Raw genomic sequence first — 141,790 nt, 5'->3', positions numbered from 1 at the left:
AAAAAAGAAATCATTTTGTAAAACTTGCATAAATAAAAAAATTGTATACATATTAGGTATTGCCGCATCCGTGACAACATGGTCTATAAAAATATCACATGATCTAACCTGTCAGATGAATGTTGTAAATAACAAGAAATAAAAACTGTGCCAAAACAGCTATTTCTTGTTACCTTGCCTCACAAAAAGTGTAATATAGAGCAACCAAAAATCATATGTACCCTAAACTAGTACCAACAATACTGCCACCCTATGCCATAGTTTCTAAAATGGGGCCATTTTTTGGAGTTTCTACTCTAGGAGTGCATCAGGGGGCTTCAAATGGGACATGGTGTCAAAAAAAACAGTCCAGCAAAACCTGCCTTCCAAAAACCGTATGGCATTCCTTTCCTTCTGCGCCCTGCTGTGTGCCCGTACAGTGGTTTACGACCACATATGGGGTGTTTCTGTAAACCTACAGAATCAGGGCCATAAATATTGAGTTTGGTTTGGCTGTTAACCCTTGCTTTGTAACTGGAAAAAAATTATTAAAATGGAAAATCTGCCAAAAAAGTGAAATTTTGAAATTGTATCTATTTTCCATTAATTCTTGTGGAACACCTAAAGGGTTAACGACGTTTGTAAAATCAGTTTTGAATACCTTGAGGGGTGTAGTTTCTAGAAAGGGGTCATTTTTAGGTGGTTTCTATTATGCAAGCCTCGCAAAGTGACTTCAGACCTGAACTAGTCCCTAAAAATTGGGTTTTAGAAGATTTCTGAAAAATTTCAAGATTTGCTTCTAAACTTCTAAGCCTTGTAAAATCCCCAAAAAATAAAATCATTCTCAAAATGATCCAAACATTAAGTAGACATATGGGGAATGTAAAGGAGTAACTATTTTTGGAGGTATTACTATGTATTATAGAAGTAGAGAAATTGAAGCTTGGAAATTTGAAATTTTTTTACAAATTTTTGGTATTTTTTGTTATAAATAAAAATGATTTTTTTTTTTTACTTAATTTTACCAGTATCATGAAGTACAATATGTGATGAAAAAACTATCTCCGAATGGCCTGGATAAGTCAAAGCAGGGTGGATAAAAATCAATTTTTTTTTTTTTTAATTCAGATTTTTTTTTTAAATTTAAATCAGATTTTTTTTATATAAAATGCTTTTTGAGGAAAATATATTACTATCCAAAGGTTATTCCATCATGAAATAAAGATTCGTTTTTTAATTATGTAGAATAAGGCTGTACGTGGACTCCCATAAAGTGGGAATGGATTAGGCAGTGGCTGAGGGACAGACAACAGAGGGTTGTAGTCAATGGTGTATATTCAGACCATGGTCTTGTTACCAGTGCGGTACCTCAGGGATCTGTTCTGGGACCCATATTGTTTAATATCTTTATCAGCGAAATTGCAGAAGGCCTCGATGGTAAGGTGTGTCTTTTTGCTGATGACACAAAGATTTGTAACAGGGTTGATGTTCCTGGAGGGATACACCAAATGGAAAAGGATTTAGGAAAACTAGAGGAATGGTCAAAAATCTGGCAACTAAAATTTTATGTTGATAAGTGCAAGATAATGCACCTGGGGTGTAAAAACCCAAGAGCAGAATATAAAATCAGTGATACAGTCCTAACCTCAGTATCTGAGGAAAGACATTTAGGGGTCATTATTTCAGAAGACTTAAAGGTAGGCAGACAATGTCATAGAGCAGCAGGAAATGCTAGCAGAATTCTTGGGTGTATAGGGAGAGGCATTACCAGTAGAAAGAGGGAGGTGCTCATGCCGCTCTACAGAGCACTAGTGAGACCTCATTTGGGGTATTGTGCTCAGTACTGAAGACCATATCTCCAGAAGGATATTGATACTTTGGAGAGAGTTCATAGAAGAGCTACCAAACTGGTACATGGATTGCAGGATAAAACTTACCAGGAAAGATTAAAGGACCTTAACATGTATAGCTTGGAAGAAAGACGAGACAGAGGGGATATAATAGAAACTGCTAAATACATAAAGGGAATCAACTCGGTAAAAGAGGAGAGAATATTTACAAGAAGAAAAACTGCTACAAGAGGACATAGTTTAAAATTAGAGGGGCAAAGGTTTAAAAGTAATATCAGGAAGTATTACTTTACTGAGAGAGTAGTGGATGCATGGAATAGCCTTCCTGCAGAAGTGGTAGCTGCAAATACAGTGAAGGAGTTTAAGCATGCATGGGATAGGCATAAGGCCATCCTTCATATAAGATAGAAACATAGAATGTGTCGGCAGATAACCATTTGGCCCATCTAGTCTGCCCAATATATCTGAATCCTATTAATAGTCCCTGGCCCTATCTTATATGAAGGATAGCCTTATGCCTATCCCATGCATGCTTAAACTCCTTCACTGTATTTGCAGCTACCACTTCTGCAGGAAGGCTATTCCATGCATCCACTACTCTCTCAGTAAAGTAATACTTCCTTATATTACTTTTAAACCTTTTGCCCCTCTAATTTAAAACTGTGTCCTCTTGTGGTAGTTTTTCTTCTTTTAAATATGCTCTCCTCCTTTACCGAGTTGATTCCCTTTATGTATTTAAAAGTTTCTATCATATCCCCTCTGTCTCTTCTTTCTTCCAAGCTATACATATTAAGGTCCTTTAACCTTTCCTGGTAAGTTTTATCCTGCAATCCATGTACTAGTTTAGTAGCTCTTCTCTGAACTCTCTCTAGAGTATCTATATCCTTCTGGAGATATGGTCTCCAGTACTGAGCACAATACTCCAAATGAGGTCTCACCAGTGTTCTGTACAGCGGCATAAGCACTTCACTCTTTCTACTGCTTATACCTCTCCCTATACATCCAAGCATTCTGCTGGCATTTCGTGCTGCCCTATTACATTGTCTTCCCACCTTTAAGTCTTCTGAAATAATTACTCCTAAATCCCTTTCCTCAGATACTGAGGTCAGGACTGTGTCAAATATTCTATATTCTGCCCTTGGGTTTTTACGCCCCAGGTGCATTATCTTGCACTTATCCACATTAAATTTCAGTTGCCAGAGTTCTGACCATTTTTCTAGTTTTCCTAAATCCTTTTCCATTTGGCGTTTCCCTCCAGGAACATCAACCCTGTTACATATCTTTGAGTCATCAGCAAAAAGACAAACCTTACCATCGAGGCCTTTTGCAATATCACTTATGAAGATATTAAACAAAATTGGTCCCAGTACAGATCCCTGTGGAACCCCACTGGTAACATGACCTTGTTTTGAATGTTCTCCATTGACTACAACCCTCTGCTGTCTGTCACTCAGCCACTGCCTAATCCACTCAACAATATGGGAGTCCATGCTCAATGACTGCAGTTTATTGATAAGTCTTCTATGTGGGACAGTGTCAAAAGCCTTACTAAAATCTAGATATGCGATGTCTACTGCACCTCCACCGTCTATTATTTTAGTCACCCAGTCAAAAAAATCTATAAGATTTGTTTGACATGATCTCCCTGAAGTAAACCCATGTTGTTTTTCATCTTGCAATCCATGGGATTTTAGATGTTCCACAATCCTATCCTTTAATAGAGTTTCCATTAATTTGCCTACTATTGATGTCAGACTCACTGGTCTATAGTTGCTCGATTCCTCCCTACTACCTTTCTTGTGAATGGGCACGACATTTGCCAATTTCCAATCTTCCGGGACGACTCCTGTTACTAATGATTGGTTAAATAAATCTGTTAACGGTTTTGCCAGCTCACCACTAAGCTCTTTTAATAATTTTGGGTGTATCTCATCAGGCCCCTGTGACTTATTTGTCTTCACTTTAGACAGAAAACTTAGAACATCTTCCTCTGTAAAGACACATGCATCAAATGATTTATTAGTCATCCTTTCTAGTGGAGGTCCTTCTTCTTTTTCTTTTGTAAAAACTGAACAGAAGTATTCATTAAGGCAGTCGGCTAGCCCTTTATTCTCTTCTACATACCTTCCGTCCTTTGTTTTTAATTTAGTTATTCCTTGTTTTAATTTCCTTTTTTCATTTATATATCTGAAGAATGTCTTATCCCCTTTTTTCATAGACTGAGCTAGTTTTTCTTCTGCCTGCGCTTTAGAAGTTCTTATAACTTGCTTGGCCTCTTTCTGCCTAATCTTGTAGATTTCCTTATCTTCATTGCTCTGTTTTTTTATAATTACAAAATGCTAGCTTTTTATTTTTAATGATTTGGTACACTTCTGCTGAGTACCACAGTCTAATGCAATTTTCTGTTGCCTTCAATAATGCACCTTTTAAGTAGTCCCATTTCTCCTGGACTCCATGTAATCCGTTCCAGTCTAATAAGGACTCATTTATGACAAGTCTGTTTTTCTAAAATCTAAAACTTTTGTTTTTGTGTGGTGGGACTCTTTCACAGTTCTTATATTAAACCACACTGACTGGTGATCACTAGATCCCAAGGTTTCGCCTACAATGACATCATATACCGAATCCCCATTTGTGAATACCAAATCCAAAATGGCCTCCCTCCGGGTTGGATCCTCAACCACTTGTTGTAGAGATAACCCCCAGTAGGGAATTTAGAATATCTGTACTCCTGGTAGAACTTGCTATTTTGGTTTTCCAGTTTATATCTGGAAGATTGAAATCTCCCATAATGATAACTTCTCCTTTCATTGTCATTTTAGCTATTTCTTCAACGAGTAGATCATCTAGTTCTTTAACTTGACCAGGTGGTCTATATATCACACCTACACGAGTTACTGCATGGTTAGCAAACTGCAACGTAACCCAAACTGACTCTATGTTGGCCTCACCAACTTGTATTAGGTTAGATTTAATGCTATCTTTCACATACAGGGCCACTCCTCCTCCTTTCTTGCCTTCTCTGTCTCTTCTGTATAAAGAGTACCCTGGTATGGTTATGTCCCAGTCATTTCTTTCATTAAACCATGTCTCCGTAACAGCCACTAAATCTACATTCTCAGATGCCATTATTGACGCAAGTTCATTGATTTTTTTTACCTAAACTGCGAGCATTTGTAGACAGGACTCTGAGCTTATCATTTCTTAACCTCTGTGCTTCTGACCTGTTCTGGCATTGTTTCGGGGGGCAATTGGACTCTTTTATTTTCACTCTTTTGCCCCCCCCCCCCCCCCCTTCCTAGTTTAAATACTCTTCCGCAAATTCTTGGAGTTGTTCACTAAGTACATTTGTTCCTTTGAGAGAAAGATGCAAACCATCTTTTTTGTACAGTTCCTTTCTATTCCAAGTAGAGCTATCATGAGAAACAAAGCCAAATCCTTGCTCTTGACACCATTTACCAAGCCATATGTTGAACTCCTTTATGCGCCTCTGCCTATCATTCTGAACATTATGCACAGGCAGAACTTCAGAAAATGAAATGGTGGATGCAAAATCCTGTACGTCATTACCAAGTGTGATAAAAGATTTTTTCACCTCTGACACTTCATTGCAAGCCAGGTCATTTGTCCCTAGATGGACAAGAACATCCACGTCCCCTTCCTGCTTTGCTTGCTTAACAATATTAATAATATGTCTTCTATCTCTTCTAGCAGTAGCCCCAGGGAGACATCTCACAAAACCATTTTCTTTAAGCTCCACACTTCTTATGATTGAATCACCCAGCAACAGCTGCTTCCTTTGAGACTTCACTTTATCTTTTTTTGTCCTTGGCTGCAGTCTTGCATACATTAGACATAGGAGTCGATGGTTTCTCACCCTCTGTGCTTGAGTCCATATCATGTTATCCTTACATTCTGAGAGTGCTGCAAATGAATTATGGAGAACCACCGACTGTAGGACATGTCTTCTATCCACCACAAGTCTTCCAGAACCTACAGTAACCCATCTGCCATTTCTGGGGGTCCTCTGTGGCAGTGGCATTGCAGCAGTCCTAGCTGGAGTTTGTTTAACAGATAATTTAAATATCTCAGATTTCAAAAATGAAATTTCCTGCTGCAGTAAGGAGAACTGTCTACAGATCTGACAGCATCCGAATCTCCAAAGAGTGGAACATGAAATAAATGCACAACAATTCCTGCACTGAACCAAGTCTGCCATTTTAAAGAGGAGAGGAAAAAAAAATAAAAATTGTAAATTTAAATCAAACAAATCTTACCTTTTTTTTTTTTTTTGTATTGTTTCCACCTTCCAGCCTACCTCCTGACTATCTCCTGCAATATCTCTTCACTGTACTTAATGTGGTACTTGAAGGTAGTACTTGCAGCTCTTCTCAAGCAATGGTCAGCAAAAAAAACACAGATCAGCCAGTTGCAACCTCCAAGCCAATCTCTTGCAGTATCTCTTCAATCTCTTCAGTCTCCTGCAATATCTCTTCACTGTACTTAATGTAGTACTTGAAGGTAGTACTTGCAGCTAATGAATTAGGCCAGCTAATGAGTCTGTCTCTATATATACACACACTCCTTCACAAGCTCCTCCCCCAGCAACAAATGTAACACCTTAGTGAGCTAGGCTCATTAGCAAACGCACAATAGCAAACACCTGACCAAATTCCTTACCTCTTCTCAAGCAATGGTCAGCAAAAAAAAAAACACAGATCAGCCAGTTGCAAACTCCAAGCCAATCTCTTGCAGTATCTCTTCAATCTCTTCAGTCTCCTGCAATATCTCTTCACTGTACTTAATGTGGTACTTGAAGGTAGTACTTGCAGCTCTTCTCAAGCAATGGTCAGCAAAAAAAACACAGATCAGCCAGTTGCAAACTCCAAGCCAATCTCTTGCAGTATCTCTTCAGTCTCCTGCAATATCTCTTCACTGTACTTAATGTGGTACTTGAAGGTAGTACTAGGGCCATAGTATTCAGTATATTGGGCAGACTAGATGGGCTGAATGGTTCTTATCTGCCGACACATTCTGTTTCTATATGTGTAAGTTTTTTTGGTAAATAAATTCCATTAATCCATTCACAATGTCCTGCTTTTCCAGAGGTTTTTGTAAGATTATTGGGCAGTTTCTCTGCCTACAAGATATTATCACAGATGCTTGGTTTACTTTTGCAGTTCTCAAAACTGAATTTGACTCAGCAGAGAGATCACATGCCTCTTCTTCACAGCAAAAATGTTATAACATGAACAGAGTTGAGAAAAATACCTTAATCCTAACTTCTACAAACCTATGAATGCAGAATCAACCTAATCAAACTAATATGAAAAGTTGTTATTCTAAAAATCTTCATCTACTTGCATATTAGAAGTTATACCAGCAAGAATTAGTCTTTATGTAGAAAACTATGATTTAAATCAAGCCTTACTGACTAGTGATTTAAATCATTTTGATTTAAATCAAATCCACCCTGAGTCAAAGCGTTTTAAAGTCATCAGCACTTAAAGTGACACTGGTCAGATTTGCAAAAAATGGCTGGGTCTTTAAGGTGAAATAGGGCTGAGTCCTTAAGGGGTTAAAGCTCCTGCAATCTAGCAGGAGCAGATCACTTTCCTGGCTGTCAGTGACAGCGGTTTGACTGTTTCTGTCATCTCCTTTCCTCTGGGTCAACGAGTGCTATGCAGTTAGAAGCATGATCACTGAGAGTCTTGGCCAGAGCAGAACTGCCTCGCCTTAGCAGAACCTGATCAGCTTTGCCTGTGTACATATTATGTATGAAAATGAGCAACACAAAACAGGGACCCATCCTAGGGTCATTGAAGGGTTAAAAGACTTTACAGTCAACTACATGGTAGTCCTTGCACTTTTACAGCTGTAATATGGGTGCATTTTAATGTGATCTCAACACTTGAACTGTGGGCCTGTATTTAGGAATCGACATTTGATTAGAGGGGATGGGAACTGCCCATTCACATGGACTGCAAATTTGTGGTCAGGAAATCTTGTTTCCAATAGCAACAAGGTGGATAAGATTTAATCAACCATGTGCTGCATAAAAAAAAAAAGTGAAGAACCCACATGGAAAAAGATATGCAGTGCAGATTTTAAAGCCATAGCATTTCAATTTTCGCAGTGGATGTCACTTTGAAATGCGTAGAGTGAAAACCACAGCAAAATCCGCTGCAGATCTGTGGCAAAACCGCAGAGGGAAAGCACAACGTTGGAGCTGATTATAGTCACAGCGTGGTGAGGGGCAAGGTTTGGGAACAGTCCAGGGCCTATGCCTTACTAAATCCACTACTGGAATAGTGTAACGATTGGACAGAAAAGATGGGGGAACACTTTTGAAATGTGACATGCCAGTTTTCTGGCGTTAAAATGTTGGCCTCCTGCACCAGCTTGCTCCACTTTCAAAAGTGGGCTGGGATTAAGGCCGTTTGCGACATTCAAGTTGTGTTTCGAAATTTCATCAAAATAAAACTGAGCACCTCTTCATAAATTTGGCACAGCAACACAGACCAAAGACCAACTTAAAACTGCCATCAAAAACAATTGCAAATTATAAATTCCCCATGGAACTGGAGGTGAAAGTTAGGCCTCATGCACACGGCCGTGTTCCGTGGTAACACGGCCTGGATTCCTGTTGAGAGCAGGAGCGCACGGCGTCATTGGTTGCTATGACGCCGTGCGCTTCATGCTGCCGCTGCACTACAGTAATATATTACTGTAGTGCAGCAGCGGCATGAAGCGCACGGCGTCATAGCAACCAATGACGCCGTGCGCTCCTGCTCTCAACAGGAATCCAGGCCGTGTTACCACGGGCCGCTCTCGGCCGTGTGCATGAGGCCTTAAAGGGATTATGTCACCGGGATTTTGTGTATAGAGCTAAGGACATGGGCTGCTAGATGGCCGCTAGCACATCCGCAATACCCAGTCCCCATAGCTCTGTGTGCTTTTATTGTGTAAAAAAAAATATTTGATACATATGCAAATTAACCCGAGGTGAGTCCTGTACGTGAGATGAGTCAGGGACAGGACTCATCTCAGTTTAATTTGCATATGTATCAAATCGTGTTTTTTTTTTTTTACACAATAAAAGCACACAGAGCTATGGGGACTGGGTATTGTGGATGTGCTAGCGACCATCTAGCAACACATGTCCTCTTTGTCCGCTCTATACACAAAATCCTGGTGACTGGTTCCCTTTAATGAGATAATTACTTGCCCACATTTTTCGATTTATTGGCTTAACAAGAAGCCAATAAAAATCCCATAGACTACAGTGCTATACTATAGCAGTCTATGGTACAGATGTAGTAGAGTTAACACACATGCTTTGAGACGTGTTATCTAAAGTAAAAAACTTCAATTGCTTTTCAATAATTTTTTGTTTCAAGATAACGCGATGAGTTAAGAAATGTGAGTTGAGTTTGTGTATTAACCCTGCTACGTCTGTATGAGCGATGAGGATAACATTTTAATCTCCCTTAAGTGGGCTTAAAATTACTTTTAAAATAAATATAAACTCAAAATTCAAATCACTCCCCCAATTTTACATTTCTAAACTATTAAAATATTGGTTGTGTGGTCAATGCTTTAGCAGAAAAAAATAAAATTGATGATTTACCACTTTTTGGATACCTTGCCTAACGTTCCCCTCCCCCCAAAAAAATGTTTAAATACATAACAACCAAGGGCTGTACATGTATGGTCCATGACCTTAATATGAAGTACCATATGTGTACAGTGCGGGATTAAAGGCTATGTAGACCTTTGGGGCCATTTTTTTTATTGCATTGTACAAATTTTGAGCTGAAAATAATTATTTAAATTGGTGTTTATTAAAAATATGGTGTCCTTTTTTTTTCTTCTTTTTTTCTATACAGAGCTCAGATGCTCTAGTAGCACCCTTTGTATTTTCACACTGATGTCATCCGTATTTTTTGCGGACCACAAAATACATACGGTCGTGTGCAGGAGGCCTTAGAATGTGTAAGAAGCATGTACCCCAAAAGGCTACCAATAAAACATAAAGCTTGTCCTATAATAAAATAAGCTCTCGCACAGTTTTGTAGATGGAAATATAAAAAAGTTATGGGTATCAAAATATGGCGATGCAAATAAAAAAAATTTTATTAATAATTTTATTACTACCTTGCCTGCCAGAAAAATTGAATAAAAGGTGAGCAAAAAGTTGTATGTACCAATAAAAACTACAGCTCTGTAGATGGAAATATATATATATAAAAAAAAAAAATAATTATGGGTGTCATTATAATCACGCAAAGAAATTTTTTTCCCTTCCCCCACGACAGCACCACAAAGAGAGAGGATCTGCCCCCAGGCAGAATAAAAAAAAAGGTGGAGCCTTTCTCCCACCTCAGTGGTTTCCTGTCCCTGGAGTGGGAAACCTGCAGTTTATTTTTCAGGTCACTACCACAGTTATGTTCTGGAGGGCTAGTTGGTAACATACCTGCTGGGGTCTATCGCCCAGATGATGGGCTGGCAGGACCCTAGGAGTCGGTGGTTGTCCGGGGCTTCCACATGGCTCTTGCGGCAGGTGCGTGTGCTTCTCCAGATGAGTGAGGCCACGCAATTCCGAAGTTAAAGGGGAAGCAGCCCCAGGAGGGGGGGGGTGTTGCGTTCCACCATATGCAGCCCGGATTCATGAGGAGAACATGTCTTCCATGTGTGGTTTCCTGTCCTCTGGACAGAGGAGCCTGGAGCATGCAGTCTCCAGGGCTGTGAAACAAGGAACGCCTAATGATAGATTGAACATAGGTTATATAGCGAATATTTGTGTTATGTGGTTGGTATGAATCTGGTTGCCTCATGGCTTTGAGGCCTGGTTGACTGCCTCATGCCTCGTGGCTTCAGGGCCTGGCTGGCTGCACGCCTGTGCGTCTATGCCTGGTCGGCTGAACGCCTGTGAGACTATGCCTGTCTGGTTGACTGCTTTTGAGGCTGTGCCTGTCTGTCTGGCTGCCTTTGGGCTTGTGGCTGGCTGGCTGCCTTTTAAGTCTGTGCCTGGCTGGCTGGCTTTCCTGGCTGACTGCCTTTTAGTATATGCCTGGGGGGCCTCATATGCCTATGGAGCTGATTGCTTCTGTGTTTATGCTTGCTGGGATAACTGCTCCTGCAGCCTCGCATTGTAGCTGTCTGTTGGGCTTATTTAGTGCAGTTGTGTTTCATCGGCTGGCAGCTTCTACGGCAGTGTCTGCTTGGCTGACGGCGTCTGCGGCAACAGAAGACATGGGGCTGGTGTCTTCTGTTGCCATGTCTTGATGGCTACCGCTCATGCAGCAGGGTCTGGATGACTGTACTTGGCTCTTAGTGGATGTCTATGACCAGCTGTGCCTGGGGTGCCGCCACGTCTTGGTGGCGGTCTACTTTGGTGGCTATGCAGGCAGGGTGAACTAGTTCTGTGGCTATGTCTGCTTGTCTATTTGTAGTTTAAGGGTCTACAATAAGTATAGCACTCCAACAAAGCCCTATAAGGCTCTTGGTGGGGAGTGAGAAGATGGGCTGGACCATATTGCATGGAAGGCCTACAGCATGGATGGCGTACCAGCAAAGCCCTATAAGCCTCCTGGTTGGGAATGAGGATATGGGCTGGACCATATTGCTTGGATGGCCTACAGGACATATGGCGTACCAACAAAGCCCTATATGGCTCCTGGTTGGGAGTAAGAAGATGGGCTGGAACATTTAGTCTGGATGGCATACAGAGGAGGTATGGCGCACCAACAAAACCCTATACTTGCCGCCGATCTAGAACTTCCCAGGGAGGCCCTGGAGGGTTGTTCGGGCGGTGGGGACCCTAGGGGGTCTGAAGCGTCCAGGGGGCTCTTTGAACCTCTTGTGGCAGATCCGCGAGCTCCTCTTCTGGTAATGTAACAAAGGGCCTCCAGTGGATCTTGGATAAGCATCTGTCTCGCAATATATTCTGCACCAAAGGAATCAGTGTTCGGCAAACATCTTCAGTTTTGATCATTCTTTGTCAAGATAAGTACCTCTCTAAGATGTTTTGTTAAATCTGTTATGATTATTTTGATAAACACTTGATGAGAAACCCATATGAGATTTCTTTTATAAAAGATTGTGCTGGGTTTGAAGTATAGTGTCTAGTATTAAAATTTCCTACGTTTGGGATGTTTATTGATACGATTTTTTTATTTGTTTTTGTTCTTGTTAGCCTTTGGGTTCCCTATGCTTCCATTTGGGTATTCTTAGCTTAGATTACCTTTCAAGCACTTTTGATAAGCCCAGGAATCGGAAGGAAAGCGTTTTGCCACTGCCTGGATGTCAGGAGATGCCTTATATGTTACCTAAGGGTAATCAAGGATTGAAGAAAGTCCTCTGCGTTTTTTGTTCTCTTTCTGGCATAAATAAAGGTAAGGTGGCCTCAAAGAGTTCACTAGCCAGATGGATTAGGACAGTTATTTCCCTGGCTTACACCTCTTCTGGAAGTTCTCCTGAGAGCACATCCTACTCGTGCAGTCTCTACCTCTGGGCTGAAAAGGCTAATGTTTCTATTGAGCAAATCTGTAAGGCTGCCACGTGGTCTTCTCCTTATACCTTTTACCATCTCTATCATCTCCAACTAAATTCTGCCTCTGATTTCTGTTCGTAAGAAAGTTCTGCAAGTGGTGCCCCCCCCCTTCTTCTCTGTAATCTCGCTCTGTGGTGCTGTCATGGGGGAAGGGGAAAAATGATGATTACACTCACCGGTAATCGGATTTTCCCAGACCCCACGACAGCACCCTTCCTTATTCTCTCCCTGGTGTTTCATGATTCTCGGTTTAAAATGCGCAGGGTGTAGCAAAAAAAAAAAAAAAAAAGTTTAAATAATAAGATGAACTAACCTAGGTTGGAGTGCAATGTGATTCAATGCGTTTTGCACGCGCGTGATAAAAAACTGAAGGTATACAAACAACATCTCTTAGCAACCATCCGTGAAAAATGCATCGCATCCGCACTTGCTTGCGGATGCGATTTTCACGCAGCCCCATTCACTTCTATGGGTCCAGCGTTGCATGTAAATAGCAGAATATAGAACATGCTGCGATTTTCACGCAACGCACAAGTGAAGCATGAAAACCAACACACATGTACACAGCCCCATTGAAATGAATGGGTCCGGATTCCGTGCAGGTGCAATGCGTTCGCATTGCACCCGCGCGGAATACTCGCTCGTGTGAAAGGGGCCTTAGAAGCGGCGCTGGATGCGTCTGTTATGGAGAGGCCGGCGCCTCTACATAACTTCGGCGGATCCACCACCAGTGCAGGAGCTTTATTAAGCCGGTCTTAATAAATGTGCCCCAATACCTCTTTGAAATCAGAGTGAAGTGTGCTGTAGATTTGAAGCATCAGAGCACTAGGGATACAGCACTGGTTTGGAGTCCGAGAACAGGATGACGTTTTGCTATTTGGTTGTGACCTGGAAGATCAATTCACAACCTGTGTGAGAGTTTCTTTGCTCTTCCCGGTATAGATGAAGGTAACAAGTGGACTTTTCTTAGGCAACATGCGCACAGTAACGTACTTGATGCAGATTTTCTTGCAGATTCATTGCAAAGGGTGAAATCTGCAATGAAAATCCCATGAAAGAATTCACATGCTGTACATTTCGAAGTCTGCACTGCAGGTCAATTTAAGCATGCCTCTGGGATCCGCAATCTCCAGAATGGTACCACTAAAGTGAAGGAGAGCACACTGCGCATGTGTGGCTGCCCTTCCGTCACTGGGCCCTTTTCTGGAGACCAGTAATATCTTAGCAATATGCCATCAATGCCCGAGATAAGGATATCCCTTTAAGGAAATGGAATAGTACACGAGTGCCCAATTCTCTATTTAGCCTTGCCTGGTGGAAAGGGGTAATTCTAGCTCTCTTGATAGGTATCGAAATCATCAATATGAAATCGGTAAAGCAAGAACAGCGCTATACGTTGGAGAGTGGCTGTGCCTGGTATCGCAGCTTACTCCCATTCATAGGAATGGGACTGAGCTGCAGAAAACCGAACCCAAGTTCAGTAAAAGGTTTTTTACAGTAGAAATTAATTCTGAAGTTATTACTTGAATTCACTCATCCCTAGTTATGACCACCATGCAATCCTGCAGTGGTGGTCGTGATTGCACAGTATGGGAAGAAGCACTGGCCTCTCTGGTGGCCGGGACCACAGGAGTGCACATATGCTGGTGCTTTTTCCTATAGTGTGTAAGCATGGCCACTGCTGATGGATTGCAGGGTGGTCGTAACCATGGAAACGAGTAGTGTATAATATAATGTGATGGAAAAATGAATCCAGCCAGAAAAGGAAGCAATATGGACAATCACAATACATTAGTAAGTGCCTTGTATTGGCTTTATCTACATGATAAATGCTATTTGACTGGGTCTGTGGCAGAAGACATAGTAGTGAAGTTGGATGTTGTATAAACTTTACATACTTTCCTTGCTGATGTTGTCTCTGGGCATTTTTTAACAGACTTTTTTCATGAGTAGTTTCTTGATCACGTTGACCCTTTGGCTACGACATGTGTTGCGCGTCTTCTTTCGCAGAAAAGTTGCACAGAATTTTTTGTAATGATGGTCAATGGTGTTGCACTGTGACATGCTGCAATTGCAACGCAACAGTCGCAAAAAATCCATCCAAGTTGGATTTTTGTGTGACACCATTGAATAGAAAAAATGTTGCGTAACTTTTCAGTGACAAGTAGCCGCTCGACAATCCTAACCGATTGAGGTGTTGATACAGACCATTGGAGATGTGGCCCGTTGACACCAAAAGTGCAGCAACCATACTCACTAGTTACCCCATGTGACTTCTCTGGGCACGCAAGTACCACTCATATCTGACTGTTGGTGCAATATCTTGTATGCACCACACTTCTTTGAGCTTTTTGCACTTCATGCATTGATATGGATGTGTAGGGGTACCTGGGGGTCTACGAGTCGGACTGGACATATGGCTTATTAGTATTATTTTCTACTTTAATAATTGCTTGCTGTGAAATATTTTCTATCAATATTGTATTGCTATCAGTGAGATAATTAATCTTTACCTATGTATGATGCCTATCGGGGCACTATGTTTAGTGTCCCATGATGAGCCCAAATAATTACTTTGGGCGAAACGCATTAGGATTAAGAGGCCTAAAGCTATGTGCTGTCAACTTTGATGGCTTAGGTGCCCGCTTGGTGAACAGTGTACTTATTGTTATATATCTTGAGTATTCTTTATTGCATATCTGTACATCTCAGAATTGATTGGAACAACATTATGTATTCAGCATTTATTATTTTATGTATCTAGAATAGGCCACTGAATATATGCATTGGGCACACTACCATGGTTTGCCTGTGTCACCGGTTTTTTAGGGCCATCCTAGGGCATACAGGAGGTTCCTGAATACGGGATCGCCCCTATCGGGGCGGCCATTCCGTTCTTTAGGCAGGGATATATAGAGTACAGGGTGAGTACCAGGGAAAGGTCCCTAATGGTGAAATATATCTGCTATAAGGGGACTGTGGTGGTTTATATTCAGTGGATATAAAAAGTCTACACACCCCTGTTAAAAGGTCAGGTTTCTGTGATGTAAAAAAATGAGACAAAGACAAATCATTAAAGAACTTTTTCCACCTTTAATGTGACCTATAAACTGTATAATTCAATTGAAAAACAAACTGAAATCTTTTAGGTGGAGGGAAGAAAAAAAAAATAATAAAAATAATGTGGTTGCATAAGTGTGCACACCCTCTTATAACTGGGGATGTAGTTGTGTTCAGAATTAAGCAATCACATTCAAAATCATGTTAAATAGGAGTCAGCATACACCTGCCATCATTTAAAGTGCATCTGATTAACCCCAATTAAGTTCAGCTGCTCTAGTTGGTCTTTCCGTATCCCACAGCAAAAGCCATGGTCCACAGAGAGCTTCCAAAGCATCAGAGGGATCTCATTGTTATAAGGTATCAGTCAGGAGAAGGGTACAAAATAATTTCCAAGGCATTAGATATACCATGGAACACAGTGAGGACAGTCATAATCAAGTGGAGAAAATATGGCACAACAGTGACATTACCAAGAACTGGACGTCCCTCCAAAATTGATGAAAAGACGAGAAGAAAACTGGTCTGGGAGGCTACCAAGATGCCTACAGCAACAATAAAGGAGCTGCAGGAATATCTGGCAAGTACTGGCTGTGTGGTACATGTGACAACAATCTCCCGTATACTTCATATGTCTGGGCTATGGGGTAGAGTGGCAAGACGAAAGCCTTTTCTTACTAAGAAAAACATCCAAGCCAGGCTACATTTAGCAAAAACACATCTAAAGCATGTGGGAAAAGGTGTTATGGTCTGATGAAACCAAGGTTGAACTTTTTGGCCATAAATCCAAAAGATATGTTTGGCGCATAAACAACACTGCACATCACCAAAAGAACATCATACCCACAGTGAAGCATGGTGGTGGCAGCATCATGGTTTGGGGCTGTTTTTTTTCAGCTGGAACTGGGGCCTTAGTTAAGCTAGAGGGAATTATGAACAATTCCAAATACCAGACAATATTGGCACAAAACCTTCAGGCTTCTGCTAGAAAGCTGAACATGAAGAGGGACTTCATCTTTCAGCATGACAACGACCCAAAGCATACATCCAAATCAACAAAGGAATGGCTTCACCAGAAGAAGATTAAAGCTTTGGAATGGCACAGCCAGAGCCCAGACCTGAATCCGATAGAAAATCTGTGGGGTGATCTGAAGAGGGCTGTGCACAGGAGATGCCCTCGCAATCTGACAGATTTGGAGTGTTTTTGCAAAGAAGAGTGGACAAATCTTGCCAAGTCAAAATGTGCCATGCTGATAGACTCATACCCAAAAAGACTGAGTGTTGTAATAAAATCAAAAGGTGCTTCAACAAAGTATTAGTTTAAGGGTGTGCACACTTATGCAACCATATTATTTTATTTTTATATTTTTTCTTCCCTCTACCTAAAAGATTTCAGTTTGTTTTTCAATTGAGTTGTACAGTTTATAGGTCACATTAAAGGTGGAAAAAGTTCTGAAATGATTTATCTTTGTCTCATTTTTTTTACATCACAGAAACCTGACATTTTAACAGGGGTGTGTAGACTTTTTATATCCACTGTATATGGCAGTAAAGTAATGCATTATTCTGCACATGGTTGTTCCCTTCATAAAAGCATGTGCTTACATCCATCTGTGGAATGTGAGCTCCCCCTTGTGTTCATTAAGGAAACTGTAGCATCAACTGGTCCAGGTAAGGAAAATACTTTCATGGTTTCCCCATACTGACAATTAATAACGACTAAATTCTCAATATATCACTAGCTATTAAAAGTAAGAACACAGTTGTCCTCCAACCAGGACAATGCATGTGTGATATGTACTGAACTATTCATTTCTTCCATTCAATGAAAATGGCAGAAAATCAAGAAAGTTTAAACATTATCAAAACTAGTATTCCTCAGAATGTAGAAAAAAGATGACTGAGGGGAGATCTAATTACTATGTATAAATACATCATGGGTCAGTACAGAGATCTCTCCCATCATCTATTTATCCTCAGGACGGTGACGAGGGGACATCCTCTGCGTCTGGAGGAAAGAAGGTTTGTACACAAACATAGAAAAGGATTCTTTACGGTAAGAGCAGTGAGACTATGGAACTCTCTGCCTGAGGAGGTGGTGAGTACAATAAAGGAATTCAAGAGGGGCCTGGATGTATTTCTGGAGTGTAATAATATTACAGGCTATATCTACTAGAGAGGGTTCGTTGATCCAGGGAGTTATTCTGATTGCCTGATTGGAGTCGGGAAGGAATTTTTTATTCCCCTGAAGTGGGGAAAATTGGCTTCTACCTCACAGGGGTCTTTTGCCTTCCTTTGGATCAACTTGCAGGATGACAGGCCAAACTGGATGGACAAATGTCTTTTTTTCAACCTTATATACTATGTTACAAGCATCGCTCTCTTTTACCTGCAGGAGTAAGTTACAATATTTCACAACATATGTACTATGTTCCTCAAATAGTAAATGTTATACCAGCTTGGTATTAGTGGTGATGCTCTAGCAGTCAGACAAAGGTGTCGTAGGCTAGGGATCAACCAGCTGTGTCTGTCGTCACAATACTCCTTAACCACCTCAGCCCCCATAGCTTAAACACCCTTAATGACCAGGCCACTTTTTACACTTCTGCACTACCCTACTTATTGCTCGGTCATGCAACTTACCACCCAAATGAATTTTATCTCCTTTTTCTTCTCACTAATAGAGCTTTCATTTGGTGGTATTTCATTGCTGCTGACATTTTTACTTTTTTTGTTATTAATCGAAATTTAACGATTTTTTTTGCAAAAAAATGACATTTTTCACTTTCAGTTGTAAAATTTTGCAAAAAAAATGACATCCATATATAAATTTTGCTCTAAATTTATTGTTCTACATGTCTTTGATAAAAAAAAAATGGTTTGGGTAAAAGTTATAGCGTTTACAAACTATAGTACAAAAATGTGAATTTCCGCTTTTTGAAGCAGCTCTGACTTTCTGAGCACCTGTCATGTTTCCTGAGGTTCTACAATGGCCAGACAGTACAAACACCCCACAAATGACCCCATTTCGGAAATTAGACACCTTAAGGCAGTGATGGCTAACCTTGGCACTCCAGCTGTGGTAAAACTACAACTCCCAAGATGCCCCCCTTGCTTGGCTGCTCCCATAACTCTATAGAAATAAATGGAGCATGCTGGGATTAGTAGTTTCACCACTGCTGGAGTGCCAAGGTTACCCATCACTGCCCTAAGGTATTCGCTGATGGGCATAGTGAGTTCATAGAACTTTTTATTTTTTGTCACAAGTTAGCAGAAAATGATGTTTTTTGTTTTTTTTCCTTACAAAGTCTCATATTGCACTAACTTGTGACAAAAAATAAAAACTTCCATGAACTCACTATGCCTATCACGAAATACCTTGGGGTGTCTTCTTTCCAAAATGGGGTCACTTGTGGGGTAGTTATACTGCCCTGGCATTTTAGGGGCCCTAATGTGTGGTAAGTAGTTTGAAATCAAAATGTGTAAAAAATGACCAGTGAAATCCGAAAGGTGCTCTTTGGAATGTGGGCCCCTTTGCCCACCTAGGCTGCAAAAAAGTGTCACACATCTGGTATCGCCGTACTCAGGAGAAGTTGGGCAATGTGTTTTGGGGTGTTATTTTACATATACCCATGCTGGGTGAGAGAAATATCTCGGTCAAATGGCAACTTTGTATAAAAAAATGGGAAAAGTTGTCTTTTGCCGAGATATTTATCAGGTCATTTTTTACACATTTTGATTTCAAAATACTTACCACACATTAGGGCCCCTAGAATGCCAGGGCAGTATAACTACCCCACAAGTGACCCCATTTTGGAAAAGAGACACCCCAAGGTATTTCGTGATGGGCATAGTGAGTTCATGGAAGTTTTTATTTTTTTGTCACAAGTTAGTGGAATATGAGACTTTGTAAGAAATTTTTTTTTTATAAAAATCATCATTTTCCGCTAACTTGTGAAAAAAAATAAAAAGTGTCATTTTACATATACCCATGCTGGGTGAGAGAAATATCTCGGCAAAAGACAACTTTTCCCATTTTTTTTTTATACAAAGTTGGCATTTGACCAAGATATTTATCTCACCCAGCATGGGTATATGTAAAATGACACCCCAAAACACATTCCCCAACTTCTCCTGAGTACGGCGATACCAGATGTGTGACACTTTTTTACAGCCTAGATGCGCAAAGGGGCCCAAATTCCTTTTATGAGGGCATTTTTAGACATTTGGATCCCAGACTTCTTCTCACGCTTTAGGGCCCCTAAAGTGCCAGGGCAGTATAAATACCCCACATGTGACCCCATTTTGGAAAGAAGACACCCCAAGGTATTCAATGAGGGGCATGGCGAGTTCATAGCAAAAAAAAATTTTTGGCACAAGTTAGCGGAAATTTATTTTTTGGGTTTTTTCTCACAGTCTCCCTTTCCGCTAACTTGGGAAAAAAATTTCAATCTTTCATGGACTCAATATGCCCCTCACGGAATACCTTGGGGTGTCTTCTTTCCGAAATGGGGTCACATGTGGGGTATTTATACTGCCCTGACATTTTAGGGGCCCTAAAGCGTGAGAAGAAGTCTGGAATATAAATGTCTAAAAAATTTTACGCATTTGGATTCCGTGAGGGGTATGGTGAGTTCATGTGAGATTTTATTTTTTGACACAAGTTAGTGGAATATGAGACTTTGTAAGAAAAAAAAAAACAATTTCCGCTAACCATGATCAATGACAGGGGGGTGATCAGGGAGTGTATATGGGGTTATCACCCCCCTGTAAGGCTCCATTCAGACCTCCGTATGTGTTTTGCGGATCCGCGGTGTCCGTGTTTTGCGGATCCACGGATCCGCAAAACACATACGGACGTCTGAATGGAGCCTGACCGGGGGGTGATCAATGACAGGGGGGTGATCAAGGAGTCTATATGGGGTGATCACCCCCCTGTCATTGATCACCCCCCTGTAAGGCTCCATTCAGATGTCCGTATGTGTTTTGCGGATCCGATCCATGTATCCGTGGATCCATAAAAAACATACGGACGTCTGAATGGAGCCTTACAGGGGGGTGATCAATGACAGGGGGGTGATCAGGGAGTCTATATAGGGGTGATCACCCCCCTGTAAGGCTCCATTCAGATGTCCGTATGTGTTTTGTGGATCCGATCCATGTATCCGTGGATCTGTAAAAAACATACGGACGTCTGAATGGTGCCTTACAGGGGGGTGATCAATGACAGGGGGGTGATCAATGACAGGGGGGTGATCAGGGAGTCTATATGGGGTGATTACCCCCCTGTCATTGATCACCCCCCTGTAAGGCTCCATTCAGACGTCCGTATGTGTTTTGCGGATCCGATCCATGTATCCGTGGATCCGTAAAAAACATACGGACGTCTGAATGGAGCCTTACAAGGGGGTGATCAATGACAGGGGGGGTGATCAGGGAGTCTATATGGGGTGATCACCCCCCTGTAAGGCTCCATTCAGACGTCCGTATGTGTTTTGCGGATCCGATCCATGTATCCGTGGATCCGTAAAAAACATACGGACGTCTGAATGGAGCCTTACAAGGGGGTGATCAATGACAGGGGGGTGATCAGGGAGTCTATATGGGGTGATCACCCCCCTGTAAGGCTCCATTCAGACGTCTGTATGTGTTTTGCGGATCCGATCCATGTATCCGTGGATCCGTAAAAAACATACGGACGTCTGAATGGAGCCTTACAGGGGGGTGATCAATGACAGGGGGGTGATCAGGGAGTCTATATGGGGTGATCACCCCCCTGTAAGGCTCCATTCAGACGTCCGTATGTGTTTTGCGGATCCGATCCATGTATCCGTGGATCCGTAAAAAACATACGGACATCTGAGTGGAGCCTTACAAGGGGGTGATCAATGACAGGGGGGTGATCAATGACAGGGGGGTGATCAAGGGTTAATAAGTGACAGGGGGGGGTGTAGTGTAGTGGTGTTTGGTGCTACTTTTTACTGAGCTGCCTGTGTCCTCTGGTGGTCGATCCAAGCAAAAGGGACCACCAGAGGACCAGGTAGCAGGTATATTAGACGCTGTTATCAAAACAGCGTCTAATATACCTGTTAGGGGTTAAAAAAAACGCATCTCCAGCCTGCCAGCGAACGATCGCCGCTGGCAGGCTGGAGATCCACTCGCTTACCTTCCGATCCTGTGAACACGCGCGCCTGTGTGCGCGCGTTCACAGGAAATCTCGCGTCTCGCGAGATGACGCGTATATGCGTGACTCTGCCTGCAGCTGCCGCCTCCGGAACGCGATCCTGCGTTAGGCGGTCCGGAGGCGGTTAAAATTAAAGTGTAACTGTCATTCTTTTTTTATTTTTGTAATGTGTAGGGGCAGTGATACTGAGCATTTTTGTAATATACTTTAATTACTGAAATCTTATATTTCTATTAGAAACATAAGTCTAAAGTGGCCCATTTTGAGCCTTAGCAATGTTCCTCTGTCTTCTGTTCACATAAAATGGTCAGTGTTAGCAAGTCTCCACAGTTGTGTAAACAGAAGACAGGAGGATGTTGCTGATGTAAACTCACAGTAAGGGTCCGCAATACACCCGGCCGGCACCCCCATAGAACTGCCTATTCTTGTCCACAATTGTGGACAAAAATTGGGCATGTTCTATTTTTTTTCCGGAGCTGCGGACCAGAAGATTGGGGCCGCACTCCGGAAATGCAGTACTATGCAGCACTATGTGCTCTCCGCATCCATTCCGGATATTGCGGAACGGATGCGGACCCATTCCACAGACGTGTGAATGGACCCTTATGTAATGATTTCTGATTCTGTGTGTTCCTGCCTGACTTCGGTTGTACTGAACTGTACTCATAATGCCATGAGTACAGGCCAGGAACACACAGCATCATAATCATCCACGTCATAGGAGCACTTCAGTCCTGTCCACGGACAAATACGCTTATGTGAAATTGGCCTAAGGCTAGATTGAGACGAGTATATTATGGACATGGGATCTGTCAGACTGGGCCACTCATCTATAATACACTTGTCAGGTACAGTACATGGTGATGTTTTATAATAATACAATATTATTCTACTTTTCCTTCCCCATAGACCACCAATTCCCCTACCCTTGATGCGTCTCAAATCTCACTATCACTCAAAAGAGAGAAAAACAGGAGAGAAGAAAAGGCAAAAAAGAAAGGTAGAGGGAGCAAAAAAAATCAAGCCAAATATATCATTAAAGTTTTTTTTAAAACAGGCCTCCCATATCTTGGTCCATTTCTCTTGAGCATTTCTTTGCTTATATAGAATGTTCTCATAGTTTTTAACCTTGTTGACCAAGTTTATCCATGTATTAACATCTGGAGTATATCGCGAAAACTAGACCCGAGTAATCAGAAGTCTGGCCAGAAATAGTATTCTACCTAAAAAGATCTTTTTATATTTATGGCTACTTAACCTAGAAAGATTGCTCAATATAAAACATTCCACCCCAAAAGGAATCTGTATCTTCAATTTATAAATGAGAAAATTATTAATACCATTCCAATACTGATTTAATTCTGGGCAAGACCAAAACATATGAAGCTGATCTGGTAGATCACACCGGGGACACCTAGAACTATCCCTTAACCTACATTTATTCAGCCATAGAGGCTATGTGCATTATTCCTGTACTGTGACGTCACTGTGTGTATTATATTTATGCACTGGAGAGACCAAAATAATCATAAGTCTTTAAGTTCACGTTCTGAACTTGCTGCTCAAGGTGGAGTGCGGTCCCATTCCAAATTTAGCTATGGGCCCCATGGTTGCTTGCTATGCCACTGCATGGGTGGTATTCACATTTTTAATAACAGGTTCCTTACCAGAGCAACACAACATAATGTTATCATACCTCCTGTTCCTTGGCAGGGCCGGTTTTGTAGAAATTGTGACCCTGGGTAAAATGGAAAGTGGGGACCCAAGTGCTCGTACTAACAGGGTTACATTCAGTCAATTCAAATCCAGGTGGCATGCAGAGAGCTGCAGAGCTGATCTCTAGCTCTTTTAGGGGCATTGCTGGGGTCTTAAAAGATCAGGGCATCAAAATATACACTCACCTAAAGAATTATTAGGAACACCATACTAATACGGTGTTGGACCCTCTTTTGCCTTCAGAACTGCCTTAATTCTACGTGGCATTGATTCCACAAGGTGCTGATAGCATTCTTTAGAAATGTTGGCCCATATTGATAGGATAGCATCTTGCAGTTGATGGAGATTTGAGGGATGCACATCAAGGACACGAAGCTCCCGTTCCACCACATCCCAAAGATGCTCTATTGGGTTGAGATCTGGTGACTGTGGGGGCCATTTTAGTACAGTGAACTCATTGTCATGTTCAAGAAACCAATTTGAAATGATTCGAGCTTTGTGACATGGTGCATTATCCTGCTGGAAGTAGCCATCAGAGGATGGATACATGTTCTCATTCTGTTTACGCCAAATTCGGACTCTACCATTTGAATGTCTCAACAGAAATCGAGACTCATCAGACCAGGCAACATTTTTCCAGTCATCAACAGTCCAATTTTGGTGAGCTCGTGCAAATTGTAGCCTCTTTTTCCTATTTGTAGTGGAGATGAGTGGTACCCGGTGGGGTTTTCTGCTGTTGTAGCCCATCCGCCTCAAGGTTGTGCGTGTTGTGGCTTCACAAATGCTTTGCTGCATACCTCGGTTGTAACGAGTGGTTATTTCAGTCAACGTTGCTCTTCTATCAGCTTGAATCAGTCGGCCCATTCTCCTCTGACCTCTAGCATCCACAAGGCATTTTTGCCCACAGGACTGCCGCATACTGGATGTTTTTCCCTTTTCACACCATTCTTTGTAAACCCTAGAAATGGATGTGCGTGAAAATCCCAGTAACTGAGCAGATTGTGAAATACTCAGACCGGCCCGTCTGGCACAAACAACCCTGCCACGCTCAAAATTGCTTAAATCACCTTTCTTTCCCATTCTGACATTCAGTTTGGAGTTCAGGAGATTGTCTTGACCAGGACCACACCCCTAAATGCATTGAAGCAACTGCCATGTGATTGGTTGACTAGATAATTGCATTAATGAGAGATAGAACAGGTGTTCCTAATAATTCCTTAGGTGAGTGTATGTCCCGCATCCACACAGAAAATAATGCACATGCTGTATATATATCATCAAATTATCCCACAATCGAGTATTACCACCATACTCTTAAAATAGTTGCAAAATTGTCTCTTATTGGGGGCAGATGGTTGCTGGTTTTTATAGACGCGGTAGTAAGGGAAAAACCAGTGGCTTGTTCAGAACAAGCATTTCAAAATGATGCCTTAACAGGGGCAGTACACACGCATTAGTATCGGAAGAGTAATGTCTTGCTCTGAACACCGTCTGCGGCAAAAATATTTGCTGATGGTGAGCTGGAAAATACACTTATTGTGCACATTCATTATTAGTAATTGAATGAGCTTTGTAACAGGTTTTTGAAAAAATTTGGACAATTTCACGTCTGCAGCCAAAATAAACACTGCCAATGACTCTGTATATTAACTGTAGGAGATTTGCAACAGGATTTGTTACTTAAAGGGAACCTGTCACCGGGATTTTGTGTATAGAGCTGAGGACATGGTTTGCTAGATGGCCGCTAGCACATCCGCAATATCCAGTCCCCATAGCTCTGTGTGCTTTTATTGTGTAGAAAAACCGATTTGACACATATGCAAATTAACCTGAAATGAGTCAGAGCTTCAAAATATGACTCTTTTCTCGTCACACAAGTAAGATATGACTCTTTTATGTTAATTTGCATATGTATCAAATCGGTTTTTTTACACAATAAAAGCACACAGAGCTATGGGGACTGGGTAGCGGCCATCTAGCAACCCATGTCCTCAGCTCTATACCCAAAATCCCGGTGACAGGTTCCCTTTAAAATATCATCAGCCAGTAGATTTATTTTTTATTTTTTTATATTAAGTGGCCTGCTACTGTCTCGTTAAACCCTTGAGGACCCTGCGATTTTCCATTTTTGCATTTTTGTTTTTCATTCCCCGCCTTCCCAGAGCCATAACTTTTTAATTTTTTCATGCACATAGCCTTGTAAGAGCTTGATTATTTGCATGACATGTTATACTTTCTAAGGGCACCATTTAATATTGCATATGATGTAGTGGGAATTTTTTTTTCTGTTACGCCATTCGCCAAATGGGATAAATATTGTTATATATTAATAGTACTGGCTTTTTTGGATGCAGCGATGCCTATATGTGTTATTTTTTAATTGTTTATTACATTTTTGGGGATGGGCGATTTGAAAATTATTTATTTATTTTTGTTATTTATTTTTTTACTTTTTTTTAAGTCACCTTAGGTGGCTATTAGAGATGAGCAAAGTTAATATTTTGAAATTTGTTCACGCTTCGTTTATTGGTATAAGCTGAATTGCGTTATGGATTCCGTTACCATGGACGATAATGCAGTTCTATGATGGAATGCATAACGGAATGCCTTTAGAGGCATTGCGTTATTCATTCCGTTATATCAGAAGTCTATGGGCTGCAAAACGGATCCGTCCCATTTCCGTTATGCAGGGGAGTCCTCTCCTGCATAACGGAAATGGGACGGATCCATTTTGAAGCCCATAGACTTCTATTATGACGGAATGAATGGCGGAATGCCTCTAAAGGAATTCCGTTATGCATTCCGTCATAGAATTGCGTTATGGTCCGTGGTGACGGAATCCATATTGCAATTCACTTTTTACCAGTAAACTAAGCGTGAACGAATTTCATAAGTGAAAATTTGCTCATCTCTAGTGGCTATAACTAGCAATTATTAGATTGTCAATTGGATTCTGCGACTGTTTTTTATCCATCACAGTGCTGCCATCTGCAGGCCTGTATTGGAATATACCACTGATAGGTATGGGAAATATACTGTCTGCAGCTTATACACAGCACTCCAAAAAAGCCATCACGAGCTGAAGGTACACAGCCCTCAGCAGTTCTGTGACATCTTTCTTTACAGTCCATTAACAGAGTGGCTAAGATCGCTATTCTCATACTTAAAACATAGTAAAAATGCTTCAAGACACAATAATTTCCACACAAACAGAATAGCTTTTCCCATAGCTTTTTCCAAAAACTATGAAAAAATTCCTGATGTCACAACATCTGCATAGAGAGAGAGTCTAATATAGCCTGTATAGCATATAACCTTCAGTCCAATCCAATAGTTTTGTATTGCATGACTGAAAGCTGAGGCTGATGTGTCTTGTCAACATTGCTGTTTGCCTTAACCCCTTAAGGACTCAGCCCTATTTCACCTTAAAGGGCTTCTGTCACCCCCAAAACTCATTTTTCATTTTTGGGCATATTAAAATCCTTATTGGACGACTATTCCCTATATAGGGCTCTTATCTGGTTCTGTGGCTTCGTTTCCTTTAAAATAGAGCTTTTAAAATATGCAAATGACTTCACTACCAGCAAGTAGGGCGTCTACTTGCTGGTAGCCGCCGCATCCTCCTTTTAAAAAACCGCCCCCTCCTCCAGTTGATTGACAGGGCCAGCAAGCGCTCTCCTCCTCCGGCTGGCCCTGTCAGCATTTCAAATCCCGCGCCTGTCTTCATTCGGCGCAGGCGCTCTGAGAGAAGGACGCTCACCTCCTCAGCACTCCCTCAGTGCGCCTGCGCCGATGACATCACCGAAAGAGAAGAAGTCATCGGCGCAGGCGCACTGAGGGAGTGCTGAGGAGGCGGGCGTCCTTCTCTCAGAGCGCCTGCGCCGAATTAAGACAGGCGCAGGATTTGAAATGCTGACATGTCTACTTCATGTTTGGATCATTTTGGGAATGATATTTTATTTTTTGGGGATGTTACAAGGCTTAGAATTTAGAAGCAAATCTTTCAAAAACCAAATTTGTAGGGACCAGTTCAGGTCTCAAGTGACTTTGCGAGGCTTACATAATAGAAACCACCCAAAAATGACCCCATTCTATAAACTACACCCCTCAAGGTATTGAAAACAGATTTTACAAACATCGTTAAACCTTGTCATGGTTGTCATGGATGCGGCGATACCTAATATGTATACTTTTTTTTAAATTTATGTAAGTTTTACACAATGATTTCTTTTTTCAAGCAAAAAAAAATCATGTTTTAGTGTTTCCATAGTCTGAGAGCCAGTTTTTGGGCAATTTCCTTGGGTAGGGTATGATTTTTGCGGGACGAGATTACTGTTTTATTGGCACTATTTTGGGGGTGCGTGTGACTTTTTGATCGCTTGCTATTACACTTTTTGTGATGTAAGGTGACAAAAAATGGTTTATTTAGCACAGTTTTTATTTAAAATTTTTTACGGTGTTCATCTGAGGGGTTAGGTCATGGGATATTTTTATAGAGCCGGTCAATACGGATGCGGCGATACCTAATATGTATACTTTTTTTTCATTTATGTAAGTTTTACACAATGATTTAATTTTTGAAGCAAAAAAAAATCATGTTTTAGTGTTTCCATAGTCTGAGAGCCATAATTTTTTCAGTTTTTGGGCGATTACCTTGAGTAGGGTATGATTTTTGCAGGATGAGATGACTGTTTTATTGGCACTATTTTGGGGTACGTGTGACTTTTTGATCGCTTGCTATTACACTTTTTGTGATGCAAGGTGACAAAAAATTGTTTATTTAGCACAGTTTTTATTTTACATTTTTTTTACGGTGTTCATCTGAGGGGTTAGGTCATGTGATATTTTTATAGAGCCGGTCAATACGGATGCGGCGATACCTAATATGTATACTTTTTTTATTTTTGAAACAAAAAAAAAATCATGTTTTATTGTCTCCATATTCTGAGAGCCATAGTTTTTTCAATTTTTCGGCGATTATCTTAGGTAGGGTCTCAATTTTTGTGGGATGAGATGACGGTTTGATTGGCACTATTTTGGGGTGCATATGACTTTTTGATCGCTTGCTATTACACTTTTTGTGATGTAAGGTGACAAAAAATGGTTTATTTAGCACAGTTTTTTATTTATTTTTTCTACGGTGTTCATTTGAGGTCATGTGATATTTTTATAGAGCCGGTCAATACGAACGCAGCGATACCAAATATGTATGCTTTTTTTTATTTATGTAAGTTTTACACAATAACAGCTTTTTTAAAACAAAAAAAATGATGTTTTAGTGTCTCCATATTCTGAGCCATAGTTTTTTTATTTTTTGGGCGATTGTCTCAGGTAGGGGCTCATTTTTTGCGGGATGAGGCGACGGTTAGATTGGTACTATTTTGGTGGGCAAACGCCTTTTTGATCGCTTGCTGTTGTACTTTTTGTGATGTAAGGTGACAAAAAAATTGTTTATTTAGCACAGTTTTTATTTTTATTTTTTTACGGTGTTCATCTGAGGGGTTAGGTCATGTGATATGTTTATAGAGCTGGTCGATACGGACCCGGCGATACCTAATATGTATACTTTCCCCCCCCCCCCCTATTTTGAGCAGGCACCGTGTTCCAATCACCGCCCGTTGGGCGGCGGTGATCGGAACTATAGATGCCGTACCGGTACGTCATGCGTCCCTAAGGGGTTAAAGGAGACGTCCAAGTGGTGATCCCTCTCTATGACAGTGATATACCCTTATAGGACATATAGAAACACGTTCTGAGGCAGAATTTTAAACTATAGTGGAAGACAAAAATAATTTGCTAGATTAATACTTAAATACGAGACATGCTGCTGTACAGCTGCGAGAAGAATTAACTGAACCCTTGGATTTCTCAATTGATTACCAATAAAATGTGGTCTGATCATTATTCCAACTCACAATTATAGACAAACATAATCTAACAAATCCAATAACAGACAGTTGGGCCTTTCATGTCTTTTATTGGACACATTGACCACCATTAACTACTATAAGTGCACCTAGAGTTTGGCATAAAATGATGCACAAATGTGGCACAATTAAACACAGCTACAGCACCCAAATTCCCTGCACCTAGGTTGGCAATATGTGTGCCTTCATGAAAAAGGAGCATGTAGAAAAGTGGGGATTGACTATAGTACAACATTTAGCCACAAAATTGCACCATAATTCCAGCATAAAATTTAGTCTCATACTAAGCCAACCAACATTTGGTATAAAGTTAGACAGAAGTCTGTTACCATCCACGCACCAAATATATCCAGCCTGAGCCACTGTGATAAATTTGGTGCAGGTCTACACAACCTAAGTTTACTCTATCTACAGGACTAGTAATTGTACCCCATTGAGTAAACATCCACAGTGCAAGGGGAAAATTCAACCCGGGAATTAAATAACCTGTAGCTCCTTTTTCAGCAGCAATTACCTCCAAAACTTACCAACACTTTCCCATACTGTAAATAACATGAAAAGGCAGTGGCGTGCCTAGGTTGTTTGGCACCTGGGGCGGGCCCTTTCTCTGCATCCCCCCCAATACTTTTTAAAAAAATGTACCCCCTCACAGTAGTATTGCCCTTATTGTACAACCTTCACAGTAGTTTTATACAGATGTGTGCCCACTCACAGTAGTTATGCCCACATTGTGCCCCCTCACAGTAGTTATGCCCTACCTGTTCCCCTTTCACAGTAGTAATGCCGTATCTGTGCCCCTTGACAGTTGTAATGCCCTCTTTGTACCCCCTTCATAGTAATAATTCCCATTGTGCCCCCTTCATAGTAATAATCCCCATTGTGCCTCCTTCACAGTAATAATGCCCCTTAATAGTAGTAATGCCCATTGTACCCCCTTTTTTACCCTTCACAGTAATAATGCCCATTGTGCCCCCTCCATAGTAGAAATCCCCATTGTGCCACCTTAATAGTAGTAATGCTCTCTGTGCTAGTAATGCCCATTGTGCCCCCTTCACAGTAATAATGCCCTCTGTGCCCCATTCATAGTAGTAATGCCCTCTGTGCACTGTGCCCCCTTCAGAGTAGAAATGTCCATTGTGCCCCCTTCACATTAGCAATGCCCATTGTGCCCCTCCATAGTAGAAATGCCCATTGTGCCCCCTCCATAGTAGAAATGCCCATTGTGCCCCTCCATAGTAGAAATGCCCATTGTGCCCCCTCCATAGTAGAAATGCCCATTGTGCCCCCTTTACATTTGCAATGCCTATTGTGCCCCCTGTGTTAAAAAAAAAAAGCAAAAACAGTCCTCTCTCCCCTGCAGACACAGATCACTCTGCAGCACTATGTGGGTGGGGCTTATGCAGATTTCTGGGCTGCAGGCTCCGCCCACACATGCCAGCAGCACAATGTGGCTGAATGGTGGAGCAGGGAGAAGTCTCCCTGCTTCACTATTCTGAGCTCCGCCAGCCTGAAGGAGGGGAGCGATGATGGAGCATTTGCTTGTTCATCGGGCAATCGGTGGCAGTAATACATTGCCAGATGAAAGTTAACGAGCATTCATGCAAATGGTCGTTAGCGAATATCTGCTGAAAAATCGGGCAGTGTAAGGCCCTTTTCAGATGAGCGAGGTCCTTGAATCGGACTCGCAGCGCGAGTATGTGGCAGCTCCTGTCCTGACCTCCCAGCACTGACGGGGTTGCATAGCATTATATTGATTTAGGATGCTATGTAATCCTTACAGTTCTGGAATGTATTGTGTAACACTGACAATGTTATCCAATACATTCCAGAACTGTAAGGGTTCCATAGCATCATAAATCAATATAATATATAATGCTATGCAACCCCGTCAGTGCAGGGAGGTCAGGACGGGAGCTGCTGCATACTCGCGCATCGAGACCAATTCATGGAACTTAATACAGGCTTATGTCTAAGGTTTTTTTTTTTTTTTTTTTTTTTTTATCTGCCTGTTTTGTCAGTGGAGTATACATTTGTTCTATTTATAGTGAGCTTTGCACCATGCCCGGTAGAAAAAGTTGCAATTGTACTCCAGTCACATAGAAGCATACTAACTAATGTAACCCTTCTTGTAATAAATATGATTAGACTTTAGACTGAAAAAGACATGGGTATGTTGTGCAACAAATTTACCAAATTATGTGTGACAATTTGAAAAGTTGTTGCAAAAAAACAACAACAACCTCATAGCAGATACAAAAATAAGAGCAAAAAGTCGCACGTTAATACAATCCTTTTATACCACCTACTTTGTGGCTTACTTTAAGCCAGAATTTTGCACCAACATATTAGTACATTTTTTAAACACAGTCACACCCTCTTTCAATAGGCCGTGTAACTTTCCAGATAAGCCACACACCCTTATCAGCAGAGTCTAAAACGATCTATAACACTTAATATGCTGAAAAGCATTTAAATCAATTTTTCGGTGCAAATTGCACCAGAATTTTGGCATAGTAAATAATATCGCTACACCAAACCCCAACTGCGAAACCGCGTAGGAGCATTCTGGTTTGGAGCCACTTCACATGACTCAAGACCAGAATGTAGGGCCTTAAGCTGAAAGAGATGGTTGATGCAGCTAGACAATGACCCAAAGCACAGAAGTAAATCAACTAAAGAATGCTTGAAAAAGAAGATTTCTGTTTTGGAATAGCCAAGTCACAGTCCTAACCTTAAGCCAACTGAGATGTTGTGATGTGACCTGAAGAGGGCTGTGGATGTAAAGCATCTCAGAAATACTGATGAACTGAAGCACATTTGCAGGAAGGAATAGTCCTAAATTCCCATTGCACAAATCTTATTTGCAGCTACAGGAAATGTTTGGTGGAGGTGATGGCTGCTAAAGGGGATCTACAGATTATTCAACTCAGTGGTTCACTTTTTCTCCTAGCACTGTGGAGGTTTACTCAATGTGCTCAATAAAATACATGAATGGTAGTTTGTCTATGATTGTGACTTCGATAGCCATCAACCCACCCTTTATTAGTAATTGATGTAGAAATCCATTCAATTCCAATGGGTTCACTTGCTTTCTTGCAACTGTGTAAATACAGTCAGGACCATAAATATTGTGACATCGACACAATTGTAACATTTTTGGCTCTATTCACCACCACAATGGATTTGAAATGAAACAAACAAGATGTGCTTTAACTGCAGACTGTCAGCTTTAATTTGAGGGTATTTACATCCAAATCAGGTGAACGGTGTAGGCATTACAACAGTTTGCATATGTGCCTCCCACTTGTTAAGGGACCAAAAGTAATGGGACAATTGGCTTCTCAGCTGTTCCATGGCCATGTGTGTGTTTATTACCTCATTATCCCAATTACAATGAGCAGATAAAAGGTCCAGAGTTCATTTCAAGTGTGCTATTTGCATTTGGAATCTGTTGCTGTCAACTCTCAAGATGAGATCCAAAGAGCTGTCACTACCAGTGAAGCAAGCCATCATTAGGTTGAAAAACAAAATAAACCCATCAGAGAGATAGCAAAATCATTAGGCGTCGCCAAAACAACTGTTTGGAACATTCTTAAAAAGAATGAACGCAACGGTGAGCTCAGCAACACCAAAAGACCTGGAAGACCACGGAAAACAACTGTGGTGGATGACCGAAGAATTATTTTCCTGGTGAAGAAAACACCCTTTACAACAGTTGGCCAGATCAAGAACACTCTCCAGGAGGTAGGTGTATGTGTGTCAAAGTCAACAATCAAGAGAAGACTTCATCAGAGTGAATACAGAGGGTTCACCACAAGATGTAAACCATTGGTGAGCCTCAAAAACAGGAAGGCCAGATTAGAGTTTGCCAAATGACATCTAAAAAAGCCTTCACAGTTCTGGAACAACATCCTATGGACAGTTGAGACCAAGATCAACTTGTACCAGAGTGATGGGAAGAGAAAAGTATGTAGAAGGAAAGGAACTGCTCATGACCCTAAGCATACCACCTCATCAGTGAAGCATGGTGGTGGTAGTGTCATGGCGTGGGCATGTATGGCTGCCAATGGAACTGGTTCTCTTGTATTTATTGATGATGTGACTGCTAACAAAAGCAGCAGGATGAATTCTGAAGAGTTTCGGGCAATATTATCTGCTCATATTCAGCCAAATGCTCCAGAACTCATTGGACGGCGCTTCACAGTGCAGATGGACAATGACCCAAAGCATACTGCAAAAGCAACCAAAGAGTTTCTTAAGGGAAAGAAGTGGAATGTTATGCAATGGCCAAGTCAATCACCTGACCTGAAACCGATTGAGCATGCATTTCACTTGCTGAAGACAAAACTGAAGGGAAAATGCCCCAAGAACAAGCAGGAACTGAAGACAGTTGCAGTAGAGGCCTGGCAGAGCATCACCAGGGATGAAACCCAGCGTCTGGTGATGTCTATGCGTTCCAGACTTCAGTCTGTAATTGATTGCAAAGGACTTGCAACCAAGTATTAAAAAGTGAAAGTTTGATTTATGATTATTATTCTGTCCCATTACTTTTGGGCTCTTAACAAGTGGGAGGCACATATGCAAACTGTTGTAATTCCTACACTGTTCACCTGATTTGGATGTAAATACCCTCAAATTAAGGCCTCATGCACACGACCGTAGTTGTGTTCCGTGTCCGTTGTTCCGTTTTCCGTGATTTTCTGCGGACCCATTGACTTTCAATGGGTCCGTTGAAAACTCGGAAAATGCACCGTTTGTCATCCGCGTCCGTGATTTCGTGTTTCCAGTCCGTCAAAAAAATATGACCTGTCCTATTTTTATCATGGACAACGGTTCGCGGACCCATTCAAGTCAATGGGTCCGTGAAAAACACAAAGGCACACAAGATTGTCATCCGCGTCCTTGATCCGTGTCCGTTTTTTTCCTATCATTTTCAAGGCAAACTTGACTTAGATTTTTTTTCCACTTTTTATGTCTGGTGATCCTCCAAAAATCAAGGAAGACACACGGAAACAAAAACGGAAACGGATCACGGACCTTGAAAAAATACTGTCGTGTGCATGAGGCCTAAGGCCTCATGCACACGACCGTTGTGTGCATCTGTGGCCGTTGTGCCGTTTTCCGTTTTTTTTCGCATATCCATTGACTTTCAATGGGTCCGTGGAAAAATCGGAAAATGCACCGTTTTGCAGCCGCATCCGTGATCCGTGTTTCCTGTCCGTCAAAAAAATATGACCTGTCCTATTTTTTTGACGGACAACGGTTCACGGACCCATTCAAGTCAACTTCGTGAAAATTCAAATCCGACAGTATATTCTAACACAGAGGCGTTCCCATAGTGATGGGGACGCTTCTAGTTAGAATATACTGAGAACTGTGTACATGACTGCCCCCTGCTGCCTGGCAGCACCCGATCTCTTACAGGGGGCTGTGATCCACACAATTAACCCCTCAGGTGCTGCACCTGAAGGGGTTAATTGTGCATATCATAGCCCCCTATAAGAGATCAGGGGCTGCCAGGCAGCAGGGGGCAGACCCCCTTCCCTCCCCAGTTTTAATTTCATTGGTGGCCAGTGCGCCCCCCCCCTCCCCCGCCCCCTTCCTCCCTCTATTGTATTATTTTCATTGGTGGCACAGTGTGCGGCCCCCCTCCCTCTATTGTATTATTTTCATTAGTTGCACAGTGTGCGGCCCCCCCGCCCCCCCTCCCTCTATTGTATTATCATTGGTGGCCAGTGTGTGGCCTCCCCTCTCCCCCCTTCCCACCCCTCCGATCATTGGTGGCAGCGGAGAGTTAGAAGCATCATACTTACCTGCTGCGATGTCTGTGACCGGCCGGGAGCTCCTCCTACTGGTAAGTGACAGGTCTGTGCGGCGCATTGCTTAATGATCTGTCACTTACCAGTAGGAGGAGCTCCCGGCCGGTCACAGACATCGCAGCAGGTAAGTATGATGCTTCTAACTCTCCGCTGCCACCAATGATCGGGGGGGAGGAGAGGGGAGGCCGCACACTGGCCACCAATGAGATTAATACAATAGAGGGGGGGCCGGGGGGGGGGGGGCGCACACTGGCCACCAATGAAAATAATACAATAGAGGGAGGGAGGGGTGGCGGGGGGGCCGCACTGGCCACCAATGAAATTAAAACTGGGGAGGGAGGGGGGTCTGCCCCCTGCTGCCTGGCAGCCCCTGATCTCTTATAGGGGGCTATGATATGCACAATTAACCCCTTCAGGTGCAGCACCTGAGGGGTTAATTGTGCGGATCACAGCCCCCTGTAAGAGATCGGGTGCTGCCAGGCAGCAGGGGGCAGTCATGTACACAGTTCTCAGTATATTCTAACTTGAAGCGTCCCCATCACCATGGGAACGCCTCTGTGTTAGAATATACTGTCGGATCTGAGTTTCATGATCTAACTCAAATCCGATGGTATATTCTAACATAGAGGCGTTCCCATGGTGATGGGGACGCTTCAAGTTAAAATATACCATCGGATTGGAGAAAACTCTAATCCTATGGTATATTAACTCCTGACTTTACATTGAAAGTCAATGGGGGACGGATCCGTTTGAAATTGCACCATATTGTGTCAACGTCAAACGGATCCGTCCCAATTGACTTGCATTGTAATTCAGGACGGATCCGTTCTTCACGGATCACGGAAAAACGGAACCCCGTTTTGCGGACCGTGAAAAAATACTGTCGTGTGCATCAGGCCTAAAGCTGACAGTCTGCAGTAAAAGAACATCTTGTTCGTTTCATTTCAAATCCATTGTGGTGATGTATAAAGCCAAAAATGTTAGAATTGCGTCGATGTCCCAATATTTATGGACCTGACTGTATACTTTTTATTATGTATAATGGACAACATGGTAAACCACATGGTGGACATAATGGACAACATGGTAATGCTTTACTTTGCTATTTTATAATCAATTTCAAATGATTTTACATTGATTTTCATCTAAAAGCATTCTGAAATTTGGAAAATGTTTATACATATACCCCTCGCAGTAACCCTAAAATTTCACTTGATCCATGCAGCATTTTAACTCCATTCCACTATCTAACACGTGACCTGACAGGGAAAACGTATACGGTATAAATTATATCTTTCCTCCTTTTTAGACCTATTTCCTCACTGTTAGACCTGAGTATTGTAAAAGTAAATCGGGTAGTAAATTCTTTTCAACCAGGTTGTGTAAAACTTGCCATACACATTGCAGCAGTGCTCGGCTGTACCCAGTAGTGTCTCTTCTACCTTTCCCCAATAGTAATGGCAGAAGAAGGGTGCTCTCCACTTGCCCCTACAGGTAGCAGCAAGGTCAATCCTGTAGAACAGTGGTTCTCAACCTTTCTAAAGCCGTGACCCCTTAATACAGTTCCTCATGTTGTGGTGACCCCCAACCATTACATTTTTTTTCCTTGCTACGTCATAACTAATTTTGCTACTGTTATGAATTGTAATGTAAATATCTGATATGCAGGATGTATTTTTATTGCTACAAATTGAACATAATTAAAGCAGCGTAATTAAGACATGTCTTAAGTAATTAAGACATCCACAGATCCCCCCCTAAACAGTGCCATCCACAGATCCCCCTCCCCTAAACAGTGCCATCCACAGATCTCCCCCCTAAACAGTGCCATCCACAGATCCCTCCTCCCCTAAACAGTGCCATCCACAGATCCCCCCTCCCCTAAACAGTGCCATCCACAGATCTCCCCCCTAAACAGTGCCATCCACAGATCCCCCTAAACAGTGCCATCCACAGATCCCCCCTCCCCTAAACAGTGCCATCCCCAGATCTCCCCCTAAACAGTGCCATCCACAGATCCCCCCTAAACAGTGCCATCCACAGATCCCCCCTCCCCTAAACAGTGCCATCCACAGATCCCCCTCCCCTAAACAGTGCCATCCACAGATCTCCCTTCTAAACAGTGCCATCCACAGATCCCTCCTCCCCTAAACAGTGCCATCCACAGATCCCCCCTCCCCTAAACAGTGCCATTCACAGATCTCCCCCCTAAACTGTGCCATCCACAGATTCCCCCTCCCCTAAACAGTGCCATCCACAGATTCCCCCTCCCCTAAACAGTGCCATCCACAGATCTCCCCCCTAAACAGTGCCATCGAAAGATCCCCCCTAAACAGTGCCATCCACAGATCCCCCTCCCCTAAACAGTGCCATCCACAGATCTCCCCCCTAAACAGTGCCATCCACAGATCCCCCCTAAACAGTGCCATCCACAGATCCCCCCTCCCCTAAACAGTGCCATGATGGCACTGTTTAGGGGAGGGGGGATCTGTGGATGGCACTGTTTAGGGGAGGAGGGATCTGTGGATGGCACTGTTTAGGGGGTAGATCTGTGGATGGCACTGTTTAGGGGAGGGGGGATCTGTGGATGGCACTGTAGGCGGATCTGTGGATCCCCCTACAGTGCCATCCACAGATCTCCCTCCCCGACGCTCACAGCAGTATATTTATAAACTAATCAGTAACTACTTTAACTTTAATCATTGCTCATTGCTGAGCTCTTTGGATATGGGATATCTTATTTTGTCTTAGCTCCGGTAATAGCAGGCAGTGCGGGGGGCGGCGCTCACTCACTGACGACACGCGCCTGCGCCGCCTAGTGGGAGGAGCAGGCGCGTGACGTCAGTGAGTGAGCGCCGCCCCCCGCACTGCCTGCTATTACCGGAGCTAAGACAAAGTAAGATATCCCATATCCAAATAAATTATAATCCAAGTAAAGAGCTCAGCAATGAGCAATGATTAAAGTTAAAGTAGTTACTGATTAGTTTATAAATATACTGCTGTGAGCGGCGTGGCCCTGTATATTCTAACCCCCAGGCAAGCGTCCCTGTCACCATGGGAACGCCTGGGGGTTAGAATATACCATCGGATTTGAGTTTTTACGATTTCACTGAGCTCGTAAAACTCAGATCCGATGGTATATTCTAACCCCCAGGCAAGCGTCCCCGTCACCATGGGAACGCCTGGGGGTTAGAATATACCATCGGATCTTCTGAGTTACTCAGCCGCAAAACAAGCACTGGCGACCCCCCGGAAAGGGCCGATGAACCCCCAAAGGGTTCACGACCCCTAGGTTGAGAATCCCACAACATGGGACAGTTGTGAGATATGCTGCTATAAGGGACAAGAGTGGAACTCATCTGCTACTACAACTTTTTGGGGGGAGGGGGGGGAATCCTATTACTACTAATGGAAAAGGTGGGGATGTGTTTCTTCTACAGTGTAGAAGAAACACATCCCCACCTTTTCCATTAGTAGTAATTGGATTCCACCCCTCCCCCCAAAAAGTTGTAGTAGCAGATGAGTTCCACTCTTGTCCCTTGTAGCAGCATATCTCACAACTGTCCCATGTTGTGGGATTGTCCCGTCCTCAAATAGGGCAGACATTATGCAGATATATCCAGAAGTGGGCGGTTTTTACGGATGCTCACAAAACTGTCTCAAAATTTGGAATGAAAAAGTTTAGATTTATGGTAGTAGTAGTAGTAGTAGCAGCAGCAGGGCCCCTTTTTCCCTCAGTAGTAGTGACAACAGGATCTTCCCCTACCTCTCCCTATTACAGATGTCCCTTCCCACACTTTCCCACAGTACTAGTAGCAGATTCCTTCACTCCTTTCCTGCACTAGTAGTGACAGCAGGGTTCCCAGTAGAACTAGCAGCAGGATTTCACCACAAGCATCCATTCGGAATATGCTTGCCCATACATGCTCCTGCAATTTGCCTTCTACTGCCAGTTACTACACGCTGCTACCTATTCCTGTATTGACCTCTGCAGTCACTATGTCACCGTCACAAGACACTCAGCACAAGAGTGGTCAGCTACAGTATCCAGGTTTGCGCAGTTACTCAACTTTTCTATTGACATAAAGCATACATAAGGTCATGTTTTTCTTGCAGAAATCACTAGTACATGTGATTATATGAAAATCCGTATTATATCTAGTTTTGAGAAATGACATCCTCCAGCTGCCTGTAGCTCCCCTTTCACTACAGGTTTTTTGTACATGACTCTACTGTTCAGTGAAAGAACCATACATTTATTGCCAATGACAGGACTGGGTCAGAAACTTCTTGCAGATAAGTGTGTGTGTCCTGTGCCCATGCTGCAGACCGCAAATAGTGGTCCGCAATGCACAGGTACAGGCTGAGTGCATGCCATTTGCAGATGTGGACCCATTGACTTGAATGGGTCCGCGATCCGCAATATATGGTCCACATATGTGGTGCAGAGGCACGAACAGAAATCCCATGCCATGGAAGAGCTTCGTAATATTTACGTGCCTCCGCGTCGTATCTTGCGGATTGAGGGCCCATTCAAGTCAAGTTTGCAGTCCGCAATATGGGCACGGACGGCCTATGCTCATCTGCATGAGCCCTAAAGGAGATGTGCTACTGTAAAGGGAGGGAGGAGGGGGATGCAGCTGCAGGGTTTTAGTAAAGACGTCTTATTGGCTCACAGCACGTACATCACACCTGGAAAAGCCTGCCTAACAGGCTAAGGGTGTATTCAGACATTGTTGCTGAGGTTCTCTTAAAAACCACATGTGACACTGAAAAAATATATTTTTTTACATGTAAAATATGTACAATAAAGGTTTCATCTGTAAAAACTCTGAGGCTAATTACCACATCACAAAACCATGGAAAACTGGTAAAACGGCATCTTATTTTTCAGATGTGGTTTGGATGTTGCTTTTAACTGTACTTCAACCACAATGTCTAAATGTACCCAAAATTTTTAAAAAATGTTCACTTACAGAAAGCAGAACTACACAATATTATGAAGATTTTTTTTTAGGTTATTGCTGATGAGTATACAGCTGCCTAAAGCGATATTGTAAAAAAAATTAAAAATTTCAATACCGTCTTTCCCCGAAAATAAGACATCCCCCGAAAATAAGACCTACTTCCAGTTTTGCCTCTCGCTGTAATATAAGGCATCCCCCCGAAAATAAGACCTCCCCGATAATAAGGCCCCGCCAGAATATAAGGCCCCTGACGCTACCATAGGGCGTCTAAATCCTCTGGATTGTAGCGGCGGCTGCCGCCACGCAGCTCACTGATTGGCCGCAGCGCATCCAGAGCTGTTCAGGCAGTGCGAGGTCTCTTTAAATCAGAGAGCCTGCGCTGCCGCCTGCTGCTCTCTCTGCCCTGACGGAATCTGGCTGACTCGCGATTAGACAGTGAGTCGCGCGGGGCAGGAGCTGGGCACATTGTGTGGAATCTGGCTGGCACGGACACACAGGGGTGACTGAGGTGGTGGGGGGGAAATGTTTGATAAGGTAGTGGGGGATGTCTGGTGAAGGTGGGAGGGGGGAGAGAGACTAAATAATCCACTGTCCACTGGCACAGGGTAGTGGGATCACTTAAAATGACACCGGGGGATCAGAGGTGGGAATCAAAATGACACAGGATGATCAGAAGGGGGTACTACCGTAAAATGGTAATCCCCCTCCCCTCTGATTCTCTTGTGCCATTTTGATTCCCCCCTCTGATCCCCATGTGTCATGGAAAATAAGACATCCCCTGAAAATAAGACCTAGCGCATTTTTGGGAGCAAAAATTAATATAAGACACTGTCTTATTTTCGGGGAAACAGGGTAGCTGTGCTTTAAACTGAACTATGGAATATTGTAAAATATAATAGCGAATTCTTCCTTTAAAAGAAATGTGTCATCAGAAAATAATCTATTGTTTAAATCACATTTTTATGTTAAAATATATATATCTATATATTATTTTTTTTTGAATTCACGTTTTTCTAATTTTTCCATGTCACTGCCTATAATAAAAAATTGTATATAATCCTGCAATTTTCACACTGGCCACTAGGTCTAACAGATATTAAAGGGGTTTTCCAAGACTTCATCAGTATCTAATTGGTGGGTGCCTGACACCTGGGACCCCACTGATCAGCTGTTTGAGAAGGCACGGTGTTGGTAGTAGCGATGAGGCCTTCTTACAGCTTTGCCTAGGCTATGTGACATCACTTTCGTTGGTCACATGGCCTAGGCGCAGCTCAGCCCCATTGAAGTGAATAGACAACGCTGTGATCAGCGGGGGTTCCGGGTTTTGGACACCCACCGATCAGATGCTAATGACCTATCCAGAGGTCTCATAAAACCCCTTTAGGCTTTCTGTCTTTTGTGAGCAGCTATATGGGCTATAGACACAAAGAAAAGTGTAGTGTGATTTTGTATTCAGCCCCCCAGTACTCCAGATACCTCTAAATAAAATCCAGTGTGACCAATTATCTTCAGAAATCACCTAATTAGAAAAAAGAGCCTACCTTCTCAGTATACCTACAGCTGTTCTGTGAAGGCCCCAGAGGTTTGTTACAAGTGATCAAACAGCATCATGAAAACCAAGGAACACAGCAGACAGGTCAGGGATAAAGTTGTGGAGAAGTGTCTAGCGGGGTAAGGTTTTAAAAAAAATAAAAAAATAATCCCAAGCTCCAAACATCTCAGGAAGCACTGTTCAATCCATCATCCGAAAATGGAAGGAGTATGGCACAACTGCAAACCTACCAAGACATGGCCATCCACCTAAAATGACAGCCCAGAGCACTAATTAGAGAAGCAGCCAAGAGGCCCATGGTAACTCTGGAGGAGCTGCAGAGATCCACAGCTCAGGTGGGAGAAACTGTCCAAAGGACAACTATTAGTTGTGTACTCCACAATTCTGGCTTTTATGGAAGAGTAGCAAAAAGAAAACAATTTTTGAGAGCAAGTCATAAAAAGTCCTGTTTGCAGTTTGCCACAAGCCATGTAGGGGACACAGAAAACATGTGGATGAAGGTGCTCTGGTCAGATGAGACTGAAGTTGAAATTTTTGGTGTGTGGTGTAAAACACTGCACACCACCGTGAACACACCATCTTCTTCAGCAGTGACAGGAAATCTGGGCAAAGTTGATGGGAAGATGGTTGGCGCTAAATACTGGTCAATCTGGAGAAAAAGAGGCTGCAAAAGACGTGAGACTGGGGTGGAGGTTCACCTTCCAGCTGGACAATGGTCCTAAACATAGAGCACAGAGCTACAATGGAATGGTTTAGATCGAAGCACATTCATGTTTTAGAAGTGACCTGTCAAATTCCAGACCTAAATCTTATTGAAAATTGCTGTTCACAGACGCTCTCCATCCAATCTGATTGAGCTTGAGCTATTTTGCACAGAAGAATGGGCAAAAAAATTCAACCTCTAGGTGTGCAAAGCTGGTAGAGACATACCCCAAAAGATTTGCAGCTGTAATTGCAGTGAAAGGTGGTAAAGAATTTAGAAAACCATGTATCATTTTCTTTTCACTTCACACATACTTGCTACTTTGTGTTGATCTATCACATAAATTCCCAATAAACTACATTTAAAGGGGTTCTCCAAGAGTACAAAATGTCCCCTCATGCGCCGGGTACCCCACATGGAATATACTTACTCTGGTCCCCGCACCGCCGTTGCTGCTTCTCCCTGCACACAGATGTGGGGGGGGAGGGGGGGGGCCAGCCAATGGCAGACGGGGATGAGCCTCCCTAGCATCCCGGGTGACGCTAGGGAGACTCCCCTCCCCCCCCTTACACTGGATATTTTCATCCATGTGCAGGGAGAAGCGGCGGTGCGGGGACCAGAAGCAACGCGGGGAGCGGGGTAAGTATATTCCATGTGGGGAGCCCGGCGAATAAGGGGACATTTTATACTTTTGGAGAACCTCTTTAAGGCTACTTTCACACTAGCGTTTTTGCTGGATACGGCAGGATTCACAAAAAATGCTTCCGTTACTGATAATGCAACCATCTGCATGCGTTATGAACGGATCCGATTGTATTATCTTTAACATAGCCAAGACAGATCCGTCATGAACTCCACTGAAAGTCAATGGGGGACAGATCCGTTTTCTATTGTGTCAGAGTTAAACGGATCCTTCCCCATTGACTTGCATTGTGGGTCATGACGGATCAGTCTTGCTCCACATCCCATGACAGAAAGAAAACAACAGCTTGCTGCGGTTTGCTCTCTGGTGCGGGAACGCAACCAAACGGAACACATTTTGGAGCATTCCGTTCTGTTCAGTTACGTTTTTGTCCCCATTGACAATGAATGGGGACAAAATGGAAGCATTTTTTTTCCGGTATTGAGACCCTATGACGGATATCAATAGAAACGCTAGTGTGAAAGTAGCCTGTTTGTTGGTGTAACGTGAAATAAATGTGGAACAATTCTAGGGGTATGAATACCTTTTCAAGGTAATGTATTCAGAGGTGTTATTTGTCATTGTAATTCTGCCTGTGGTAATAATGATAGGTCTTAATTTCCTTTTCAGTAGCTACTATTATTAAAGGAACCTGTCATCAACCTACCCATACTAACGGCAGCATAAAGTAGAAATAGGTGAGTGGATTTCAGCGGTCTGTCATTTAAAAGTTAAAAGTATGTGGTTGCGGAGAACCAACATCACAATCCTTGCAGACTGGGCCTGGAAAAGAGTCACGGCCACCTGAGAAGAGTCCTGGTTATCCATGAATTCCTGCTCTCCTGCTGATGACTGACAGTCTTCTACCTAGTTTTCTCCCTGCCTAACTGCTCATGATTTACCTAGTTTTCTCCCTTTATCTCTAGGAGAGAACTGCCAATCATCAGCAGATAGGCGAGGAGAGCAGGAGATTAGGAATAACCATGACTCTTCTCAGGTGGCCGGGACTCTTTTCCAGGCCTGGGCTGCAAAGATTATGATGCTGGTTCTCAGCAACCACTTACTATAAGCTCATGAGTGACACCGCTGAAATAAGCACGTCTGTCACCAGTTTATTCTGCCCTCAGTGAGGTCAGCATAAAGTTGATGACAGGTTCCCTTTAAGCCTAGTGGCCAGTGTAAAAATTGCAGGATTTACATGGATGCAGTAGTTACATGGGGAAAAAAAGAAAACTCACCATTCTAAAAAATGTGTAAACATAAAAACATGATTTAAACAATAGGTCATGTTTTAATGACATTTCCTTTAAAAGTGCGCCCGTCTCACAGCATGATGAAATTCAAATGCACAACTTGTGCTTCTGTCTGTACTTCATCTATTAGGCCTCATGCACACGGCCGTATGTATTTTGCAGTCCGCCAAAAACAGATCCGCAAAAAATATGGATGACGTTTGTGTGCATTCCGTATTTTGCGGACTGGAACAGCTGGCCCTTAATAGAACAGTACTATTCTTGTCCGTAATGCATGTCCGTAGGACAAGTTCTATTTTTTGGCGGAACAGAAATACGGAAACGTAATGCACACAGAGTACCTGCCTTTTTTTGGCGGTCCGCAAAAAAAAAAAAAAAAAGAAAAACTGAACGAACATGGAGAGAAAATATGTTCATGTGCATGAGGCCTTAGTTTGTGTAGGTATTCATAATTATTGGTATGTTTTTCAGGGTGCCTTTAAAGGCTATGTAATTTTTTCTTTTTATGGTTGCATTTTACTCATTTTGGGCTGAAAATCATTTTTTTTCAATTGGTCTTTATTAACAATATTGAGCCATTCTGTGACAAGGGGTTAACTGTTTTTCTAGCTGTGTGACTAGTACTTTCCCTTTGTGCCAGTCATCTAATAACCCTTATCTCTAAATTAGTAAAAAGGTCATAAACACTTATTTTAGGCCACATTCTTATCAGTAAGATAAGAATTAAGCTTTAATGAGTGTTTATAACATCAGAGAGCAGAAATAAGGAGCCCCTCGGCTCCCTGCCTGACTGAGCAGAGCAAAAATTACAGATCCTGCTAGGAGATAAACCCACAGCTGTACAGGGAAAACAGTTCATTTTATTAAATACCAATTGAAAAAAGGATTTTTAGCTCAAAATGTGTACAATGCAATAATTAAAAAAAATTGCCACCAAAAGTGTACATGGGCTTTAAGACCAGGTATTAAATTAATATGAACCAGTCAGTCTGTTATTGCCCACCAAACCAACTGGAATTCCTTCATGGTGTCATCATATGGTTCCTGATTGTATTCTTATCTTTTTCAGACTTTTAAATGCACTAAAAATGATCTTTAGGGTCCATTCACACGGCGATGTGCGTTCCGCATTTTGCGGACCGCACATCACCGGCACTTAATAGAAAATGCCTATTCTTGTCCGCAATTCAGTTCCGCAAAATGCGGAACAGAATTGCAGACGTGTGAATGAACCCTTATTCCCTGCTCCAGTAATTTGCTAATGAGCCATTTGATGTGAAGGAAGCCGATACCTACTGCCTTGAACTCATGCTAACCTGCGACTTCTCCTTCGACTGACCTCTTCAGCGTATCTGGCCCTCCTGACATCTCACTATGCCTCCCAATATCTTGTGCATATGCTGTTGTGTAGGTCTGTTGGCACATGAGCAGCAAAGCTGGGTGTACTCATTCTGGTATAAGTTCCTCATTGCGCATGCACTAAACTTCGAGAACAGGCTCGAGACTACATGTTCTTGGAGTTCAGCACATGCACAGTAAGGAACCGAAAGTGGAATGAGTACATCCAAAGCTACTGCTCATGCGCTACCAGCGCTACACAGCACTACATGGGAGATATCGGGAGGCTAGCTGAGTTTTATGGCGCGGAAGAGGTTAGTCACAGAAGGGGCAGGGTTTAGATAGTTAGCTAGACTTCGTTAGTAGTTGCCAGCCTTCTTGACTTCAAATGGCTCATTAGGATACAGCAGAAGCGAGGAATTAAGATTTGTAGTACATTCAGAAGTCAGAAAAAGAACACCATCAGGAACCACAACATGATACCATAAAGGTATTCCAGTTGGTTTGGAGGGTGGAAACAGGCTGGCAGGTTTCCTCGTCTAAAGGCGGGTTTACACTTCCTGATTTAAAAACCAATTGTCAGGAAGGAAGCGTTCCATCCCGACAGCCCGTTCATCGGCAGCACATTTACAGGGGCAGACTGTCGTTCCCAATAATCTGCTTGAATATCGGGGTCCAGTAAATCCACCTTAAAAGTCCAGGTTCATAGCTGAACATGGACATATATCCCCTTCTTCAACCACATAGTCCCTCTGAGATGCGCATCGGAACATTTCATGCTCTGATGCCAACCCTTGCCCTGCGCTGTATAGCATAGGGCAAGGGCTTTTTTGTTTACAAATTTACACTGCTTGGCGGAGGCTTCCACGTACCAGTGTTCCCGGTGACGTCACTGATACTTATGGGCAGGCTTTAGCACTGAGCAGCGCTAAAGCCCACTCATTAGTGCCAGTGGCATCATTGGGAACACTGCTAGGCAGAAGTCTCCGCCTAGCAGAGACCTGGAAGGTCACTGGCTCTGCTGAAAAAGATCCAGTAATGTACCATGTTGCCTCCATTGCTGGCTTGATTCATTTTTCCATCACATTATACACTTCTTGTATCCAGGGGTTTACGACCACCCTGCAATCTAGCAGTGATAGCCATGCTTGCACACTATAGGAAGAAGCGCTGGCCTGTTTGGTGGCAGGGAAAGTGGGAGATCTTACAGACACACTAAGGGTCCATTCACACGTCCGTTTTTTCTTTCCTGATCTGTTCCGTTTTATGCGGAACAGATCTGGACCAGTTCTGTACCCATTCATTTTCAATGGGTCCTGGAAAAAATCGGACAGCACAATGTGTGCTGTCCGTTTCCGTTGTTCCGTTCCGCATGTCCGAAAAAATATAAAACTTGTCCTATTCTTTTCCACAAAAATGGGATCCTGGTACAATACAAAGTCAATGGATCCGCAAAAAACGGAAGACATTCGTATGTCATTACGTATGTCATCCAATTTATGCGGATTCCGTTCCTGGAAATTTCATTTTTATTTTATAAACTTTTATTCACTTTTTCTTTTTCAATTTTTTTTCAAAGAAATCCAAACAACTTTATTTTCTTATTGAAATTTATACATGTTTCCGTTTTTTGCGGATCCGCAAAAAACGGATGACATACGGAAACATTTTCAGGATCAACGGATCCGCAAAAAACGGACCGAAAATCGGGATATAGAAAAATACTGACGTGTGAATGTAGCCTAAGGCTAAGTGAGCACTTCTTTCCCCTTGTTCTAAAGATCAGTGGGGGTCTCAGCACTCAGACCCCCACCGATCTAAAGTTTCGATATGTCCCTATGACATATCAAAAGTTCACTGAAAGCAGTGCCACTTTAAGGGCCTTTTACACAAACCGGTAATAAGGCAAATTATCTGGAATGAAGCAGGCGTTCGATAACATCTTGATTTTCAGCGGAGATGAGGGCTAAATTCACACACAGCAATCACTTCCGCTGTATAGAGACAAGCGAATACTACAGTGATCAGTTGTCCCTTTAAAGAATCATTGTTCCTGGGCAGCAGATCGCTGTTTAGACAGCACAATCTGCTGGCAGAACAGGATCACCAGATCAATGAGCATCTGTTCTTTCATGGTGATCGCCAACACCTTTTACACAGGCCAATTATTGAGGACAAGCATTTATACAAATGCTCCCCTCCGATATTCTGCCTGATCATCAGTCGATGTAAAAGGACCCTTAGGCTAGTTTCACAGCCTAGTTCATTGTATGTAGTGTAGCTGGAAAAGGCCAGAGCACCACCAGGACCCCCTGACTATGGCTTTGTTAAAATCTCCGTTCGGAAATCTGTCAGGCTGTGCCGACACAGAGCAGCCTGCCAGATCCTCTACTTCACCTCCGGATCTCCATTGACTGCATTGTGGTCCAGCGGTGATCTAGCCGATTTATTGGATAAATGCAGGGTTTTCACAGGACAAAAACAGTTGCATGCAATAATTTTTGGTCTGGCCGAGAGCCAGATCAGGCAGCCGTATCTCCGAAAGGGAAATGTAAACACAGCCTATAATGAGACCATGTGGGGATCCAGTCTGTTTCCGGCGTTAGTGCAGGGATTCTTCCGGACAAAAAACCATTGCTTGCAGCGCTTTTTCTCCTGGCCGACTCCCGATACTTATGCCGGAAACCGGCTGACTTTTCACTGGGTTCCATTATAGTCAATGGTGTCTGGCGGGGAAAGGTAGTGTACGTATATGGCAGATATGATGAGTTCTCGCAGGAAGATTTAACGCAAGTGCCTTACTCAGGCCAATTACCGGAAATGCACCTTCCAGATAACTGCCCCGATCCTTGGCTTGTGTAAAGACAGGCTTTACAAATTTGGGTGTCCAGCCATGACTTTCACATGTTTGTGTACTCACAAAGTGCAGCCTAATATAAGTTAAATTTTAAATATAACATTTTATTGCTTAGATTGTTTCATACAGAACAGCATTTTATTCTGAATTTGGAAGTACTGTACAGCTGAATAAAAAGGAGGAAACAAGTACCAAAACAAAAATGATTCTCTGTTCATGTGGCATAGACCAGTCTTGTACATAATGCATAGCAGCAGTTGAAGTTCCCTTTAGAAAAAATATGAATTTTGACATTTTCACCATGGCTTCCCCTTACAATGGGATGTAGTTGCTAATGTTGTTCATACAGTTAGAGGACAGGAAGAAAATGAATAGGGATATGTGGAAATGTGACTGTGTGTAGCCCACAGGATCATCATCTATGTGACTGGGCTTTTATTGCATTCACAATCAAGTGCTTATCGTAGTGATTTCATGACCTCAACTTTAAATATATGGAGCACTTAATCTGAAACGTAGAAATGACAAAACAAATATTGTACAATATAATAAAATAAAAAAAAAATCAATCTGCAAAGCCCTGAGAGGAAATAAAGAGAAAGGAAAAAAAAGGACAAAAATTAGCTGAACATGCAATCTAAATATCTACGATTCACCCAGAGTTCAATCATGGCATATACTTCACAGTTTAATATCCAAAAGACACAATAGTTTGGGAACAACTCATATTATATTCATTAATGATATATTTGTATTTAGACAAAAGAAATATGATAAAGACCTTATCTATCAGGGTATACATACATTAAATAAAGCTTTCATTCCATTTTCATTATTGCTAACAAACGTCCCTCTGTTCTGATGGGCTGATTAGGTCGGGTACATCACTTTACAGTATAACATGTAACATCAAAAGTCTGGAGACGTACAACTTAAATGAAAATGACTAAAATTGTCCTTTAATTGATTCTGATTAATAAGAACACTTTGTAAAAAAAATAAAAAAGTAAGAAGGAATCATTGGTTGTGATTTATCATTCTCCAGAACTAGTCATGTGTCTATATATCTGCTCATCCCATATAGAAATATATTAGTTTCCAACTACTGGTTTTAGAAAGGCGTCGCTTTAGCTGCTGCTTTGTTAAATTGGTCATTCAGTTGATTGTCAGGCATTGCACAGATACTGTGACAGTGTAGTACTGAATGATCCCTCTCGGATTTGGCCCCCTATTTAGTCTCTAAGTCTAGAACAATTTATGAGTTATAATAGGAAGCATCTCCCTATGGCCAAATCAAATTTTTAAAAGTTGAAGTGACTAACTAAACGCATCAAAAAAAAAAAATCAAAACTAATTTTTAAATCAGGTAAAATGCTTAGGATCAAGGTCAAATACTGCTCCATGGAAATGTGGAGGCAATACCGCCAGCAACCACACACAATGTGCTAGTAGCCAGAACAGGACCTTAGTAATACCAGTCTCCCCGACACAGGCAACCCACGCCATGGACAAATCAGAACTCAGTAACTGATATATGTGTATGAACGGTGTAAAGGGAGGCGTATGGCCTATGATACCAAACATTATACATTTCATTTCAGGTCCTAGAGGTCACAAGAAACCGAGGGGGCAAATTGCACAGTTACAGTAGAGTACTTAATATATAATAAACAGCCCATTCAATATTTGTATCTTACGTGTGATATGCAAAATCTACACATACACGTAAATATACCCAACATGCACACTATATATATTTATATATATACACACACATACAAACACCATTCTTAAACAGGCTCATCTTCAAGCGCCATAGTACATATTCTAATCTAGCTCCTCTTCCTCGCTTTCTTTTCACCAGTAGTACAAACCTGCCTAAAAACAAAAGGTCAGAAACTTGAAGGTAAGGCATCTTATATTGGAAGACAGCACTCTTTGCTTCGTTTCACAGTCCACCTTCTGTCCTCAACCTCAACGGCAGGACACATGAAAGTCTGCATTTACCTTATTGCGCACAAGCCTCTGTTTTCAACAAGAACAGGGTTGGAATGGTGCAATGCAAAAGAACTGCCAAAGGCTAACATTTTCGGAAAAAAAAAAAAGCAAAAAGTTTATATTTATACATATTTAATAATACCAGGACTTAAAAGTTACTTGGTAATTTTTTGAAAGGCAAATATTGCCCAAACAGTTCTGCAAAATGCAGAGACTAGTAAGCTGGTGAATTCAAGCAAACAGAATTGAGACATAGGTGGGCAGATCTGTCCATTGGTGGTAATGTTTCTGCTGAATCCTCTGTGTTGTGTTCATCCGAGGTAGAACGACTACTCAATAATAACACCAGATATGTTATGTGCAGGATCAGGTTGTGACGTTCAAAACTGCTACTTTTTTTTCTGGCTTATGGCGATTGCCACACGCTTCGTGAATAAATTCATCCAGCGCTTGTAATATGCACAATAGTCCACTGCAAATTCAAAGCGCAGAAATGTTGCAAACTAGCAGAGATCAGGAGGAAAACCTTTCCTTTACCTTGTCAATTACACGTTCTTCCAGTTATTGGCTGCAGTAACATATTACTTTTTCCACAACCTGAAAAGTCCACCTCTGGAAAGACAGTGATTGATGTACACACAAAAATATTTAATGCTTCAATGGGAAAGGTCCTCTTAATATCCTCTTTTACGTACAAAACTGAATATTGAAAAAAGTGTAATACCAAAACACGTAATAAAGTAGTAAGGCACTCAATATCCATATAAAGTTTTTCTATTTAAACAAAGGTTATGGCACATGGTATGGCCTGCCATAAGCCACGGTAGAAAATTTATCAGAAAAAAATAATCAAGTGTAAGTATGATTCTGTCTTAGCGAAGCATGAAGGGCACCTCCTGTCATTGGCTCATTTAGACCCCACAACAGGCAGGGATTCCTCTGAGGTCATAAGATTCAAAGTAGATTTTTCAGGCTCCTTGTTGCTACCCTCTAGGTTTATGGGGTCAGTGGACGTATGGCTGTCTGGATCTTTAATGCTGTCTTTTGGGCTGTCTCTTACAGATGCAGTCTTATTGTTTTGAGATGATTCCTCAGCATCCACATCCACATCGGGGGACTGGCTTTTCTTGCTCCTGGTTGTAGCATGAACTGGCGTATCACATTCATTTTCAGATAGCTGATGTGTACTGCTCTGCAATGACTCAGCATCGCTTTCATCATCCCCTCTAAGCAGCCGTTCCTCTTTGTCGCTTTCCTTCCCTTGGCTTTTAGCATCTCTTAGTTTCTGGTGGATTCGCTGGTGACGAACCAGACTGTGCTTTAGAGTAAAAGTGCGTTCGCATGTCTGACATTTGTAAGGCCGCTCACCTACAAATAAAAAGATAAAAGATAAGCATTTTTACCCTGTACTGTACAGGTACACATATATAGATGTGTATACAATAGAAATAACATGGATTCTATTGATATGTTGAATGTGGGGCTGGGCGTCAGAAGAGAACAGAATCCACTATCTTGGGCAGGAACGGACTCTAAAGGCCTTAATACACATTAGACTATTGCTGGTCAAACCTGACATTTTTGGCATGACCAGCTGACAATGTAATGTGTATGGGGAACTCCTCACTTCATCCCATGGGGTTGAGAAAGATCAGGTGATCGCTTGTTATCTCAGGAGATAAGCCACTGATTCTAGTCTCTCTCCCTTGAAAATACATATACGCTCAGCCAAGTCAAGTGTGTCGGCCAACACCTACTGTGGGTATATGGACAACTATAGAACAAGAGAGACAATTTGGGTTGCATCAATACAAAACAATTTGCCCTAGGGCAAACTTACCTGTGTGAGATCTCATATGTCTTGTGAGATCCTGAAGGGACCAAAAACGTTTACTACAGACTGTGCAGATCTTCTTTCGTTTGTCTGCCTTTGTCCCCGACTTTGGGACCTTGTCATCATCACTTTTATCCAATGAATTTTCCATTTTGGCTTCCATGTTCTCTTCGTTTTCGATTTGCTTCTGATCTAATGGTTCGGCCTCCACAGTAGATTTAGAAACTTTCAAGTCGACAGGCAGCATTTCATCTTGACTTCCTTGCTCATCAGCAGGAACAAGAGTAGTATTACAAGCAGGGGTTGATAAGTCATTGCATTCATATTCAACAGGTTTCTCTTCTCCCTTGCTTACACATGAGTGTGCCCTCTTATGTCTGCCTAGAGTGGCAGCAAACTTAAAATTTTTACCGCAAACATCACATGAGTTGCTGAAAGCTTGCTCATTGGCTGACAGCTTGAACTCAATTAGCTTGCTTGCAAAATTAAGGTCCAGGCTTTTGTTGCTCACAGCATCATCCTCTAACTGCTCTTCTCCATCTTGTTTAGACTCCTCTTTGTCTACCGTCTGGTTCTCTGCCTGCTTGTTCTTGGATTCCGATTCACTGCCCGTCTGTGGAGCTTGCTCTGCTTTATCTCTTTCCCCAGAAGTCAGGTCTAGAACATCAACTTCTGAAGCCGACAAGTCTGCATCAGACTGACTGTCTATAAAGAAACATTGACAACAGTTTAGTAGATTGCCCTACATAAACTGCCTCAATTGATTAACAAGTGCAGTGGCCCAACTGAGCACAAGAGGCAGTGTTAAAAAGGTACCAATATTCATGACATCCACTAGTCGGTATATAGCCAGGGACAGGTGACGGTATAGTTTTGACAACTAGTTAGCAGGTTGCAACTAAAGATCATCTACACACAATGCTAGCTTTACTTGATCTTTGTTACATCATATCTTATAGCCCATTCACATTCAGTTTTGCCTTCACAAATCTGCCTGCTGTCATCTGTAATGCATTAGTAAAGCTAAAGGCCCCCATACTCATTATTTTCGATCGGAGACCACTGACAAATGATTTTGAGAGGAAGAAGGTGCAGGCAAGTTGTATTTTAATGGCCGATCCTTTGGTGAAAAGTTCTAGCCTGCAATACCAAGCACAGCCACTAAACAATGTACGTCACTGTGCTTGGTATGCTGTGAGGAGGCAGGAGTGCAGCTACCCCTTCAAACAGCTGATTTTCGGGGGTGGATCAAGTGGATACTGATGACCTTTCCTGAAAATAGGTCACCAATACCGTATTTCAGGAAAACCCAATTTTTTTTCACCACAACAGACTATTTTCTGATGTTAAACACTATGGGGGAATTTATCATGCCTTCACTCCAAAAAAAGTTTTGCATTATTACACCACTCACTCCATTTTTTAAACATGCGTGGAAAACTGGTTGGGGCTAGCTAGTTTAAGGACTTTCAATCCAGCTTGATCACCGATACCGTTTTAAAAAGTCGCAAAGGGACTCCAGTCGTAAAACTGGAGTAGCTTTTGTAGACAAAAGTGTTAGGTTTAAAGAAAAAACTAACTTATTAAATAACATGCGACATTTGATACAGTTGGTGAAATTTATGCCAATATAGACTCAAGCAAAGCCGATTTCAAGTATCACTCTCATGATAAATTCCCCCCTACATCTTCCACCATGCGAAACAGCAGGGCGTGTTCGGTCCAGATACCATAGGAAAGGGGTGCTGGGAAATGTGAAGTCAGCACTAACATACAAACAGCAGATTTATGAATGCACTTCTGGACCTGAATGGTATAGATGGTTTGCATAAGAAGCATGATCTACCATTTAGTATATGCATAAACGCTATGACAAAAGCTATACAAATATCTAAGTATATCTAAAATCAACAAAGTTAAGGCTCTGTTCAAACGGGCACAAGGGCATATTCTGCATGATGTGAAGTGTGCTTCCAAATGTATACCAGACACCACCATAAGCATATTTAGTTGCACTCTTCACATAGGTCGACTATGCTTGTTAATAGTTAAAGAAAAAATATATAGTGACATATACAGGTCAAAACTTACCAAAACTACACTTTTGGAATACATTTGGAAAATGAAGTCTATGGACACATCAGTGCATACTTTGGAGGCAATTTCCAACGTATATGCTGACGGTAGAGCCCAAAAGAGGCCGGCCATTTCTGTCCAGCGTGGACACTAGGAACATTCAGTTGTGACATATCTAGACACTGAGCTGTTTAGAATAAAGAATAAGCTAAATGTGCTACCTGTGCTATCATGAGATCCAACATCACTTTCTTTAGACTGGGCCATAAGACCGTTTCTTCTTAAGGAGAGGTTGGCAACTCCGTGTTTGCGTAAAAGATGGCGCTCACAGTTAGATTTAGTGGAAAAGAAGGCATCACACTGTGCACACGGGTAGGGCTTCTGACCTGAAGCAGGAAAAAAAGGTCTTTATCCCACTTGCTACACTGTACACAAATGCCACACGTAAGGTCATTATATAGAAAGAATGTATATGCAGTTTAGGAAATAGCGTAGAATGCGCTAAGAGTCAGTAAAGAGGCACACGGCATTGGAGTCAGGAGTGATGTGGGTTGAAGCAATAGAGGAGGGAGAAGGGAGGGCATAAATATCCTTTAGAACAAGAAAGCCTCTCTAGGCTGGATACAAAAGCTGCATTATGAGCACCCACTCTGCTTTAATCTGCCTCAAGTTGTTCGTTTTGCTGCTAATTAACAGCTAAATCTGCATTAGGAGATTGCACGGACCAATCCTTACTACCAGGCTGTCATGTGACCACACTATGCCTAATTACATGGATATCCGTGCCATTCCTTGTTCATCGGGGAGGAAGGAAAGCAGTGTATCAAATGACAATGTGCAGTGGTCAGCAGTTTTCTACCTCTTAATGACACATATGGAAAATGAATATGCGAGACCGCTACGCTACACCCAGATCCTGCACTAGACGGCAGATGCAACAGGCACTTATAGTTTAGGGGGTACTGCTGAATTCCTGGGAACATAAAAAAGGAGCAGTCATCTTCACTAGGGCATTGGGCTGGCCAAAAAATTATGGAATGCTTTATTCACCCCACTACTATGCTTTATTGCGGTGGGAGCACCTCAAGATGCTAGCTGCATAAAAACGGCAATATGGATTTCAGATGTTTGTTCTTATATCAAAAGAATCTACTAGTCTACACAGGTCCATCTAAATCTAACGCTCCATCACATAGGGTCAATGTGTGGATCAGATAAGTTATGAAGTACAGAGATCAAGGTATAAGTTATAGTGCTTATATAAAAGGATCTACATTATGGATAATTCGCTGTTAAAAGGGGTTTAGCGCTTTGAACAATCTGTTTCTTAGAAAAGGCTCCAGAAATTAAGCAGATCTTAAAGCTAACAACCACAGAGTCTGTAACCCTACAGTGCCACCAGAGGGGACGCGTTACACAGCCTTATTGAAATCTCTGATCTGCATGTGTAGTGCATAGACATAATGAGGGAGATTCATCAAAACTGGTGTAAAGGAAAACTAGCTTAGTTGCCCATAGCAAGCAGATTCCACCTCTCATTTTTCAGAGCTCCTTTGGAAAGTGAAAGGAGGAACCTGATCCTTTACACCAGTTTTGTAGGCTATTCTGCCAGAGTTCACTGGATACGGCATAGCTGGACACAGCCGTGCACCTCCGGAACTACATTGACGATAATGGTATCCGACGGTGATCCGGTCACTTTCCGGCATAAGTAAAAGAGTCCTGCATGCTGGACTTTATACCGGAAAGTGGTAAGATGACTGCTGGATCCCATTATAGTGAATAGGGTCTGGCGGTGCATGGCCGTGTCTGGGTATGGGGAACTCCGTCAGGCTGTTCCTCTGCCGGAAAAGCCTGCCGGGTCAGTTAAACGCAGATGTGAATGAGCCCTAAGTCCCAAACTACTTATTTAGAATACACATCTATTAGTCAGAGCTGAGAGAAACTACTAATTGTCCCAGCATTTCTGTACATTACATGGACAGTCTACTGACTCCAATGTGTATTTTGTAATGTAACATGTTCACCAGTAGTGGCTTGGTGGAGAAATCAGACTCTTGTTGCTAGGTCCCCCACTAGAGAACAACTGATCACTGGAGGTCCTAGCAGCAGGACAACCTATAATCAACTTCTTTTCAGGAGATCCCTCTAAAACAAAGGGATTGTTCAAAGTGGATATCCCCTTTAAAACTGCAAGATATACATGTATCTAGTAGTCATTACACCTGCTATTCTAATTAAAAGATTACAGGTGCAACGCGAAAAATTTTAATATCGTGCAAAAGTCCATTTATATCAGTAATGCAAATTAAAAGGAATTGCATCAATGCAGCTTAAAATTAGAATTTTAAGGTTCAGTATTCTAGGCTCAAAGTGTCACCCTCTAGTCAGCTAATTAATCCATACCCCCTGAGCAAATGGTACCTGAGATTGTGACTTTGGGGTTTCATAAGCTATAAGCCATAATCATCCAAATTATAACAAATAAAGGCTTGAAATATCTCGCTTTGCATGTAGTGAGTCTATCTCATATGTTAGTTTCACCTTTTAAGTCGCATTACTGAAATAAATGAACTTTGCACGATATTCTAATTTTTCGAGTTTCACCTGTAAGTTTTCATGTCTTTGTATTTATACCCATAATATGCAGCAAGCTTCAAGATTAGCTGTTATATGTGTCAAAAAAAGCTTGAAGCTGATCCTTACCTGTGTGAGTCAACATGTGTCTCTGTAAGGAGCTTGCCCAGGGAAAAACACGAGGACAGTAAGGACAGGTTATCTTTTGCAATGAATTGGAGTAGGAGTTTCTTTTTGTTTTTTTATCTTCACCACTATCTCTCTCATCCTCACTAGTACCATTTTTGTCTACGGTATCTTTAAGGTGTTCTGTAGACTGCAGATAAGGACTGAACTTATTAGTGTCAGTTGTGGCCAACATCTTCTCAACACTTGCAAATTCACCGCTTGATTCAAGGTCTACACCCACTGCAACCTTGGGCTTATTTTTAGTTCCCTTCTTTCTACCCCTTTTCTTTGCTCCTATAACTAAAGCAGCGGGATTGGAGAGGTCAGATGGGCTTGTCACGCTTGCAACATTGTGGGATGAATCACTGGAAAGAGGTTCCATATTCTGGATTGTCATCTTGGATTTGGAAGTGCCAGATTTCTCAGTGGTTGGTGGGCTGTTGGCAGCAATTTGAGAACTAGGTGTTTTTATATCAGTTTTCAGCAAAGTTGAAGCAGAGGATACTGAAGAAATGATCTGTGCAATGGAAGCCAGTGGTGGCAATTCTTTAGTGGCTGGAGGCTTTGGCAAGAGGGGAGGTGGTTTAGGCCTCAAAGGGCGTAGAATAGTTGCATTTCCAAGAATAGCAGGAGAAATTATTGGAACAGTCAAGTGTACAGGGTTTTTTACTGGTTTGGAATGTGTGATAGCTGAAGCTTTTTCTAGGAGCTCATTGGCACTTAGGGAGAGTTGGTATGGCTGACAACTAAACAGTTGATTGACCGGGCCACATATTTGCTCTTGAGTGTTTGGTTGAATCTGTGGGATTTCTTTTTCCTGCTTAGCATATTTAGGTATAGAGAGATCAATAGGTTCCATAGAGGAATCTGAAGAGGCAAGAGAGGTGTAGACAGGCTCCTCCTTCACTGGAAACATACATGGGTTTTTGTTCTTTTTAGAAAAGTCTAAAGGTTCATCAAGGTCCAAAGGAAAGCTGAAAGCAGGTTCAAGTTTTAGAGGAAAAGAAGAATCACTCCCATGAAGAAAGCCATTTTGTGGTTCCAGGTATGATGTGGTGGGTTTATGTTCGAGGTAAGTGCTATCCTCCAAAGGCGGAGTGTCTGATCTACTTTGCTCTGGGCTACATGGGCCACACAAGATGTGATTCTCTATTTCTTTTTCTTGAATATGCTGGTGTTGCTTGAGTATGTGGTGAATGCAGTTTCTTTTGGCAGAAAAGGCAGTGCCACACTCTTTGCATTCAAAAAGTTTATTTTTCTGAAAGTTGCTGTGGCTCCTCATGTGTATATGAAGAGCACGATAACTCTTTAATTCTTCACCGCAGCATTTACAAACTGTGTCTGGGGAACACAGAGCATCCACCATTTCAGATTTATTTGTGGATACATAGTCAATGTTCTTTTCTATATCCTTCCTGGTGACCTTAAGATGCTTCTTACGTAGGTGTCTCTCACAGTTCGCTTTAACAGTGAAAGGATACTGGCATATTTTACATACATACGGTCTTTCACCACTGTGTGTCCGCAGGTGCCGAATCAGTGCCGCTTTGTCAGCCGCAATATAATCACATATGTTACACTGGTAAGGTGATATTCCCAAATGAGTGCGTATGTGGGCCCGCAATACACCAGAGAATGTAAATACCTGATCACAGAAGCGACAAGGATAAAACACTTTTTTAGCTTGGGTTGTTTTTTTGACATTTGATCCAGAAATTATTGATTTCAAATCCCCTTCAGCTACTTCTTGTTTGATCTTTGCCTCCAGGTCTAAAGGCATGAAGGCTTCTATAATACTGTCCTGTTCAAGCTGTGTCTTTAGATCTCGCGGTTTCATTAATTCAGACTTTGGTAGTTGGGTGTTCTGAGTAGAGGAGCTACAGTTGGCTCCTGACCTGGATTGTAAATATATGGCGCCCGTTGCAGATTCCACACTGTTCTTTATCATCCTTAATGGTGGGGGAGGAAGGCTGGGGCTGATGCAGCCTGGAGATGGCTGCTGATTGAGCTGCTGAGGTGGAGGAGTAGAAGCAGCAACAACTGTACGAGGAGTCACTGGCGGCTTTGGCTTTAATGGCGGCATATGTTTAATAATGGCAGGAGACAGTTTAGACAAGGGTGGAAGACTTATCTGAGATGGTGCTGAAGTAGCCATCTTTAATATCTGCTGAATATCAGCCAACTCCCCAGAGATAGGTTTTACCACAATGCTGTTGTCCGGTTGTACTGTAAAGCCTTTCTGGAAAGGCTGCAAAGAAAGCAATTTCATATTTTCTTTTGCTGAGGGTAGAACTGAGAATGGACCACCCACAGGAGGTGCTTCTAAAGGAGACAATTTCAGCATGGCTGTGTTACTACCAAGCTCGTGAGGTAGGTTGCTCTTCATAGCTTCTATGTGTATGGCCTGGAAACAGTCTGATGAATTATCCTCCTGACTGACAGGCTTGATGTCTTTGGTGTACTGCAGGCCCAAGGCTGCCATAAAAGCTTTCTGCTCTAGCTCCTGCCCAGTTTTGCGCAGACTATTAACCTGACCCTCCTTATGGGTTTCCAAGTGCAGTTTTAGAGCCGATGGCATCGGGAATGCTTTGTTGCAGATTTCACATATGAAACTGTGCAATTCACTGATGCATCTTCGTAAATTGGTTTCACACCAGACCTAAACCCGTAAACGGGAGTGAGAGAACATATAAATACACAAATCAGTATGGCATTAGAACGCAGACTCTTCAAAATCTAGACTACCCAATCGTAATTTGTGACTATAACCACAAATGGTCTGGGTGAGGGGGAAAAAAAAATCTAACCAAAAAGGACAGATTAACCACAATCATATTTGTAACTGTATGATTAGTCTTAATGAAAGGTGATCTATTGAGAAGTCATAGCATCTTCATATACATGAACCTTGTCCTATGCTGGATGTGGATGGGTTAACATCTATCTGGGTCTAAGGGCAGACCACTATTTTTTTTTCTCCACATGCCATTTAAAGCCTTGTGAACTGGGGATTAGAATGATAAGCCCTTTACTGCTATAGAAACCCAAAGAGCATTGCATGTCTCACTGTGATACTCTACATCCAGCCTATTGCACAAAACAAACAGCTGACCATCTTCCTTTTGTACGTCTTTCTTAAACAGCAGCTTAGTGCAAGATGCCCTGAAAGACTGCCCCGCCATACCCCCGTCGTCCAAGAGCTTAGGTTCTGTTCTAGCAATTAGCAGTAATTACTTGGGAATATAATTGATTTGGACCAAAGAAATCTGGATATATGGAATATTTACACCCACATGTGTTTTATTTAGAAAAACAAAAAACGGATCTTAGCAAACCACAAGACGTGGAATATGGTCAAAAACTAATAAAACACTCATAAAAAAAGGAAAAAAAGTATATTTTGAGTGGTAACTGCACAATACGATATTACAGTGAAAAGCATTCCATATTTGAAACTGGCAGTTGCTGAATATTACCAAGACAGCAAAGTGCTTTCTAATTTATGAATTGCCATGGCCAGGGTAATTCTATAAAAGGGCTAGGACAGTGAACTGAATCTCTGGCCTGGATGACGAACGGTCTAGCTACATCCCTGGCTTCATATTTCAATGTCCAGGATCAATCTTTGTAGTGCTTCCCTTGCCATTTATGAGACACATACAGTAAACTCTCCAATCATAAAGGGGTTTTCTGGGAGTACAATATTGAGTGACCTATCCTCAGGATAAGTTATCGATATCCGATAAAAGGGGTCCGACACCCAGCACCCCCACTAATCAGCTGTTTGAAGAGGCCGAAGCGCTCTGGTGAGTACTGCGGCCTCTTCCTAGGCCAATCACGTTCATCTGCCATATGGTCTACGTGCAGCTCAGGCCCATTCACATAAATAGGCCTGGCCTGCGATGCCAAACAAAGCCTCTATACAATGTACAGCACTATGCGGTGAGGGGGGGCTGCGGCGCTCACTGGAGGGTCGCAGCTTCTTCAAACAGCTGATCAGTGGGGGTGCCGGCAGTCAGACCCCCAACAAAATGATAGTGATGACTTAGTCTGAGGATAGGTCATCAATAGTGCACTCCTGGAAAACCCCTTTAAAGACTTTTCTTATTTAACCAGTAACAACATATGATTATATAGTGCTTCTAACTATAGGGAAATATTCTGTACCTGAGAAATGATAGGGAACTTATTGCAGGAAAAGTCAGTAAAGCCCAAGTCATTAAATCCAGCTGGGATGGAAGCGTTGTTTTGAATGAATGGCTTTCCAGACGGGTCTCTGGGGAGCAGCTTGTGGATTGCAGCATTGTGTCTTAGCAGACCACGGTGGGTGCGAAATGAAATGCAGCAAATGTCACACCTAGGGAGATAAGAAAAAAAGCTTATTCATACACAGATCTGCACATGACGGAATTACACTCGACTGGTTCTTGAGTCCTGTCCTTTAGGCCTCATGCACACAACCGTATTTTTCATTGTGTGCTACCCGTATTTCATTGCAGCTAGCACAGGGACCATTCAGTTCTATGGAACCATGCACACATCTGTATTTTTTGTTACAAAAATTACAGAACATATCCTATTTTGGTCCAAGAGTAGTCCTTTCTACTGGGAGTGAGAAAAAAACAAAATGTAGACGGAAGGTAACTGTATTTTGCACATCTGAGATATATTATATATACATATATACACATACACACTTTTTGAAGTAGTGAAATTCACGTGCACAACCTAGGTTACTTGTCATGTATATATAAAAAGGCATAGATAAAAGGCGAAGTGGTTTAAATACCATAAAATACCCATCAGCATCCGTAGGTTTTAAAATACCCCAGCCAGCTTAGAAGTGTAGAAAACAGAAAGGACTTTATCACCATGACTGGTACTTCTAATTTTGCATTAACTCTTCTCTGTCATCACTTGTCCCACCCCCCTTGTCCAAGAGCAGCGTAATTGTTGGCGTTCCCCTTCTCACAAGGGTGCCACAAAAGGAAAACAAATCCCTGCCATACCTAGGGGGTTGTAATAAAAACCTCTCAGGCCAGCACTCAACACCTGTTGATGTGTCTTCAGACTCAGAAAGGCCAGCATGAAAAGATATCAGCCGGCGTTGTCCCTACCATAGAGATGCTTAGCTGGGAGGCCTTGCCTTTAAGCTGCTCTTCAAGGACAAGGCAGGTCATTGCAAATCCACTCTGTGCCCTACAGGCAGCCAGGTCTTCAGCATCTTAGACTGGCACAGGATCGCCTGTCTCATACACGCCATTCTTCTTTCACAGCAGATCAGGTCATATATTTATTATATCAGTAACATCTATACACTCGGCTAATAAAAATGCCAAACTAGATGATAAAATGCCACACACTACTTAATAGTTAGTTTTTTTTGCTTCCAGACATTCTGTAGAAATATAGAATTCAAGCAAATTTTACAATTAATTATTTGTCGTAAGAAGATAAGAAACATTTCTTTTTAGCCACCCTTGGTTTATGGCATGAAACACACTGGGGAAGATTTATTAACACTGGTGTAAAGTAGAACCGGCTTTGTTGCCCATAGCAACCAATCAGATTCCACCTTTCATTTTCCAAAGGAGCTCTGAAAAATAAAAGGTGGAATCTGAATGGTTGCTATGGGCAACTAAGGCAGTTTTCCTTTACACCTTTCGATAAATCGGTCCTCAGCTGTTGCTAAACTACAATTTTTATTATGACCTGGGAGCCACAGGCTGCCATGGTTTGCTGGGACTTGTAGCATTGCAGCAGGAGAGCCATAGATTGGGGAACACTGCCCTACAGGATGCCAAGAGCTCCAGGGTCCCAATGCAAACCTTTAGAAGGGCAGTGCCCGCTGTGTGCCATTTATAATATTAGTGTATTCTTATAAGGCAGTGGGATTTTTGAGCCTCCTTAGGCTCCAGGGTCCATGTGTGACTGCCAACTCTGTACCAAGGGTTTGTAATACTGCTCTTAAAGGGACATTATACATGCAATCCTATCTGTGGGCATCCTGGCACCACACAGGTGGAGCTGAGCACATTGACATATCGTTTTGTGCATAGAGATTTAGTATAACTTATTAATTCATTTAAATCCCTTCTATGCTTAAGAATCCTAATTTCTCCTGAAATGTTAAAAGCCATTCTCTTAAAAATGAGCTTCTGATTTGTGAAGCAGCAGAGAAAAATGTACAACATGGCTTCACCAATGTATATATATCAAAAGCTAAATAGGACGCCTCCAATTGCATTCCCTATACTACGTATCAGCATAAACCAGTTGCCTACTAAACTCATACACACACACACACACGCTTCCATCTGGAGCGGAGAATACCTTGCAGCGCCTGCCCTGATTTTGCCTTTCTGGCCTTGCACATCTTGGCTGCATGCCAGGGCACATTACTTCTCAGCATGGGCAGATGCCTGTAACATACATGACTGTTTTGCCCAGGTCTGGGTACAACACGTCGCGGGCACTGGAGTGAAGAGTCAGATAGTAGCGCAATGCGTATGCAGCACTGTCCGCTGGGAGTCAAACATCGGTGTTCTGTTGTGGATTTGCTCCGCAATTAATGAGCTAATTACTGCATAGACATCCAGTCCCTAGGCTCCTCACTTTAGTACCTCTTTTGTATGGCAATGCTAAGGCTCCAAAGACTGAGGTGTTATTTCATTAATAACCTGTTCACCGCGAGGCGCGCAGGAAATAGAAATCTCAAGGCGTGGTGGAAAAGCTATGGAGGACGCTAGCAACGCATAGACAACTTGACTATTCAGTTCCAGTCTCAACCGTGTATCCTACCATTTCCCCCCCCGCCTCACATACTGAAATGGGAGACATCTCCCCTGTCTCTGTGAACTGACATCAAACAGCTGCACTGGCTTCAGCTGCTAGCAGCAACGCTCTCACACGGCTGGCTCTCTGAGCTTGCAATGGAGGCTGAAAGGCAGGACACAAGGCTCTAAATACCCTCTCCACATGCTTTCATATCCTGGCTACATTTTACCTCAGCACTCCATCAGCATCCTGTCAGGCTAGCAACACCTCCCCCCCTCCAAAAAAAATAAAAAATGCATTCTAGTAGGCGCAAAAAAGTGAGGGAAAAAAAATAAACGTGCTCATCCACGTGTCCATCATCTATATATGTGCTTCTTGGTGGCCTTCAAACAATAGTCCACACGAGGTATGAAGTACTGTAGCTTCATGTGAAAGACTCTTCTGTCATTTTCCAGTGTAAAATTACACATGAACGCAGCAGTCATCCAAACATGCATACACACACACACACACCTCCCTCTACACCAAGGTCTGAAACCATATCATTAGGGCTTCCTATTTTAAGGCTGCTGGTTATAGAATGGGCAGCTTGCCACCCGCATTCCATACACAGCGTAGCCGTTTTGGTCTGACCCAGGCATACGGATCACACAAGGCTCCAAGTACAGGCCACAGATCCTAAGCGAGCACAGACACACACTGGAATTTCTGAACCATCTAAAATCTGAGGAGGTCCGACTGTAGGACTCCTGCTCTGTAGAGAAAATTACAAACTGGATCATATAACATTAAACCATCATGTCATGTCTTACATTGTGTGTCTGGCAGGAACATGAATCCAAGATGAGTGACCTATGCTATTATCAAGTTACAATTACGGTCTTTATGGTCACACAAATAGGATGGCTCTAAAGGTGCATAATAAATCATAGTCACTGAAGGCATAGTACATGGGAGAATAGAAACAGCATGTAAATGGCGAGGGTTGACCCCAGAAAATAAGTGCAGAGTAATCTACAATTCTAAACTCATCTTCCACTGTGCCTCAAATACCAAAAAGATAGCCAGTAGGCATAATATATATAAATGCCAGATAATGATGACCTTCACAGGAAGACTAACTTCACAGGGGCACCCACCAGAGTAGATGTTTCTGAGGAAGGTGGACTGATCCCTTTGGGTTTCTTCTTGTATAAGCACATATCCAAGGCGTTGTCAGAGTCCCAACTACTGTTAGGAGTGTGCCCCGGCTGGCAGCACGTTTCCCTTACTCAAACCTCGCGCTCCGTGCAGAGGGCATAGTGATGTCACCAAAGCTACGGAAACTAAAGAGGATCAACAAGTAATCCAACGTGTTTCAGAAAATATACTTATTTCTTTCATCATGCTTTCCTTCTATAAGTTTGGTGACATCACTATGTGTTCTGCATGGAGAGCGAGCTTTGTAGTGTTTGGGACTATGCTGTGGATATCCGCCGATGCTGTGCATATATGCTTATACGGGAAGAAACACCACAGGATCAGTCTACCTTTCTCAGAGTCATCTACTACTGGTAGGTGCCCTGTGGTTTGGTAGTTCTGAAGTTCTCTTGTGAAGTCTTTGGTGTACCTGCGGGTATCATTGCACGCAGTAGGATAAGATTAAATGGTCTGGTAGATTTGTTATATTTGTATTAAACAGGTTGCGCTGCCGCTATATATTTTATTATCTGGCAGTACTATTCAGCCAATAGCTGGTACCGGCTTGCGTGTTGCTGCACCATTTAGATTTGAAGTAAGTGACTGCAACTGTGATTTACTATCTTCATATAGATAAATGGATGTATGGTCAAGTGTGTAGGCTGTATTACACTGCCAGATGTTCGGGCAGTGCAACCGCCAATGGATGATAACAAATCCATTGATACTTGTTTGCATCGGTCTGATTACACAGGCTGAAACTGAATGTGGGAGGAAAGATTGCCACCTCAGCAGCCATTCCTCCCTCATTCTGTTCTGTTGATTATCGGCAGCACATCCTGGATTACAAAGGGAGATGTGCTGCCCATAATCCTGATAAAATATGCCAATCAGCTGAGAAACGAGCAATTGCTGTTTTATCGGCCATTTTCTAAACTGAATGGCGCAATACTTGAAATAGCACCCTAGAGTAGGGACAAGGCACTTGAAAGCATCCTTACTTTAGAGAGGCTTCTGGATGAGTCTCCATGTGAGTATCCAGACTAGACTTGCAAGGAAATTCTTTAAAGCACAAAGTGCAGGGAATAACATCTTCAGTCTTTTTCACTTGCTCAACTTGCTGAATTTCTTCAACCACCTATGGAAATGCAAAAAAATTAGGAAAGAAGAGGGCTAACCTAAAAAATGAACCCTAGGTTATTATTTAAAAGTACCTTGCACTGGAAATACTCCAAACATGGGGGGAGGAGAACATTTGAAGTCAGTTTTGAAGTCTGTGTTGGAGTATGTTGCTCCAAATGTATCAAATGTTGCACCTTGTTTGTTAAATTTGGCTCATCTTTAAACCGGTCTAAAAAAGCTACTCCAGTTATCCACACCACCCTCCTACTGGAGTAACTTTGTGCCTTTTTTTGCAACTTTTTAAAAATTCCCAGGGCTAAATCTGGAGTGAAACTTAACGCAAGGCCGGATCCGGAATTAATGCCCATTAAAAGGCATTAATCCGGATCCGGCCTTAAGCTAAACATCGTTTCGGCGCATTACCGGATCCGACGTTTAGCTTTTTCTGAATGGTTACCATGGATGAAAGGACACTAAAGTCCTGTTTGCCATGGTAAAGTGTAGTGGGGAGCAGTATACTTACCGTCCGTGCGGCTCCCGGGGCGCTTCAGAGTGACGTCAGGGCGCCCCACGCGCATGGATGACGTGATCGCATGGATCACGTTATCCATGCGCATGGGGCGCCCTGACGTCATTCTGGAGCGCCCCGGAAGCCGCACGGACGGTAAGTATACTGCTCCCCCGCTCCCCACTACTACGGCAACCAGGACTTTAATAGCGTCCTGGCTGCCATAGTAACACTGAACGCATTTTGAAGACGGATCCGTCTTCAAATGCTTTCAGTTCACTTGCGGTGTTACAGATCCAGCGGGCACTTCCGGCAAATGGAGTACACAACGGATCCGGACAACGCAAGTGTGAAAGAGGCCTAACCAGGCCTACTTTTCAAAACTGGAGTGAGTAGTGTAAATATGGAAAAAGCAGCAATACTTTTTTGAACAAGTGACCCCCAAAACGTTGCAAAAGCACTTTTTTGGGACTTTTTGAAGACATAACTCTGGAGTGCAGGGCATGATAAATTCCCCCTATAGTGTCCATGGGGCCTAAACTATCTGAGTAACCAAACTGAATGTATAAACTAGCCCAGTTTGAAGAGACCTCTTCCTAGGCCAGGGACATCACACTCATTGGTCACATGGTCTATGTGTCCCTCAGTGAATGGGCCTGGGCTGCAATGCCAAGCACAACTGCTACTGTGATATCTCCTGAAGTCCCACAGAAAGAAACCTGGAGAAGCAGCGCGCATGCTCGACCTGCGCTCCATCAGTACAGGGGAACAGGACCCTTTTTCTTGGGATTGGTGGTGATCCAGTGGATAGAGGATAACTTTAAACATAACCCTATAACGGGATCACTGTAGTCCTCTATATCACATTGTGTTACATCTCAGTGATACAGTTCTGATTTAAGACTTTAGGCACAAAGTGGGACAACCTACTGCAGGATGCAGCTAAACCACCATCTGTAAAATAAACGGATCTAGATCTAGATGTACAAAGACTCCGTTACCTTCTTTGCTGGAGGAGCCTCTTCCTTCTCAGTTTTCTCTTCAGGGCTAGATTTTCTTTTAGATGACAACCTCCTTCGTTTTTCTGGGGAAGGGGGACTTGTTGTTACTGCAGCATTTGGATCCTTTTCATGAATTTTCATGTGTCTAAAGCATTATGGAAAATAAAGTTGTTCAGTAGTCAGAACCTGGTTTCTCTCAGTCTCAAGTCTATGATTCGATGCTCTGTGCTAAATCGCAATTCTGTAATCTGCTGCCATATTAGAAAATGCCAGTGCAGTAGTACCAGAGAGGGAATGCTGATCATTGCAGATATCTTACAATGTGGACAAGTGAAAAATATCACAAAACATCAAGACAAATTCATCCATCAAGGACTAGCTTTCCTACTTTACCCATTACCGTTAACTTCATATAGAACTCTACTCGTAATTAAGAGGATTGCTGGACTGACCGATGAGACACTGTTAAATATAATTGGCCAACCAAGGGCTGTTGTCAATTTATCCTAGCGAGCTGCAACAACCCCTTTAAAAAATACTACTTCCAGATTGCAAGTAGTATATTCCAGTCTTAACACATACTGTATGGGGAGTTTTATTAAAGGGGTTGTCCCATTAAGACAACTTACCCTCTATTGACAGGATAGGGGATTAGTGTCTCATTGGCAGTGGTCCGACCGCTGGTGCACCCACTGATCAGGAGAACAGGGGCCCATGCTCCCCGTTTGAATGGAGCGACAAACACGTATGCATGTCTGCTGCTCCATTCAACTCTATGGGACCCATAGAGCTGAATGGAGCAGAAACATGCATGTGTGACCGCTGATCCATTCAAATAGGGAAGCACGTTCTCGTGATCAATGGGGGCACCAGCTGTCAAACCACCGTCAATGAGACACTTATCCCCTATCCCTTTAAAACTCTAATTTCGTAAGCCACAGAAGTGCCCTAGAGTACAACATGGCAAATGAATCAGGAGGCAAACACCTCTTAATATATTTAGCGCATCTTGGGCTGTCTGTAAGTCAGAGATTAAAATCTAGGCCTGATATTTTTTGCACAAATAAACATGTGCCATAATTTACGAAAAGTGGCTCAAGTAACTTGATAAATCCCCCCCCCCATAGTTTATGAGATAGACTATATAAACCAATATTGAACATTCACAAGAAACTGCATAGGGACAGCTTGTATTAAGTAGTGCAATACACAAACCAATTCTATTTGTAACAAGAGAAAATAGTTAAATCATAGACTAATTTCATCCCCAAAAAAGAAATCCCAAACAAGTTTCCAGAGATTGAAGAAAGGAAGTCTGCAGGCAGTGTGCCTGGTGAACAGAAAGCAGACATTGCAAGTCAGTTATCTCCCAAGTCTCCTTATTTGGCATTGGTCTGGTGCTCAGCTCTGCGCTCGCCAAATCCCAGGCGTCCGACACATGACACCGTCATGAGGATGAAGGCAACTAGGCCAAAATGCTCAGGGTAAAAGTGCAGCCATACTGTATTGGTCAGCTTACTGGACAAAGAAACAAGGAAGCTGTGTATCATAAAGAGCATATATACTAAGACTGGTACATCCGCTGTCAGGGTGAGCCATCAGAGCAGAAGGTACTAGATCACTCAGTGAGTGAATGCCCACTCATGGCTCAACTTGGTTTTATACCAACACGTTTCAGTCCAAAAACAGTGGAGAAAATCTTTGAAAGGGGTTTTCTGGGATTGTAATATTATTGATGACCCATCTTCAGGATAGCCTAAAACAAAAGGGGACGGCAGCATGGATATCACTCTGTACCAGGATAAAGGCTAAGATGTAGCATTCTGTAAGGTTTGTCCAATAAAAGGAATACACTTGAGATGCTGCAGTCACCTTTTGTTTTAGGCTATTCGGTGGACCGCTGAGGATTTGTGGTTCGGCTGGTGCATTCCGGTGGGGTCGTGGAGGTCTGAGTGTGCTGCTCTACAATACTGTTTGTACCATCTTCAGGATGGGTCATCAATATCTGACTGGTGGGGGTGCAACTCCAGGCACCCCTGTGCTGCGGCCCCTTCCTAGGCCAGTGACATCACGTCCATTGGTCACTTGGCCTAGGTGCCACTCAGTCCCATTCAAGTGAATGAGCCTGGGCTGCAATTCCAAGCGCAGCGTTGCGATTGGTGGGCTGCGAAGAGGTTGTGACACCCACCAAAGCACCGCAGCCACTGCAAACATCTGCTCAGCGGAGGTGCCAGGAGTTGGACCTCTACAGATCAGATTTTGATGACCTATCCTGAGGGTAGAAGATCAATATCAAAATCCCAGACAACCCTTTTAAGGCTTGGTCTACACAACTACATTTTTTGCGCGACAATTTTTATAATGATAGTCTATGGTGTCGCACTGCGACTGCAACTCGAGAGTTGCAAAAAATCCATTCGAGATGGATTTTTCTGCGACTGTCGCGTTGCAGTCGCGGCACCATAGACTGTCATTATAAAAATTGTTGTGCGACAAATGTTGCAGTGTAGTTGTGCCCTATCTGTCGCGCGACTTATTGTCGTGTAGACCTAGCCTAATATAGGAAATAAAACTAAGACTTACACAAATGAGTCCATATAGGATTTTACAGGGGCTTTTTGTTTCTTGTAATATGGAACTGCATATTTTTCTGGCTTCGGAGGAGAGTGAAGACTTTTTAGAGATTTATCAGAAAGGAATGGAGATGATTACAACACTGAATGCCCAGTAGATGCCAAAGTCATGAACAGCTGCTTGTACTAAAAAAAAAATCTAAGGGGATCTAAGGGGAAGGTAAGGGGGTAAACATTAACCATATTTCTCTCACAATACAAGCACAAACCTTGTGTGTATTTCTATGCGCTTCTAACTTTGTGGTGTCATCACTGTACACTCCGTAGAATGTGTAGTCAGGGAGGAGAAGAAACGGTGGCGGTAAGTTTTCTGTGATTTTAGGAATCTGAAATTGGACTAAAAACTGCGAGTTCAGTCATGAAGCTCCCTTGGGCTAACACAGGATTGCAAAACTCTTCTTCTAAGAGATCCACCTCAGACAGGCCCTAGTGTCAGGCATCTAGAAGATTTCACTAAGCAGCAGAAACGGTACAGCGCAATGTACAGGGAGGGGCGGCCAAATAACAGGGCGGAATCATCCTCCTACGTCCTGCAACCAAGTATCAAGAAGGTCTGTATAAAGTGCACCTAGCAATAATAATGTGGGCCAGACAACCTGTTCAACATGCAAATCGCTCATCACTGGCCCCTCAGTGCCGCTGACAATGACATATGTAGTGCCTTTTTGTTTTTAAGCCTAAAGCCAGAAAAACTGGCCATTTAGGTGTCTGGTTGAACAATCAGCCTGCAATCAGTCCACCCACTTATCTGATTTCAAGCCAAGAGAAAAAGTAAGTAAAACAATATGAGCAGTTAAAAAAAAAAAAAAAAAAAAAACTTGACAGAACAGCACAAAATATTTTTTTTTATTTTTTTCAAAGCTGTGCGTCTAGAAAAGGTAAGGAAGCACACATCTGTACATCACACCGGGAGCTCCTGGCTGAATTAGTCCACCTTAAAGAGGATGGCTATTTTTTATTCAATTTTTTTTTAAAAATTGTACCCTCATCCTGCCAGACTTGTGAAGGGAAATACACTTAACTGCTCGGCTCCAGCTCCTTGGCTCTTTTTGTGGTATTGCAGCCCCTATCCTGTAGATTTTCTGCATGGACCGGGGGGGGGGGGGGGGGGGGGAGGGGGGTCACATGCACCACTGCAGCCAATGACTGGCCTCAGAAGTGAGGTATCCCTAAGTAGCATGTGACGTGCCGCTTGGGGACTCGTCACCGTTCTGGCAAGTCAGATGTGGACAACCTCATTAAAATCAATGAAACATGATCTGATTGGTTGTTGCGGATCATATTCAGCTACTGAGGGTTGTCACTACATATAAACCGATTTGGTCCAACCTCAAATTTCTTCTCGTTGGTCATTACAAATGTTATGTAGCTAAAAAAAATATATATATATAGGTTTGTGGCCATCTTGGCTTATCATTTGAGGACTGGCTTGTCTAATGGTTGGCGATTAGTCCCAAGTCTAAGAAGGACGGGACAAGGAGAGCTATTGGGCCACGTGCACCTAGGATGATGCTCACATCAACAGGCCAGAGAACGCTTCTGCTGAGGAGGCAGTGAGGGGGAGTGAAATCGGATACTGCGATGTTTGCTAGTCCCGGCCTGTTCAGTAGAACAGGTCAGACAAGTTTTCACTCTTTTTTTTTCCTGTTTGTTGTGTGAGCTGAGGTGAAGTCCCAGGGAGTACCTTACAATTGTGAAGAGATGCATGACAACCTGGATGATGCGAACATTACTGCTGATCCCAGCTAAGCCCCAGGTTCACTTTCTATTTTGTTAACACCTTGGCTGCTGGTACCTGTCAATATTTCAGTGTGAAGGAACTATTCAGCTACAGTTAGAACGCATCAACTACATACTCCATGGGTCAACATTTCCCATTGGGTACAATGTATTCAACCAAAGCTCATCATGTCCATGTACCTAGAAAAGTTGGTTGTGTCACACTGCCAGCTTCTATGTTGATCATATCGACTATAAAGAATATTACAAATTTTAATTTGAAAGAATTTTTTTCCCCATTATTTTACATTTCAATGCCAAGTGTTCCTGCTCACAGAAGAACAGCAAGTAACCCATCATGGCTGCAAGTCTCAGTGATGTTTTTGCCAATAGGCACGCAACGCTTTAGGCAATGCTCCATTATGTGACTCATGCACCATCAATAGTTGTCAGTTGACAGCTATTATTCCTGATCAGTCTGTACACATGCACACTCAGCTCAGACAAGCATGCGTTTTTAAAAGGGGGGGGGGGGGGGGGGGAATTAAGCTAACATAAGCACTTCTGATGGTGGCTTATCTCCTTTGAAAACAAAAGGAACAGGTGTAGAAATTCAACATGACCAATCCTTCTGTCTACCTGTCAGGGGAAAATCAGGACACCCCCAGCTGATAATTTCGCTGCGACCATCTAACAGTCCATAGCCTGCCATGTATGGGCACCTTTGATATAAACTACACTTAAAAGATTTCAAGACATTTACCAAACTTAAGCAGGGAAAAAAAAAAAATAATGTAAAAAAAATAAAAAATGTCGATTAAAATATAGGAGAAAAGTGCAATCGCTACAGGTAGCAGAAATAACGTTCACTACCCTAAAATAATCCAATTCAAAAACATATGCTTGTGTGGACCAAACAGGGGTCAGAAAATAAATGACTCCCAATTTGTGCCAACCAACTACCGTACACAAAAAAAAAACTAAAGAAAATAGGAAATGAAAGTTATACAATCAGTCTTCTGGTTTGATATTCTGCACCAGGACGTGACACCTCATCTGTATAGGGGCAGAGGAAGTAGGCCGTCATAAATACAGGATTGCCCTGGCGTATGCAAAGTGCCACTTTGGGGGACATCACGCCGAATTCTAAACTGCAGATTGGTTTAAGGCAGGTAAAGTAAAGATCACATATTCTAAGTGCTAGGCTGAATGGAATTGTCCTTCACCTCACTGCCTTTGTTTCAGTGCAGCTAGGCCACTGTTCATCAAAGGATTGTGTTCTTTTTGGCACCTAGATAAAAGGAATGCTAGCACACCTTCCCGATCTTTGCTCATTTGTACAGCTATACAGCCAATTACAAAGCAGTCAAATAATACTTGCTATGTTGTCCAGCACAGAGGATCACACACCAGAGAAGCACCAGAATTTCCCAGGAGCTATTTAAAGGGGTGGGAAATAAATACCCAGCTCATATGTTCTCAGCCCGCTATTCTGTCACTAGACGTCTCACTCACCTGTGCATGTTCCCATTGGTGGTGAAGGACTGCCCGCACATTGAACATCTGTAAGGCCTCTCTCCGGAGTGGACAAGCATGTGGCGGTCAAGAGAGCTAGCAGAGCTCAAGGATTTCCCACAGATGCTACAACTATGGTCTGTCCCACCAGTGTCAGTATTGTGCTGCAGAATTAACCAACAAAATATTAAAATCATTACTCAACCTTACATGACAGCTTTACACTGGTCCCTAATCGTGTCTTCATGTAGCAGGATAAAAGGCTATAATATTCCTAGTGATAACATAGGACATTCTTTGTCCAAAGCTTAGATATGACGGCTTCCAAAAAGCTAAAGGCCTAATACTCCTACACGATGACATATTACAATTTATTCCCTATCTAGGAATTATATTATCCATCATAGGGAGTATTTCTGTATATACTTCATCTCATCACTTAGTGATTTATTTGTCATGAACTTCCCAAAGCAGTCAAACAGAAGTATTAAGGTAAGTTGACACTGAGTTTTTTGGAGGAGGTTTTGAGGCAGATTTCCCTTCGCCATTTTCAGCCAAAGTCAGTAGTAGATCAAAAAAGAATCGGAAATATAAAGAAAGGACCTATACTCCTTCCTGCTGTATCCACTTCTGATTTCGGCTGAAAAAAACTGAAGGGAAATCTGCCTGAGAACAACTCCTCCAAAAAACTCAGCGTGAACCTACAAATACTGAAACCTAAAGCTGGACATACACAATAGATAACCGTCAGCCAAACTCTCCGATTTCAGCGGGGCCAAATGACCATCTAGTGTGTACTGGCATCTTCCAATTCTCCACCGATGGTCAGGGGAGATAAGGAGAGGGCAGATGGACTTCTATCCCATTTCATCTTCAGACACATCTGTTCTACTGAGCCTGGATTATGTACATGAGTAAATACAAGGGTTTCCCTACTAAGGTTCTATGCCAAACTGGTTCTCCTTATGAATATTGTCAAGTGTTACTAAGGGGCAACAACAAAAACTCTCATTTGTTGCCATAGGATGGCAAACTGCTAAAAGATGCTGACTTGGGAAGTAGGCAATATCAACACAAAATTTCTCATAAATGTATATGAATATATATGTTTTTTGTCACGTGTTACACAAAACATTGTTTGCATGGAAAGCAAAATTTATAGTACCTGGCGGATGTGCATGGTAAGCTGGTGCTGTGAATTGCAGATCTTCTGACATAAGGGGCATATATAGGACGACTTTTCCTCTTTTGATTCCTGTTGAATAAGAGAAGGATAACATTTTATTCAGGCATTGCAAATAAGAGGAGAACAAGTAAGCATCTGGAAGTACACCCCTCTTATAACTGCATAAGGGTACTTTCACACTAGCGTTTTTCTTTTCCGGCACTGTGTTCCGTCCTAGGGCAAGAACTGATCAGTTTTATCCCCATGCATTCTGAATGGAGAGCAATCCGTTCAGGATGCATCAGGATTGTCTTCAGTTCAGTCTTTTTGACTGATCGGGCAAAAGATAAAACCGTAGCATACTACGGTTTTATCTCCGGCCCAAAAAACTGAAGACTTGCCTGAATGCCAGATACAGATTTTTTTTTTTTCCATAGGAATGTATTAAAGCTAGATCCGGCATTCAAAGTACCGGAATGCCAAATCCGACCTTCCGAAAAAAAATGTGAAAAAAATAAATGCCGGATCGTTTTTTCCAGATGACACCGGAAAGACGGATCCGGCATTTCAATGCATTTGTAAGACGGATCAGGATCCTGATCAGTCTTACAAATTGCCATCAGTTGGCATACGTTTTGACGGATTCACTGCTGGATCACTCTGCCGCAAGTGTGAAAGTAGCCTAATGCTACAATACTGCAAAAATCAACTAAATTTGTCATGTTCTTTCTTAAGAACGGGATTGCAACCTTCTCCTCATGTTGCCTCTAAAGTGCCATTTGTTATACGTCATTGCCTAGGGGTTCCTGTATTCGGTCCTTCTAGATGCTCAATATGGCTTCTATGTAATCTCAGATGGAAGGAAGGTGCAGTCTCTCTCTCACGACAGCACAAAGAGATGGTGCCTTAATCTTGCTTGTGCCCACCATGGTAGCAATAACTGAGGGCACTCTACACCAGATGATAAAGATGATCATAAAAGTGGATTATACAATATAATATATAAAATGATCTCTTTACTTTTGTTTTATGCATTAGACACCTAACTATGCATGTCAAAGAAAGTTTTTAATCTAATTTCAGAATCTATTTCTGTAAGGCCTCATGCACACGACCATTGTTGTGGTCCGCATCCGAGCCGCATTTTTGGCGGCTCGGGTGCGGACCCATTCACTTCAAGGGGGCTGCAAAAGATGCGGACAGCACTCCGTGTGCTGTCCGCATCCGTTGCACCGTTCCGTGGCCCCGCAAAAAAAGTATAGCATGTCCTATTCTTGTCCGTTTTGCGGACAAGAATAGGCATTTCTACAATGGCACACGGGCGGCTTCCGTTTTTTTGCGGACCGCAAAAAAAACGGCACGGTCGTGTGCATGAGGCCTAAGGCTAAGTTCACAACTGTGTGGAGGTTCCAGCAGGACATTCGGCAGAGTCCAGCCTATGCCAGAACAAAGTACCAGAAGCATATATGGTGATGAAGTCTTTCTTTATGTAAGTTATATAGAATAGTTTTTCCCTTTACAGCAGCATATTACCAAACAAGAGAGTAATTGCTGGTTCACCTTGAAGTGAAGAATGACACATAATCCAGGCTGCCATGGCAAATGTCTGTTTGCACAAGGGTTTATCATTAACTGAGGTCCAAACTTTCCTAATACCAGCACAGAGAAATCTCAGGGAAGATGCTTGTCTTCAAGAAACTTTTTCTGGTATAGGAAAGCAGGGAGATAGGCATCAAATGAATGGCTTTTCAACTTTTCATATTGAAAGGGAAGTGAGAAAGGCACAATCTGGAAATCGTATTGAAAATATGTATTCTAAAGAGTGTGGAGGAGGTGGCAGGGACATACTACCCGAAAGTGCTCTCAGAAATGGGGGTCGGGTCAGGGGCCACTGCTGGATTTAGAGAACAGGGCTACTAAAACAGGTCAGGAAGGTGGGCAGATCATCAGTAGCCTAACAAAACTACGATATACCTTTAGGTTCATTCAAAGCATAAAAAAAAGTACAACTTCATAAAAAAAAGTACAAGATCACCCCAACAACCCAAACACAGCTATGGCACACTACAGAAGTTCTGGACGATGAGATCTAGGGAGTTGTTTCATAGGGTGCTCTCACTACAGAGCTCCGCCAGCTGTCTGTGGAGGAAAAGCGGTTGTCATCAGTGAGATTATTTTAAAGGCCTTTTTACATGGGCTGACGATCAGGTAGGAATGTTTGTATGAATGTTCAAATACATCATTGATCGGTGCTCATTTAACAGAAATCTGCTCATGTGAAAGGGACCTTAGTCACTGATGATAACAGTTTTTCCTCTACGTTACAGGCAGGTGTTGGGACAACCGAAAAACACCATGAGGACTAAGGCCCAACAACACAACTGCTTGTACCTCAGCTTTTGGGCCAGTGTGTGGGCAACATAAAAATGCCATTCCTTACCTGATTTCTTCTACCAATTCTATGGGCTGGCAGACATTTTCCTGGCGATTTAGTGTTCTGAAGGTTTGCATCATTTTCAGCAAGACTGGTTGTGCTCATCACGGCCGACATCATTGCATTCACAGATGACAAGTCATTTGCGTCTGAACCATTATAAAGGTTGACAGGTTTCATCTGATCTTTTGTGATTGTTGTTTCCTTCGCTATAAAACAGACCAGCACATACATATTTACAAGTGCAAAACATCCTGATGCTAAAAAGGCACAAAAAAAAAATGGAACATCTACTGAGGATTAATGTTTTCAATGTGTCATCTGCAGTCTTCTGGTCCCCATCCTATAAAATTCCAGATGGACAGGGTCACTTGCCACTGCAGCCTATGACTGGCCTCAGCGGGGCACCTGACTCTGTCCAGCTGTAAGTTTACAATACAGGGACCGGAAGACTACAGAAAGTAAGTAGGTAAGTCAAATTATTATTATTATTTTTTTTTAAACAGGTATGGCAGGCTGCAACATTTTAAAAAGTAAAAAAAGCTGGACAACATATTTAAATAGGTTGTGCCACTAATACCACTATTTCCCTATCCAAAGGACAGGGGATATGTATTTAATCACTGGGGGTGTGACTGCTGGGACCCCCAGCAATCACAACGGGTGTTCTGCAAGTGCCCAAAAACTGCCCCATGAGGGTGGAACAGTGATGTGCATTCGTGACCACCACTCCATCCACTACTAAGGGACAGCTAAGGAAAGCTCGTCGCAGCAGCTCCACAGAAGACACAAGGCAGTGGCCACGTATGTAGGCCAACCTTCCATTCTCCTAGGGCAGTTTAGCCTCAGTTACGGACCCCTATTCTCAGAACCCCAGCGATCAAACACTTATCCCCTATCCTGTGGATAGGAGATAAGTATTAGTGGCACAACCACTTTGTGGCTTTCTGATTTCAGTCTGCAAAACATGGACATATGTGGACATCCGTATGGGGTTTGGGGGCGTATGTTTATTTCTGCATCCATTCAGCGGAATGAATGAGTCTTGGACAGAAAGTGGAAGCTGCAAAAACTGACCCCGATTTTGACAGTGAGCTGCCCATCTTCAGTGTTCAGTGCCGTGAAGACGTTCCTCACTGTCACCCTCATATATTCACTATAAACTGGACATTGTCCGGACTTACTGCTGACCGTGTACTGATGTCAGACAGGGCAATACATATACATTATATATATATATATATCATTTATCAAACTGGTATAAAGTAGAACTGGCTTAGTTGCCCATAGCAACCAATCAGATTCCACCTTTCATTTTCCAAAGGGGCTGTCAAAAATGAAAGGTGGAATCTGATTAGTTGCTATGGGCAACTAAGCCAGTTCTACTTTACACCAGTTTGATAAATGATCCCAGTATTTATGGCCAGCTTTAGTGAATATATGAGGGAGGCAGTGAGTGAGGAACATCTTCACTGTTCAGTACTGCGCTGAACACTGAAGATGGATAACTCACTACCAAATGTGAAATTCAGGGTCAGTTTTTTAATTAAAAATGCTAAATCAATAAATAAAGTCTACTGATAAAAGGATCCATTATCACTTGCCCAACACATTTAATAAAATAAAAAGGCAGTTACGTTTTAAAGCTGTCAACTTATGTTTGTGTGCTCTATATCGCCTAGTGTTCATTTTGGCGATTCATTGACTAGGCAGGAAATACTCTACGCAGCGAGCAGACATGTACGCGGAGGTACCATAATTTGATGCAAAAGATTACCTCTATTTTCCTTTGCCATGTGTTCAGTAGTGGTTTGACCATCTTGTCTAATACTTTTATCTGTCATAATGGTGGCAGAGACACTGAACGTGGAGTCAGCAGTAACTCTCTCTAAAACTGCAAATGAAAGCACACGTCAGCTCCAGACCGGCACACATCATTTGAATGATTTACATAAAATACTCAAAGTACGACACAACCCAAGCAAAGCAGATAAACTGGACGCAGTGACAGGACCAGGTATACTTAAAAGGGGTTATCCCACGATTTGTGTAAAAAATTAAAAACAGCCACCATATAGTACATGACAGTCTCTTTCTAACAAAGCTAGAACCAGCCCTGTACCTCACATGGATGCAGAGATCTCCCCATTCATTGCTCCAATTGCTCTGCTAGATTTATATCAAGCTGGCAGCTCAAGGGGAGTGTCCTTTCTCAAGGGGCGTGTCTTTCTTCTGCAGCTCTCTCCCTATAACAGCTCAGGAGGCAGTTGAAGGATAAAACTGAGCATGTGCGGCCTTCTCAGTGAGCAGGACAAAGAAATAAATAAAATTAAAAAAACTAACAGCAGGTGGCGCTATACAGATACATTTTATTGGATAATTCAGTAGCTATACTAAATGTTTAATTACGAGCTCCGGTTTCAATACAAGATGCTTCATCCCATTCAACAAAAACAGGAAGACATTTCCTTATGGAGGAGAGATGGCAGAATCCACGTGACGTACTGCAGCCGTTCTTCACACCATACATTGAAATAACTTTGCCCACTGCAAAGTTGTCAGAGTCAGCTGCCGCCAGTCATGGAGAAGGCTTATATCCCTATATTACTACTTCTGTCTGTAGGGTGCAGGGGTATAATGAGTTGGAGGACTGGGATAGGAGTTTGGCAACATACAGGCAATGCGTCTACAAGGTAGGTTTCTTTGCTTTGGCAGAGGTGGAGCATTAGGAGTGATGGTATAGATCCACTTTCTCCACATAGACATGTTGATCGATGTAGGACTGCTGCGCCTAAAACACCAACATCAGGAAACAAGAGGATGCAGGGAGGAGTGAGAAGGGAAGCAGTGCCCGACTAACTGCGGCCATGGCTCTGAGTCATGCAGATGAAACCTCACGTGATATAATATATATATTATATACACACATACATAATGCGTGCAACTCATCAGCTCTCCCACTGGAACAAATGGGAAAAGCGTCCCAAGCTAAGTAAGGACAGGAAGGGGGAAACCAGGAAGTGCAGCACAAGGAATGTGAGTGTTAGCCAGGGTAAACCCTCCGCTGCCAACTCCTCCAGCCAGCAAAGTGTTAAGGCTCTGGGCAAATTGTGACATGCAAGTCAAGCTAGTCAGTGAAGCAGCGCAAGGATTAAACATCCTGGTTTTCCATGCATAAGGGTGCCAATTAACCCAGCAGTGATGACACCGGTCCTTTTGTTTCCCTACTCAGTCTTTTTTTTTTGTTGAACAGCTGACAAAGGTGCCTTTCTACTTTAATCCATAGTTTAGTTTAGATCTGTTAGCTGATGCTTAAAGAGGACCAGTCTCCTCTCCTGACATGTCTGCTTTAGTAACCACATGAATTCCCCATGTAATAACAATTGTGGAGCATCTATTCTTATGACTCTATGATGTGCCATTCATGTACCATTCTGTCTAGAAGTTTATGAATGAAATGCCAGCAGTCTGCAGTAAGGGTCCAGCTGGGTGTTACCAGTTAGGGGGGGGTTCGCTGCACAAAAAGTGCTGCCAGTTTTAGACTTTGCAGGGGGAACACCCCCAACTGGTAACACCCAGCTGGACCTTTATTGCAGACTCCTGGCAATTCATTCAACAAAGGAATGGTACAACATATGATCATGAGAATAGATGCTACCGAATTGTTATTACATGGGGAATACAAGTAGTTACTAAAACAGACACGTCAGGAGTGGTGGCAGGTCCTCTTTAAGTAATCAAGCCTATATAAACTGGCTCAGCTGTTTGTTAAGGTAGTGAAGAAAATCCGCAGCGGATCAGGACGAACTCCACAGCCACTAAAAGCCGCCTAAAATGGTCTGGCCTCTGCAGGAGCATCGCTGGAAGAATTGCAGTGGGTCTTCCGCTGCGTTGTGAACTGCAGCCAAAACTGCCATGCTGCTGGTTTTCTCCCCAGAGGGTGCACGAGACCTCGAAGTCTCATACACTTTGCTGGTGCTGTAAAATCTGGTCAGACAGACATTTTTTTGTTGCATCTTTTCCACTTTGCTTGTAATATAAAAAAAGCTATGGATAGCATTTAGGACACCTGTGGCCATACTACCAGGGGACCTTCACATGGTGGTTTATGCTGCCAAAATTCCGGTGGCAGCCGTGTCGTGTCTGCTTCCCATTTTTTTAAATGGGGGGGTCGGGGGGCAGCGCTGCAGTTCATGCGGCTCGGCGGTTTAAAGCCGCAATCGCGCCAAGAAGGCACACCTCCCTTCTTAGTGCAGTGTGTAGACAGACGCCACGGGTATAGATACATTCAATCCGCAGCATCCAAAGTGAACAACTGCGCTGGATTTTGATAGCGTGGATTTTGCAACCCCCCACTCTATGACAATCCCCCAATGACATCCATGACTCACTAGTATGGTTTAAAACAGGGATGCCCAACCTGCAGCCCTCCAGCTTTTGCAAAACTACAACTACCCTCATGCCCAGACAACCTACAGCTATCGGGGCATGCTGGGAAAAGCTTTGAAGCAGCAACAGCAGGTTGGGCATCCCTGGTTTAAAAGGTCACAGTTATCACTGGGTCACTAAAGTAAGGTACCACGACCTGATCACCTTCTGAGAGGATCTCATCCTGAGTGATTGTAAGTTATAATTATTTATGGTAATACACAGTCACGACTCCTCGTAGACTGATGCGGCCAGTCATTCCCATTAGCTTAGCAGAGGACACGCCCTCATCAGACTATCACAATACGTGTCACTGCCCAAGTATGCAGAGTGGCTCCAACCAGTTACGTAGAGAAAGGCAGAATTCTTTTCAGGTGACCAGTTATAGAATAGAAGTCTCCGATACATGTCAAATGACAGAATTAGATATAAAAGAGAAGATGACATCATAGATCAAGGAAGTTCTACAGGAAGTATTTTCCAACTGACCTTCAACAACCAGGCTGCTCCCTGGCTGCTGGAAAGGCTGGAACTGGCAGGGCCCCGTCGAAAAACTAGCTGGCAGCATCCCTTCAATTCCTCCTCCAGCTGGGCACCAATACACTGCAGCCTGCAGGGGAGAAGACAAGAAAAAGCGGACTTACTCTACGCACTGTAATAAACACACAAGAGAATATTACTCAAGAAAGATGGTCACTAAAATGGTGATGGGCGATGGTCAGGTCATCATGGCATTGCATGGATAATTTTGGCATTTTCAAAATATGACGCTGCCGACGTATTATGACATATCTCCTGGACATTTTCTCACTAGACATAAATGTGTCATGGAAGATTTATCAAACTCCATACGCCAGAAAAGTGGCATAAAAAAAATAATAATTTATACACAATTTGCATACAAACATTATGCAAATAGAATTTTTACACCACCCATGCCAATGTCCGGAAATGGGGTATGGTGATCAGTCTCAGGGGATTTATCATCATTTACGAGCCGGTGTAGATTTCATTCTAGGAGCATGGACTGCCGGATGATGCTCTCAATTTACGTTGGGGCGTGTGCATCCTCCGGCAGCACGGGGGATATCAAAATGAGGGTCTTGATATATCCCTCTTCTAATTTGCCCTTAGCTCAGGTACCTTGAATCTGCCCTATCGATCAATGCTCTTTATGTCTATTTTAGGGAAAGACTACACCGGTTTGATAAATAACCCCAATGAAGCAGAACTGGCTTAGTTACCCATAGCAACCAATCAGATTTCACCCTTCCTTTTCCAAAGGAGCTGTAAAAAATAAAAGGTGGAATCTGATTGGATGCTATGGGCAACTAAGCCAGTTCTACTTTACATTAGTTTGATAAATCTCCCCCTATGTTTGGGAAACTTGCTTTGGTGGCTTTGCTTATTCACTAGATAATGTCGTTAGATACCATAAGAACATATTACAGTCATATATGCATGCATGTGAGAAGACAAGACTCTAAATACAACGTCCATGGCTGAATATTTAAGAGGAACAAGGGGAGTATAGTGGTTCACACGTTCACCAGATCCAGCACTGCTGGATTCAGTCTAGTTCACCTCTGGATGTCCATTGACCTTAATGAGGTCCGGCAGTGATCTGGCCACTTTCCGGCACCAATGCTAGGCTTCGGCCGGATAAATACCACTACACGCAGCCGGCAGTTAGGCCGGATCATCTCTAATGGAGATGTGAATCCAGCCTTACAAGACTCGTAACAGGACTGGTTGTAAAGGGTAACTCCTCCACTTTTCATAGCTTTGAGAAATCTACCTCAATCGGTCTCTACATGGGCTATCTATCTGTGTAAGGGTTTTTGTCATTAAGGAGACATTATATATATTCACAGATATCAAACTACCTTCTTATTCATCTTATCTGAAACAACAAACCCCATGATCTACATCGATCTAGTTCAGCCTATGTAAAGGCCCTGAAGGTCTCATGGAGGCCCACAATCCTCACTTCGACTAGATCCTGCTTCCCCGTGAGAAGGTTGCTTGTTGTTTGAGGGTCTGCCTCTCAGCAACACAGATGATATTCACGGAAGACTGTACAAGGATGTACTTTGCAAATAAGAATTGTGACAGAGACTGATCAATGCAGTACTTCTGGTTTGTCATGTGAGTGCCTGAAGATGCTAGAGCACATTCCTAGTCAAAGTTCACAAAATAAAGAGGAAGCCTGAAAAGAGGATGATGAAAAAAAAAAAGAAAAAAAAAAAGAAACTGCACGATTTTCTCCCGAGTTGGTTATTATCGGTGTATTAAATCCAATTAAACTCATGCATGTCACGTAATGTCTAACAACATTTCTTTAAGCTTTTCAGAAAGGTCTCCGCTTTCGAAAGTGAACTTTCAAATACCCCTGCGAAGGCCTTTCAAATTTATAGAAGGGAGAACCACGACAAGGAGATTTTCTCATGCGTTCGCTGGAGGTCGGCGGTCATTCATGTGTTCAGCCCATTAACTTCAGAAGGTAGCCTATAATACTCATTTCACCTGTGGAGGCAGCAAAAAGGGACTGAACGTGTTCCCCTGAGGATTACACCACCACTTGATCACTGGAGGTTGAGCGAATAGGATGTCCTGTAATCAACGTATCTTCAAGAGATCCTCGGCAAAAAAGGACAACCCCTCTAAAGGGGACCTCTGGCTGCCGCATGGCCTGCCCCAACAGTGGTTTTCTCTTAGCCTTAGGGCTCATGCACACGGCCCGTATACACCTGCATATAGAGGGTCCGCAATACATGGGCACCGGCTGTGTGCAATCCCGCATTACGGATGCGGACCCATTCACTTGATTGGGTCCGCAATCCGGGAGATGCAGTGCAGAACGGAGGCACTACGGACTGCTTCCGTGGGTTTTCTGTCTGTGCCTCCGCACCGCAAAAAAGTAGTGCATGCACTACTTTTTGCAGTGCGGACCGTCTGATCCAAATCGCGGACCCCATTCAAGTGAATAGGTCCGCGATCCACATGCGGCGGCCCCACGGTCGGTGCCCGTGCATTGCAGCACGGGCACGGCCAGCACGCAGTCGTGTGCATGAGCCCTTAAAGATCGCCATGTCACCTCTCCTGACATGTCTGTTTTAGTAACTACTTGCATTCCCCATTTAGAAACAATGCTGGAGCATCTATTTTTCAGAGTTTAAGGTGCCAGTCATTTATTATTCCTGCTAGAAGTGATCAACGAATCGCCAGCAGACTAATGACGATCCAGGGGGGTGTTGACAGTGTTTCTGCGCAGTCTTGATATGATGCGATCACCGCTGCCAGTATCAGTCGGGCAGCAGAGACACATCCTCAACTGGTAACACCCATCTGGACCATCACTGCAATCTGCTTCATTCATAACGTCTAGAAGGAATGGTGCATCATAGAGTCATAAAGTCCAGAATTGCTCTTACACGGGGGATGCCAATAATTGTTAAAAACAGACATTTCAGGAGCGGCGACAGGTCCTCTTTAAGGCTAGGGGGGGGAAAATAAAAATAGCACAGTCTCATACGGCAATATTGAAGCATTCATGAACTTTTCAGTCTTCAGGTTTGAACTTCATCCCATAGCTACGTGTAGTAAACAACAAAACACTAACATTTTATTTTGAAACAGAGAAACCCTTTAAGGATGCAATGTTAAGTAGCAGCTTGTAGTCTAGAGGTGTCAAACTAAATGACACACTCTCTTAATAGGTAACCTCCAGGGCGAAATGTAGCATGCGATAAAACCTGCATGGTCTTGAATGCTCGTGTGAAAATACACACCTTGAAAGGACTACCCTAGTGCTACTGGACCTACGCAGAAAATCATTGCCATAATATTTCATATTCAGTACGGCCATAAACATGCTGGCCTTTCGTGTTGCCTTGCTTTGTGTAAGCCACCAGCGATGGCCATGACGACACATCGGATGACACCACGAGTACCTAACAGGTTGCCATGCTCCAACACTATATCGTATGTATAAGAAATACTTATATATGTTCAAGAATAAAAACAGCGAAAACCACGTCACATAAAAAGTGTGGCTCAGGCACGGGGCTCGGGCTGTACTTTGCCTTGTATTCTCTTCAGTAAGGGCTAATAATGATATGCGGATGAAGCAATAAACCCTAAAGTAGCCATGCCTCTGCTGATGCCTTCCTTTTGTAGCCTTGTAAGGCAGGACCCAACCCATCTCCTCTCATAAGAGATAAGAGACCCATCCTAGCTCAGGAGGTGCACCCTTGTGACAAGGCTCACTATTGATTATTTCAGAGCACAAAAGTTACAATCCTACATAGGCAACAAAGACCTCGCTTATGGATTTCTGCTCCTTTCCTAGCTATGAAATCAATCATCGGTCCTGTCAATGAGATCTGTGTTAAAGGACAAGCCTTAAATAGACATGACTAATGTGAAAAAAAAAAAAAAGTGAAGGTGTAAAATGAACAAAAAGACAAATAAGGTGAAACTCAATGATGAGACCTCGATAATAGTATAATAAAAAACTAAACTAATATACTGGTCTGCTTTCTCCAAACTAGCTTGCTTGGTACAAGTGCTTTACTTAGCGGTGCTGTTCTCCTATGGAATGTGTGGAAACCAGTGCACTCTGGGGAGATTAACACCCTGCACACTAGCCCAATCCAACCCTGCATTCATTTACAAAGAGATCTCTTTGGCCTATAATCTGACTATTCACATAATTACAGTCACGCTAATACTAATTTAAAGACGTAAACTCCACCATTGCTCCATCAGTCTCCTACAATCAGAGTAGTAATGATGGCCAGTCTTAGAAAGATGAGAAACGGTCTGCAAACAGTTACCTGGATCTAGTACAACATTATTGATGATAATACCACCAAGTATAAATGTGTACATACCAATAAGAATTAGTTTGAGGTGGCATTTACTGATGTGGTTCCCCAATTCCTACCCAGATCTCGTACCTACCCCTTATTCCTTATTGACTGTAAACTCATAAGCATGGTTGTTCTGGCCCATCATTGGGCCCAATAATGGACCCCTAATAAAACAAGTCGCCTAAGGACTAGCAGAAGCTAGAGCAGATCTTGGAACCAGTAACCAGATCTCAGGAGAACATACTGTATAGGCCTGTGTAACTGGACAGGGGTCCACCGTCATCTTATCAAGGAAACAATAATGCTTCCTGATGTCTACTTAATTTTTTCAGTCTAGGTTCACCTCTTATACTATTGAATCTTATTAATGTCCTGGAATGGCAACAAGTAGGGCTCATGCGCACGACTGTGTGCAATCCGGGAAACAGGGCCCGTGAGTTGGCCGCATCTCCAGGACATCTGACCTGATTCAGTGAGTTCCTATCTGACTGTGGGTCTATTGTACTGTACTCACATCATCTGATTACACTACAATAGATAGCCGCATACTTGAGCCTTTACTTAAAAGTAGATTGGTGCATGTCCTATATACTTTGAGCGTGCAGTCTCAGAATTATTTTTTTGGTAGGCCCAGTGCAACCATGCATAGGGGTCTTTCATCTAATGATACTAGTGTACGCTGTGATTTCTTTAGTTTGAACCGAGTTGTATTATGCATGCTCTATAATTACCTAGATGGCGCTATATAAAACTTTTGACATTCTGATACCACGTAGAATAAGGGCCGTATGTATTCTGCGGTCCGCAAAAAAACAGATTCACAAAAGATACGATTGACATCCATGTGCATATTTTGTGGAACGTAAGAGCTGGCCCATAATAGAACAGTACTATCCTTGTCCGTAATGTGGACAATAATAGGACATGTTTGATCCTTTTGCGGAACGAAAATACGGAAACGGAATGCACCTTCCGTTTTTTTTTTTGCGGACCCGTTGAAATGAACGGAACAGACACGGAAAGAGAATACGTTCGTGTGCATGAGCCCTAAGGTAACTGTGTCTAGAAGCCACAGGACAGAAAAACGGCACCCATTAGTGCATGCCCTCTAAAAAGGGGTAACAAACAAATAAAAAATTCTTTTGATGCCATTCTTGTCACTTTTCCGGATTTACAATAAAATGGGGTTACGTGCTAATGGATTTACTTTGTGCATAGGGACAATATAGTAAGAACGGGGGGAAATGCAGACATGAGATTGTAACCTTGAGGCGAGTGGCGTCCTTATACGTGAGTGTCCTGTGTGCTGGAGGAGGGGACAGGACAATCCCCTATTGGTGCCGCTGCTATGCTGTTTAGGAGATGGATTTCCTGCTGCTGTGAACCATGCTGCTACTCTTGGCTCTCGAGGTCTCTTCAGCTGGTTTAGATATTACTGCTCAGAGCTTTGGAACGCTGCCCAAGGGAAGATCTTCCCAGAAGCCTTTTCAGCAGCCCGATGCTTGGAGCTTTCTCGAAGGTCAGAAAACTTATGGACACATAACTAGGAAAGGCAATGGGGGGCTACAAATACTAAATAAAAGAACCTTTTTAGAAACTAGGCAGAGTCCACCTCTAGTAGATGAACAGTGGATAACTAGCAAAGGAAAAGCCATGACCGTTCTTGGACCAATAAACCCATGGCATCGCAACAGTGCCCCTGAAAATTCCTACTACTGGGAAAAGATGGTGGAGAACTGGTTACAAACAGAAGAGTGTAAATGCAGGCATTTCTGCCGAGTGTATCGTATAGGAGAAGAAGCAATGGATCCGGGTGTAATACTATACTCATAAACAAGCCTTGCAGCATCACCAGGAAGCATCAAGACAACAGCTTCCTGGACAGCACAGCCCTGCCTGAAACTGTACCATATACCACCTACAACTGATAAACCGTCCGCATCCTTCCCTCCCCCAATGCAAAGCACGCTGTTTGCACACTGAAAAGTAAAGCACAGAGGTTACTGCAGCTGTTTAGTAACAGACGTGGGATCCCGATTCTCCTGACAATGGGATCCAGCCTCTGCACGACTCACAGCTTCAAAAAAAACTGCTGAATCCTTTTATAGGAAACCTATCACTAGGTTTGGGCCCACAAAAATCACCACCATAAATTTATACAGCTAGGTTTTTGCTTTCAGCATTAGGGCTACTTTCACACTTGCGTTTGGTGCGGATCCGTCATGGATCGGCACAAGCGCTTCCGTTCAGATAATACAACCGCATGTACCAGTTCAGAACGAATCCGTTCGTATTATCTGTAACATAGCCAAAACGGATCCGCCTTGAACACCATTGAAAGTCAATGGGGGACGGATTTGTTTTCTATTGTGCCAGTGAAAATGGATCCGCCCCTATTGACTTACATTGTGTGTCAGACGGATCTGCTTGCCTCTGCATCGTCAGACGGACACCAAAACGCTGGTGGCTCCAAACATAGTGACAGATTCCCATTAAAACACAGTAAGGCTACGTTTACATGACAGTGGGGGAAAAAAAAAAAAAGGGCGTGAAAAACTGTGAACCTGTCAGTTTTTCATGGATGCCTTTCTGAAAAACAGCCCCCTTCAAATTGTATGGGAGCTGTCAGGCCACAAAAACAGACAAAATAGGACATGTCCTATTTTTGGACAGCCGGTATTCACGGTCCGTTAGAAAAAAAAAAAAAGGGTTCTCAAAACAGCTGTATGACAACAGTTACTGAAAAATGGCCGCCACACGTGTGAATGTAGCCGATATAATGTGGCAGTTACGGCTGAGAGATGACGACTTTATGTGTATAGCCAGCTTATAATAATACTCTTTATATAGCGCCAACATATCCCCCAGCACCTTACAATCAGATTATAAGGCTACGTCTACACGACGACATTTGTCGCGCGACAATTTTTATAATGGCAGTCTATGGTGCCGCACTGCAACATGCAACATGCTGCGACTGCGACGCAACAGTCGCAGAAAATCCATTCGAGAGTATGTTGCATGTTGCAGTGCGACACCATAGACTGCCATTATAAATATTGTCGCGCGACATTAGTGCAACAAAATGTCGCACGACAAATTTTGCAGTGTAGTTGTGCCCTGTCTGTCGCGCGACTTATTGTCACGCGACAAATGTCGTCGTGTAGACGTAGCCTAAGGCTACACCAAGACTTTGGTCACGCGCCATCAAGTCTCGGACACACAGGAGGAATATAATAGCTGGGACAACATCGGGCTGAGAAAGACAGGTAGATGGCAAGTGCGCAACCATCCACAAACACCAAAACGTAGTCACGATGACAGCAACCTTATAATTTGCTCACATTTATTTAATCCAAAGTGTCATACAAAGAAATAGCTATATTCAGCCTTTCGTAATACCTGGGTCTGCTTGAGAAAGATCAAGCCATTATGAAACCCAGCTATTTCTGTGTGTGTCAAAGATGGACAAATCATAAGGGTGCTTTCAGCCTAACTACTCTATGGAGATCCAAGTCTTCGACAACTGGTGTAAAGGAAAATTGGCTTCAAGGCCCATAGCAACCAATCAGGTTCCACCTTTCATTTTTGAGAGCTCCTATTGAAAATGAAAGGTGGTATCTGATTGGTTGCTATGGGCAACAAAGCCAGTTCTCCTTTACACCAGTTTTGCTAAATCTCCCCCATTGTGTGCGATTTGAAGTTGAAATTGGGCTGTCTAAAAAGTTCAACCAAATCTCAAAAGCAGGTTGCAGTACCCCGCGACTTGTGGCTAAAAATCCACCAGGTTTGGATTTAACAACAGTTACTTCTCTATAGGGCCTAAAAGACAGCATGACAAAAAAATGCATGTACAAAATGACACTAAATATACCACTAAAAAACACATTACATTTACAGTATAAGGCCTCATGCACACGACCGTTGTTTTGGTCCGCATCCGAGCCGCAGTTATTGCGGCTCGGGTGCGGACCCAATCACTTCAATGGGGCCGCAAAAGATGCGGACAGCACTCCGTGTGCTGTCTGCATCCGTTGCTCCGTTCTGTGGTCTGCCCAAAAAAAAAATAACCTATTATTGTCCGTTTTGCGGACAAGAATAGGCAGTTATATCAATGGCTGTCTGTGCCGTTCCGGAAATTGCGGAACGCACACAGACGCCATACGCAATTTGCGGACTGCAATACACACAACAGTCGTGTGCATGAGGCCTATTTCTCTTTTCTAAAAAACTTTTGATGCTTCAAGAGTTTTGATCGGTGGGTGACTGTGCCGAGACCTCCACCAACTGCAAGCATTTTGTATGGTTAGAGCTCCTATGAGTTCATCTACAGCTAGTGAGAAGAGTTTGTACTTCGGCCTCCTCTTTTTAGCGATGGGTGAGGGTCTCAGCACCCTGTCCACCACTGATCAAAACTTGGGACTGATTTACGATACGTTTTTAGAAATTATAGATACACTGCCATTGTAAAATGCATTTTTTCATGAACCGTAAAATACAAGAAAATAAAACTACATGAAGGAGCCCTACATAGAAATACAAACAAAATGGACGCCTCCACACTACCGTGGACTGTGGAAACGTCAGGGTTAATACAACATCCCAGATGCTTATCGTGTATAGAAGGACCATGGAATGTAGACTATTCCTCCTTGATGAGGCATCTCTATCATGTACAGACACATTTCTGCCTTAGTGATCAACTACAAGCTATATTCTGTAATCACAGAGAACCAAACACAAAGGATGGGACCAACATCAATAAAACTTTCCGAAATGCATTGCGTGGAGTAAAAAATACTCCATACCATTAGATATTAGGGGGATCTAGCAGGTATTCCGACTAGGCCTGACCCAAGTGATGGTTTTAGAGATTTATTTACCGTCACTTCCTGCGCTTGACACCTTGTCATTCTCATCTATTGTCTGGGATGCGCTGGCTTTTTCTTGAGTATATTTGCTCCCTTTGAAATGTATATGAAAGCTTGGTTCTACATTGTATGGAAATCTTTTGACACGATTTAACAGGAGTTGAGAATTCGTAACACTAAAGGAAGAACACAAGAGAGCGTTCAGAAATCCTAGAGAGGCGACTTCAAAGTACAATTGGATCTGCAGGCTGTTGAGATGGAGATGCTCATATAGGCTTCGATCTCCATATACAGTATGGGGGACTTTTATCAAATCTGCTACCCCAGTAAAAATGGTGCATGCCACATTTTGTGCAATTTTATTGCGACTTTTGAGGAGCTTCGCCACTTTCTTAAGTGGAGCGTAAAGTTGGTTGGGATTACATATTAGATTAGAACAGAGGTCTTATTTATGACGGCCGACTTTTTAAAAATTTGCATATTCACGACAGGCAACCCTCTGGCATTCACTGACAGTGGCGAAACCACATCACACTTGTGCCAAATTTTAAAAAAACTGAGTGCCATCTTAGGCTACTTTCACACTTGCGTTGTTCTTTTCCGGCATTGAGTTCCGTCACAGGGGCTCTATACCCGAAAAGAACTGTTTAGGTATGTCCCCATGCATTCTGAATGGAGAGTAATCCGTTCAGTTTGCATCAGGATGTCTTCAGTTCAGTCGTTTTGACTGATCAGGCAAAAGAGAAAACCGTAGCATGCTACGGTTTTATCTCCGGCTAAAAAAGCTGAAGACTTGCCTGAATGCCGGATCAGGCATTTTTTCCCATAGGAATGTATTAGTGCCGGATCCGGCATTCAGAATACCGGAATGCCGGATCCGTCCTTCCGGTATGCGCATGCGCAGACTGAAAAAAAGGTGAAAAAATAAATGCCGGATCCGTTTTTGCCGGATGACACGGAAAGACGGATCCGGCATTTCAATGCATTTTTTCGACTGATCAGGCATTTTTAAGACTGATCAGGATTCTGATCAGTCTTACTAATGCCATCAGTTAGCATACATTTTGCCTGATCCGGCAGGCAGTTCCGGCGACGGAACTGCTTGCCGGATCTCTCTGCCGCAAGTGTGAAAGTAGCCTAAGTAAATTTGGCTGTAGTGCACAAAACCACTCCAGTCAAAAAAAAGAATAGCCTCAAACACCCCTTCAGTGATAAATTCCCCCCTATATGTTTGTTCCCCTAGAAGAGGCTATGTGGCCATACAGATCAGATAGAAGTCGGTTGAACAGCAGTTGATCAATCATTCGGTGAACGATCGTTTCGCACAAGGCCATTAGGCAAGGGCTACATGGCGACACCTTTTGCGGCCAGGATCGCAGAGTAGTGGTGATCCCATAGAATGAGGACCGCTGCTGCCCCCAGTTAATTGGTGGGGGTCCCGGGTGTCGGACCCCCACTGATCAGATACTGATGACCTCTCCAGAGGATAGGTCATCAGTATTAAAATCTTGGAAAACTCCTTTAATATACAGCAACATTTGAGCAAAGTAAGCCCACCAATAGGTGGTGTAAAATCAGACAAAAGTGTCTAAAGATGCGCCAAATGCATCATCCAGTCTGAGCCACTGTGATACATTTGGCACCTCTTCAGTCTAGGCTAAGTTGACTAGATTATTAGGATTAGTAAATCTGTCTCAAGGCTTGCAAACAAAAGATATCATAACTATTCATTTTAGGGTTTTCTTATGTGGTGGGGTCTATAATAAATATCTTGTAGCCCAAATGCCGATACTGCGCCAAGGTACCCAATGCTTGATGTTGGATATGGACCATGCACATAGTACAAAGCCTGCACAGTGTGGAAGAGGACGGCAGTGTGTTTCACAGTACAGGCGCTCGAAACAAGGATAGCATTTGTCTGCATGAGAGCACCATTCTGCAAGTAATGACTTCCAGCTGGAGCACTCCGTCCACTCGCATCAGCTGCCTCTCAAAGCCTCCATTAAATCGGTGTTCTTTTGACTATCCTTGCTTGGCTGGACCAGGAGTGCTAGAAGTCATGGGAATACTTCTGCTGGAGTTATAATGGTGGCCTGTGTCCATCTTATTAGTATAGAAGATTTCCATAACATTTATCATACATTACTTACACATCCTATCAATCTCATGAATAGCTCCTAGAAGCTTCAGCCTTACAGTACAAGCATGCTTACCAACGTTTAAAGAGGTTGTTCGCGATAATTAAAAATCTCGGACAAGCCCAATAATGACTTAAATATAATTAATTAAACATATTATACTCATCCTTTTCTCCAGTACCGTTCTCTCCGGCAATTCTCCTGTCACAAACAGGAGCGGTGGCGTTTCGGGATAAGGCACGTGTCCACTGCCACCAATTGCTGTCCTCAGTGGTCTATTACCGAGGACAGTAGTGATTGGTTGCAGCGATCACATGCCACATCTCAGCATGTGACAGTGTCAGCTAAGAACAGTGATTGGCTGCAGCGGTCACGTACTGTATAAGACATGTCACCGCTGCTCTTTAATAGTGGCAGGAGAATCGGCCCAGCAGTCTGTGCTCAAACATACTATTTGGCCCAAAACGGCACAAAAAAACCCAAAAACAAATAAGCAACAAAAATGCTGCAGAGGTTAGTCAACTATACATAATTTAGCTTTTTTTTTTTATAGTAGTAAGTCTATGGGAATTTTGAAACTAAGGTTGGGGTCAATTGTGTAATCATATTAAGCTTTGGCATGTAAAAAATGTGTTAAAATACAAAATCACCTAAAAGAGAAAAAAAAAAAAAAAGTGTATGAAATTTCATGCCATTTTGTACAAGTCACAAAAACTGCCACAAAAAAAATGATGTGTGAAAGAAGCCTAATGTGGAATTTCACAAGACTAGGACGCACGTGGCTGAGCACTGAATTAGGCTACATGCACACGACCGTATGTGTTTTGCAGTCCGCAAAAAATAAAACGGATGACATCCGTATGCCATCCGTTTTTTTTTTGCGGATCAGTTGTAACTATTTTTTGTGGACCCATTGAAATGAATGGGTCTGCATCCTATCCGCAAAGAAATAAAAACGGAACGGACACGGAAACAAACAACGTTCGTGTGCACGAGGCCTTAACCAATTCCTTGTTGTAGCATAACATCTTGAGCCAATTGAATTTATATTTTATATCGTTTTATCTAACCATCCCATTATCCGGAAGATGCGATTATGCAGCACGTATTGTATAACACAACCAGACTGAAATAGTAAAAAAAAAAAAAAAAAAGTTAAGAGGAAAAGAAAAGCTGGCTTCCAAAGCATCATCTGCAGCATAAAATAGGACACAGTACCAGCATCATGTGCTTTTCCAACATTTGGAAGTCACATGAGGTTTGTAATAAGAGAATGGCAGAGAAGAACTAGTTCAGATGCTATGTTGGCGCCTCCTTTCTAGAGGAGGTGAAGAAGGCGGGTAGGCTTCGGAGTCAGATCCTTGCTGTCCATGTGCTCAGGCAGGTGTGGCCATGGAGCAGGGAGATGGCTGTATGTCACACACACAAACCGGTCATCCTACTCAGGCTCTGAAGGAGCCAAGGAATGCTTCTGTCACAGGATAGGTCAGGCTAGCCAGCAGCAGATGCACTATATATGGCCTGTTTACGGCAACAGCAAAACGACACATTAGCCTTCAGCCTAGGAAATATTATAAGGGGGCAGCGGTACATTAACAGGGTCTGAGCCGCACCGCCTCAACCTCAATCCAAGAACGCCCAAGATTTGCAGCTAATTCTACAAAGTCGCAGAAGAGATTGGATTAATCCGCATCATCCGTCCACTACATGAACGGTTACTTATACCCTACAATGTGGTGGGTGGCACATAACAAGAAAAAAAAAAAAAAGACCTCCTCTAGAACGTCAGGAATTAACCTAAAACAAAAACAATTATTTTTTTTGCCATCAGGACGTAGACCTTTAGACTGGGAGAACACAATAGCCTGCCTGGCACTAGAGGGTTAAGAATACTGGCTCTCGACTTCTGCACCGTAGTATGATGGGCATAGACATGTGCAAGTTCTGTGTCTTAAGACCTAAACAGCAGAGTCTTTCTTTGCCAGCTGCTGTTTCTTATGATGCTTCGTGTCCTTCACAACCCCCCCCCCCCCCCCACCCACCAACCAACTAAAACATCTTTAGAAAAAAAAAAAAAAAGACTGCACCTCCAAAAAGTTTTCATGGCGGGACAGGGGTTGTAAAGAAAGAGAAAAGAAAAATAATCAGATGCTACTTCGCAGCAAACAGATTCAGAAAATCTTGTTAAACCTGTTAGACGGCATTGTGTGCCTGGCTGGTGATCGTACCGCAGTCCTGAGGCCTGTACCTCGCTACGGGCCTTTCTCCCATCACACCTTCATGATGCAAAGCATAGCGCGGCCGCAAAGGAACGGCGGCGTATATATACAGGTGAAATGCGAAAAATTTGAATATCGTGCAAAGTTCATTTATTTCAGTAATGCGACTTAAAAGGTGAAACTAACATATGAGAGAGACTCATTACATGCAAAGCGAGATATTTCAAGCCTTTATTTGTTATAGTTTGGATACACGCACACGACTGTATGTGTTTTGCGGTCCACAAATTGCAGATCCGCCAAAAAAAACTAACAGATGACATCCGTTTTTTGGTTTTTTTGCGGATCCATTGTAAAAATGCCTAAAAACGGACAAGAATAGGACATGTTCAATTTTTTTTTTGCAGGGCTACGGAACGGACATACGGATGCGGATAGCACGCAGTGTGCTGTCCGCATTTTTTGCGGACCCATTGAAATGAATGGGTCTGCATCCTATCCGCAAAAAAAAACAAAAAAACAGAACAGACACGGAAACAAACAACATTCGTGTGCATGAGGCCTTTGGATGATTATGGCTTATAGCTTGCGCTACTTTCACACTGGCGTTTTGAATTCCGTTTGCGAGATCCGTTTCAGGGCTCTCACAAACGGTTCAAAACGGATCAGTTCAGCCCCAATGCATCCTGAATGGTTAAGGATCCGTTCAGAATGCATCAGTTTGGCTCCGTTCAGCCTCCATTCCGCTCTGGACGCGGACACCTGCTTGCAGCGCTTTAGTGTCCGCCTGGCGATGCGGAGCCCAACGGATCCGTTTTTACTGACACAATATGGTGCAGTTGAAAACGGATTCGTCCCCCATTTACTTTCAATGTAAGTCAGGAAGGATCCGTTTTGACTTAGACTTTTTCTTTTAAAAAGAATAATGCAAACGGATCCGTTCTGAAAGGATACAAGCGTTTGCATTATAGGTGCGGATCCGTCTGTGCAGCTACCAGACGGATCCGCACGTAACGCAGGTGTGAAAGGAGCCTAATGAAAACCGCAAAGTCACAATCTCAGGTACCCTTTGCTCAGGGGGTATGGATTAATTCGTTGACTAGAGGGTGACACTTTGAGCCTAGAATATTGAACCTTTTCACAAAATTCTAATTTTAAGTTGCATTACTGAAATAAATGGACTTTTGCACGATATTTTAATTTTTCGAGTTTCGCCCGTACAGCATCACCGGCTAGACAGCGCCGTGTAGAGCTAGTCCTTATACATGCTTGTTTCCTTCAATCTGCCTGCAAAAGTGACCAACCTACAAGTCAAACGACTTATTCAGGATTGTATGCAAATACCATGGACCCAAAACCACAACTGCAGGCTCGTGGAGCCCCAGTCGCCCAGCAATCTTCTGTTTCCCTTGCTTTAAAAATAGCAACCGTTGGACATCTCCTAAGTTGCTGTAGATGTTGTTACTGCAGCTGAAACAATAGCACAATGCTGGCCTTGCTTCCTGACACCCCCTAAATGGATGAAGCACAATACAAAAAAAAAAAAAAAGCGTGCTGAGGCTGTACTCATATCCGCATTGGAGGCAACGTTCACAGCCTATGTCACATTTGACAGAAAACATAGAGCAGCATCCAGCACTATTTTGTCCGGTAAAGTGACTGAGACCTTGACGGAACCCAAAAAAAAAAAAACACTAAGTCCACAGGGTCCATAGGGCACTGCTGATCTTTGTCATTGGAAGGATAATCCATAGCTCAAGGGCTCATTCACACGACCATATCCATTTTTTACAGATCTGCCAAACAAGGATACGGATCGTGGGCCTTATGCATTTTTGCGGGGGCTGCAGAACGGACATACGGATGTGAACAGCAAACGATTTGCTGTCCGCATCTTTTGCAGCCCCATTGAAATAAATGGGTCCACATCCGATCCGCAAAATTGCGGAACAGATGCATACAGAAATATACAGTTGTGTAAATGGGCCCTAAAATGGGTTGTCCAGGATTTTACCACTGATGGCCCATCCTCAGGATAGGCCATCAATATCTGATCTGCGGGGGTCTGACACCCCATAAGTCCATCAATCAGCTGTTCTGCAGTAGCTTCGGTGACAGAGTTTGGCGCCAGAACTACACGGCTCCATCCACTGTGTAGTGGACAGAGCTGGTTACTGCAGTGAATGGAAGCAACACTGCGATAACCACCTCCGTCAACTACACAATGGACAGTGCTATGTAGTTCCGGCACCAGATCAGCGGGATGCGGGGTGTCTGACCACCACTGATCCATAGCCTATCCTGAGGAAAGGGCATCAATAGTAACAGCTCCTTTTTTTCTGCTGCTATGATGGAACAGAAACACAGAATTCACAATGTAGATGTGAACTCAGCCTTAGGCCTCATGCACACAAACGTTTTTTTTTTTCCCTGTTTACATTCCGTTTTTTTGCGTTCCGTATACGGAATCATTCATTTCAATGGATCCGCAAAAAAATAAATAAAAATGGAAGGTACTCTGTATGCCTTCCGTTTCCGTATTTCTGTTTTTCCGTCCAAAGATAGAACATGTCCTATTATTGTCCACATAACGGACAAGGATAGGACTGTTCTATCAGGGGCCAGCTGTTCCGTTCCGCAAAAAACAGAATGCACAGACGTCATTCGTATTTTTTGCCGATACGTGTTTTGCGGACCGCAATATGCTGAAAAAGCCAAATGGTCGTGTGCAAGAGGCTTTAGGCTCCATTCACACGTTTGTAATAATGGGTCCACATCCGTTCAGCAAATTGCGGAACGGGTGCGGATCCATTCATTCTCTATGGGGCAGGAATGGATGCGGACAGCACACAGTGTGCTGCCCGCATCCGCAATTCCAGAGCGCGCCGCCGATCTTCCGGTCCGCAGCTCCGAAAAAAAAATCAGAACATGTCCTATTCTTGTCTGCAATTGCGGACAAGAATAGGCATTTCTATGGTGGTGCCAGCCGGGTGTATTGCGGATCCGCAATACACTACGGACGTGTGAATGGACCCTTAAGGTGTATTCACACAACCGTATCTGTTTTGCGGTCCCTGCACTTTTCTCGGGCCCCATTGAAAAAATGCCTATTCTGGTCTGCAAAACGGACAAGAATAGGACATGTTCTATAATTTGCAGAGCGTGCATGGATGACATCTGCATTTTTTTTTGCTGCCCCATAGAAATTAATGTGGATTAAATGCAGACCAAAAATATGGTCAAGTGAATGCACCCTTAAGGGTATGTTCGCATAGCGGACATATCCTTTTGGAAAATTTGCTGCAGAAACCATGGCAGAAATCCAAAGGTTACCCTGAAAACTATGGGAGCCGATTTCTGTACGAAGATTGAGGGAGTACATCTACCATACATCTTTTCTGCAGTGATCAACTTTACATCCTGCTTAAAATTCCGGAGGTGGCAATCATTCCTCCCACACTCAGTTTACATCAGGCCGGTGCAAACAAGTGCTGATGTATGCGTTATCATCCATCGGGCAGTGTACAGCTCTTACTCACGGTCCTGTTTTTGGCATCAGCACCCATCACAGAGGTCAGCAGCACTGGACAATCCTATAAAAAGGCGTAAGCCTTGCAGCACCCGACCCAGAGGCCTCCACATCAAAAAAATAGAACTTGAGGCAGAGCACCAATAAATACATACACGGGTGAATAAAGGCATGTATATATTGGAGTACTGCCTCAGCTTCTATTTGCTTACCATGGAAGGCAGATTTCTAGATATGGAATACAGATGGGCTTCCAGTGAAAAGCTGAGGACTGCTACAGCTTCCTATGCCGATGGCATTATAGATAGAAAGAACAATCCCTTGATGTCCTTGATGAAAGGTGTCATGCAGAATCCCAGGGCACCACTGGCGCAAGCACTCGAGAGCCAACTCTTCTTGCAGAGCCTAGAACAGGACAATCTGCACATTTCATTTATGCCACTGGTTTTATTTTACTAGCGAGCACATGGCTGACGAAAATGTCAGACCAAAATATTCAGATTGTAATCTTGCTTGTACCTCATTTATGGAAGGGGGCTAACACTTTGCAAGGCACTGTGCCATGACTTCTTTGTGCAGGATTTGTAATTGGCCAAAAGCAATCCCCACCCCTAGAAGGTAGCACTGGAAAGCCAGCATTCCACAACGAAGGTATTTGCAAGGAGGCCACAAATGAGATGAGATGGCCTGCAGACCTGAAATGTGAGTGCCTGGCAACAGAAGAACCTCCTGAAACATGTACACAGCTTCCAGGATGCTGCTGGTGGTAAAAGCCCTGATGCACCGGCTTTCCACAGCCTTCAAATGGCTTGAACTTTATGAGGGACATTTACTAAGACGGTTGTCCCCCCCCAGGGATGCCATAGTATACAGCTTATTTATGACGAGGTGGGTGCCTCGTAATAAATTAGGCGCACATATGGCATTCTGAAAAACAACTCCAGCCCGTCTACTTTTTCAAAATAGTAAATTTGCAGGGGACGGAACCCAACACGTCCCCACTTCGCCCTAATCTCCTGTACTTGCCGTAAAATCCCTGAGCGACAATATTTTGTCACACAGGCATTAAAAAAATTATTGGTCCTAAAGAAAAGAATCATGATGAGGAACTAATCTCAAGGAGGACCTGTCGCCACCCCTGACTTTTCGGTTTTAGTAAATAATGGCATTCCACATGAAATAAAATAATCTGTAGGATCTTGTTGTGCGCTTCCTGGTCAGGGTTATGTCCATGCATTCTTACACTGTCCTATCAGTGGTACCTGTGGCAGACCTGTGTAAGGACAAGCCTTGATTATTTATAGTAGGAAAAACAGATGAACAGCGCATGAACAGAGTTCCAAGAAAAGATGCTCCAGAAATGTCATTACATGGGGAATGCAAGAAGTTACTAAAACACATGTCAGGAGAGGTGACAGGTCCTCTTTAAAGACACCGGTATAAAGTACAGGAGGAAAATGCTAAACATAGAAGCCGGGTAGGACGTCATTATCACCGACACATTTCGGTAGGCCAGTTAGTGAAAGAATGACAGAATACAGTGGGGATGCAGTTACTGTGGAGTAGTGTGGGATGTTGGGCAGGCTACATCTAACAGTTGTGCACTCACTAACAAATGGTCCATTCATGAAGCAAAAAAAAAAGTCTGTATGGAGGATTCTGATTCTACAGTGAAATGGAGGGTTGCTGTCTCCTCTCCTCCCACACAGTGGGGCGAGAAGGATAGAGCATGGAAGACTACACGCTCATCCTCATCATCACTGGTGAACAGTTTTGCCCTCAATAAATCACTTAGTCTTGATATAAAGAGCAATCATTTTGCTGGATGGATTGCTCTGATAGTCAATACATGAAGACCTGGTTCATAATGAAGATCTAAGTGGGTATTTAACCACTTCATCAACAGGGTTCACAGGTCTACCATGACAAGGGGAAAAACATAGAAGTCAAGAGACACTTTGTAAAATATGTTTAAAAATCATCACTGTTCTCTTGTTTACTGTAATACTTTTGTCCAACTAATAAAATGGCATAACCTATTGTTTGGCATTTACACGTCATCACGTAAACACTATTTTTTAATGACCCTAAAATATAGGGCCATTATATTTTGTGATAGGAAGCCATATTGAAACTTAATTAGGCCAATCATCAGGGATGAGCATTTGTAGAAACGCTCATTCCCAATTAGTGGCCTGTGTAAAAAGTGCTGGCGATCACTCGACGAACAAAGAAACCCTCGTCCTTCAAGTGATCGTCTGGCACCAAAAAAATTAATAAAAGAAATCATTGTTTCTGTGCAGCAGATCAGCCTGTATAAACAGGGAAACAACCGCTCTCCATGGGGATCAGTGATCACAATAGCAATTGCTCGTCCCAATACAAAAGACATGATTGCTGCATGTAAATGCAGCTCTCATCTCCCTGACCAGCAAGCAATTACAGGGAATGTTCTCTTCATTCCCAATAATTGCCTGCTATATCGGTCAGCATTATTGCATCAATATTTGTCAAGTCAAAACCAGGAGTGGGTCCAAAACACAGAAGAGGCACAAATATTTCTATTATACCTATTCTTTGTAGGCTCTAAAGTTTAGGTTTACATATAATGACTATTTGAAAACAGGCCTAAGACTACAAAGTCTTTTCCCCTAAAATTTTGTACTATACAATCAAGGCTCTTTTTGCACAGGCTTCTATTTTCAGGATCCTGGACAGATTTGATCTGTTACAATCTGATACTGCACAGTTTTTGTTGGCATGCTACCATCAAAAACCGTGAACCTGATAAAAAAATAAAAGACAAATGTAACCAGAGTCTAAACCATTTTTCTGAAAAAAATCACTACCTTCACCTTTGACAAAAACAAAGATTTTATATAAAGTAAGGTTCTAATAGAATAACGGCAGCCTTTCTGTAATACCAATACATGATGCAACACAATCTTTGTGAATTGTCCTTTACTACGCATACACCAAAGATAAAGTTATCTTCACCTGCTAATTGTACACTAGTACCCTGTATGCTAGTTACCCTGGTTAAATATTTGCCCGTTTATCAATAGCGGTGTAATATATATATATATATATATATATATATATATATATATATATATATATATATATATTATATATACACACACTATTCCCAGCTGAGATGACTCCATCTATTTACTGATGCTACATGAAACAGGCTGTAAAGCATCCAGTTTTCCTCTCCTCAAATCCAACTTGGAGGAATGAGTAATAGGTGCACATCGCTGCAGACCTGCTATTGCAAAATCTCTCGGCTAATCTCTCGCTCCCTTTTCTGCTACAAATCTCCAGGCAAGAGGATGCAGGCCAAAGTACAAGGCAAGAACATTGGCCAACTGTTGCTGCAGCCGCTCTCCTCCTCCTCCTCCTCCCACCAGTGTGTGGCTCCTACTCTTGCCAATCACCACCCTGCCAGCAGCTTCCCCGCCCTGCTCATTCTCCCTGACTGACAGCGGTGCTCTGTAAGCAGAAGGTGAAATCCATCAGTGAAGAGAAGAGTAAACTGCCTGTAGTGTCACCATGTACCATTAACCCTTCGCAAACACCACCCACCCTATAGTTCAGGACGTTGCTTTATCCTAGACATCCTGAAATGCTAAATCTGCATAATCCCCAGAGAAGAACTACTAAAAAAATAAAAAAAATAAAGTAAAAAAAAATTAACATTTCACACCTCCTGATGTCTGCAAAGTGATGGAAATATGGATACACCGTTGGCATCAACACTGCATTACTCTAGCCAAGGGCAATTGCAAAGGGTCACACAACTGCAAAAAGTTTCCAAATACTAATATTCTTTAGGACATTCTTTCCCGATTTCTCCCCCCCCCCCCCCCCCCCCCCCACCCCTCCCTCCCTCCCTGAATGAATGATAGGCAGAATGAAGCAGACCACATGATTGGTAAAAATAAATAGAAGAAAAGAGCTCTCATCCTTTTAACCTTGGACTCATTTGCTTCATCTGAGTCTGTGGGTACATTCTCTTTGCTAACCACTCAGCACACTGCAAGCTCTGATAATAATGGTTAATGTTTACTGAAACCTGCGCATGAACTGTACTAAACCCGATAGCAGAACTTTGCCTGCTCAGCCCTACAAGCATCCATGCCGCGTTACTTTTTATATTTGACTTTTTATGAAGTTTTTAAAGTTTAACAAGGGGCAAAGTTAGAAAGAAGCCACGGAAATATAAAAAGTTGCATCCCCGTACGCCATGCACACATTTCTGTAATACTGTCCTGAAGCAGCAGCTCAGACAAGTCATGAGAAACTTGTAAAAATACATCATGATGATGGCAAATACCATGGGGAGAGAGAAATGGCAATTGTGTAGAGGATAGAGCTTTAACAACAGTATCGTATACTGGTCTAGGTAAAAGGTGAAAACTAAACGTATGAAGGTCACACCATCATGTTCCCTTATTATTTCAGGTGTCTACTTTGGGAAGGTACTTAAAGGGGTTGTCCAAAACTAGAAAAACATGGCTACTTTCTTCCTATGGAATATACTTACCCACTCACCCACGTCCCTCCAGATCCCTGCACGGCCGCCGCCGCATGGATCAAAATAACTGGTGACGGGTGGGGTGCAGCCAATAGCAGGCCGTGACGGTGACCTGCTTCCTTAGCGTCACCCGTGATGCAAGGGGGCTGGTTACCGTCGCGGCCTGCTATTGGCTGCACCAAACATCCCCCCCCCCCCCCCATCACCGAGTGTTGTGATCCACGCGACGAGGAGATGCAGCAGTGGCTGTGCAGCGTTCTGGAGGGTCGTGGGTGCCGGGAACCAGATAAGCATCTTCCATAGGAGGGGCCCTGGGCATTGTGTGTGGGGGGGTGCCTATACTGTTGGATTACCCCTTTAAGGCAATATCCTCTGGTCGAGACCATATCATTTTGCCAAAACTTTATTTACTCAGTTTGTAACATAAAAAGCCGATTCAAACAACTTTCATTCTGATGGGTCTGAACAAGCCCTAGTAGAGTAGTTCTGCCATTTGATTTACCTTGGCAAGAAAAGAGAAAAAAAAAAGCCTTTTTCGTCTGGCTGCACCTTCCCCCAGCAGCAGGATGCTCTCCGGTGTACAAAGGTAACTTATAGTGTGTACTATCAGAGTGGAACAGCAGCAATAGAACCACAGTCACCCTGGAAGCAAGCTGCACCCTATGTTTAATGAACAAACAATGGTACCTTTTAAGCCGGGACCAAACAGGCCGAGCAAGGGGCGGCCAAACAGTCAAAGAACAGAGCCAATGTGATAACATGCAAGAATTCACTCACAATAGCTGTACATTCATTTGTAGGATTATCTTACCAGAACACTCAACATCTTTACCCCAACACAATATGATATAAAGAGGGTCTCCTTCGGAGATCACTGTCAGCACAGTGCCCGTCCCGCTATGACGATTCTGCCATGTAGAATGGGCACTGCACATCATCAACTGTAAAATATTCATAACCAGCTCTAGGAAGCAGTAAAATGAAGGTGCGTCTCTGTATCCCTCCATGGAGTAAGAAGTAGAGGCAATCATCGACAAAACACCACAAAGTTTCTTGGCCCTGGGGAGTGGCAGAATCTATTGTGACTTGAAGGAATCTTAGCAGAGGTTACATGCTGAAACATGGCCTCGCCAGGGGAAAAAAAAAAACACAGATAGGATCCTTAGACTAGATGTTAGCTTGCTGCTGTTCTTTACTCAGTCATCTTGGAAAGTCCACTCTATACAAATGTGCCATATTTTGCTAATGTAAAGTAGAATATTACGCCAAAGAAACGTTCCAATTACATTAGAAAACATAAGAAGATGATGGCAGCTGCAGAAAAGGTCTTCAGAAGGCAGCACCAAGTCTCACTAGTAGGGATGATCGAACTTGTGGTTTCAAGTTCGGCGTACAAGGTTCCGGGTTATCTAAGAATTCTGTTATGGATTCCGCTACCACGGACCATAAAACTTTTTGGTCCGTGGTAGCGGAATCCATAAACAGAGTTCTTAAATAACCTGAACCTTGTACACCGAACTTGAAACCACAAGTTCGCTCAACACTACTCACTAGGCATTGATAGCTAGGCCAGCTAACGTTACATCGGTCCACCTGCCCAAACAGTAGTACAGAAGAACAGCAAAGCAGTTGCCCATAGCATCCGGCTGGTGACTTGATTGGCCGTTATGGACATCTGTATCACTTTCCGTTTTTTCTAAACACAGTCCATTAAGGCTTACAAAAGCCACACCAAGTCAAAGCCTGAAGCATCAGTGTTTACAAAGTATACAAAAAAGGTCTACAAATGATGAAAAGGGTTAAAACAAGGAGAAAAAAACGGCAACAAAACAAACGTAATATGTGAACTTGTCTCAGCCACAAGGCTTGAAAGGAGCAACAGTTGGTGCCCAGAGCATTCATCCCCCTCCCCCCTGCTCTGCATCTCCTCCACACCCTTCCAACAACTATCACAAATCCTCAGGCCTCGACTGCCAGCTGACAGAACTGTTTAGTCAGCAGCAAGAGGTAGAGATACACAGATCTTCTAGTCCATCACTGTGCCCCACTGCGCACTGCTGCTTCCTCACATAAATTGTAGTCTAGCAAATGTAAAATTGTATAAATCACAGCAAGTGTAAGCATATGTTCATAAAAGTCTCTAAAAACTATAACCTACATGTTGGTCTGGATGGGTAACAGTACAACGTTTCAGGCTTCTTAAAAAGATAAAAAGACAGAAGGAACCAGGCTCGGACTGGCCACAGGTGAATCCCCCAGAGGCAGGTGGGCCCCTCGTACACAGCAAATTCACTAACATTTACGTCAGTTTCCTGGCGATTGAAATGTACTGTAGTCAGGGGCTGGAGTAGATTTCAATCTAGATGTATGGACTGCGTGAGGCTTGCGCCTCCTCAAAAATTAGCCCAGGGGATATCAAAGACCAGCGTGAAATGCCAGTGTGTGATAAATGACCCACAAGGTCTCCAGGACAAGAGTCTGCGGCGCAGGCCACACCAGAAAATAAATGTGTGTTGGCGCAATTTTAAGGAATTTGCGAACAGGAGTCAGGAAATGTCTGCATGTACCTGCACAGTGATCTCCTAGGCACCCCAGTCAAACACTGGGAGGAACTGTCTAAGAACTTGTGCAGAGGAAAGTGGAGCAGTTGCCCATAGCAACCAATCAGGTCTTTGTTTAATTTCCCATTGTTAAAGGTGTTGGATTTAGACTGATTGCCATGGGCAACTACTCATTATTCCTTTGCTTCATCTTCCTCACAATAAAATTTTTAGTCGACTTTGAATCATATAGTGGGGTAAATGTACCAAAACTGGTGCAATGGTAAAGTGGAGTAGTTGCCCAGAGCAACCAAGAGTAGGCATCGGACCGATTGTTCTTTATCAAGTCACAGAGGTAGCCTTACATTTCCTAGAATTGGGGTGTATTCAGACACTGCATTTGGAGGAACCTCTGAAGCACCTTCTCAATATCCACATAGTGGTATCAATAGGTACATTGTTAATAAGCCACGGTGAGGTTTCTAAAATGACATAGAAATGTTTTGTTGTCTAATGGCTTCCATGGGGTGTTATTTTTCTATGGCTGAAATGTCATTGCACCCTACTCAACCAGACCAACAGATATTGGCAGGTGGAAGCATCACGGGAATACGACGGTTTGACCGACCGCTTTCTCACTCTGTCCTCCCATACATATACATGCTCTGCCAAGCATGTATATGTAGCAAATTGAGAGAACCCACTGTCGGACGTCTCTGGCAGCGGTTTATCTCCCCAAGAGCAAAGTCTACAGTAAACAGCCTTCTTGTGGCATTTTTCATCCAAACGTAGCACGCTCTGGGTGTGGTTTTAGGGGCTGTCCAAGTTTAGGAAGGACAGCACCCGGTCTGAACTGACCCATTCAACTGAATGGATATCTTCACATGAGAGATTTTCCACATGGACCACTGGTCCATGCCAAGAAAATCACAGCATGTTGTAACTTTAATCTTTTTTTTCCAGCAACACTCATTTATTCAAATGAATGGGTCTGCAGGTAAAACCAACCGTACACAGACACCATCCATGTGCCGTCTGTTTAAAAACGTCACCATCTGGAACAAGTACGAATTTCCCATCATCCATATGAAAGACTCCTAACAAAATAAAGGTCACCACCACAATAGGAGGCCTCCATCCACCACCATCCACATGAGGCAATACTAATGATAACAGTGACTGGACTTTATATCTTATTTGTGTCAGATATCTGATTGAATTATTTTACCATTTATACAGTCATCTTTACTATGATCTAACATCTAAGGTTGTTGGCCCCACAAAATCTCTACAGAAATGTCAGCCTTGGGTTATCCGCCTTCAGGGCCTTTTGGACAGACACCCCCCACATCACTGGATTTATGGAGGGAAGAATATCTACATGCTCCCCCCCCCCCCCCACTATGGTCCCTATTGTCAATTGTCATCTGTTTTGAAGGAGGTCACACGTGCCGCTGCAGCCAATGACTAGCCACAGTGCTGACATATCCCGCATGTGTCACATGACCAATCAACATGATGCAAGCATGGGGGTCAAGTCACCGCTGAGACCAGTCATTGTCTGCAGTGGAACACGTAACACCCAGTTGGACGGGGGTCAAGAAAGGCCCCTGAAGATGGATAATCCCTTTAAAAACACCACATACAAGCTAACACTACCCCAGAATGCCCGGGCCCCTCCTCTAGAGCATACTTACCTGCTGTGTCCCTCCGGATCCCTGCACGGCCACCACTGCATCTCCCGTCGCGCGGATCAAAACATCCAGTGATGGGGCGAAGCAGCCAATAGCAGGCTGTGACGGTGACCAGCCTCCCTAGCATTGCGGGTGGTGTTAAGGAGGCTGGTCACTGTCGCGATCTGCTATTGGCTACTCCCCCTGTTGCCGGGTGATCCGCGCGACGGTTAGATGCAGTGGTGGCCGTGCAGGGATCCGGAGTGACGCGGGTGCCGTGGAGCAGGTAAGTATGCTCTACAGGAGTGGCCTGGGCATTCTGGGGGTCAATATGGGGATTGGATAACCCCTTTAAGCTAACAATAGAAACACCAATATATCAGAAAAAGCCTGAATTAAAATGAATATCTGTCAGGTAAGATGTGACGACATTGTGGAGTGAACGCTGCACACAGTGCAGATTTATGTGGAGAATATCCAAATGAAGTCTGCACCAAAGCCACACGATTTATCAAGTTTTTTGTCTATTTTTGATGCTGATTTTCGGCAGAGCTCGCCGTACCATTGAAAAAAAACACAACAAATTGACAAACTGCGATTTCAAAATCCACAAAGCAGGTCACAATTTCTGCGCAGAAAAAAAAAAAAAAGCAAAGTGTGGATGAGACTTGTCTAATCTCATACACTTTGCTGATACTGTACTACGCTGCGTTTTTTTCTGCACGAAATCGGCACCGCGTGCAGCCACCGTAAAGGTTAGACGCAGTACCGTATTTTGTTCTATAGCAGTGGGCTGCGTTATGCAGACTAAAAAGAAAAGAAAAGTTAGAAAGCAATAAAAGACAGACATTCTGTTAATAAGCAAAAGCCCTAGAAATATAGAAGATTCTCTTCACGCCCATTTGCAACCGTTTTTAGATACAAAACCGCACATGTCCAATTAACCCCTTAGAAACTGAAGAATCCCACGCTGTGGCCTAGCAGCAAACATTTTAATGGAAATCATATTGCCATGGCCCCCTCCCTGCAGCTCTGTGATCTACTGAAGCAACTTCCCCCATCTTGTGGGAGCAGCCTGCATGTTTCACTTCCCCAACCAGTGATGCCTGTCTAGGTGCCCAGCCTGTCTCCAGCTCCACTCCTGCTAACCCCTTCAGGGTCGGAGGCACAGTGCATCCATTTAAGTGAAGGATTGGCTCTGGCTCATCCCATTTCTTAATTTTTGACTAGATAAAGGGAAGCAATAATAGGATTAGGGGAAGCAAGATTTAAAAAGGAGTTTAAAAGTTTTTATATACTTTACATCGGGGTCCCTGCAACACAACAGGCTGCACACGTTCCTGGACTTTAAGACTGTTCATATTTGCATCTAAAATGCGGCTGCTAGACAACACGTCTGGTGCCGCTTTTCTTGTGAATGTGGGTGGGGGATCCATCTGAACAAACCCGCCTGAGGGGGTCTGACAGCCGTAGAGATGCAAATAAAGCATTAATTGTTTTTGTTCTTTTTCTATAATATTCAGGTAAGTCATCAATTTGACAATCAAGTCATCTTGCTGCACCGGTATCAAAAACTAGCACATCTTAAAGGGGTGGTACAGTACAAAGATACTGATGAGCTATCCACAGCATAGATCATCAACATTAGATCGGTGGAGGGGGTTCAACTCTCGGCACCCCGGCCGGTCAGCTGTGTGAGTGCCACTACGACTTTAAGTTCTAATAGCTGATCGATCGGTGCCGGGAGCATCACTCCCTTGCCGATGTGATGTTGAAGATCTATCCTAAGGATAGGTCATCAATATATTTGCACTGCACAACCCCTTTAAGTCTCCCCGTGCACATTAGTGGGTTTGGCTGACAATCTAATGCCAGGAGTGCCCCATCCACTTTTTCCTGACAGCTGTAGGGTTAGAGAAGGATTGGGTGAAAAATTCAGTTCGCCCTATCCTTTAGTTTCTTAGAGATAAGCTACCACAAGAAGTGTCTGGCAGCGGCTTTCTCCTCTCTGCCCATTGACAACACATGTTGGTTTCCATATATCCTACCAGTTACTGTTGTTTCCCTCTGGCATGGTACAGAAACTCCAGAGGGAAACTGATCCTACGGTTTTCTATGGGACATCAGTCCGCCATAGCATGCAACTTTTTTGGTCCGGTGGATCCAGGCTGTGGATGGTAGACTACACTAAACTTCACAAAAGTCTAGTACACACACATCAGTTGTGTCCAGGTTCTGCATCAAATACCTGACCGGACACAACTGATATACAGTATGTGCACCCACCTTCACCATGAAGAAAAAACACATCAAAAGTGATATGGTTTATGTCCAACTTAGAATAATACAAAGGATGTAGACGTCTCCAGTGCTATGATGATCATCCGTAGTCCTCCTGTGCATTTGATCTTGCCTTCACAGGTTACTGCACCCTGCCCTTGAAATGTACCATGCAAAAACTACTTCATCATTCCCATGTGATCAAGCAAGTTATTGTGGAGATTATTTTTGGTGCCCTCTATCTCACAGTTTTCCCTCCCTTGCATTCCTCACATTACACTATAGGTCCTAGCTTCTTAAACCGTCTAAAGTAGGCTGTAGCGTAACATACACATCCTATACCAAACCTAAACTTTCATCCCACTCATTTAAAATTTGCTTGTTCCGCAACACAAACCCTATGCATGACGGACTACCAAGAGGCCACGAGTTGTCATGCATTACTATGGATAGTACCACACAACAAACAAGCGTTCTGTCATACACGCAATAATTATAGGTTCTTTCATCTAAATTACATTTCAAACAAGTCTATAGCATTTGTATTTGAATTAGTTCTATCAATGCAATACAATTTTAGAAGGCTTCCTATGAGGGATTGCACTGCAGATGCACCCAGGCCGTGGTGCTTGAGGGGACCAAATGCCTGCTGCCACATAAGACGGCAGGACGAGAAATGGGGAGTATAGAGTTCTGATGGCAATACATGACAATTTCATCAAAAAGCACCAATGCTAGATGGACCTACTGTATCTTAGGGTGAGTTCACATCTGCTTTGAAAGCTCAGTCTCCATTAAAAAGACCGGACAAAAAAAATCCTGCCCCATTGTAGTCAATTGAGTCTGTTGAGCTCCATTCGGGGTCCAGTTGTGTGCCCTATCCGGCACTTCTGTTATTCTGCTCCTCTAACGGAAGAAAAATAGCAGTGACCCGGCCTTACTATATAAAGTAATAAATAGGATCCTATACCATGTTAAAGTCATTACATGCAAAGGTACGGGGGAATTTTCTCCAAGCTATGTCTCTGAACACCGGTAAATACTTCTGTTATAACACTGGAAAGAGCATTAATAACTCACATTACATAGTTATACACAGAACTCAATGAATACAAAAACATTGCAAAGAGCAAACGACTGCCCGAAGGGGAAGCATGGCACAGTTGTAGAGTTCCCACAGAGTGTAATAGTTAAACTATTGATGGGAAAACAGAACAAAATGGGGGCTGTGTTTTAGGTGAAAACAAGTGGTCTGCTTACAATAAATAACCAAAAAATGAAGCGTACATACAATCAGTGCTGTCGAACAAACGGAGGACCCATATACATAAGCACAGGTCTGGAAACAACGTGCAATCCTATAGGCTGCCTTATTGTTGTTACGCAGGGTAGCAAAAATATATTAGCATAAGACAGGGATGCCCAACCTGCGGTCCTCCAGCTGTTTCCAAACTACAACTCCCAGTGTACCTGGACAGCCTACAGCCATCAGGGCATGTTGGGAGTTGTAGCTTTGCAACAACAGGAGGGCCATAGGTTGGGCACCCCTGGCATAAGATGTACAATTAGGCGCTAACTGGCTATCGGGACCTGGTCAACTCTAATGCAAGTCGTTTTCACTGAGATTCGCCATACACCATCCAAAATTCTCACAGCTGCTGCTCAGCATCAGATGACAAACCAACACTTTCTTGGGATGCATCACTTGATTTGAGTAAGTTTTGTTATCCGATGCTGAGGAGCAACTGTCAGAGTTTATAGGAAACACATCACATAGACATTAAAGTGTTGTCGGCCGAACACTCTGTTTCTGGTGGAACTAGCCTACATTCTAGTGGGTATGGCTTCCCTGGCAGATGAAGATGGGGCAGAGAAGGATTGGACCCGCTAACTTTTAAAACGCAATTCTTTTGGTCTCCCAGAAGATGCGCCTAGAGTTGTCTGGCAGCGTTTTTTCCCCCCTCTTTCCCCATTGAAAACACATACATGTTCGGCCAAGCCAAGTGTTCATCCGACAGCTTCTGAAGGTGTATGGGCACTCTTAGATTGCACGTGGCAAATCTCAGGGAACGCGGACCTGTGAGCTAACTTTCTAGTGCCCTGACCATTTACCTTTTCATCACTATTTAACCTTATAATTTTCCATAAACTTTTGCAACTTTATCTCAAGTTATGACGGCTGCAGCCAAAGGTAACCTAGTCCATTGTTCACACCGTCCGATGAGTTGGTTATGTCTCGTTAATCAGTCTACTTGGATTACAAGTATGGCCACAGAAGACTAGTCCCATCATCTTACCACAATAAAGATGTTAATCAAACCAAGATCTATTGTTTGGTTGTCTTTGAAATGCTGATTATTCTAAAGAACATTATCTTATCACTGGTTTTTCATGTCTGGAGAGAGCGGAAATGAAAGGTAGAAAGAGAGGGAGTGGGAAAGAGTGAAATATAGCCCTTATATACCTGGTTTTCCATCGGTGAATGCCTGCTCTCTGTCCCAGTCACCACAGGGGTCACTTTAGGTTTCTGCAATTCATTAGTATCTATTAGAAGCGTCAAACTACTAGAGAGTCCACATTATTTTTACTTAAGCATCATTTTATTTGACTATGACAGTGTAGAATATAAATGACATTAAACAAGATAAAACAAGGGCATTCACAGTCATTCCCATGTCTGGAGGATGTCCTCATAGCATCAATGCAACTGAAAATCCAGGCAAATGTAGAAATGGACATGAAAAGTCCCCCTTCAATGAACAAGATACTTTCCTTATGGGCCCTTTCACGCAAGTATATCTGTGCATCCTTATTCTGGCCCTGGAATATGCATGGATAACGGATGATATACCATCCAGATTGCTTCAGTAATTCATCTGAATTTACATGCGTATTCCTTCCCCCCTACATTCTTGATGCACTTCCATAGACTACGATGGGCGTATTTGGATAAAAATGCGCACATAACTAGGACATGCTGCATATTTCAAATACTGATGCAAAATATACGGCCAAGTGAATAGCCCCATTAATTAACCTTACAGGGGGGTTCTGGCACACAAAATACACGTCATATACAGATTGGAAAAATGCTTGTGTGAAAGAGGCCAATATCTTAGGCCACATTTACATCACACATTATATATTTCCATTGTTCTGCTCCATTAGAGGAGCAGAACAACAACAAAAATAGTAAAAGTGCCTAACGGAGCCTCCAACGCAGATGTTAACGTGTCCATATTGTAACAAAAAAAAAGTTTTTCTTTCTTTTTAGTTTTATAGTCATGGAGTACTACAGTTTAAGTGCCTCATCAATCATTAAGAAATAAGTTGAGGTCTGAATAAGTTATCGTTACGTGACCTCCTCTGGTTTTTAGGTGGTGCCACAAGCATAGGGTCTTCTGTCTACGTATCTCCAGTACATCACCGCAATTTGAAAGACCTCCAAACCAAAAAAATAAATAAAAAAATAAAAAAGGTGTCCAGCCTTTAATATGTTAAACAAAACAAAAAAAACAGACAAAAATATATTAGAAAATATTTCCCAAAAATATCCTACAGAGAAACTTTCCATGCTGACCAACAATTCTAGGCAGATTGCAGTTGCACACACACTACTTGGAACACACAGCATCCTCCCTTCCCAGGATCAGATGATGAAATGATGAACCAACACCCATCAGAATCCTTGTTTTTAACTGCTAGAACAAAACCTGGGTGCGTTACACAGATCTGGACGGAGTGCCACCTGGTTGAGTTTCAGGAGCAGCACATAAGAAAGTGTGTGTTCTGGCTAGGATTCAGTTTTGAAATCTGGCACTGTTGTATATGTTACCTTTCCAGCATCTTGTTACCATCCTGTGAAGGGATTTATCTGCTTTGCTCCTGGAGGGACCTGGACTACACTGCAAGGCTTTTGCAAGTAGGAGTGAAAGCCAAACAAAAGTAACACCCCCCACACCTCTTACTGGCAGTACCGTAACCCCCGCTAAGCCAGGAGCCTAGGCAAGGTACAGCAACCCATAATTAGGTATCCGGAGACGAACAGAAAGGTCTAATTGAATAGATGCTACTGAAGAAAGTTTTATTGCAATCATCATAGCTACACATATACATCACAACTCTGACAACTCTACCAACACGTAAAAGTAATACTGGTTGTAAAAAACAACAACATGCAAAAGACATAAGCAGTGGGATCGAGTTATCAAAATCACTGAAGGAAAAGTCCTCCTAGAGGGAAATGAGTTCCCAAACAGGAAGCAAGACATGCGGTCCGGGCTATTAGGTAGTAGCCAACATCCTCTGCAAGAAACTTAACTTGCTGAAGAGCAAGACGCGACTGTCCAGAAAAGAAATCAAAAAGGTTTACGTCTTTATAGGTCACAGGGGTTAACGTTCGAGTTAAATATTTAAAACTAAAATAAAAATATTAACAGCATCATCTGGACTGCGTTAGGAACGTAGAACATTAATGTAGGTACGCCTGGACCAAGAACCTGGACCACGGGTACAACAAGATAAGGGCTGCGCCAGTTAAGAGCTAATAACCAGCTAAGCAGATAAGGCTCCAGATAAAAGACAGGCAGCAGTGGGAGGGTGATTTTTGTTTCTTATTCCAGGCCAGGCCCTGAACAAGCAGTGTCAGAGACAGGCTAGCAGTAGGGGAGACTGTGGTCAAGTAAATATATCTTTAGTCAGCCATCAGCAGGAGATTCTATCAAGAGTTCTTCATTAGGGGCAAATAGTCTGGAGCCAGTAGTGCCGGGACGGTATTCAGATGTTATAATTAGCCCACAAAATACTCATAACGACTGTGTTCATCCCACACATTTTTTTGGTCCCTAACATAGCAATGGCTATTCTTGTCCACAAAACGGACATGTTCTATAGTCTGCAGAGTGGCTGCATGGATGTGGACAGCACATGGATGACATCTGTGCCCTGTCTGCATTTTTTGTGGTCCTCTAGAAATTAAAGGGTCTGCGTCCGATCAGATGTAGACCAAAAATACGGACTTGTGCAGGAGGCCTTATTTTAGGCCTGATTTCCATCTGAACTAATGGTTTAGATATGGGGCTGCTGACAAATGACTATTACAAGAACTCATTGTTAAAAAAAAAAAAAAAAAAAAAAAAAAAAAAGGCTATTTTACACAAATATTGATGCACTGGATCATAGGGACAGTTAGTTCTGGCATCCGTTTCTCTCCTGCGTTTCTGGGAAACAAGCATATGTCCAGATATATGGGAAGCTGGCCTTATACATGCATGATTACAGGAGCAATGGCTTCCACAGTTTTCAGTAAATACTGTAACTACAAAACGGTTCATTGTAAAAGGACCCAACCATATCCATACTACTGACAATCTAATGTATATGAGGGTGGGAGAGGCTCCCAACTGTCCTCCACCAGCGCAAGTCATAGGAAAGGAGAGTAGGACATGTTGGATATTAAGTCACTGCCAGAGGTGTCCGGGTAGAAGTTGGACACATTCACATCTGCGTTTAGCTTTCCGTTTTTCTGATCAGCCAGAAGAACAGAAAAATTTAAAATAACTCTCAGGCTACATGCACACGACCGTATGTGTTTTGCGGATCCACAAAAAAAAAAAAAATTATGGATGACATCCATATGCCATCTATTTTTTTGTAACAATGCCTAAAACGGACAAGAATAGGACAGGTTCAATTTTTTTTGCGGGGCTACGGAATGGACATACTGATGCGAACAGCACCTGATGAAATGAATGGGTCCGCGTCCTATCCGCAAAAAAACGGATGAACACGGAATAAAAAATACGTGTGCATGAGGCCTAATTTTTAGCATCAGTTTGCGTCAGTTCCAGGGGTTAGAGTAGACGTCAAACTAGGCGCACATGGGGGGTCATTTACTTAGACCGGTTTTTAATGCGGGCTTTAGACTCCCCCCTGCCATTCCGTTAGAAATCGGCTAATTTATGACGAGGCAGCCACGGGACTAAATACTGCCACGCGGTCGGTAGAAAAAGGGACTTGCGTCTATTTTTACGACTAAAGTAGTTGCAATTCCCTTAATAAATGACCCCCATGGACTGCCAGAGGATGCACCTAATTTATAACAGAGCCTGTGTCTCATCATAAATTGAACGCAGTGCAGGGGATATCAAAGAAAACGCCTGTCCTTGATAAATGACTCCCATTGTCTTTTTCAGATATTTCCTTCTCAGCTGCCCTTTGATATGTTACCATCCCAAGAATCATTAAAATTCTTTCTAGCATATATCGGATTTACCAGTTCAAGGTCCAGCTCTGCTCATCGCACCTGTAGTGGGAGCATCTCAGACGTCAACTTAATTTAATTAACAAAAGAGGATCCTAATGCACTGCATCATTAGCCTTGGCAACGAGCGGAGCAGGTAAATCCACTAGGCGCTCTGTTTGCTATGGAAACCAAAAGGTTCCTAAACGTTACCATGTGGTTAACAGCAGCTTGGAGAGGATGCTGCCTCGTACCCCGTCTAAAGCTAATCTTCAAGATGGTTTCAGACAGGGCGGACATCTGTTGCTAACTCAGATCCAGTAAATTGTCTTGATCTCAAAATATGGGATGAGCCTTGAGAAGGTGTGATGTTTTCTTCTAGGTCTATACAATGTTTCAACATCTACTTAACATCTACCATCAATGAATTCAATAGCCTTTTCAAAAAAGGGCAAACAAAAGCGACTGGAGAAAAAAAAAAAAAAAAAAATGACTCAAATTGGTTACTTAAACCGTTTATCTCGCGGCCCCAGGAGTGACAATGCCTGTGGGGGGTTTCAATTGGTTTTCTCCACCCCTATTAGCAGCAGCATCATGAAAAGCAGGGGGTCTGCAGGTGAATCCATGTCAAGCTATTCAAATACCTGGCTGCAGAAATCGACAGAGGCTTTTAGGCTCTCACAGCTTTTCTTGTTTGAATCACACTGAGCAAACAGTCTCCACCCGTAACCCACTGCTTTTGTCTGAAGCACCTTTTCACTGAAATCTACCTTTGTTTAATAGTACAACTGCTAACAGGCTCCAGTGAAAGCAACCTAACCTGGAATGTGTCTAAACTGCCAATAAAAATACGTCTTATAGATTGTAAGCTCACCATGCAAAGACCGCCTCCTTCGATATATTTTAACGCCCATTCCCTTTTACTCGGAGCACATCTTACAAGTCGCACAGTACTATACTGGTTCAAAGGCAATCGTTGTAATGTACCGAGTACAAGGTGCATGAAACAGGACCATGAGGCCATTACTGAAACTGTAATGATCTCCAGAATTGTCAGTCGTTAATCTCCAATTACACCACATCTGCTGCTGCCCCCTCCACTCCTTATCCCTCCACATCAGATTATTAGCAGCCATAATGTCATAACCAATTAACCCCAATCTTAGGAAGCCAAAACTTTAACTCCTCTCCATATCCCTAGGTTCAGGTCAAAAGATACCCCAATGGAATAACAAAAAAATAAAAAAATTATATATAATACTTAAAAAATTGACACAATAGATAGTTTCTGGAATCATATTTACAGGAATAGAATCATGCAGGGGTCACCTTCATGTAACCTTTGCACGACGTCTTACATTACATCCTAAGGCCTCGCTCACATTTCCGTTTTTCACTGATGAGTGCTGTCCACATTTTTTCACTGAGCGCACAAGCACCCATTTATTTTAATGTATCTGTGCACATATCAGTATTTTTTTTTACTGACCTTGGCTCATGGAGACATGCACTACTTTGGTCCATGATGCGGACCAAACACACCCACTGGAGTCTATGGGTCTGTGAAAATCACGGACACAACACAGAAGGCATCCGTGTTGCGTCTGTTTTTCACTGAAGACTGATAGATGCTTTAGAGCGGCAGCGTCCGTGGATAACGGATGACACATGCAGGGCATAAACGGACACACGGATCCTGCACCAGTTATTGTCCAGCAGAAACCCACCGCTCATGCCAGACACTGGTCAGATCCCATGATAGGCTGGATAAGGTGAACTCCAGCAGGATGTTCCTGTAGCTTTACCGCAGGTGTGAAACCTCTTTCACTCTCTTCCGTGACAACATCTGTGTTACATCCGTCATATTATCTGTGAAGGGTCCATTTTTGCCTTCCATGTTTCATCCATTTCCCCAGCTGCACTGCTAGACTGAAAAGTGATTTCCAGACAACTGAAAACCACTGACGGAACCCAAATCTCATAAACCTCAATGGGTTAGCTTGTTCCGAATCACGGACCAAAGTAGTACACACAGTCAGTGGAAAAACAAGGATGTTTGAATGAACACAGTAAGGCCTGCGCTGCAATGAACAAACACCGATCGCGGGGCAGCCGCAGCGGATCGCGGACCCATTCACTTTAATGCTGTTGCATTGCAGGTTTTGTTTTACATTCACTTTAATGGGTCCGCGATCCGCCCATTCCGCAGAAAGATAGCACATGTTCTATCTTTTTGCGGAACGTAAGTACGGGACGAAACCCCACGGAAGCACTGCATGCACACAACCATGTTTATCATCTGTGTGCCATCCACATTTTTTGTGGATTCAACACTGTCCCATTCAGATCTTCTATCTTCATTCAGCAGGACCTGCGCTGACGTCATCGCGCTCACCACGTGGTGGGCGCGATTATGTCAAAGGTCCTTTTGCAGGTGCTGAAAGAAGACGATGCCGGCTGCGTGAACAACAGGATGAAGCGAGTTAATTAATTTATTTTTTTAACCCCCTCAAGCAACATTTTACTTCGCAATCTGTATTAAGAATGCTATTATTTTCCTTTATAACCATGTTATAAAGGGAAAATAATAAAATCTCCAGAGCACCTAACCCAAACTCGAACTTCAGTGAAGAAGTCCAGGTTCGGGTCTGGGTACCACATTCAGTTTTTTCTCATGTGCGGAAAAACTGAACATCGGAACGCAATCGCAGTCAAAACTGACTGCAATTGCATGCCTACTTGCGCTGTTTTCCCGCAATGCACACGCGACGCATCCGGAGCAAATCCGGGACGACCGTGTGAAAGAGGCCTTAGGGTGCCTTCACGCGCTGCAGATTTTGTTGCTGAATTTTCCGCGACTGAAAATCAGTTGCATTCACCTGAAAGGGACTTGCTGAAATCCCTCTGCTTGCCGCTCCACTGAAGTGAATGAAACGCATACTTATTTGGGAAAATTATATACTATTCCTGAGTTTATGTAGAGTATGTTCCCCAAAATATTCAATTTTGCAGCATATGAATGGAATCATTTTTCAATGCAACATGCACAAGAACTACTGTAGTTGAAGAATTCAGAAATGTCTGTTTACAGGTAAACTGTAAGATGTGGCTAAAGTAGACCTTTTAGCAGAAAACTGCTCAGTCCACACCTCCAACTTGTGTGGAACCTACATCCTTCACCTGATTGTAGATAACAGGATAAGGAAAATGTCCCACCCTTTACAGCATGTTCCAACAATGATTCATTTGACTTTTTTTTTGTCTCACTCTAGACTGCCAGGTAATAAACCTGGTGGGCAAAGTCTTCCTTTCAGCAAGTATAGAATATGTGATCATGCTGTTCAACTCCCGCAATGCTAATTTGTGTCTCTCAAATCCACCCACACGGAGGTCCAAACATAACCCAAAACATACAAGTCTTTCCATGAGAGCCAACATCTAAGATGAATGGTCCATGTGATGTTTCACTGAATTACAACAAGATGCTAGCCAACACTTGGCCTTGTCTAACATCACAGCATCCTCTCAACTCCGAGCCACTAAGACCTATATTAAATCTTATTAAAAAATGTTTCTAAGTGATAAAAAGCTGAGTAAGACATTTTTTTGGGACTTCCTATCAGCCACGTCATAGAAGAACACTACAGTCAGCCTCTCCTCAGCCTCAAATGGCTGCTTATAGGAGACAATAGATAACACCCTTCTGTGCAGTAAATGGAGATAAGATAGACAGTATCCATAACATATTGTAGTCTTGAGACTGTTCTTTGATGCATTTTACTTTATCAGCTATTGTAAAACAACTAGAGTTGATCTGATCTAACTATTTCGCATATAAATGGCCCTCCGAAAGTTCATTCCATCACCAGTATCATCAGATAGCACATCATGAATTCAGCTAATACCAGCAAGATTTCTTCCCAGTGGATACAAGTCAAATCATTTTTAACTAACTAAACACTTTTGTAAAAAATAAAAAAATGCATCTTGCCTTTTCAAAAGATACGAGGGTTAATTTTAGTTCTCTTCTGGTTAGCTGCTTAGCAACACTTATCCTGTGACCTTCGGAGAACTACCTTCTTTTAAAAGGGATAATGAATACCAAGATCCCATAGTACTTTGCCTTTTATTACTTCGCCCTTCATAATGTGAACCCTTTCTTTGGAACTCATGATGGCAAAATGGACTTCCTCAGGATAGGACCATTGCTGTTAGTTTGCTCTTTTCACTAAAATTGCCAGAACGTTGTAGCACAAGGTATCTGCAAGGTCAGTACATAAAGTCCAAGGCATGCAGGTTAATCGGAGAAAATGGAAGCATCCTCTACACGCCCAGTATGCCTACAACAAATGTAAAACAAACAAAAAAAATAATCTGCTGAGCAGTAACTCATTCATTGCAGGGGAAACAGCCCAGAAACGCCAAAGAACCCCAGAGCCAAACAGGCACCAACTAAGACAATGAAACAGGCCATCACTTACTTTCCATACTCTCAGCACCGTCTAGACAGCCTTGAACTGTAGTAGTACCATCTAGATAGAGGAGCAAGTCATCTTTTGAGGTTTATGAGCAACTGGGACAAGGGTAGCTTATTATCTTGTAGCCACTGACCAAATGCAGAGCCTACAGGTACAGGCACATAGCCTATGCATGCTAAACATACTGGGATCTGGCAAAGGAAGGGTTACATGCAAACTCCAGACCATCTGACTGTGACTTGCCCTACACAAGCAAAGATAGTAGGTTGCACAACTACAATGTAATCCAGACTGGTGAGATGAGGTGGAACTCTTGAACATCAGCATAAGAAAAAAAAAAAAAAACACAAGGAAGGAGTATCTGCTCCCTGCAAACTCTCATCAGAGATGTTACAAAGGTGAGTTGTCCTGGAGACACGACGAATGGGCTTCTCTTCACTGACAGTAAACTACTACTCCTAACTTAGTTCTGGCACTATCCCAGCACCAACAGTTTACTTGTTTGTGGCATGGATGGCAGTTATATGATGGCTATTATTTTTAAGGTGTGAAACAATGCAGAGCAGGTGTGTTACGAATATTTAGAGCCCCACTGTGGGCAGGGACACACTGTGTGGACAGTAAGGCTATGTGGGATAAAAGGGCCTATAAAAAAAAAAAAAAAATAAATAAAAAAAAAAAAGAAATGGGCCATTTTTATCGGCTTTTTTTCATGAATGCCTTTGTGAAAAACAGCCCCCTGAATGGTATGGGGGCTATCGGTCCAAGAAAATGGACAAAATAGGACATCCTATTTTTTGACGGATGTGTCAATAGACCTGTAGACGGTAATGGTTCCGAAAACGGCCATCACATGGCTATTTTTCACTGTGGCGTGAATGTACCCTAATGTGCTGGACAATGACATTTATGTAAAAAAACATAAATAAAATAAATACACAATATCCTAAACACCTAAAATATTTACAAACAAAGCTCTACAAGAAGATGCCAAATCCTCACATGCCACACACCAAACATGGAGGAACCAGAGCCTGGCCCCCCAGCCACTGAGGGGTTAAACCGAGTGAGGAGAGTGAGTACCCTCCATCAGATCCACTTCCCTCCCCTAAGTTAGTGCAGAGTATGTATGTTGGTGCTGCTGTGCAGGCTCTTAAGCCGTGTAGAATTTCGTAATGGAATGTGAACTGCTCATCCGGATCTGGGCTCCTTCTATCTCCTCAACCAGTAAGGAGCAGGGGAGGACAGATCTGCTGAGACAGGAGAAATGTTCTCTTTCTCCTCCTCCTTTTATAACCCATCAAGGATGCCTCACGGAGGACATACGGCAGCAAACCCCGGAGCTGATCATACTACTATGTCGCATCAGTATATAACACTGTCCACACACAGCCACCCGTATACACATAGCGTGTGGAGGACAACATCTCAAGGACGTGAGCCCACGAGGAGGAAGAGGAAATACATAAGCCTTCAAAACTTTTTTTTTTTTTCCACTTAATAAAAATATATAAAGAGTCAGCAACTCTAGAGAAAGTCCATCCCCATCATCTCCTGGAGAGAGCCAAGCACTGGGGGGAAATAATACCCTGCTTCTTAGCAACCATTAAAGTCGCAGTCTCCTGAGAGACCTGCTCCCTCCTCCAGTTATCTACTCAGACAGGAACCCCCCCAAAAAAACTTGACAAAGTTTTTTTTTTTTACTGTACCTAACTACATTCCCAGGTCCAAGCACTGCGGTCAGTTGTGTTGTGGAGGAGCATCTATGCAGAGATGGCTGCTAGGAGGAGGAGTATGGAGGTGAGAAAGTTAGCAGGAGAGGTCTTCTAGATCTGTACTTTGATGCCAGGCTCCTTCCTGTACTCTCATGATGACGATCACTGCTACGTGTGATTCCTCCCCTGATCCACACTCCATGCCCAGCACACGGAACAGATGCTAGTTCATAGACTCCACTTTATCCCATGGGTGGAAAGTTTGTCAAGGCCACCAGGCTGCCCCCCTCCTCTCTCTCACACACACACAAGTGGTATCAGAAAACAGACGAAAGATACATGGAGGATGCCACAAACACACAAGGACAGGGAGGGGAGAGACACACTTCCCCATCTCTACCCTTCCCAGCTGTACAGAGTCTAGAGAGGTCCAAGCCCAACTTTCTCACAGCTCCACAAAACTTTAGGTGGACTCACCTTGCTGAGGAGGTCTTCATCTCATAACGCTGGATGCCATGGAGAACGCTCACACAAAAAGAAATAAAAGTGTATAAAAAAGAAAAGAAAAAAAAAAAAGACAAGTTGCTGGGAAAGTTTGATAGGTCCTGTCTACGGGAGGCCACCGAGCTGAGAGCAGCACCATCCAGGATCTGGTGGTGCTTGCTAGTTAAAAATAAACTTTGCTCTAGGAGGAGATGATCTGGCTGGATTCCTCAGCTCAGCCAGTTTAATATGGATGAGCATCAGGTCCTGCAGGCAAAATGCTGCTCTTGGTGCTGCTGCTGTTGCTGCTCAAAGCTGGTTGGTAGAAAGACTTTAACAAGGAAGGGGAAGGAGAGTCAGGAGGGCGGAGAGAGGAGGAGATGGGGGAGGGGAGGGGGGAAAAAAAGCAACATCATCTCCTCTCTAGCATTGAGTCACATAACTTCTGAAAAGTTTGTCTTTTATCTTTGCCCCCCCCTCTGTTCATAAGATCCTGATCAGACTTTACACGAGGGGCATTCGTTAGAAAGGCAGCACCATAACCATCTACCTGTGGGCGATGCCTGCAAAGTTCTCTAGGTGGGTCAGACAGAGAGAGCCATAGGCTGTGTGGCAGCTGTCAATGATCTCAGCTGCTCCTTTCAGATGGGACTTCTGTGTAAAATGTCACCACGACAAAGGTCATATTGTAATGACACTCCACAAAGTGACACGTCCCATCCAGCAGGAAGAGAGGAGTGTGCCCAGGACCATGCCCACAGTGTCAGTGCCTGGCACTTGGGCAGGTGAGGGACAGAAGGGCGGAGAACTTGCAAGCTCTGCGGGAGGGGAAGAGCCTGCAGAGCTGTGGAAAGAATAGTGTGTGGTGGATGTGCAAAGTTCACAGGTCTCATGTTATCTCTCCTTCCTCCAGAGCAGCAGCTGACCTCCATGAAGGATGGCGGAGGAGGGAGGAACCTGGGGAGGCAGGCAGAGCAGGTTAGGTACTTTTCTTTCCTCCTCCAGCCCCCCCTTCCCATGAGTCCTCACACCCTCCCTCCCTGATAAAGAAGCCATCACGTGTTTCATCTCCTGGGGACATGTTACTGAGTCTGCTTCTCCTTTAGCTAAGTGCCTGTTGCAACAAAGTAGCATCCCACCCTAGTTTTATGCAAGAGGGATGATGCCCACCTTGAGGTTTAACCCTACCCTTCAGGTCTACAGACTGATCCTACCTAGGAGTGAAGTCCACCTGCTAATTGCTTCCAGGTGGCTTGGTGTACACCAGGTTATTATTCCAGAAGTTTATGCTGCCTGCTGATCTGTCTACTGTAGAGCAAGCTGCAGAAGCATCCAGGCCACATCCAAACACGACTGTATGTAAAAAAATACGGATGACGTCCGTGTGCATTCCGTATTTTGCGGAACGGAACAGCTGGCCCCTAAGGCCTCTTGCAAACGGTCCACCATGCACGGGCACCGACCGTGGGCCAGCCGCATGCGGATCGCGACCCCATTCACTTGAATGGTGTCCGCGATCCGTCCATTCTGCCAACAGATAGGACAAGTTCTTTTTGCAGAACAGAAGCACGGAACGGAACCCCACGAAAGCACTCAGTAATGCTTCCGTTCCGTGGTTCCGTTCCGCACCGCATCTCCAGATTTGCGGACTCATTCAAGTGAAGGGGTCCGCATCTGTGATGCAGAATGTACACGGCCAGTGTCCCGTGTATTGCGGACCCACCGTATGCGGGCCACGGGGGACACACGGTCGTGTGGAAGAGGCCTCATGCACACAACCATATGTATTTTGCAGTCCGCAAAAAATACGGATGACGTCCGTGTGCATTCCGTATTTTGCGGAACAGAACAGCTGGCCCCTAATAGAACAGAACTCTCCTTGTCCGTAATGCGGACAATAATAGGACATGTTCTTTTTTTTTTTTTAAATACGTTCGTGTACATGAGGCCTTAAACACATTAAGGGCTCTTGCACACGACCGTTGTTGTTTTGCGGTCCGTTTTTCACTGATCCGTTGTTCCATATCTGAGGTTTTTTTCTCTTTGATTTAAGTCCTCTTCCATTCCGTTATTGCACAAAACATATCCGCATGGTTACCGCATTTGATCCGTTTTTTGCGGATCGGATACAGAAAGGGTCCATACACCCGGCCGGCACCCCCCATAGAACTGCCTATTCTTGTCTGCAATTGCGGACAAGAATAGGACATGTTCTATTTTTTTGCGGAGCCCCAGCCCGGAAGTTCGGGGCCGAAGCCTAGTGTGCTCTCCGCATCCATTCCTGCCCCATTGAGAATGAATGGGTCCGCACCCGTTCCCTATATTGCGGAACGGATGCGGACCAATTTGCGGACATGTGAATGGACCAAAACAGCAACTTATTAATCACCAAACACATGATAAATATGGGCTGGGCATAGCATTTCTACAGTATGGATCCTCAAAATACGGATGACATACGGATGTGTTCCGTGTCCGTTCCGTATTTTTTGTGGACCCATTGACTTGAATGGGGCCTCGGACCGTGATTTGCGGACAACAATAGGACATGCATTCCTTTTTGTGGAACGGCCATGCGGACAAACGGAATAACTTCTGTATTTTCTACAGCCCCATTGAAGTGAATGGTTCCGCATACGGTCCGCAAAAAAAACGGAACGGAAGCGTAAAGAAAATACGTTTGTGTGCATGAGCCCTAATGCAAATAAAGGGGTGATCCTGTCTGGCAGCCCAGGTCTTACCTGACCTCAGTTCCATTCAGGAAGCAGATCTACTGAGGTAGCAGTGTTCACACGCTGCAGATTCCTGCGTGGATGCTGCATGTGGATTCAGGTGTGCAAACTTCTTTTCAGCAATGGCATTATGATAAAAGAGGCGTAGGTGTGTGAATTTAGGAAAAAATGGCACAAAGTTCCCATCACCTCACATTTGGGACAGAACAATCAGACGCGCATTAAAAAAAAATTCTACAAAAGTTTTTCATGCTTGACTACAATTTCACCTGCTACAATTATTGCACTTTAGAATTGTGGAAGATTTTAGTGGAACTATTTTGTGGCCTCGTAAAAAAGGTATAGTTCTTTGAATGTAAAAAATGTTGGCATACTAAGGCCTGGTTGACATTTCCGGTTTTCACGGACGTGTGCTATCCGCATTTATCACGGCCAGCACACGTAACCATTGATTTTAATGTGTTGGTTCACACATCTGGTTTTCCATTGATCATGGGTCAGTTGAAAAATCACGGAGAAGTGCACTACTTTGGTGCAGACCAAACGTCCCCATTGAAGTCCATGGGTCAGTGAAAAATCACTGACACAACACGGATGGCGTCTGTGCTCTGTCAGTGTTTCACAGACCATTGCTAGGAGATGTTCTGGAAATTTTCAGCTGAGCAGTGTCCGTGGAATACGGATGGCACACTGCGAGCAAAAAAACGGACACATGGACCAAACACAGATCCTTCACGGACATCTTCATGGATAAAACACGGACGGATTTTCCACAGACATCAAATGGACATGGAAATGTGAATGAGGCCTCATTCATGCACACGGCCGTTGTTTGGGTCCGCATCCGGGCCGCCGTTTTGGCGGCTCGGGTGCGGACCCATTCACTTCAATGGGGCTGCAAAAGATGCGGACAGCACTCCGTGTGCTGTCCGCATCCGTTGCTCTGTTCCGTGGCCCCGCAAAGAAAAAATATAACCTGTCCTATTCTTGTCCGTTTTGCGGACAAGAATAGGCATGTTTACAAATTGCGGAAGGCACACGGACGGCTTCCGTTTTTTGCAGATCCGCGGTTTGCGGACCGCAAAAAATGGCACGGTCGTGTGCATGTAGCCTTACAGTCCGCAAATTGTAGATCTGCAAAATATGGATGTGGTCCGTGTTGCATCGACATTTTTTGCAGACCCATTGGTGTAAAGGAAAACTGCCTTAGTTGCCCATAGCAACCAATCATATTCCCCTTTCATTTTTCACAGCTCCTTTGGATAATGAAAGGAGGAATCTGATTGGCTGCTATGGGCAACTAACTAAAAGCCAGTTCTACTTTACTATAGTTTGATAAATCTCCCCCCTGACTTCAGTGGGTCCTTGAGTCACATTTTGTGGACAAGTACAGAACATGTTCTAACCCAGAGATGCCAAACCTGCGGCCCTCCAGCTGTCGCAAAACTGCAACTCCCAACATGCCCTGATAGCTGTAGGCTGTCCGGGCATGCTGGGAGTTGTAGTTTTGCAACAGCTGGAAGGCTGCAAGTTGGGCATCCCTGTTCTAACCTTTTGCGAAACGGACATACGTGTACTTTCCGCATTTGTATATATGTTCCGCCTAAAGGTAGACCGCACTGCCGCTGATGAGTTACACTAGGCGCAATGTTATTAGGCCTCATGCACACGACCGGTGTGTTTTGCGATCCGCAAAACATGGATGGCGTCCGTGTGCGTTCCGCAATTTGCAGAACGGCACGGACAGTCATTGCTATAACTGCAATTTGCGGAACGGAATGGGCGGCCCATTGTAAACATGCCTATTCTTGTCCGCAAAACGGACAAGAATAGGACAGATTATATTTTTTTTGTGCACCACGGAACGGAGCAATGGATGCGGACAGCACACGGAGTGCTGTCCGCATCTTTTGCGGGCCCTTTGAAGTGAATGGGTCCGCATCTGAGCCGCAAAAACTGCGGCTCGGATGCGGACCAAAACAACTGTTGTGTGCATGAGGCCTCAGGGCTCGTTCACACGACCGTTGGTGTCCCATTCCCGTATTGCGGACCACATTTGCGGATCTGCAATACACGGGCACCGTTCCGTTGTCATTCCGCATCACGGATGTGGACCCATTCATTTCAATGGTCCGCAAATCTGGAGATGCGGAACGGAAGCACGAAACAGAACACTACAGAAGCACTACGGAGTGCTTTCTGGGGTTCCGTTCCATGTCTCCGCACCTCAAAAAGATAGAACATGCTCTATCTTTTTGCGGAACGGAGCGATCGCGGACCCATTTAAGTGATTTGGTCTGCGATCCCCATGCGCCTGCCCCACGGAAGGTGCCCGTACGTTCCGGACTGCAATTTGAGGTTCACAGCACGGGCACGGGACACCAACGGTTGTCTGAACGAGCCCTTAGGCCTCCTACACACGAACGTGTGCGCCCCGTGGTCGTGCCACCGTCCATGGGGCAGCCGCAGCGGATCGCGGACCCATTCACTTTAATGAGTCCGCGATCCGGGCGTTTCGCAAAAAGATAGGACATGTTATATCTTTTTGCGGAATGGAAGTATGGGACGAAACCCCACGGAAGCACTTTGAACGGTGCCCGTGTATTGCACTGAAAACAGACACAGAAAAGTACACCAGCCCCGGGGTGGCGTAAATTGGACTGTTTTTTGCGACATAAATAGGTCTGAAAAAAGTAGCAAAAATTTGACAACATCTGAATTAGGCCTCATTCACACGACCGTTTTTGGGGTTTGCATCCGAGCCACATTTTTTTGCGGCTCGGATGTGGACCTATTCATATAAACGGCTCTGTTCCGTGACCCCGCAAGAAAAAAAATTGAACATGTCCTATTCTTGTCTGTTTTGTGGACAAGAATAGGTATTTCTATAAGGGGTCATGCACACGACCGTATGTATTTTGCGGTCCGCAAGACACGGATCCGCAAAAGGCACGGATGACATCTGTGTGCATTCCGCATTTTGTGGAATGGAACAGCTGGTCCCTAATAGAACAGTTCTATCCTTGTCCATAGTGCGAACAATAATAGGACATGTTCTATTATTTTGCGGAACGGACATATGGAAACGGAATGCACACCGAGTAACTTAATTTTTTTTTCCGGACCCATTGAAATGAAAAAAAAATGGAGTAGACACGGAAAGAAAATAAGTTTGTGTGCATGAGCCCTAATGGGCAACCCATTCTGTTCCGCAAATTGCCGAATGCTCACTGGCAGCATCCATGTTTTGTGGACCACAAAACACGTAGCCGCCGTGTGCATGTAGCCCAAGGATACATGCACACGAACGTTAGGGCTCTGTGCCCGTGCTGTGGACCGTAAATTGCTGTCCGCAATGCATGAATGGGGTCTGCGATCCGCATTCGACGGTTTGCACCGCAAAAAAGTTGTGTATGTGCTACTTTTTTTGCTGTGCCGAGGCATGGCCAGAAACACCATGGAAGCACTCCGTAGTGCTTCCGTGGGGTTCCGATCCGTGCCTCCGTTCTGCATCTCCGTGATTGCGGACCCATTCAAGTGATGCAGAATGCACACGGCCGGTGCCCGTGTATTGCGGACCTGCAGTATGCCATGTGCATGTAGCCATAGTCTGAAAAATCAAAATCGAAGAAAGCGGAAAGGCCTCTAAAACAGGCGCAATTTCAGTAATAAATGGGACCAAAAAAATAAGACTGTCTAAGGGCTCATGCGCATTTTGAGGAACAGAATTCTGGTCCAGAACAGAACCGTCCTATTCTTGTCCGTAATGTGGACATGAATAGGACATGTTCTATATTTTTACAGATGCCACTGAACGGACAAACGGATTTAGACAGCACATCTTTTATAGCCGCATTAAAATGAATGGGTCCACATCCGACCACCCAAAAAATGTGGATCGGATGCGGACAAAAAATACATTTGTATGCATGAGCCCTAAACAGCATTTTTTTTAGACTAAAAACAGGAGAAAACACTTTAGTAAACGTGCCCCAATGAGTCAGCAAATAAAATGTGAACAGCATCCGTACTGTGCGGATCCGCGATTTGCGGACTGCAAAACGGATATGGTCGTGTGGCCTTCAGTTGTATTCACACTGTGCAGTATGCAAAATCCACATGCATTTTTACCCCGATTTGCCATGATTTTGTAGCAAGCACAGGTGATGCTCAATTAACCCATTAGGCTGGTGCTACACAGCGACGTGTCATGTGACATGGGATCTAATGATTGCCAATTGTATTGCAGCACAACAGCCATATCACAGATCTTAAATAGTCATGCGTCAGGAGACAAGTTGCAGTCGAAAACTTTTCTGCGACTTGCTGTCATCAGATACTTTGCAGTAGCCCCAGCCTTAGGCCTCATGCACACAGCCTTTGCGCGGCAGTTCTGTGCATTGGGGACCGCAATGCACGGGTCCTATCTGTGGGGCAGCTGCGACGGATCCAGACCCATTCAACTTGAATGTGTCAGTGATCCATCCGCACCGTAAAAAAATAGAACAAGTTAAAATAGTTCAAGTGAATGGGTCCGCATCCGTGGTGCGAGGTGCACACGGCCGGTGTCCGTGTATTGCCGACCCGCTGTATGTGGGCCGCAATACGGCTACAGCCGTGTGCATGAGGCCTTAAATGGGGGCACATCATGGTAAAAATGCATACTTTTTTTAGAGTGCAGGTTTTTCCACTTGACAAAAACTGAGCACAACCGAACCATGTGAACACACCCTTAGGGCTCATTCACACGTCCGCAAATGGGTCCGCAATTTTTGCGGAACGGGTGCGGACCCATCCATTTTATATGGGGACGGAATGGATGCGGACAGCACACAGTGTGCTGTCAGCATCCGCATTTGCGGAGCGTGGCCCCGATCTTCAGGTCCGCAGCTCCGCAAAAGATAGAACATGTCCTATTCTTGTCCGCAGCTTGCGGACAAGAATAGGCATTTCTATAGGGGTGCGGGCAGGTGTGTTGCGGATCCGCAATTTGCGGGTACGCAACACACCACGGACGTGTGAATGGAGTCCATGGGGATCGTGGACCCATTCACTCCGTAGTGCTTCCGTAGTGTTCCGTTCCGTATCTCCAGATTTGCGGACCCATTGAAGTGAATGGGTCTGCAATACGGCAACGGGCAGCACACGTTCTTGTGAACGAGCCCTTATGATGTATAAATTTGCATACCTTTTTTTCATATATTTTAGGAAAAGTTTTTTTGACCTGAAATGACAGGATCCTATTCTGCATTTTGCCCTATATACGTTGTACTGTGCTCGCCAATACTGTCCCCCGCATGACTGCGAGGAGTATTCTGATTATATTATCACACTGCAACATGCTGCAACACGACAGTCGCAAAAAGTCCTTCCAATTTGGATTTTTGTGCGACTGTCGTGTCGCAGTCGCAGCATGTTGAATGTCACAGCGCAACCCCATAGGCAATCATTATAAAAAAATGTTGAGCGACTTTGGTGCGACATTAATGCAATATAGTTGTACCCTTTTTGTCGCGTGACACATGTCGCCATTCCCTAGCCTTAGGGTACAGCTATACGGTCAGGTTTGGAAACCAAAATCAGGAGTGGATCCTAAAAGGAGAGAAAGTATAGCTTTCTCTTTTTGGAAAAAGAAATCTGGAAACCTGACCGCGTGGCCGTACCCTTAGGGCTCATGCACACAAACGTATTTTTTGTCCGTTCCATTTTTTTTTTTTTTGCAACCTGTATGCAAAACCATTCATTTCAATGGGGCACAAAAAACAGAAATGACTCCATGTGCATTCTGTGTCCGTATGTTCGCATGTCCGTTCCGCAAAAAAAAATAGAACATGTCCTATTATTGTCCGTTTTGTGGACAAGGATAGGACATTTCTGCAGGGACCAAAAATAAATGGTGGCATGCCCTCAGGCGGAATTCATGTTTTGTGGACCGCAAACACCTACCTACGGCCATGTGCATGAGATTGGTGGAGGTCTGGCCACTGGAGCACCCAGTGACCATGGAGCATGCACACCGCAGCTCTATCTAGTTCTATGGGGCTACCTAATTTTGGGGGTTATAACCAGTATAACCCCCTAAGCTGCCTGCACATGGTGCAGATTTGTATGTAGAAAATCCACATGAAATCCGCACCAAGAAACACATAAAAACCACATATAAATCCACACTATTTACTTTAGTTTTGGTTTGTTTTTTTTTTAATTTAATTTTTTGCCGATTTTCTGTTTATGTTAAAAAGCCCACTAAAGTGTATAGGGAAATCCACTGTATAGAATTAGCGAAATCGCACAAACAATTGAAATGATTTTGAAATCTGCACGGCAAGTCAATTTCCACACGTAAAAAAATATGCAATGTGTTCATGAGATCTGGCAAATCTTTTTCACTTTGCTCTCACGCTGTGGTTTTTCAAGCAAAAGTCAGGGTGGAAAAATCACACGTAAACTGCATAATGTGAAGTTACCCGGGGTTGTCTCATGTAGAGACTCACTAATGTATTGTTATTACCCATGTTGCCTCCTTTGCTGGCTGGATTATACACTGCTCGTATCCAGGGGTTACGACCACCGCTGCAGCGCAGATACAAAATGGCCAGGACAGGAGCTTCTGCGCATGTGTGCCTATGTGTGCTCCCACGGTCCCGGCCACCAGAGAGGATGGCACTTTTTCCTATGGTGTGCAAGCACGGCCACCGCTGCTGGATTGCAGGCCTTGTTCACATTTATGTTTTTTACTGACTTGTGCTGTCCGCAGACCACACACGTATCCATTGATTTTAAATGGGTTATCCAATCCTAAAAAAAGCCCCCCCTCCCCCATATGCTGGGCCCCCCACGCTGAATATACTTACCTGGGTCCCCGCTCCCTGTGCCGCTCCTGGTCCCCGAACCGCTGCTGCTGCTGCTGCTCCCAGTGCCCGGATGAAAACATCCGGTGTCGGGGGGAGCGAGGGGAACGAGCCTCCCTAGCGTCACCCGCAATGCTGATATCTGAACAGACACATTAAAATCAATGGGTATGTGTGCTGTCCGCAGAAGATGAGGACTGCACGCGTCAGTGAAAAACATAAATGTGAACAAGGCCTAACATGTTTGTTAACATATCAGTGGTCAGTGTAAAAACCACTGAGACATGCACTACTTTGGTCCATGATGACCGAACACACCCATTATAGTCTATGAGAAGAAACATGGACACAACACAGATGGTATCAGTGTAGCATCCGTGTTTTCTAAATTTTCCACTGACCACTGATAGGAGATGCTTTACAAATACATTTTCAGCTGAGCAACGTCCACTTCCTAGTCCTGAGCTGACACACAGGAAATGGCAGGAGATGCCTGCTCAGCCAATCACTGGACCGGGAAGTAGGGAGCCATGGGAAACCCAGTGAGTGTTGGAATGGCAAAGGTGAGGATCAGTGAGGGCGAGTAATGCTTCATTCTTTAACCCATTCTGATACTTATTTAAAATAATCTACCTCTTTGCTATTCGTTGTAAAACAGTTGTCAGAATGCTGTATGTATAAAGCTGTTATTTGGTCACGATATGTTGGTATTATTTGAGTACTGCATGGCCCTATTGTAACTTAAGCATATGTAGAAAATCCACATGAAATCAGCACCAAGAAACACATAAAAACAACATATAAATCCACACTATTTACTTCGGTTTTGGTGCCTTTTTTATTTTATTTTATTGTTTGATCAGTAAGGCACTGTCATTTGGGCATTATACTGTATAGAGCTTTTAAGTATGCAATGTATAGTATGGTTATATACTGGATGACACCTTAGGCTACTTTCACACTTGCGGCAGAGAGATCCGGCAAGCAGTTCCGTCGCCGGAACTGCCTGCCGGATCAGGCAAAATGTATGCTAACTGATGGCATTAGTAAGACTGATCAGGATCCTGATCAGTCTTAAAAATGCCTGATCAGTCGAAAAAATGCATTGAAATGCCGGATCCGTCTTTCCGGTGTCATCCGGCAAAAACGGATCCGGCATTTATTTTTTCACCTTTTTTTCAGTCTGCGCATGCGCATACCGGAAGGACGGATCCGGCATTCCGGTATTCTGAATGCCGGATCCGGCACTAATACATTCCTATGGGAAAAAATGCCTGATCCGGCATTCAGGCAAGTCTTCAGTTTTTTTAGCCGGAGATAAAACCGTAGCATGCTACGGTTTTCTCTTTTGCCTGATCAGTCAAAACGACTGAACTGAAGACATACTGATGCAAACTGAACGGATTACTCTCCATTCAGAATGCATGGGGACATACCTGATCAGTTCTTTTCCGGTATAGAGCCCCTGTGACGGAACTCTATGCCGGAAAAGAACAACGCAAGTGTGAAAGTAGCCTTAAAGAGCTGAACCCGGACATAACCATAATTTCACCCAGGCAGCCCCCCCTGACTTGAACTTGGGAGCAGTTCATGCTCCGATGCTCTCCCTTGCCCTGCGCTGGATCGCGCAGGGCAAGGGCTCTTTTATTTACAATAACACACTGCCAGGCGGATGCTTCTGCCCAGCAATGTGTTCTGTGACGTCACCGGCTCTAATGGGCGGGCTTTAGTGCTGCCCTAGCTGTACAGGCTAGGGCAGTGCTAAAGCCCGCCCATCAGTGCCGGTGACATCACGTGATGTCACCGGGCTCACTGCTGGGCGGAAGCCTCCGCCTGCCAGCCCTAAGGAGAGCCCGGTTTGTCACCGGAACTCCACAAAATGCCTTTGCCCTGTGCGATTCAGCGCAGGGCAAAGGAGAGCATCGGAGCATGAACTACTCCGATGCTCTAGTCAGGGGGGCTGCCTGGCTAAAAATGGGGTCGTCTCACCTCAGCAAGTGGCATTTATTATGTTCAGAAAGTTAATACAAGGCACTTACTGATGTATTGTGATTCTCCATATTGCTTCCTTTGCTGGCTGGATTCATTTTTCTATCACATTATACACTGCTTGTTTCCATGGTTACGACCACCCTGCAATCCATCAGTGGTGGTTGTGCTTGCACACCGTAGGAAAAAATAGTGACCGGGACTGTGGAGGCGCACATAGGCTGGTACTTTTTGTTATAGTGTGCAAGCACAGTCATGCTGATAGATTGCAGGGTGGTCGTAACCATGGAAACGAGTAGTGTATAATGTGATGGACAACTAATCCAGCCAGCAAAGGAAGCAATATGGACAATAACAATACATTAGTAGGTGTCTTGTATTGCTTTCTCTAGATGTTAAATGTGATTTGCTGAAGTGAGACAACCCCTTTAGGGTCCATTCACACATCCGCAATTCCATTCCGCATTTTGCGGAACGGAATTTGCGGACCCATACATTTCTATGGGGCCGCACGATGTGCGGCCCGGATCCGGAATTGCAGACCCGGACTTCCGGGTCCGCAATTCCGATCCTGAAAAAAAATAGAACATGTCCTATTCTTGTCCGCAATAGCACATTGCCGCTGTCCGTGTTTTGCGGATCCGTGGATCCGCAAAACACACACGGATGTGTGAATGGACCCATAAGGGGATAAGGGCACCAACAGAACATAACACACAGGCCATCATTCAATGTAAAGCGAGCCCTGGCTTAAAGGGGTTTTCCACCTTCTAAACTACATGCACACAAACTTATTTTGTTTCCGTGTCAGTTTAGTTTTTTTTTGCGGATTGGATGAGGACCCATTCATTTCAATGGGTGTGTGTTGTACGCATCCGTATGTCCATTCCGTAGCCCCGCAAAAAATATGTCCTATTTTTGTCCATTTTGCGGGCAAGGATAGGCATTGTTACAATGGATCCGCAAAAAAAAAACTGATGCAATACGGATACCAAAAGGAAGTTATCCGTATTTTTTGTGGATCAGTGTTTTGCGAACCGCAAAACACATACTGTCGTGTGAATGTAGCCTAACACTTATATGTCCTGCAAATTGTACCACCAGAATAAAAAAAAAATTGGCTCACCTGCTCTCTGAGCCTCCATTCCAAATTCCTTCCAACTGTGTAAACTTCCAGACAGGGTGAGCAACCATTCACTGCTCTCAGTGTTAACATGTACCCAAGCTGCACTTGACCCTTCAGTTACATGCCACTTAGGCCTCATGCACACGACCGTTGTGTGCATCCGTGTCCGTTGTTCCGTTTTCCGTGCCGCACCTGAGGGGTTAATTGTGCGGATCAAAGCCCCCTGTAAGAGATCGGGTGCTGCCAGGCAGCAGGAGGCAGTCATGTACACAGTTCTTAGTATATTCTAACTTGAAGCGTCCCCATCACCATGGGAACGCTTCTGTGTTAGAATATACTGTTGGATCTGAGTTTTCACGATATAACTCAAATCCGATGGTATATTTTAACATAGAGGCATTCCCATGGTGATGGGGACACTTCAAGGTAAAATATACCATCGGATTGGAGAAAACTCCGATCCAATGGTATATTAATAGGGACTCCTGACTTTACATTGAAAGTCAATGGGGGACAGATCCGTTTGCAATTGCACCATATTGTGTCAACGTCAAACGGATCCGTCCCCATTGACTTGCATTGTAAGTCAGGACGGATCCGTTTGGCTCCGCACGGCCAGGCGGACACCAAAACGACTTTTTCTTTCATGTCCGTGGATCCACCAAAAATCAAGGAAGACCCACGGAAGAAAAAACGGACACGGATCACGGAACTACGGAACCCGTTTTTGCAGACCGCAAAAAAAAACCGGTCGTGTGCATGAGGCCTTAGGGACATGTTACTGCTGAGGCCAGTGAATGTCTGCAGTGGCGCACATTACCTTGTTTGGATAGGGTGGCCAGACTTCCGATTTTGGGCTGGACAGTCCAGTCCAGTTTTCTAGATCCCTGTCCTCTGTCTGGCGCAGGGCCTGTACGGATACAGGGATGTCCTCTTTTTCTGTGGCTCTATGCTCAGACATCAGCATAGCATGTGCAACAGCTACAAACTGACTGACTGAGGCTTTCTCTCACCCCCAGTCAGTCACTAGAGCCGGCTGACACTCACTCAGTCATTCAGGGTCGGCCAGCAGCTCACTTTAAGGTCTGCCCCTCTTTTTATTTTCTGGCCCGTCATCGTTACTGGGAGAGTGGCGTCACTTAGTGGACTTGCGGGCGTGGATTAGTGGTGTTGCGGGCATGGTTTCGGTTTCCTCCTTTTTCAGGTTCAGCAAGTTGCCACCCTTCTGGAAGTTTACATGCTGGAGACCAGAAGAAGGGCAAAATGGATGCTTGGAGCTGGATTGGAGTGGAAGGGAATAGGTGATCGATTTTTTTTTTTTGTGGTACACTTTCCAGAGCATACTAAAAATGTTGTTTAAAGGTGAAAAGCCCCTTTAAAAGGGTTTTCCGGGAATTAAGAAAATGAGAAGATGGGGATGGGGATAATGAGCAGCAGCACTATACAGTCTCCATTACCACAGTTTGTCCTGTCCGTCCTCTCTGTACTTCGTCTCCTCATAAACTAAATTCCCCAGAGATTCAGCTAAAGATCATCTGTATTCAGGATCATAATCCCTGACAAGTAGAAGAGGAGGATGAGGCAGCTCTTTAGCTCAGTGTTGTGAAGTAACTTGTCCTCCTGTGTGATTAGGACAGGTTTTGTGTGAACTAATGGGACGGCAGCCATTTTATTTTCCCTGATGATTGCTCCCTAGACAAACAAGCCATTCTAAGTAATGAAAGGTATTTAGGAATATATATTTTTTATAAAGTAATATTTAAGTATTTTCATTTTTTAAGAGAACCCCTTTAAGGAAATCATATGACCGTTATGCCTGAACTGCTCACCAGAAGAGGCTGCCAGATCTCCTAATGCTTGTAGGAAGCTAGCATTAGCATTTTGATTCAGTTTCTGCATAGTTTTTTGTATCCAAAACTAGAAATAGATTCACCTCACTCCAGATCAGCAGCCATTTTTATGTTAAAAACACATTTTTGTCCAACGCTAGACATAAATAAAGTTAGTAATTAGAACATTAGAAAAAGATATACAGCAAAAAAGTCACGCATCTGTATACTGTGTACGTTTTTGATGGATCTGTCAAAAAAAGTGTACACTTGGCATCCATTTGGCAACTGTTAAATGTGTATAGTCATTTTGCCTTTTTATGTTCAGACTTACATCATGTATGTATAGTTCATTTGCTGTTTTGACATACATCTGTGCAATAGAATCCTATAGCTATATTACGGTATTACATCTTATTCTTTTTTTGCATATTTACTGCATGACAGAAAGTGTAGAAAACTTTTTACCAACATTTTCCATGACAGAACATTTCCACACAAAATTTAAAATATTTGTAAGGGAGGGGGAGTGGGGTAACCTCGTCTACCCTTTGAGGACGGCAATACAATTGAAGAGCCGAAGGACCTATGATGACATCACAGGTCATGTGACCAGTAAAACAGGCAGTGGTTACGAAGGACCTGCGATGATGTCACCATCATGTGTCCAGTGCAGGAGAAACTGTGGTGATGTCTGCTACATGAGAAGTGGTAAGTTAAGGAAGAGGCAGAACAATGCTGGGAGTTATGGTTATTTAACTGGGACTGTATGTTAGCGCTAAAGGGAGGGATGTTATTTACATGGAACTGTGTGTTGGAAGTGGCTGGGGAGGAGGTCATGTTATTTACATGGGACTGTATGTTGGAGGTGGCTGGGGAGGGGGTCATGTTATTTACATGGGACTGTATGTTGATGGCTGTAGGAGGGAGTAATGTTATTTACATGGGACTGTATGTTGAAGGCGGCTGTAGGAGGGGATTATGGTGTTTACATGGGACTGTATGTTGGAGGCGGCTTTGGGAGGGAATAATGTTATGTACATGGGACTGAATGTTGAGGAGGTGATATTACATGGGATTTCATGTTGAAGGCGGCTGGGGAGGGGGTGATATTATTTACTTGGGACTGTATGTTGAAGGCGGCTGAGGAGGAGGTGATGTTATTTACATGGGACAGTATTTTGGAGGGGGCTGTAGATAGAGAGGGATGTTATTTACATGGGACTGTATATTGGAGGGGGCTGGAGAGATGGTGTGATGTAATTTACAAGGGACTCTATGGCGGAGAGATGGAAATAGTGTCGTTTACATGGGACTGTATGTTTTGGAGGGAGGAATATAACTACAGGGGGCACTGCAAATCCAGAAGACATTATAGGCATTCTTTTTACTACTGGGAGCTCTATAGGAGGGACTTATAGAGCCGCCTTATTTCTATATTTCTACTAAGAGCACTATGGAGGGCCTTATTACTACTGAGGGGTCTGTAGAGAGTTTTATTACCACTGGGGGAACAATAGGGGGCCTTATTTCTACTGGGGGCTCTGTGAAGGTATTACTAATACTGGATGGCTCTTCTACTAATGGGGGCACTCTTGGGGAACGTTATCACAGTTGGGGGCACTGTAGAAGGCAGTATTACTAATGGGGGCATTCTTGGGGAGCATTATCACTAAGATGTCTATATGTCACTCTCTGCAGAGACGAGACGGCTGAGAGAAGTTGTACAGACCAAATGGAGAAGATGATGACAGAGAAGATCTACATTGGATGAGATATCACCTGGAGGCACTGGATGTGACAGGTATGTGCTGCTGTATAGCAAGTACAGCAAAATGCGGTGTGTGTGGGGTGATGACTTAGACAACTGGGCCATATTTATTGGGGCTTGGGTCCCGGATCTTTTGAGACCCTAGCAACCCCGATGGTCTTGGCACAGAGTCAACAGCTGGTCCCATCAGAACTTTATGTGTGCAGCAGCCCGGTGGTCCACTAGTCTGAGGAGTAATATTGTGGAAAACCAATATCAGAAGCCACCGAACTCTATTGCTGTGTTTTATGTAGGGCTGTAACGATTAATCAAAGTTATCGATAATATTCAATAACGGGATTAGTCGACAACGAATCCCGTTATTGAATATTCGGCCAATTCGTTGCTATGCAGGAAGTTTACTTTAACTTTAAATCAGGTTCAGCGTATCTTTATTACCTTACAATGAAGCTCCAGTAACAGGCAGAGCAGGCAGCGGCGTAACGTCACTTACTCACGTGACGCGCCTGCTCCGCCTGCTTCATTCATAAAGTGGGCGGAGCAGGCGCGTCACGTGAGTGAGTGACATTACACCGCTGCCCGCTCTGCCTGTTACTGAAGCTTCATTGTAAGGTAATAAAGATGCGCTGAACCTGATTTAAAGTTAAAGTAAAAGTTACTGCCGGGCCGGGGCTGTTATGGGAGGGGGATTTGTGGATGGCACTGTTATGGGGGATCTGTGGATGGCGCTGTTATGGGGGGGGGGAATCTGTGGATGGTGCTGTTATGGGGAGGGGGATCTGTGGATGACACTGTTATGGGGGGGATCTGTGGATGGCACTCTTATGGGAGATCTGTGGATGACACTGTTATGGGGGATCTGTGGATGGCGCTGTTATGGGGAGGATTTGTAGATGACACATATAGCATAAGATGCTATATAGTGTCATCCACAGATCCCCTCCATAACAGCGCCATCCACAGATCCCCCTCCCATAACAGTGCCATCCACAGATCCCCCCCCCATAACGGCACCATCCACAGATCCTCCATAACAGTGTCATTCACAGATCCCCCATAACAGTGCCATCCACAGATCCCCACCATAACAGTGCCATCCACAGATCCCCCATAACAGTGCCATCCACAGATCCCCCCCATAACAGCGCCATCCACAGAACTCCCATAACAGTGCCATCCACAGGTCCCCCCATAACAGCGCCATCCACAGATCCCCTATAACAGTGTCATCCACAGATCCCCCATAACAGTGCCATCCACAGATCCCCCATAACAGTGCCATCCACAGATTCCCCCCAGAACAGTGTCATCCACAGATTCCCCCCATAACTGTGCCATCCACAGATCCCCCCCATAACAGTGCCATCCACAGATCCCCCCAATAACAGCGACATCCACAGATCCCCCATAACAGTGTCATCCACAGATCCCCCATAACAGTGTCATCCACAGATTTTCCATAACAGTGTCATCCACAGATCCCCCCCATAACAGCGCCATCCACAGATCCCCCATAACAGTATCATCCACAGATCCCCCCATAACAGTGTCATCCACAGATCCCCCCATAACAACGCCATCCACAGATCTCCCATAACAGTGTCATCCACAGATCCCCATAACCGTGTCATCCACAGATCCCCCCATAACCGTGTCATCCACAGATCCCCCATAACAGTGTCATCCACAGATCCCCCATAAGTGTCATCCACAGATCCCCCATAACAGTGCCGCCTTATTTCTATATTTCTACTAAGAGCACTATGGAGGGCCTTATTACTACTGAGGGGTCTGTAGAGAGTTTTATTACCACTGGGGGAACAATAGGGGGCCTTATTTCTACTGGGGGCTCTGTGAAGGTATTACTAATACTGGATGGCTCTTCTACTAATGGGGGCACTCTTGGGGAACGTTATCACAGTTGGGGGCACTGTAGAAGGCAGTATTACTAATGGGGGCATTCTTGGGGAGCATTATCACTAAGATGTCTATATGTCACTCTCTGCAGAGACGAGACGGCTGAGAGAAGTTGTACAGACCAAATGGAGAAGATGATGACAGAGAAGATCTACATTGGATGAGATATCACCTGGAGGCACTGGATGTGACAGGTATGTGCTGCTGTATAGCAAGTACAGCAAAATGCGGTGTGTGTGGGGTGATGACTTAGACAACTGGGCCATATTTATTGGGGCTTGGGTCCCGGATCTTTTGAGACCCTAGCAACCCCGATGGTCTTGGCACAGAGTCAACAGCTGGTCCCATCAGAACTTTATGTGTGCAGCAGCCCGGTGGTCCACTAGTCTGAGGAGTAATATTGTGGAAAACCAATATC

General features: G+C 43.4%; 1 protein-coding gene across 3 annotated transcripts; it reads right to left on the bottom strand.

Annotated features, from left to right (window-relative positions):
- Positions 1-48,525: 48,525 nt before the first annotated feature.
- RREB1 (ras responsive element binding protein 1) lies at positions 48,526-123,470 on the bottom strand. Of its 3 annotated transcripts, XM_040432089.1 has the most exons (14): positions 123,152-123,470; positions 112,705-112,767; positions 82,066-82,186; positions 78,926-79,042; positions 77,155-77,357; positions 74,715-74,804; positions 73,550-73,713; positions 67,683-67,827; positions 66,053-66,189; positions 61,263-61,452; positions 57,057-59,754; positions 54,572-54,736; positions 52,281-52,979; positions 48,526-51,808 (listed from the first exon to the last, which is right to left on the bottom strand). In XM_040432089.1, the coding sequence occupies exons 2-14, from the start codon at positions 112,714-112,716 to the stop codon at positions 51,348-51,350; spliced, it is 5,202 nt and encodes a 1,733-aa protein (XP_040288023.1). In that variant the 5' UTR covers positions 112,717-112,767; positions 123,152-123,470; the 3' UTR covers positions 48,526-51,347. The 3 variants fall into 3 exon arrangements, with proteins under 3 accessions (XP_040288023.1, XP_040288025.1, XP_040288024.1); XM_040432091.1 differs by lacking the exon at positions 54,572-54,736; XM_040432090.1 differs by lacking the exon at positions 112,705-112,767.
- Positions 123,471-141,790: the final 18,320 nt, after the last annotated feature.

Source organism: Bufo bufo, chromosome 5, assembly GCF_905171765.1.
Source record: "Bufo bufo chromosome 5, aBufBuf1.1, whole genome shotgun sequence".
NCBI classification, from domain to species: Eukaryota; Metazoa; Chordata; class Amphibia; order Anura; family Bufonidae; genus Bufo; species Bufo bufo.
This window is presented reverse-complemented; position numbering and strand designations above follow the sequence as displayed.

What these genes read in the sequence shown, in the direction of transcription:
- RREB1 (XM_040432089.1), bottom strand. An exon ending in CATGGCAAAGGAAAATAGAG is followed by an intron (nt 77,358 to 78,925) that starts GTAATCTTTTGC and finishes TCTGTTTTATAG; the next exon opens with CGAAGGAAACAACAATCACA. An exon ending in TTACCATGCACATCCGCCAG is followed by an intron (nt 73,714 to 74,714) that starts GTACTATAAATT and finishes TTAATTCTGCAG; the next exon opens with CACAATACTGACACTGGTGG.